General features: G+C 42.8%; 1 protein-coding gene and 1 long non-coding RNA gene across 3 annotated transcripts; one reads left to right on the forward strand and one right to left on the reverse strand.

Moving 5' to 3' along the window:
• Positions 1–11,883: 11,883 nt before the first annotated feature.
• NUAK1 (NUAK family kinase 1) lies at positions 11,884–60,891 on the forward strand. Its single transcript, XM_081928257.1, has 7 exons — positions 11,884–12,921; positions 36,139–36,259; positions 47,507–47,658; positions 48,226–48,291; positions 53,102–53,221; positions 53,581–53,713; positions 56,534–60,891. Exons 1-7 carry the CDS (start codon positions 12,526–12,528, stop codon positions 57,676–57,678), a joined length of 2,133 nt encoding a protein of 710 aa, XP_081784383.1. The 5' UTR covers positions 11,884–12,525; the 3' UTR covers positions 57,679–60,891.
• Positions 60,892–66,719: 5,828 nt separating this feature from the next.
• Positions 66,720–131,210, reverse strand: LOC309379360. Of its 2 annotated transcripts, none has more exons than XR_014172445.1 (4): positions 130,878–131,210; positions 77,195–77,286; positions 75,655–75,743; positions 66,720–68,614 (listed from the first exon to the last, which is right to left on the reverse strand). It is a non-coding gene; the product is annotated as an uncharacterized lncRNA (long non-coding RNA). The 2 variants fall into 2 exon arrangements; XR_014172446.1 differs by lacking the exon at positions 130,878–131,210 and adding an exon at positions 100,367–100,405.
• Positions 131,211–144,179: the final 12,969 nt, after the last annotated feature.

Genomic DNA, 144,179 nt, shown 5'->3' on the forward strand with positions numbered 1-144,179 from the left:
CAATGGTACCTCGGTTTACAAACACTTCAGGTTACAGACTCATCTAACCCAGAAATAGAACCTTGGGTTAAGAACTTTACTTCAGGATGAGGACAGAAAGCGTGCGGTGGTGGCACGGTGGCAGCGGGAGGCCCCATTAGCTAAAGTGGCGCTTCCGGTTAAGAACAGTTTCAGGTTAAGAACAGACCTCCAGAATGAATTAAATTCTTAACCCAAGGTACCACTGTACTGAACAGTTCTAGGCCTAAACTTGGGGAAGGGCTGTAGCAAAGTGGTAGAGCATTTGCTTTGCATGCAGACAGTCCCAGGTTTAATTCATGGCATCTCCAGTTAGGGCTGACGGACATCTCTGAAACTGAAGAGCTGCTGCCAGTCAGTGTGGGGAATACTGAACTAGATGGACAAATGGCCTATTCTGTAACAAATCCCTGGATGGAGCATGTGCTCCCTGTTCCTTAATGCTATGTTTGTTCCTTGAGCTACTGTTTGGCACCAGTTGGTGAGCTTCAAAAGATGAAGACGACGACAACAAGAAGAATCCAGCAATTCTGAAGTCTGCCAAACTTTGTGCTGGCTGCCCTTAGAAATAACTTGAGAATTGAACAGTTGAAATCTGCCATCCAGTGGCAATATTTGTAACAGCATTTGAAAATATAATTCTTGGGTTTTGCTAAGCGTATTCATTATGTTTCTAAAATACCTTTCATCCAAAGATTACATGAAAACATGGAAAATAGAAAACCATATAAAAATATGTGAAAACACATACGGACTTAGAGAACGTAGAGTTCTCCATACACATCCAAAGTTTTCATAAGCACTTGTTGACTCTATAGTAAGCTAACTGAAAAACATCATAATTTTCTGAAGGTGACTTCCATTGGGAAGCTGTGCTAGTCTGTTGAAGAAAATCAAAAGTGTTTTGTGGCACCCTAAAGACTAATAAATTTGCTTACGGCATGCGATTTACTGGTCTAGACTAGAATCCACAATATAATTCAGAGGTGGGGAATTTGTGACCCTCAAGATGTTGCTGGACCACAACTCCCATCACTCCTAGCCATTGATCATACTGGCTGCAGCTGGTGGAGGTTTGAGACCAACAACATCTGGAGGACCACAGCATCTGCATCCCTGAAGAAAAAAATGCATCTGATGACGTGAACTGTATTCCATGAAAGTTTGTGCCGTAAGTCTTTTAAGTGCCACAAGACACTTGCTTTTTCTTCTCCTAATGGTTATATTTTAAAGTTATACTAACTTTATGTGACCCTTTGCATCAATGGCTTCTAGAGTGGCTGGAGCTACCCCTTGCTGAACTCCTGCCTTTTACACAAGATGTAGTGGTGGCCATCAAGTCTGGATGGCTTTAAAAAGAAGAAGGAGAAGGAGAAGGAGAAGGAGAAGGAGAAGGAGAAGGAGAAGGAGAAGGAGAAGAAGAAGAAGAAGAAGGAGAAGAAGAAGAAGAAGAAGAAGAAGAAGAAGAAGAAGAAGAAGAAGAAGAAGAAGAAGAAGAAGAAGAAGAAGAAGAATTATTATTTATTATTTACACCCTGCACATCTGGCTGGGTTTCCCCAGCTCCTCTGGGCAGCTTCCAACTGAATATTAAAAACAATACAGCATCAGACGTTAAAAACTTCCCTAAACAGCCTTCAATTGTCTTTTAAAAGTAAAATAGTTGTTTATTGCCTTGACATCTGCTGGGAGGGCGTTCCACAGGGCAGGCGCTCCTACCAAGAAGGCCCTCTGTCTGGTTCCCTGCAACCTCACTTCTCGCAGCGAGGGAACCTCCAGAAGGCCCTCGGCGCTGGACCTCAAAGTCCGGGCTGGATAATGGGGGTGGAGACGCTCCATCAGGTATACAGGACCGAGGCCGTTTAGAGCTTCAAAGATACAGTATATTCATAGAGACGAGGTTATCTGTGGCTACTAGCATATGTTCTACCTGCAGCATCAGAGACAGTATGCCTCTGCGTACCAGTTGTTGGGAACCACAGGTGCTATTGCGCTCAGGTCTTTCTTCCTGCATCTGCTTGGCATCTGTTAGAATAAGATGCTGGACTAGATAGGCTTTTGGTCTGGTGAAGCGAGGCTTCTCTTACAGCTGTACAACTTCCTGCTTACAGTGCCCTTGTTAAAGGCAAAGAGTAAAGAGGCAGTAACCCAAACAGGAAGTTAGCCTCCTTTCACCACTTTCATCTTCACAGCAGATGTGGTTACATGGTGGTTATAAAGACCTTCAAGTGGTTCACTGGCTTGCTGGAGCCCTGACCCCACTTCCTGCTGATCTACTTGTCCAAAATAATGTATATTTATTTATTGAATTGCATTCATATCCCGCCTTTCTCCCAAAGGGGAGTCCAGGGAGATACTGAAAAAAATTGAAAATGGATCAAAACAATCTGACAACAATTACAACTAAAACATCTAAAAGCAGTTCCAGTTACAAACATTGTAAAAGTGATGGCAATTAAAAACATACTTCCATCCAATCATCTTGAGGTTGCCAGGGACACTAAATGCCTGGGTAAACAGGAATGTGTTAAAATTCCTCCTAAAAGTTAATAATGATGAAGACAGGCACACCTCACTAGGGAGGGCAATCTGCAACTAGGGAACCATCATTTTAAAGGTCAGCACCGGGTGGACACCCCTAGATTTAGCAATGCTCTGGTTTGATAAGGTAAAGGTAAAGGTACCCCTGCCCGTACGGGCCAGTCTTGCCAGACTCTGGGGTTGTGCGCCCATCTCACTTAAGAGGCCAGGGGCCAGCGCTGTCTGGAGACACTTCCGGGTCACATGGCCAGCGTGACATCGCTGCTCTGGCGAGCCAGAGCCGCACACGGAAACGCCGTTTACCTTCCCGCTGGTAAGCGGTCCCTATTTATCTACTTGCACCCGGAGGTGCTTTCGAACTGCTAGGTTGGCAGGCGCTGGGACCGAGCAGCGGGAACGCACCCCGCCGCAGGGATTCGAACCGCCGACCTTTCGATCGGCAAGTCCTAGGCGCTGAGGCTTTAACCCACAGCCCCACCTGCGTCCCGTGGTTTGATACAAGGGGTTTTTTTTGTGCAAGTAAGTCCTACATGGAAGACACCAACTGAAGTTAATAGGCCAAACTTAGTCATGTGATGTCCATGATTTCAGTGGGTCTACTCTGAGTATTACTAACTTGGAATGCAAGATTTTGTGTCCGGCTTTTCAGGTGGGCAAAGTTGAAGGGGAAGATTTGGTTTCGGAAGACGGTTCCTCTGTGACTTTGCTGCGGAGGAGATGAAAGGGAGAGCTTTCAATTTTAGCAGACTGAACTGTAGGGCAGGGGAGGGGAGTCGCCTGGTTGAAGTGTTAGTCATCCCCACCCACTCCTCCATTCCTCCATAATGGCAATGGGTGGGTTATTGTAACTAGGTCAGCATTAGAAAAAAATTCTCCTGCAAGCTAGACATAAATATACAAAATTCCAGTGGAGAACTCTTTCTTACCCTGGCCACGATGGTCTGCGGTGGAATGAAACCCTAAAAGTTATGAGACAGGGCAGAAAGCATAAGCATGCTGTGATTAACAATTTCCTTGGAATCCGTTTGTGAATTCAAAGTGAACTTTTGATGCCATTTTGCTGTAAACATTCTGTCCCGGCTCTACATCCCTTCATTATTTTTCTTAAAGAATCATGTATACACACTGTGGCTTAAAGAATTTATATATATTATTAGTAAGGTTGACAGTTTTTTTTTTTTAAAAAAAACATATTTCCCTGGAAGGAGGCTGTGTACTTTTAACAGTGGTAGGACCAAGGGAGACATTCAACTGTCATTGTCTTTCTTGAAGTAGTGGCAGGAGAAAGCTGTACCTATTGAATTTTTCCTTATCACAAACCTGCTAACAGAGCTGTTGAATGGATATTAATAGCTGCATTGACATGGTCATGGCCATAATTTTATAAAAATAATACCATTTGTGCATTGGTTTACCCCACATAAAGGAGAATATATTCTTTGGGTTTGTTGTGGAGCTACAACAACGAACAAATTTTTGTTGACATCTGTCTGTCTTGAGAGACAATGGAGTGTGCCTCTGGGGGTGAAGTCAAACCACTGTGCTAGCAGCACCAAATGACCTCCCCGGGGCACAAATTGATTTTCCATTTGAGAAAGTTGTTGGCGTCCATCTGTCTTGGGAGATAATGGAGGAGTGCACCTTTGGGGGTGGAGTCTAACCATCGGAGAGTTGCAGCGCCTGCTGTGGCTGTAAAAACGGATTTGGGAGAGGCATGTTTTGTTGCTGCTGGGGCAGATGAAGGCATCTGGTTGTGCTGCTGCAGATGCACCATGACATTTATTTTCTCAACAAAAAAAATTCATTCCAGTAGCACATATCTGTATACACATATCTGTATCTGAAGAAGTGTGCATGCACACGAAAGCTCATACCAAGAACTAACTTAGTTGGTCTTTAAGGTGCTACTGGAAGGAATTTTTTTTTGTTTTGACTATAGCAGACCAACACGGCTACCTATTTATTTTCTCTGTACTCCTCTCAGCAGTCATTCCTTCATGACCTGTCTGTCCTCCAGGCACTGCGGTTGTCTGCAAGGGATTCCCACATAGTGGGGTTGATACTGCCAGCCTTCATGTCTTGCTTGCAGACATTTTTGTAATGCTGAGATGGTCTGCCAGCGGGCCTGGTGTCTGAAGTCACCTCCTTGTACAACGTGTCCTTAGCCTCTACAGACATTTGAGAAAACTTGTGGGCAAAATTACTACTGTGTCTAATTCAAATTTGGTAGGGCTATCCGATTCAAATGCCTCACTGGCCATAGCTACCTTGCCTCTTCCCCAACTTTATACAGCTATCATTCCTTCAAAAAACAAAAGCAGATGGTTGGGTGCTTAATGTTTCGAAAGGAAAATGGAGCCAACGGCCATAGCAACATAAAACAAGCAATATATAGAATTAAAAAGACAACAATAGGTAAAAAGGGCATTCAAATGACCAAGATTATCGTTCAGATAGTGGCCCTTAATCTCATTGCACCCTCAATAAACCTAGCAACCTTTGCTGTTGTCTGATCATTTTGGTCTGATAAAAGAAAGAACAATGTGGCCGCAGCAAAACATAAGCTGCTGGGTTTCTACATTCTCATCTTGGAATACAATGAAAAATAGTAGCACACCCACCACAATTTTTATTTATTTGTTACCTCTTTATCTGGCCTTTCTTCCTAGCTGAAGGTGGCACACGCATGATTCCCCCCTCCCAAATTTTATTATCACAACAATCCTGTGAGGTAGGTTAGGCTAGGAGGTTGTGACTAGTCATTCAGTGAGCTTCATGGGGACCTGCAGATAGGTCTCAGTAGAATGCAGGAAAAGTTTTCCGGAAGTTCTTGTGGTCCTGAGCTGTAAAAAGCTTTATAGGTCAAAACCAGCACTTTGAATGTGCTATTGAAGTTATTGCCTCTTGCCTGCTGGATGGAGCGATGTGTGTAGAATCTGATTTTTGCATAGCTGCAGTGCAAGTATGTGTTGCTCTCACCCTCCCCACCAGTGGGGATTGTGGCCCCTGGAAGGTACCTGTGAAGCAGTGAGTCCCTCATACAAGAAAAGTTCCCTCATGCCTGCCTTAGGCAGAGTTTCGTAATGCCCACAGGTGAGCAACTGTTCCTCTTCTAGTTAAATATTGCCCTATTTTGAGGCATTATTGAACTTCATTTGTTTTGTTTAACATGACCTAATGGGCCATACTTTTTCCTTACTGAGCACAGATTCCATACATGTGCTAAGAGCTATAACGAGGTCATAGCTGTGTGCGCAAGGGAATTACGTACCTGTTCCTTAAAAAAATTGAATTCCCCACTTCTCTTATTGCTTGGGGGATCAACTATCTTCCAAACACTTTCTCTGTTCCAAGTTTGTATCTCAATCAGGTTTTTAAAAAAATCAGTTTTGGGGGTTTTTAATTACAAGATCTAGCTATGAGAAATGATACAAATACAGTGGTACCTCGGGTTACATACGCTTCAGGTTACATACACTTCAGGTTACAGACTCCGCTAACCCAGAAATATTACCTCGGGTTAAGAACTTTGCTTCAGGATGAGAACAGAAATTGTGCTCCGGTGGCGCGGCAGCAGCAGGAGGCCCCATTAGCTAAAGTGGTGCTTCAGGTTAAGAACAGTTTCAGGTTAAGAACAGACCTCCGGAACGAATTAAGTACTTAACCCGAGGTACCACTGTATGTAGAGGTTTTTGCTTATTATAATAAATGACAATCCAAAGATGGATCTATGAACTCTTTGTCCATTATCAGCTATACTGTTTTTATTAAGTTGTGGGTTGACATAGCAGCCGGCACAGCGATTTCTTCAAGTAGCTCTTTATTTTGTAAGCTGGAATAGAACTGACTGCAAACAGCTCAGCCGGCCTGCTTTTATAGGCAGCCGGCTGTCAACATTGTAACAACCACAGCCCAGAGTTCCCGCCTAAAATAACTGCTGCGGACCTGAGTGAAAACTATCTACAGACCTGAGTGAAAACTATATACAGTATCCCCCTGTTGGCCCAGGGTGAAACTACACTACATAACAGTTTTTATACAGCATTTTTTCTTAGTCTGCTGCCCATGTTCTAACTGGGGATGGGCAACTTCAAGGCCCCTGCTGCTCTCCTGTCCTACGATTCTTAAACTGGACTTCAAATCTCTCCTGCAAGGCTATTTATTACAAATTTCCTTTGTTCACTTTTCTTAGCATTGCATCTGGCATTACCTATTCATTCCATGATAATGGACACAAGTCTCCCTTAAAACATTCTAATTTTTCTGAGTTGAATGAAACAATTTCCAGTTTATAAAGAGAAAAGACATGGCCCACAAAAATGTCAGAATATTTGTAATGGTGTGATTTTTGCTTGGCACAAAATGTTTCCCACCACCTGGTGGAGCTAGAGGAAGAAACATGTTGAGTTCATTTCCTTCCACACTACAGTTTGATGAGCAACAAATAATTCTTCCTTCACCTGCCTGCCTTTCCATAGCAGCAGGATGCAAAACACTTGCACCTGTACATCTACCTGAGACAATATAAACCATAACAATATGATTTTGCACTAGTGCAACAACAGCCAGTTTCGGGAATTGCTTTCAGAAGTATTAATTGAGGATTCAACCTGATTTGTTTGCACAAAGTTTGCAGGGAGCTGAGACAACACCAGCTCTTTGCAAAGAATTCATTCCGATTTGTTTACAGGGAGGTTATATGGAATTGCATCTAGCAGTCATTATGCCACGCCTCCCACTGCATTTCCCCATTGCCTTCCTTATCGCAGTAAGTTCTGTTTTGGAGTAGGGAAAGCAGATTTGTTGTGCACTAATCAACTTTAACTGTGCAGCCTGAATTTCCCCGTATGTGATTGAATCCCACCTCCAAAAAACGAAAGTCTGGAAGCTTTTCTGGGATGCAAACAGCTTGGCCTAAAGTACACGATGCGGCAAGATTTCAGGCTTAAAAAAAAGGAGAGTATATCCCACATGCTGTATCACAAGCTACTTTTAGAAGTCCCCTTTCTCCTCCCCAATTTGAAGAGCATTTTTCCATGTGGCAGAAGGTGTCTGCTTGATCACAAAATTGAAGCTCAAAGCTTCCTTGGGGATGCAAAACTAGCCGGCCAAGTTCTTTGGATTCTGGGCAGTATGTTTCCACTTAAGTACTTATTTGCTGGCACAGTGGGGTGGAGGAGGGGCTGAGAAGACAATATTGTTGTCTGAGAGCGGAACTACACATTAGCGTTTCTTTATAAAAGCATGCTTGTGGTTATATCTTGAAACAAGATTTGAATAAGCCCATCAGGAGGGGTGGGGAAAAAGGTATCAGAGAAACATTTGCAGGGTGGAATCAGGAGATATGGTGATGCTAGGCCCTAGCAGCTAGGAGCCCAGCACCCTCTCTGCTCCCGTGCATCGATTCTGCTCCATGCACTATTTAGGCAACCAATCCCTTGGGACACTGCAAAAAAGAGAGAGTACAGTACTGTATAGTTCTGTTCCGAATCCACTTTGCGCTTTTTTCTGGACCAGCAGCAGTGCTACATAAGCAACATGGAAAATTACTGTTTAGAAAGACTTGAACAAAAGTTTACATCTCAAGTTCGCATGTAAAAATGCACAAGATTAATTTACCACTCAGCTATTTTCAACCTTGTTGCCAGAGTGCCACCATTTCCAAGATTTGTGTGCACGTTAGCTGTTCCTATTTCTATATCTTATCTGCATGAATCTCCCAGCACAGAATGCTTCCGTTGTTTTTATCATGTTGTATCATTTCTCTGTTTCCAGTGCTCAGGTTGTGAGTAACATTGCTTATGTAGCCAAAATGGTACCCACACAATGGGACTCAGCCGCTAGCCGAGGCTTTCAAAACATCTAGAAAGTACCTGGTTGAAGAAGGCTGATCATTTGTGATTACACTGGACAAGTTTACAAACCCCAACCCTGTGTGCCATTGTGTACTTTACTGGCTAGAACTGGGGGAAAGATACTGTGTCTGCAATCCAAACCCCACTTAAGTTGGGTATAAGCCATTAGGGAATATGCCATTAGGCTGCAACCACTTCTGGAATTACAGAATTGTAGAGTTGAAAGGAACCCGAAGCATCATCTAGTTCAACTCTCCTACAATGCAGGAATATGCAACTGGACCATAGACATAGACCATACTTAGGCCGTATCAACACTGCAGACTTAACTGGCTTAACAGAGCAAGAAATACTTTGGAGTCACTTGATCCAACTTCCTGTGCTGAGGTTGAATTGCCCATGCCCAGCTCTCCTACAGCTTTAACTCTCATTGATGTTTGCACCAGATGTAGATATCTGGGGCAAACGTAGCCCATCCTTCCTGGCAAAGATGCTTGCAGGCAAGGAATATGTTTAGTGAAATAAAAAGGTGTCTCAAGAAGCAAAAGTGTTCTGCTGCATGCCACAGAATGTGTTTGTTCAGGACCTGGGCAGATTTGTTCGCTGTTCCAGGAAAGCAATTAAAGCAGGAGTGATGAAAAGAATGCAAATGGGGTGCTGAATGACTGTACTGGATATTTCCACACTTTTTAGTTTGTATTAGGACTGGAAGCCTTGTAACTTCAGCTTATAGCTAACGATGTGTTGGTGTGAAAAATATATAATATTCAAGGAAACCAGGAAGGATTTTTTTTAAAAAAAACCAGTCTGCCTGAATACAGTATGTGTACACATGCACACATACACACACGTGCGAGCGTGCGCACACACAAACAATTGTAAGCCTTGATTATCCCCATGGACTCTGTTTCTTGTATTCAGTATTTAATATCATGATCATCTATAAATGGAAATAAAAAGAAGCACCAAAGGGAAGGAGATAAGTGAGCTATTTCATAAGCATACCAATATAGATTTTTTTTAACTTGAAAATGGTCCCCAAAGGCCATTGCTGTCTGACTCATAAGACTCAGCGAGATGGAGCAACTCCCCTGAGAAGTAAGGTTACATTTCAGGCTTTTTAGCTAAAATGAAGAAACAAGTGGGAACGTATATATAAATGTATAAAATTAATCATGATATAGAGAAAATGGATAGAGATAAGGGTTTGTTCCTCTAGAACCTGTGGTCATTCAGCGGAGCTGGTTGGTGGGAGATTTGGGGCAGACCCAGAGGGTGACTGCCTGATGCACAGAGGTGAAGCAAGGTCATTTTAGACTCTGGACTTAATGGCTTTTTGCAGGACGGGAGTTAGATGGCCAGGTATATGACTTCAGCTGTGAAACACGTTTTGGTTTTTTTGTGTGAGGCACACAATTAATGTTTCTCTCCTCCTGCCATGCTTGTACATTCCTGATATGTTGAAACAATACATTGCCAACTTTAATTAAAAAAAGAAAAGAAATGCTGACCATGTGCAGTTTCACATTTTAAAATCTCACTTAAATCATAGCTTTAGAAGAGGATTAGACAAGTTCATGGTGAATAAGGCTATCAATGACTATTAACTGTGATTCTCAGAGGATGCTGGACTAGATGGGCCTATGGCCTGACTGATCAGGGCTCTTTTTATATTTTAAAATCATAACACTATCATGTCTATGGGAATAAAGTGGAGTTTGCTTCTGCTGACCTGATGCTAAGCACATTTACTGGAAAACATGCACAATTTTATTGTGGAAAATTGATATTAAAAACTAAAACTAAACATTTATAACCATGTAAATTCTTGGCTGGTTGCCCTTAAACTCTAAAACAGTTTTATTTAAAATAAGGATGCTTCGGTCTGCAAATGTGACATGGAGGCTGGCAACATCAACCCTGCTGTGCGGGAATCCCTTGCAGATGACTGCAGTGCCTGGAGACAGATGTTGTGTATCCACAGCAGTGACCAGAGGAGGAATGACCGCTGGGAGGAGCGCAGAGAGAAGAAATGCCATTGTGTATCTGCAACAACAGAACCACTTTCATCTGCCACATCAACACACTGCAATAATCCAAGTTTTGAGGTAGCCAGTGCATGAATCACCACAGCTAGACTATCTTGTCTAAGAGCGGCCATAGCTGGTACGAATTGTAGCTGGTGAAAGGCACTCCTACCCACTGAGGCTACCTGCGCCTCCAGCAATAAAGATGGATCCAGGAGCACCCAGACTATGCACCTATTTTTTCAGAGGCAGTTCCTCATCCAGAACTGGCAAGTGGCCAATCTTCCGAACATGGGAACCACAAACCCACAATGCCTCCATCTTCCAGGGTTCAAGCTCAGCTTACTGGACCTCATCCACTTCACCACCACACCCGGATAATAGTCCATGCACAATCTCTCGACTTATGATGCTGTGGAGAAGTAGAGCTGTTTATCATTAGCGTACTGATGACACCACAACTCTGCCACCATCAACCTCTGAACAAATGCACCCAGTGGCTTCATGTTAAAAAGCAGTGGGGAGAAAATCATACCTGCAGGATACCAAAATAGTCTCCGGATACTCTTTGGACATGAAATGTGTGTAGGGGTGGAACCAGTGTGCAACAGGGTTCCAATACCCACCCCAAAGAGCTGGTTCATAGTATCAAAAGCCACAGAGAGATCAAGCAGCAGAAGCAGATCCACATTTAGCTTTACACACTTGGCAATATATATCTATAGAGGGGGGGGGTTTCTGGGGGAAATGATTTTGGCACTCCCACCTGCCACTGCACCCAATGTTTTGACCATATGCAATTTTGGCTTTAGATGCCAACCCCGGGATGTAGCCCCTGCCTACGTTGAGGGCTTGCTGTATCCATCTGGTGCTTTAGAACAGAACACAGGTGGCTGGGGATGCGCCATTGTGTACACTAGCGTGGCATGATCCTTTTCGACTTGTAGCACATTCTCTCTTTATGGCCTCACCATTCTTGAGACGGTGACCTGATGTTTTCTTCTGGCAAGGGAAACAAGAAAAGGTAGAAGTTGAGATCCTCGTGATTTTATTTATTTTTACACATAGCTGCCCCTAAATCTACCATCAAATTGCTGCTTGCATTTGTATCCATCCTAAAAAATAACGGATCGTGAGCATTGCAATACACCGTAGGACGGACACACACACACACACACACACACACACACACACACACACACACCGAGCTCTAAGCACGCACAACTTTTTCTGTTGCCCCACATCGCGAAGGGAGCCCAGCCTGCTCCCTACTCTGGAGGAAAGGAGGCCCATTAGCCGCCGCGCTGTGGAATAAAGCGGAATGCGCCGCAATCAAGGCCATCTGGCACCTCTAACCCCCGAACCGACGCGCGCGCCCCTATTCTGTCGGCGGCGGCTGCCCTGAGAGATCCCGCCCAATTCTGAGGCGAAAAGCGGGCGGGCGGGAGGAAGATCCGCTAGTCTCGGGGAGCGGCTCCTCCTCCGGGCCAAGCCCGGCCCCTTGCCAGCCCAGACCCAGCGAGAAGACACCCCCAGCTCCGAGGGGCTGGCTGAGGAGGGCATGGGGCGAGCCAGGTGGAGGCGAGCCAACCGCGGCGGCCTCGCTGGCAGGGGGAGCACGGAGAGGGGGCTCCGCTCGGCCGCTCCCAACACACCAGCGCCGGCCGCCAAATGTAGCCCCGAGGAGGAGGAGGAGGAGGACACTTAAAGGCGGGGGGAAAGGCCTCGGGAGCCTCATGCTTGGCGGGCAGAGCGGCGGCGGGAGACTCGGGCTCCTCTCCCCGCCCTCGGCGGAAGGGAAGAAGACCTAGGAGCGGGTCCCTTCCTCAGCCCGCTCTCGCCTCCTCCCTCTCCAAATTCCCGCCTCCATGCGCTCTAGTCGCCGCCGCGGCGGGTGAGGAGGGAAGCCGAGGGGCGCCGCCTTCTCCCCTTCCCCGCCCCTCGTGGGGGTGGGGTGGGGGAAAAGAAGAAAAGGGCCATGGTTGTGGGGCTGGCCCTGGCGGACCCCGCCTGAAGGGAGGGTCGCCGAGGCTCCTCCCGCGCGGCTAGAAGTGCCTCCCCGGCGCACACGCCGCGCCAGCAGGAGATGGATGGGGCTGAGCTGGATGGCGGCAGCAGCGCAGAAGTGCCTCCTCCTCCTCCGCAAGGCTGCTGCCAGGCGGATGCTGGGGCTCCCGGGGAGCCGGCCGGCGACCAAGCAGCCGCAGCAGCAAGTGCACAGCCGCCGCCACCGCCAGCAGCAGCAGCCATGGTGGAAGAGCCCGCCGGGGAGGGCTCCGCCGCTGCCCCCGCTGCCTCGGCCGGCAGCGCCCTCGCCCCCCGCTCAGCAGCCCCCCAGGAGCTGAAGAAGCAGCAGCAGCAAGGGGTCAAGCGGCACCACCACAAGCACAACCTGAAGCATCGCTACGAGCTGCAGGAGACGCTGGGCAAAGGCACCTACGGCAAAGTCAAGAGGGCCACCGAGAGGTTTTCCGGCAGAGTGGTAAGGGCTGGGGAAGGCGGAGGCTGTTGGAGATGCTCCGGATGGAGAGATGTCATGGGGGCGGCGGCGGCGGGGAGCTGCTGTGCATTGCACTCATTCCTGAGCTTTTCCCTTCATGGCGTGTCCGGCCTCACAACTTGGGACCTGAATCCCCCCCCCCGCCCTCCAACTTTTTCTAACTTTTGCTTTCTAGAGCTCCCACTGTGTGTTTGTGTGCGTGTGTGTCTTGATGTAGATCTCTCCGCCACGCCGTTATGCTATTCATGAGATGGGGGGGGGGTGTTTGTGAAGTCTGATTTCTCCCAAAGTATTTGCACCTAGAACTTTATCCTAACTCTCTTAAATCATAACTGTCAGGAGCAGATCATTTAGGAAATTTTTAGTATTGTTTGTAAATGGGCATTCCCCTCCCCTCCAAATTGTTCTTTCAAAGTGTGGGCATACAAAGTTCCCTGGAATGTATTGTGTTTTCTAGTAAGCTAAACAGAAAATGCTATTCAGCTTAGAGTTCCTTTAAACCAAAACACTTCATTGCTGGTTTTTATGACCTGAACTTTACTGACCTCTTTAAACAAACACATTGATGCTGCTCCTCTACCTCAGTGAGCTTAGAGTCCACTTGGCTCATCTGTGTCTGCCGGCTAACAGTTTAAACACAGCTGTCCCGATGTGGCATTGTACTGTAACTCCAGCCCAACTTTTTTGTTCTTCTGTCACAGGAGATCTCATGGGCAGATGGGAAATGCTTGTGCAATAAGCTAGAAGCATTGCTATTTTCTGCATTGCCATTTAATATCTATTAGTGGACCTATGTTCCAGCTCATGTGGGTTGGTTCTGTATTTGAGTCAGCTATGCCTATACTGTACAGATATTTTTCTGAAGCATTCCAGGCAGGCTGCAGCTTTTCAGCAGTGTGATTTGTGAGTGAAAAAAAAAGTTCTAATACAGTATGAAAATTATATTTAAATGATTTTATATGCAGATAAGCTTGTGTTATGTATTCTTCTTCCATTTTGTTAAATTGTTAAGAGGACAGCTAAACAAAGCAGAGATGAATGCAAATGCTGACTTTAAATGCATGATATAAGCACTGAGTCATATTGCATGCATCTAGGTTAAGTTATAGATTTTTTTACATCATTTTTACATTATCCATCTAAATTTATTATTTTTAAAAGAATGCTTTTGCTTCTTTTTAAATTTGCTTTGAAACAGATGCAACTTTGTAGCTTCATTGGAAACCAGCATTGCTATTTATAATCTCTATTTATTTTAAGATTAAAATGCTAGGCTTAATTTGTTTGTTCCAACAAACTGACTAGCTCAGGATAGTGTTTACTTGTATTAAATATGGCAAAGTGCTTTTGTTTTCTCACCTCTAAAAGCACATACATATTTCTGTAGGGTCTACTACTACAAGGAATTATAACTGGTTGCTATGACTCCATGCCAGATGTACATTGACTTCTTGAACAGTTTTTCCTTTTCTCCAAGCTCTTAAAATGCAGAACTTCAGTTTTTCACTTTATACGTTAGGGGAGAATGTTGTGGAAAAGGTCTGGGCCAGCAGAGGCACAGGAGTTCATTTAGCTTTTCCTTTGCTTTCTTTGCTCTGTTTCTGTTCTCCTTAGTCATCAGCATTTATGGCATCATTAAAAAGCTCTGAATAGACTCTGTACTGTGACCAGCAGAGGGGGTTCTTGAAGCAAAGTGACTGGCATATTTCCTATCATGACTTCACAGCAAATTGTCATATAAAGAGGAGCTAAGTATTAGAAATCCCAGGTCACACTCCCACCTATGTCATTTGCTTGCTGTCAGATTACTGGGTTAGGTAACCTTTTCCTACACAGCAGCATGTAAATATTTGGAACCATATGGCAACAGCTTGCAGCCTAGAAACAACTCTAGTACTCTGCCCTCTCAAAGTTATATATATATATACCTTCCTTGAGTATATATTTTAACCAAGTGTATAGCGCATACTATTAGGCATTAGGCATAGCGCATACTATTAGGCATTCTTGACTGATTAATCAGATATTGACATATAAAATGTGAGGTATTGAATTTTCTTTGGCTTCTTGGGCAGATATTGTGAAATCTGCAGGGTTGGCAGATGGATTGTGATCTGAATCTGGTATGAATCTGAAGGATTTCCACCAGTGTCCATGAAGCTATGCTAATATGAAGCCTATATAATGACACATTCTCCATTATATTTTCACAGTGCAGGGCTTTAAATTGCATTGTCTTACAAATAAGTGCTTTTGAATCTAGCATTATAACTTGCATGCACTAGAAGCTTCTATTTTCCCCCTCCTCAATATATACACTTATCAGGCTTGGGAAAATCCCAGATGCCACAATGTACAACTTTAAAAAATAAGTATTAGTAGTATCTAGGAGTTTGAAATTTTTTTTCAACTCTGTAAAGGGCTATTGCCAAAAAATGATTTTTTAAAGAAACCTGAAGTACTTTTCCGGCCTTAGCTTATTAGATGGAATATAGATTAGTTATATTTAGTTTGTTGTTGGCAACAACTTGTTATTTAAACATGTTTACTCAATAATACAACAGCTAGAGACTGGGCTGTGTAATGCATGAAATATAAGAGCACAACCACCCTGTACAAGGGCAGCCAACTTTCCAAACATTTGTTGGGAGATGTTACATGCAAATGGCTGTAAGTACAAGGATAAAGAGATGACAGAAGAAGTTTGCAAAGTAGAGTGTATTTTGAAAGTTTTGTGGGAGTTCCATCTAGTTGCTCAGATGTAGTCAAACAAAACTTTTTTTAATACTGCAGTCTGACTTGAATACGATATAAGCAAAATTAAGCAAACATATTCAATGTGAAGCATATGAGAGATACACAAAGAAAGGAAGAGTTGGAATGGTGCTTGTGGAGAACCTCTATGACACTGTTGCACCTTATTGCCTGTGGAAACAGACAAATGTACATGCTTGGTCATCACAATCAAAAAGGGGTGTGGGCTGATGAAGGTGCTGTAATAACAACAAAGTTACATAGTAGGAACAAAGCATAGTCTATACAGTCATACCTCTTTTTACTTTCGGTTCAGGTTACGTCTTTTCAGGTTGCGTCCTGCGGCGACCCGGAAGTAACGGAACGGGTTACTTCCGGGTTTTGCCGCTCGTGCATGCGCAGACGCTCAGAATGATGTCACGCGCATGCGCAGAAGCAGCAAATCATGACCCGCGCAGACGCGGGTTGCGTTCTGCTCATGGAACAGATCCCATTTGCAACCAGAGGTACCACTGTACTGTATATTGGTTTTGGAAGTAGATGCAGCATTCCAGTTACAAAGGAACAGCATATTGATCATATATAATGTTTCATGTGTGTCCTGAGTTACTCCATGATCTAACTCTCCTTTTCTCACACAGTCATGTTCACGGTCTCTCATGTATCTCAGGTCTTCATCAACTTACAGTGCAATCCTATGCAAGTTTACTCAGAAGTAAGCATAATTTAGTCCAATGAGACTTATTCCTAGGTAAGCGTATAAAGGGTTACAGCCTAATTAATGTGTTGTGGGTTTTTTTACCAGGTTAGTGGGAGCTTTTCTTACTTGTCTGGTCTGTTCTGATAGCCAGCACTGAAATATATTTATATTTCATACGTGGTGAGACAGAGTTGGATGATTCCAAGGTCACCATAAAAAGTGTGTCCCCAGTTATAAATTCTATTAAAACCAATGATGGCTGCCCACTGGGGCTGTAGGGTGAGGGCCAGGGCAGCTGGCAGCAGGTGGTGTCAAGCAGCAGAGGAAGCAACATCAGGTTGCCAGGAATGGATAAGACAAGGAAAGTTCTTAGCATCTGCTTTTTATTCAATATTTACAGAGAGAGGCTTGGAATGCAGCTTCTTGGAATAATGGCCTTGTTCCGTGCGACTCTCCACCCCCTTTTTATCCCACTTCCTCATTCGTCATCATCTCCTCTACGGGTGGCACTAAGGGCCCTTTGCTTCTGAGCCCTTTGCTCTCCTGCTTTCAAGGCTCACCGGGTTCTGGGAGGGAGGGTCTGAAATGCTTTCTAAAGACACTGTGTCTGTCAGCTGTTGCCCTCCTGCTGCTTCCTCTTCCTTCTCCTCCTCTCCCATTATTTCCCAGCTTTCCCCCTCATCTGCCTCTGAGCTGTGACCTCCCTCAAACCCCTGTTGTAATTCTGAACTGTCTTCTTCTTCTCTGGAAGGATCAGGCTGGGGAGGCAGTCTCCACCATTACTCCTCTGCCCAGTCCCTGACAGGCGGAGGTTGTGATAGGTGAAAAGATTGCATTAGGGAGAAAAAGTAAGGCAAGGGACTGGACAGAAAAAGCGAGGGTAACAGGCGGAGAGAGCTTTTCTCCACTGTGTTGCAAGAAAGGAAGTAGTGGACAACATGGTGGGTTGCTGCTGTTTACTGGGAAGGAGAGGGGTACGAGCAAGGTAGCAGGATGGTTGGCACAGCGCAGATATAAAGATGAAACCAATCTGGCACTCCTGCTGGTATGTTTGCGCTGAGTCAACCTTCCCACGACCTTCCCCTTTACTTCCTGGTATGTGGAATGACTCAGCTGTTGGGAGGTCAGGTGAATGCTGCCACCCCACTCCACTATCCCCTACTGACAGAAGCCAGCAGTCTTGTCATGGTTCTCTGCACCTGCTTTTGCCCAGTCGCCAAAGTGGTGTGGTGGCTGATCGATCCCCTCTCTGTCGGACCAGAACTGCAGCAACAATAATATGAAAGCACCCTGAACAAATTTTGATTGGTCAATGGACACCAATCAAGAGTAACATTAGAAGGAATGTTTTGAAGTGTTTACAACAGATTGATTGTGGGTTTACGTTTGGAAGGAACCACTTTATGCAAATTGCAGGAAATAACTCTGTTCTGATTGGTTAGATGTTTCTGTTCTCAAGGAAAGAAGGTTACTTAGAGGATTGGTGGGCCTTGTCGTCCTTCCCGAATGCTAATTTTTATGGGAAATTGCTTGAAATAAGGTCACAGCAGTGCAGACACCATGATGGGCAGAGAGTGAGTGATTATAAGAGAAGGAGAGAGAGTGCAAGCTCTGGAGTTAAGGGGGAGACTGGTGGCTTTTGGTGGGTTGTTGCCCTTTTTGGCCACCTAATTAAAACAATACTTTGCACAGGTTGGAATATGGGATGGGCAGTAGCAGGTTTCAAGGGAACTGAAACCCAAAGCTTTGGAAGGCTTGGCTGAGGATGAGGGATGTATGTGTCTGAGTATCTGTGGGTGGGTAGTGGTGGATCTAAGAATATAGATATCTGAAATATTTGTGGCTGAGTGTAGTATGTGTACAGGAAAGGTGAGACTGGTGGGTTTGTGGATAGTGGGTGCCAGATGCGGTCAGATATGTAAGTTTTGGTCTTTGAATTGTGGCTTTTAGGGTGAGGAACTCTGGCTAATATTTGGCTGCCTGAAGTACAATTCGCAGTGGAATTTTGTTCATTGTTTGCCAAGTTGCTTTCAACCAAAAGCATAATTGCATTGTAATGTGTTATTACTAACAGCTTCAAAACATCATTTGTGAAAAATCATAATAGAGGGAGTTTGTAACATTAAAGCATTGTGTGTTCAGCCATGTGTGTGGGTTTTTTGTATCATTAAATTCAAGATTAGGATGAAAGCATATATAAAATTATGTTTTGGTATCATACATGTTGGATAAAGCTGTTTGGAACAAACAGTTCCTGCTAAAGATTGTTTAGTGTTCATAGAATTCTTCTCACAGATTCCTTGTAATTATCCATTATATATACCAAATGCTGCCTTTAACCATCTTTTTTTTAACAGATGTCGACATTTTGTGTGTCCATTTGGCAGGACATTTTTTAAAAAAACAGCAACAACAGCCCTGTCCTATTGCTAGATACTTGAGTTACGGTGGAAAGAACTACGAAGTGAAATAAATGCATCTGTGCAGTACTGGGTGACCAATTTATTTAAGCCTCAAATGTACCCAGGTTTTCATTTGTGTTCTCTTGCTGTTGTTTTCTGAACTCTGCTTTTTCAGTCAGGCATAGGATTATCATTTGTCTTGCCCACATGAAAGCCCAGAGCATCTGTAAGTTATAGTTTGTGAAATATCTGCTTTTAAGCAGCACATATTTATCACCATGTCTGCACAGACAACACTGTACATTGTATAAATTAGGAGAGCCTAGACACTGAACACTAGGGGGCTGGGTGAGATATGCCATGGGAGTATAGTGGCTGCCCATGCTGATCAGATATCTTGGATCCATACCAAAACTTCCAGATGTTTAATACATATAAAGACCCTGCAGTAACCTTTCGTTACAGTCTAAAGTGGGAGAAAATACCTCCATGTGGCTAGTTAAGTATGAAGCTATTTGATGTTCAAATTGTAGTAAAGTACATAAAGAAACCAGCATGTGTACCAATGAACCTCTTCTACATTTGTTAATGTTATTTAATATTGGTGATATCTCAGCTGTCTGAGGATGAGCACATACATGGGCTTTGATGTCTGGCTTTTAAATTTTTCACTGGTCCAGGATTGAGTACAAGCCCTAAATATGATACAATTCAGGTCTTGTTCTAATACTTTTGGAGGATAAGAATAAAATATGGTTTTTATTGGTTACTTTTTATTTGAAAAAAGGAGCTATGGGATAAGTTCTTGGTGGGATTGGAATGTCACAAGATTGGGCTAGAAAGCCATCTGAAGATGGAATCAGTTTGCAGAAAATAGGCAATTTCTTCCATAATTTCACAGCTGTAGATATGATCAAAATATTTTTGTGCAGAGCTAATTTACTGCCACTAGCTGGATTAATTTTTCAACACGATTTTATATTTTCCAAAGGTATATATCCCTCCTCTAGCTTTAGGTAACTCATGGAGTACTTCTATACATGTCTACTCAAAAAGCTCCATTGAGTTCAATGAGACTTAGTCCCACTCGAGTTCATAGGATATTGCAATTTCATAGGCATTCCTTAAATGCGAGTGCTGCTTAGGAAATAGGGGACGCATATTTGGAGGGCAAATCTGAATAGCTCACAATCCAGCCCTAGAGATCTAGAATCAGAGAGTGCTGTGCAGTTTCTGCATTTCAAAGCTTAATGTCTATAGTTTGGCAATTGTATGCAAATGACATTTGAATTTCTCTTAGAACGGGCACTTCTTGCATTTCCATAATTCTTGGAAAGCAGAAATATCTCATAATCACTTTAACAATTCTGTGTTTAACTGTTCAGAGCAGAAAATATTTGTCAAAAGAAAAAGTGACCAGGGGAAGAACATTGTAGAAATCTGTGTACAGTTGAATGCTACTTCATAGTTCAGTCAGAAAATACGTCTAAAAACACAATATTGCTGCCTGACCACAAAAATATTTTAAGATACTTGTAAGGGAAGACATTTGGACCTATACCAGTATGCTGAAAATATTTGATAGCTCTTTTATGATAACAAAAGCTAGCTAGGAAACTTTGGTGTGGCTTTTCTCTGAAACTTGGCAAAAGTTGCTATTTTATATTTTATTGATTTTGTATTTTGATGATGACTGTTTTAAGTTACTTGTTTTTCATAGTCATCCCTTGGTCTTGTGAAGAAGGATGATATATAAGTCTCATAAAATAATTTAGTATTAATTTAAAAAAATGGAAGTGAACATTTCCAAACTCTTCCTTTGGGGCAGCACTGGAAAGGAAGTGCTGGAATACACATGCCCAATATTTGACTATGGTTCCTTTTGCAGTAAACCATGGTTCAGCCATGATAGCTGAACTAGCTTAGTAATCTCTTTCAGGTTTTTGAGGGGAAGATGTTATAATTAAGGACTTGAATTTCTTCACATAGGTCTTCCATCTACAGTGAAATATATATAGAATTAAAATAAACATGGGACTGGTGTCAGACATGGTTCAGGGAGCAGAGTTAAAATTAAACTCATCCATAAGTTCACTGGAATGAATAAACCTTAAATTTCAGTAACCCAGCTGTAAAATAAGAGTAGTAATTTACCTCACAGTTATTGTGAGGATTAATGAGATTAACACTAATAATTCCTTATGTATTTCATAAATTTCCTTCCTCTAGCTTTCCTCTGTTGAAAATAAAAATGTGCCACCATAGATATTATGAATTTATCTGTTTTGGATATCCTCAGGCGAGAAAACAGGAAATTACTTTTTTGGTGGTGCAGTAAGTAAAATTCTGATTCTAGTTGCACAGATCCCACTGCTTTAGAATTGGGCCTGTTGTTTGAATGGAAAGTATTTCTTAAAACAGAAAAAAACACACTTAATGACACACTTGAAAGCAGTCTGTGTTATTGTCTGTTGAACAAAGCTTGTGCTTTATGAACTGGCTGATCATAAAGGCAGCATAAATCATGTAAAACATTCTCATTTGCTCTTTGTGCTTTTTGCAGATGGGGCTCATAGAGCAGAAATGCAGTCAGATGTCTGCTCCAGGATATTTTAGCTGAACTGTATGAGTCCATTAAACAAATGTAATGGCTTTTTGGAAAGACTTGCTATGCATTTGAAACCAAATGTTTTACACAGAAAACATCTGGGAAGTATGGGTGTTTGTGTGTGTGTGTGTGTGTGTGTGTGTGTATACAGCACATTGGAAAATAGCTTTATTGAGCCCAGCTGGGTGGTTGCTCGGGATGTGGTTGTAGGATATGACAGTCTAGTTGTTATAAGGAATAATTTATTTGAAGTATTGCCATCAAATGAATATTTGGCACAGAAGTGAGCATCTTTGTTTCATTGAGCACACAAATTCTTCTCATTACCATTCCAACAAAACCTGCCATGACATTTTATATCCTGTTATATAAGCTAATTCAGATAATGGTATGCTTTTAAACGGGTGTGTACATTAGAGAAGACACTGTAGAAATAAATCAGTTATTAATCCCTCCTACCCAAACCCCCAAGGTGATAAGATTATATTGGAAATGGTCTATATATATATTTTTTGTCTTAATCCCATGTGCTTGTTAGTGGAATGTAAAAGTTAATGCATGAAAATATATGTTTTTACCAGGTTCTATTAGTTCCTTAGTATAGTGTGTTATAATTCCATTACACATAGCGGATTTGGTTTCATTTTAGCTGAGCCAGGGGCTTGCTATTTCTAGGAAACAGCTGATAATATATGTGGAAAAAAATGTCCAAACTATTCTCTTGTTAGGATGCTGATTTTAGCATTAAATTGCTTTTGCAGTTTAGGCTGAATCTCCAATTAGAGGAAAATTTGTTTAAAGTTCCGAACAACAGTGCAGCCACATCTTCAGGATAATTTAAATAAAAAAACAAAGGAGTGAAAGAGGCTAGCTTAGGCAGACTCCGGTTCATTCCCATGCAGTGAACAGTTCACATTGCACAACCCTGCTTTTAAATAGTTCTACACAGTATGACATGATTTGTGGTATTTGCTGAAATGAAATTCTGGCTGGAGTAGCCGGAGCAGGGAATTGTTCTGCGCTCAGGGGAAGGTGGTACATCCAAGTCTGTGTTAAGGTCATTGGCAGGGTGAAGTGGGAAGCCTGAGTTGTTGCTGTTGTTCTGCCTTTTTTTGTGGGGGGCGGGGGGGGGGGATTGGCAAAGAGATTTTAAGACTCAGAATATTGAGTCTCCTTCTCCAGTTGTGCTTGGCCTTGGTATATACAGTATTGCAAAAGGTAGGTGTGGGTTGTCCCTGTATCCTTCCTGTCATACATTCCTTCTGGTACAGTGGTACCTCAGGTTAAGTACTTAATTCGTTCCAGAGGTCCGTACTTAAGCTGAAAGCACCACTTTAGCTAATGGGGCCTCCTGCTGCCACCGTGCCACCGGAGCACGATTTCTGTTCTTATCCTGAAGCAAAGTTCTTAACCTGAAGCACTATTTCTGGGTTAGTGGAGTCTGTAACCTGAAGTGTATGTAACCCAAGGTACCACTGTATTTTCAAGGTGGCCCTCGTAATGTTCTTTTGATTTCTTCTTTAACAAAACTATAGATGATCCAGACATATGAATGTTTCTTAGAAAGTAATCTTTTAAAACTAAAAACAGTAGAAATCCACAGTGTGCAGATACAGCTTCCCTGATGTGGCCTGGCCTACACAGTAGAACAAGATGGTACAATACTGACATGGTAGGTCTGGGGTGGGGAACCTGTGGCCCCCTAGATGTTGCTGGCTATAGCTCCCTTGACTACACCTCATCGTCCTTGACCGTTGGTCATTGGCTGGGGCTAATGAGAGTTGGGATCCATAACAACTTCTGGAGAACCACAGGGTTCCCTACCCCTGTGGTACAGCTTACCACTTCAGACTGCAGGTCAGAGGAAGGGGGAAGATACCATTTCATTCATTCATTTTTCTATGTGAAACATTTTAATCCATCATTTCCAGACAGTTAATGAGAATTAAAACATGCAAAACAAGAGTAAATAATAGACACAAAAGATCAGCAGATAAAAGCCAAATGATAGTCAGAAATTTAAAAAGTGTTACTGCTTTTAAAAGTTTGGGTAAGTTAGAAAGGTTCTTTCCTGGCATGTAAAAGACAGAAAGGTTGGTGTTAAGCATTCTTCCCTTGAAAGGACATTCCATAATGCTATTACTAAAAAAGCCACATTTCCACCTCATTTTTTCTGAATATATAGGCCAGTCTGAGTTATCAATATATCCTACAAAGTTACTTCTTTACTTATTCTTTCTTTACGTTCATTGTTATATGGTGGGTGAAAAGTCAGAGTATATAATTGCCCAGGAAATTATGTTTTGACTTTTGCAGGAAGGTGTGCTGCAACTTTGCAAAACAAAACTGTTCCAGAGACTTTTGAATTATTTCACTTTTCCCCCCTCTGATTTGCCAAATTTTTAATTTTTGTGTTAATTTTTGTGAAGCTTAGAAAGCATTTCTTTTTTTAAAAAAAAGAATAAAAATGTCTGATGTATTAGGAAGCTGATCATTAACAATCATTGTGTAACCAGAAATGTATTTAAATAATGAAAAGAGGCATAAAGAACAGGGTGGGCATGATCAATCTCCCAGCCCTACCCAGGTTATAAAACATGTCAGCCATTGCTTTTACTTTCTTAAGAACTTATTTGGACGGAAAGAACCTACACTTTGTGGAATCCTAGTTTGATGTTGCATTTGGCCCTAGCGAGTGTGGAAGCCAAACATAAACATCTGTTTGGCAATTTTGCAGGAAGTTAAATATAACTAAAGCTTTTGTCCTTTCAGCAGATCTTACACTCAGTATTGGTCAACATTCAGAATTACATCTTCATAATTAAAGTTGTGAAACAGTTTTCAATTCCATTCCAGTTTTGAACTCCACATCCTTTTTGAAGGGAATTGTATTCATTCAAATGTGAATTTGCTTTGAGAGATGTAATTTGTCAGAAAGGTTTGAGGAGAAATTGTTCTCTTTTTTTAATCTATTCATAGTTCCTCCGAACCTCTACTTTGTCTGCTTCAGGTAACTTCTTCCCTTCTTCCCAGGATCACAGATGGTAGTTCAATTTTTGGATGTTCTGACAGAGATGTCTTGTAACAGCAGAAGAGAAGACTCTGCATAAACTATTAGTTTTTTTCAAATTATTACAATGTCTTCTAACCCTTTCCTGTTGGCTACAGGCTTAGGAAATATACCAGCAGTTTCCAGCATACTTATATTGAATTTGTGCTCCTACCAGCTTGGCACTAAGCAAAGTACCGTATTTTTCGCTCTATAAGACACACCAGACCACAAGACGCACCTAGTTTTTGGAGGAGGAAAACAAGAAAAAATTATTCTGAATCTCAGAAGCCAAAACAGCAAGAGGGATCGCTGCGCAGCGAAAGCAGCAATCCCTCTTGCTGTTCTGGCTTCTGGGATAGCTGCGCAGCTTGCATTCGCTCCATAAGACGCACACACATTTCCCCTTACTTTTTAGGAGGGAAAAAGTGAGTCTTATAGAGCAAAAAATACGGTACATAGAATTTCAGCAGCCCTGCACGCCCCCCCCCCAATCACCAATAGCTACTAGAAGAGAGAAGGAGCTCTGGATTCTATCAATGTGACCTTCTACCATTCATATAAATAATAAGGTTGGCAGGGACCAATAAAATCATGTCCAACCCCTTAAAACAGGATTACCCTTCCTGCATATCAGTCCACACTGCAGCAGACAGTTGCATTATAGTGTCAAGCTTGTACAACAGTTTACTCAAGCAAGGAAATAAAACCGTCACATGGTGCAGATTAAAAGCAAACTATGGCCAATAGTTAATGAAACCTGGGGAAGGTGACAGCCTGATGCAAAGCATGAACAAAACCCATCAGCTAAGTATGGTGTGTGTATACATTCTAGGAAGCCTGCATTTGTTCAATGTGGATGGAGATGAAGATGCAACTGGAAGGTCCAAATGCCTCACGTTGATAAAATTGGCCTGGATAATAATGCTAAGCCACCATTAAGTGGCCTATAGCTTACTAGGATCAAGCAAATGTGCTAGTGCATGCTGCTCAAATCACACCTCCACCACCTCCTCCCTCTTGCCACATCAGGAGGGGCAGCGTACGGCAGATGTAAAACTTAATATAGAAAAATAAGCCAATAAATAAAACAAAATGAAACAAGGCTGTGCACAATACACTTGAAAATACTATAAAAATTCCAGCACCGTATACAATAAAATATTCAATTAAAAGCTAGGGAAAAGTGGCGAGTATTCAAACATTTCTTCAAAACCTGAACCAATGCAGCCAACCACATAATGGGGTATTGGGGTTTTTTTGGGGGGGGGGATATGGTGGTGGGGAATTTCATAAAGCAGGAGCCCATCTCTGAGAGGACCCAAACTATTGCCTATCAGCTTTAACTGTTAAAAGATTTTGAGTATGCATGCTTACTTTGCAAATTTAAAATACGTTGGTAAACCATGGGGCCTTACATAAAAAAATCAGCAACACAGGTCATGCAAGACTAAAGTGCACCTGTTTATGTTCCAAACATTATTTTTGCAGAGCTGGATATTACAAGGGAAATGTGGGGTTCCTAAACCTGTGTTAACCCTCCCAGTGCTAAGGTGGAGGCTGGGAGAATTGACTGGTGTGAGAGGCTGCTTATGCTTTACCCTTAACTGTCCCCTGAAATTTTTCCTTTCTTTGTTGATGAGTTAAGCACCTCTCCCACCCATCTACTGACCTCCTGCCAGAACGGAAGTGTTAGTAGAATTCATTCCCACAAGATGTAATGATGGCCACTGTCCAGATTCCCACCCCGAAATGCACAAGCAGATTCTCTTATTTGTAAGTAAAAAAAAAAGAGAACCTTATTCAGGCAGCCAACAGTACAGACTCAGTAGCAGACAAAGTTTTCAGGAATCAGTGTTCAGGAGCAGGGCATGTTTGGAACAGGGCAGAAGCGACAAAGACGTTCCAACATGTTACCCTGTCCCTCCCACCAAGACTTTAAAGATGACGTGTGTACTCGTTTGCCTTCTGGGAATGTTGAGATTGCAAACATGCACACTCCATCAGGGCAGATGGGTCTGCTTCCATCTGCAAAGGGGTCACCTGGTTCTAGGTGACAAGCCTGCACCCCCTGTTCAGACAACTGTTCAATTGCTACCACTTCCTTTCCCTCAAATAAACCTGAGATTATTTCTTTGAAATAATGCTAGTTTGAGAGCTGTACTGACTTGTGCTTCTGATTTATCTAAAGCACAGATGTAATATGGGAAGAAGTGGCAGTGTTTCTCATACAGCGCAATAAAGATGACTCCAGATTGAGCTCACCTGGAGGAGCACCACTAATAATGTCAACTCAGAACTAATGAATCATACCTTCTCTTTCAAGCCATAAGGCTGGCAATACACAGAAAACACTTTGGCCATTCTTATCTTTAAAGGACTGGATACTTTACCTAAATAAGCAATAAAGACAGTTGTTTCTTAGGAGTCGTTTAGGCAGAGCTTGGCTTTCTGGGATTACTTGCAATTCATATTTTTTGTGAGTTAAACCTTTCCCTAGAGGGTGTGTTCTGAAAAAAAAAGGCCTGTCTGCAAAATATGGCAAGTACCAAACAATGAGGGGATGTAATTCTGGCAGCAGGGCAATGCTTAGGAAGTACGTACTCAAATCCTGTTACCACCTAAGGGTGAGGGCAGAGGGTAGGAAGGGAGTTACAAATGTACCTCCCATCCTTTGGGAGCGCAGCATAAATCCTCTGTTCCGAGTGCCTGGTTCAGTTACACAGAATAGCTTTTGAATCTGTGTATAACAGGGAGGAAAATCTCCCTCTTATTCACTCTTTAATTCCTCTTCTGTTGCTGAGTCACCACTGTTGATAGGATAATGTTACTTACAGCCAGAGAAATTGGCAGTGCAAAAGTGAAATGCATACACTTAGAAGCATCTTAGTTCTCGGCACAAGCTCAGAGTGTATCAGTTAATGCAAATAAAACTTTGATTTGACATTTATCATCTTCATTCAGCCCTTTTGGTTTCTGAGAAGGCAGCTTTCCTTTGCAAGCAGTGTCATGGTAGCAGTAAATTAGCTTTTGTTTTAGGAAATGATCTTTTTAAAACAGTGTATTGGGAAACTAAACTGTGGAGCAGATTCTTGTAGTTGTGTCTATTGTATTGTCTGCAGTGATTTGAAAAGAAAAGAAAGATAATATACGGTATCTAGTCATCTGGTATACAAGTAAAATCTAAGGTGGCTGAATCACTTTCCTCAGGCCCATGTACGTATATTATTTTTTCATTGCTTGTTGATGCCATGAGCTACAAACAATCTTTGGAAACATCAGTTTCATTTATATTTATTAGGTGAGATACAGACTAAGTTAGTTGTATTTAATTCCCCTTGAAATTGTGGAGTTTAAGATAACCTAGACTAGCTTTTTGCACTGATTTCAGTTGTATGTGTATAAGTAGCTTAAAGGTAAAGGTAAAGGACCCCTGACAGTTAAGTTCAGTCACAAACGACTCTGTGGTTGCGGCACTCATCTCGCTTTACTGGCCGAGGGAGCCAACGTTTGTCCGCAGGTCATGTAGCCAGCATGACTAAGCCGCTTCTGGAGAAGCCAGAGCAGCGCACGGAAACGCCGTTTACCTTCCTGCTGGAGCGGTACCTATTTATTTACTTGCACTGACATGCTTTCTAACTACTAGGTTGGCAGGAGCTGGGACCAAATAACGGGAGCTCACCCCGTCACAGGGATTCAAATTGCCGACCTTCCGACCAGCAAGCCCTAGGCTCAGTGGTTTACAGAACAGCACCACCCGTGTCCCATGTAACTAGCTTACGAAGCTGCAAACATACCCCTGCTTACCTGAGAGTAAGAACCACTGTATTCAATAGAGCTTCCTTCTGAGTAGACATGGTTAGCTGTAAGTCTAGCTCCAACACTCAAAAATGTATCTGCAGTTCTTCAACAAGAAAAAAGACACTTTAAAACTTTTGAAAACATAATAATTGTACAATTTCCTCTGCAGTTTCATCTGTGCTCTCCCTTCAGTGTTGTAGGCCTCATCAGACAAAAGATATCAAATGTAACAAAAAGAGCAAATATGCAGTATGTAACTTGAAAAAGAAAGGAACAGCAAGTCTTTAAAAAACAGGATCCCACGGTTTAAATCAGCAGGATCTTTTTGGTTACAAATTGCCCCACTGATAGCTTGGTGTGAAACACTGTATAGTAACTTTCTTGATTATTACTCTAAACAATGGGATTGGGCCACTTACAAATAACTAATTTGACTTTAGCTGCATGATTCTTGCTGAGGTTGCATTGCCATGGAGATGATCTGGCATAGATGGTCTGAACAGTAAATATTTTTAAATGATCGAACTATCCTGGCCTTAACTCTTGAAATCTTTATTCTCCCTAGGAAAAGAGAGCTCCTCAAACCTTCTTGGCCTTAAAGTAGGGTTGCCATATTTTAAAAAGTGAACTTTGGACAAACTCCAAAAAGAAAAAAGAAGTTTTTGAGCTGCTTCTTCTTTTTTTTAAAGGACACTGAGATACATGGTTTCCCCAGACAGTTTTACCAATTTTCAGAAATTCTGCCTGGACACTATTTTTGATGAACAAATCGCGGATATGTCCGGGAAATTCCAGATGTATGGCAGCCCTGTATGACTTTTGGTTCAACGCGGCTTGGCATTCAGTGCTAGGATGGCCGTACTTCTGCAGTGTGAATTAATGAGAGAATCGAGGATTATAAATAAACATACATACATATATAAGTAGTAATATCTATATATGGTGAAGGAGCTGCTATGAGACTAATCAGGGTTTTTTAAAGCTCTTTGTATGATGCATTTTTAACATGTTTCACACTGACAGTTGCATACTTTCCTCCGTCAAGGGATTATGTTCTTCCTCTTACATTTCCTCATCCCACTCCCTTCTAGGCTAATTTACTGCAGCACAAACAGGTTGAAATTCCCTTTAGATCCCACCGCTATTTTTTCAACAACAAGACAAATCGGCTTAAAACCCACAACTTCCATAGGGGAAGTTAGGGTGCTAGGGAAATACAGGGAAGTTTAAACCATTTTCTTTTTCACTGTAGTGTCTTCAAGGTTAAATTCTGTTTACTCCTGGCCCGTAAGATGGAAAGTCTAAAAGGAGAGGAATGTTTCTTACTGCAATAGCACTAAATGCGCATAAACTTTTGGAATTGCCTTGAGCAAGCCATGAAATATTTATAACTCTGCAAACCATTTGTAGCCATAAACAAAAATGTGGCCGTGTGAAATGTATTCATATTTTCCAACATTTCTTTTATAAACTAAACTAAAACAAACAAGCAAAACAAAAACAGAATAACTATCTTGGTTAATTTATTGAAATCATTCAGTCCAAAAATTGAAAATGATATGGAGGCATTGCATCAGTATGCCTTCACTTATCAGAATTGTGGAGTGATGGGGGATTTAGATGTCATCTGGTCAAATCACTGCTGAGACAGAAAACCCTCTACTACAGCGTCCCAGATAGGTAACCACTGTCATTATTGTTGCTTCAGTTTATATTCCATTTTTCTTCATGGCAATATCCATGGGGTTATCATATGACCTATGGTTGTCATACACACAAATGCTGTATCTGTGTTCAGGAGGCAGGGGGCATGCTTGCAAGCCCTATTCAGTGGCAGACCTTGGTGTCTCAAATTTCAATGGCACCCTGTGTGGTGCCAAAATTTTGCATCCCTGCTTCTTGCCTTCCATTCTACACCATTGTTGTGGGGGCCCCAAAGACCCGTGGGCAAGACCCAAAACCCACCTTCTTCCCAACATCTCTGTGTGCGTGCTGTCTCCAGTCTTCCCCATGTTGAGTGGGGGCTTGCACTTGCACGAACATGAGTGGAGTGCAGTCGAGGACCCTGCTTTATCAGGCCAGTGTGCCTGATTGTGCACAGTTCTATTCACATTCAAGGAATTGTGAATACAAGTCCCCTGCAAACCTACCCCACCCAAACTGGGGAAAGTTGGGGACTGAGCAAGAGGTATATTGCATAGGTATATTGGGGATGGGGCTTGCATTCACACCCCTGCCTCTTGTTCACCCAGCATGTTCAAGTAAATGCTTGAAAGCATCTAATATTGTGATGCAGGTTAGGTTGGGACATAAACCCCCTTTCAGATTTTGATCCACAGTAAAATGAACATGCACAGAGGGGAAAATGGCACTGCGGTAGCAGGCTCCTCCCTGTCCTGTGTTCATAAGATAGTCATAATGAAGCCACCATGTGGTTTAGCATGAGCTGTTTGCTCTCAAAATAAATAGATCCTCCCACCATTAGTGAAATGACAAAAATAGTAAATTCCATGCCCAGATGAGGCTAAATGGAAATTTTGTTATTTGACTAGACAAATGAATTTGAGACTGTAATTAAATGGTTTCTGAGGTTTCTTGGTCATTACTGTAACAGCACAAACTTCTTAAAAAGCTTCACTGCATGATTTCATTAGAGATCAGTTGTATGTGTGAGTGAGTGGGTTATCCTACAGTATGCAAGAACGGCTCTAAGAATGTGCAGATATATAGCCAGTTATCTCTAAATCACAAATGAAAACGAAAACAAAAACAAAAACTGTATTAGTTCCCACTTTAAGATTGGTCTTTTTTTGCTATTCAGTGCATAGGAGGATATAGAACCTTGTAAGCTCTTGCCCTTCACTGAGTCAAAAAGTATTCACATTGGTGATTCTATTCTGATTAATGTTTGAGTTTCTAGAGGACAGAATTTCTTATGGCAGTAGTAAATAAGAACGTAAGCAATATTCTGTGCTTCCTGCAGGTGCAGAACAGCACTTTTTCTTGTACAGGCTTGAGTAGATAGTACGGGCGGCCCAACAAAAGCAATTTTTTGCCACTTCAATCTTTTTTTAAAAGTTGTGATGAATAGTCTAAATTAATTGTTCTCCAAGAAAGAATCTGCTTGATGAACAAACACTTTCACAAGATGTCTTCCTTAAAGACAATAATAGCTACTTAGGTTTACATGATACACGTCCATTATGCATAGCTCCTGGCATCAATCCCATCACTGAGATGTCAACAAATGAAGGTTGCAAAATCTCTGGTATTAAAGTATAAACATACTTTTGAAAGGATTCTTTATTCTGAAAGTATTTGTGTTAAAATTCATTCATAAACAGAATTCTGTTAGTGGTATTTATGGTGCTTACAAGAAAGTTCCTTAATGTTTTGATATTGTAATAAAACACATTTGGATCTTGTAGTGCTCTATGACTATTAAAAGCACCATAATAATCTGAAGGGCACCCTTACACTTACAAATATTATTTTTATTTGCGTAGCTGAAGCCATTACAGTTATAGGTGAATATGCTTACATGTCTCAATAAAAGTGATTTTAAATAGTTGGATCAAAGCCTCAGCAGTCACAGACACGTTTTATATATTTATTGAAAATGGAAACTAAAGTACTGTATTGCATTGGTTCTATTGAAGGATGAGTCTTAATGAAAATGAGGACCATCGACAACACAACTGCATTAAAAAAGGAAGGGTTTGTAAAAATAACAGTTATGTGAATATCATTTTGATTATGTCTTTTCAGAATGAGGGTTGGTTTGTGTGTGTGTGTGTGTGTGTGTGTGTGTGTGTGTTTGGTAGAGTATCCAGTTTATGCAGCTTTCTCCTATAAGCTGGTCCTATTTGGCCTGGATCCAAATGCACTGTTTTGCATTCACTGGATGGTATGATTCCCCCACTGACCCTAAATGGTGAAGAATTTGCTCCCTTATGTGTTTGACAACAAGGTCCATTTGAAATTCTTTTCGAGAGCCAAATGCAGGGCTGTTTAATACTAAGCATATTTTTATCAATGTCTATATTTATTTTTCCCAGGAATGCATGTGCTGGTCCAAAAGCCACCCACATCCTTCTTTCATGCAGAGCATATATGCACTTGCAGCCTCTCCCGAGGAACAAAATGAGAGAAAGAAAAGCCAAGCTTTGTTTGCCAGCTGAAACTGCCTTCCAAGCCTTTGGAATTTCTTAAGCATTTGTTCCTCCTCCTTACCATGATTAAAATTGCATCCAGCCTTGCTAAAAAGAAGGCTGCTCAGCAGATCCTTTAAGCCAAAGCTTTGCTTTAAGAAAGAAAGAAATAGCTTAACTTTTAGACCTTTCCATATGAAAACCCCCCCCCAACTTTCCTCTTAGCACTTCTAGTACTAATGCAATACTAGGCGTTTTCTATTAGTTCCTCATGAAGCAAAGGTGGGGGGAATCTTGCTAAAGATGGATAACTGTATTTATGCTGGGAATAAATAAAAGTACTCAATCTTTGCCACTTTCTTTTCAAAAATGTATTGATCAACTTTAGTGTTAAAGAGGGGGGAGATACAGCCTTAAAAACTCTTTTAAAAAGTAAGGCTTGCCATATGGTGGGGATTGCAGCAAGCTTTGTTAATATCTGCCACTTTTAAAACAACATGGAAGGAGTACATTAGTGAATTTCTGAGCTTCATTGATGTAGTGGGCCAGTACAGTGGTACCTCGGGTTACATACGCTTCAGGTTGCAGACTCCACTAACCCAGAAATAGTACCTCGGGTTAAGAACTTTGCTTCAGGATAAGAACAGAAATCGGGCTCCAGCGGCACGGCGGCAGTGGGAGGCCCCATTGGCTAAAGTGGTGCTTCAGGTTAAGAACAGTTTCAGGTTAAGAACAGACCTCCGGAACAAATTAAGTACTTAACCCGAGGTACCACTGTACTCAACATCTAAAGGTTTTTTCTTTTTTTTAAAAAAATTAAATAAAACTGAAAAATCACAAAACATATTATTTCACATACGTCTTATGCAATAGGTGTCCATGACTCTTTTGCAACCAAGTTCTATATCTGGCATTGCTTTTTAAATAGATGCAATAAATCAATATATTCCAACAACAAATCCTGCTGTTTGAGTTATGCAACAGAGGGTTTTAGGAGTGCCAATGATTAAACCGTATAGAAATGTAGTAAACAAAACAAATATTTGTAATAGGATGATTTCCATGACCAAATAGAAGGCTGGACTTATAAGATATAGTGAGGCTTCTCCAAAGTCTTTTCAGTCTTAAAAAGATAACATCTTTGTATTTTAACGTTTTACAATTTAAAGCAAATCAGACACGCAAGGACTTCATATAGGGATGGATGCCTGCTAGCATTCATACTCTATGTGGATGGGTCATGTTCCATCATATTGCCTGATTTGATCTCTGTAGCTTGTCTTTCACTGGGAACACACAGTCCCATGTGGCTTTTAGACTGTGAATTTGTGATTCAAATTTGGCTATTGTTTCCTCTGTTCCCACAGTTCCTTTTGGAAAGACATCTACTCCCATGATTTAGGAAGGATGCAGGAAGGATATGGCTACTGAATGATTGCATAAGTGATGCAGAGAACATGAAATGTAGGGTTCAAAGAGCGATGATGGCATCTAGAATTTTTTCCAGTTCATTCTGGAATCATAAGTGCAAAGAATTATTTTAGCTTGGGGGAGAGTTGCTTGTTAAGGGCAGAAGATTATGATGGAAATTGATCTTGAGTTGGTAGGTCATATTGCTATTGTATTTTTACTTACGCTGCATAATCACTGTACAAGATGTTATGCAAATAAGGGTCCTGCCACAAGGAGCTTTCAGTCTGAATTTTCACAGTGAGGGAGGGAGTGATGATAGAGACAGGGTAAGAACCAGGGACACACATTTCCAAGGCACCCAGGCTTCACTGTACAGTAATTAGGAATATAGGATTTTTCCTATCCTTTGTTGTTCCTGTAGTTCATTCCTCCTGCTGGGCCACGCCTCCTTGATTCTGGTTTAATTTGAAAAATGTCCAAGCTTAATTTTGGAATTGGAGCATGCAAAGTCTACCCCAGCTTCTAGTTCTCTTGCATTTTTCTCCATTCTGCGTTACAGATGTGCTTGTACACTTGGATAAAGCATTGTGGAGGGACGGGACGGGACATTTTTTATGTGATTGTATGCAAGACTACATTAATATTCTTTTCATGCAGTATTTTACTGATGCAGTATTTTACTGATGCAGCCATATGGCTGGAGGGGAACATGTCAGCTGTCTGGTCCAACACCCTGCTCAGTGCAGGAACACGTGTTAATAAATATCACAAAATAATATTAATACAGTTGTATGTACAATCACATTAATGTTTGTGGTATTTAATCAATGTACACAACAGCACTTGTTCTCTTGTACTTGTTACATACTTTTAAAAAGCAATTTGAATGTTATGTGCACCAAGATTTTTCTTGTGATAAACCAAACTATGAATAATTCCTGATATACCAGTTCTACTTCAGTAATACAACTGGATGAATCAAATTCAGAAATCCAAAGAGAAATTAAGGTGAAGAGCATTTTGGAGAGTGTGGGAACTGGAGATTTTAAATATGTTAACCAGCACTTTGAATTGGGTCCAAGATAAACCAAGAGGCAAGGGTTATAAAGTAGTGGTTTGCTCTAAATATGTGTTGTTGTCGGCACCCTGATCACAATATCTTGCACCAGTTGTAGTTTCTAAAGATAGCCGACAATAGATATACATGCTCATCTTCCTTAATAGATCTTGTTGGTTTTCCAGACCAACACTTACCACTCAGCTGTATTGTGCAAACTAATTGCCAGTTTTGAAAAGGGCAATAGCTTTGAATAACCTAGGAGCAAAACAGGTAATAAAACAATTTCATCAAATGCTGTAACTGTTCTATAAACCATTATTTCTGACAACAACAACAACTTATTATTTATTATTTGTACCCCACCCATCTGGCTGGGTTTCCCCAGCCACTCTGGGCGGCTTCCAACAAAGACCAAAAATACACTAAAATGTCACATATTAAAAACTTCCCTGAACAGGGCTGCCTTCAGATGTCTTTGACATCTGATGGGAGGGTGTTCCACAGGGCAGGCGCCACTACCGAGAAGGCCCTTTGCCTGGTTCCCTGTAGCTTTGCTTCTTGCAGTGAGGGAACCGTCAGAAAGCCCTTGGCGCTGGACCTCAGCATCCGGGCAGAACAATGGGGGTGGAGACGCTCCTTCAGGTAAATTGGGCCAAGGCCGTTCAGGGCTTTAAAGGTCAACACCAACACCTTGAATTGTGCTTGGAAACATACTGGGAGCCAACTTAGGGCATTTTCACAAATGGCATTGCAATCGCCCACTCTTGTAGACAGAATAAAGTTCCCCATTGGTTAAAATGCACAATTAATTTTAAAGTGTCTCATGTTCACTTTTTATTCTGCATTTATCATCATTTAGAGTTAATACACTGCAAATCATAATGTGCTCTTAGCACTTCTAACACACTTAGGTTGATAAGTTTACACCAAGAGTTAGCTTGGCCTAAATTTGTCCCCGTTATCTTCTAACACTAACTTAATTTGGACCATGAGTACACTTACTCTGCATGTGTTTTGAAAATGCAGTCTGTAGAAATGAATGGCTATGCAAATAAAGATCCAGTACTACTAGCTCTTAAAACATGGGTTGTATTTGTCATGATACAAAAGGAAAGGGTTGTGGGCATGTATTGTAAACTTTATTTTGCTCATTCCATATTTTGCCAGCATCTAACATCTGTATTCATTTTCTGGGGTCTCCTAATGGATTACTTTCATCTGCTTTGTTCCAAGAGTAATACTCAATTTCCTGAATTTATAGGTTGCAATAAAATCCATCCGTAAGGACAAAATTAAGGATGAACAAGATATGGTTCACATCAGACGGGAGATTGAGATCATGTCATCTCTCAGCCATCCTCATATCATCACTATATATGAAGGTTAGTGACTGGTATTCTTTTCATCATCTGTACCATTTACTCATTCAGTTCTAAATTTCTTAAATCCTTTTACATCAGGGGTTCTCTATAACCTTTTTCCCTACCTACTTGTAAGAAAATGTGCTTATTTGTTTAATATCATAAAAGTTCATTGTACACAAATAATAATGTAGTAAAAAATCTTTTCCATTCCACTGTGTTGATATGGTCGATATATACCAGTCGTTATGGTGTTTGGGAACCTGTAGGAAGAAAATCAAGTGCTCATTTTGCTTCTCTACCTGAGGAGGTGGGGGGCTAGGTTAATAGGATCTTTTTCCCAGCTCCACCACCAGGACGTTCCATTCAAAAGCATTCCATTCCATTACTGTTGCATTTCCATTTTGTCAGGTTACTCTGGCAAAAGTGTAATAGGTAGTTGTCATGGAAGCATCTTGTCACTATATAGCTGGCAGATGAACTGTGATGCAAAACCTGGCACTGGTTACGTATTCACTATCCCATAAATAAATGAGGTGATCTCACTCTGGATTATTGTTATGCATTTTGAGTTTTTAGTTTGTGTTTATGTTGTAAACTGCCTCGTGAACATCAGATGAAGGGTGGTGTACAAATTTCATAAATGATGATGAATATATGATGGTGATTATGATATTGTAACCAAAATTTTCCTAATGTTTCTTGAGATCACAGAACAAGTTTTCATCTAAGCTGAGCATCCTTTTGAATCAAAATAGCAGACTGAACTTCTCAGAACTGCATTGATTTTTTGATGTCTTAGACTTGAGCAAGTCTGCGGTTGCTAGTATTTAATAAAGAAAAACTGTTATTCATTGCTGACCAGAAATACCATTAAGTGTGAAATAATCTGCTAGTTTTAGATGCAGATTGAGAAGAAAGGCCACCATGAAGTTTCTCTTTAATCAAATGTGGTGCACTAAGGAGGGAATTGGCATGTCTTTGGGCCTCTGTGGAGGTATACTTTTGTGACTCAGCCACACTGATGAATAATGGGAAAGGGGCATATTTTAACCTGCAATTAAAACTTTACCTATTAAGTAAATCAGTTAAAACTCATACAGCCTTAATGGAAACCCTATTCTGACAGCTGATGCCAATAATTTAAACAAGGAATTGCTTGGAATCATGTTGCAGCATCACATATTGAGTTGTTCAAATACTTGTTCTGTTAGTTGAAAGGAGATGAATATCTGACTTTTTTATTAAATAAAATCTTAATAGGATTTCTAAACAGGGAAAGGGAGGACTTCTGCGCCAGCACAAGGGTTGCAAATGGAGCACATTTTTCTGAATGTAGACTGGAACTACCCAAACACACACACACACACACATACACACGCACAGCACTGCAACTGTGTGTCTCTCCCGTGCAATTAAACTACTGAACAATCTGAACCTATGCAGAGTTGGGCATGGCCAATCTTACTGATTTCAGTGATGTGCATAACAACATAGGAAATGGCTGTAAATATAAGGAAAAATAAAACAACACATGTCGAAGAAACCCTTTCCTCACCACCTTAATTATTAGTCCAGGAGCAGAAAATATGGTTGTACAGCTGTACGGAAGTACAGCTTTCTTCTTACACAGTGAGTGAGTTTTGTCATATATTTCATTATTTTCAAAATATAGCAGCCTCAGCTCCTCTTGAATTCTTAAGCAGCATTATTTCCTTTAAACATTTGAAGCAATACTATAATCTTTTTGCATTGATTCATCAGCCAGTACAGTGGTGCCCCACAAGACGAACACCTCGCAAGACGAAAAACCCGCTAGACGAAAGGGTTTTTCCGTTTTGGAGGCGCTTCGCAAAACGAATTTCCCTATGGGGTTGCTTCACAAGACGAAAAATCTTGCGTCCCCCGGCGGGTTTTTTTTTGCTTTTTTTGCCCTTTTCCTAAGCCGCTAAGCCGCTTATCAGCTGTTCCGCTGATAAGCCGCTTAACAGCTGATCGCTGGAAGCCGCTTGACAGCTCTAGCACTAATCTGCTAAGCTGTCAATGGGCTTGCTTCGCAAGACGAAAAAACCGCTAGACGAAGAGAATCGCGGAACGGATTAATTTCGTCTAGCGAGGCACCACTGTAGTTTATTCTAAAGAGAGCTTTTATGTAACCCTTGCATCAGGAATGGAGAAACTGACCCTCCAGCTGTTTGACTCCCATTCCCATCAGTCCTAAACTGTATGAACAATGGCCAGGGATGATGGGAGACAGGACCCATTAACATCTGGAAGGCCAAAGGTTCCCCACCCTTGTTTTAGAAGGCATTGGGCGGAGATGAAGAATCTATGGCCCTTCAGGTACTACTGGACTTCAACTCCCAGCATGGGATAGGTTGGAGGTTGGTTCTGCGTCTGGAAACATTGAAGACTACTGGTTAATGGATGTATCGAGACTTCCTGGTGTGAGCACTATTTTTTGCTGTAAGGTTTTTATATAAAGATTCCAGACACTTGCTTTCCTTAAACAGGATCCATGTTTGGGTACCCTTTTGACCTTGTTTGGCTAAAGGTGATTAACCTCTGCATTTGTCAACTCAATGTCAATACAAACCACCCGTTTTCAATGGTGGCCAAAATCCACATGTATGTAAACAGGCTTTCTTGTTTCAGAATTCCTTTTGTAACTTGATCAGAATGAATTTATCTCCTGGATTATCTGCAAGAGGCAGATCCGCAGTTCGGAATCAGGAGAAATTTCATCCTCTCCACAGGACTCTAATTGGCAGCCTTTTGACTGCAGCTGGGAGGGAAGTTCTTTCAAGTAATTTTTTAAGGACTGAATAGATTAAGCTGACTTTTCCAGAAGTGTTCTGATTTTCAGAACATAAATTTTAACTTAAAAAGCAAAGCTCTTTTACCCCCTGAAATCCCTATGTTCAAGAGTTAACTTTTTTTGAGCAGAAACATTATTCTGTGGATATGCTAACCTCAGGAACATGTCCCATCTGGCAGCACTTTATATAAGTTTAAAACCTGAAAACAAATGTAGCCTGAAGTTCCTTATCCCTACACAGCCATACTAGCAGTTAGAATCCTTTCAGCCCTGGAAATGTCCTTCTTAGGTCCATTGTATGATGGCTGTGTGAAAAATAAATGTTTAAAGAAGCTAATATGTGCTAAATAGTACAGCAGAAATGAATTCAAATGTAAAGTCCTGGCCTTGTAGTGGATTGATAAATATTCCCGTTATTGTGAGCCTGCTCCTACGTTCACATGATGAATAAACCACACTTTGCTGGATTTGGTACCAGTGTAATCAGCCATACAAGATCCAGTATTCTATTGGCACAGGAAGATGTAAAACCAAATTGCCAGAAATGCATACCCCCATAATTTTGTATCTGAATTTTTATGCTTTTAGCAAAAGAGTAAATGCAAGAGTGTAAGCCAGATTTGGCAAAGACCAAATCTGGAAGTAATTTGTAAGTCTCAAAGCATGGTCTGAAACCATTTGGTGCAGCAACCTTGCTAGAGTTTAAGCTAGTCTGGCTCAGATCAATGCCTGGAGAAGAATAAGCAATGTCTGCCTAGGAGCTCTATGTACATTGTCTTGGGATCCACACTGGAAGAAAGCTGGGATACTAATTAACACATTGAAATTGTTGGGATTTAATTTATTTCATTTCTAAAGCTTATTGACAACTTTTTGCTAAGATGTTCCCAAAGCAGTTCATAATATGATAATACCAACAACACCAACCATTGAAACAAAATACAACTAAAAGCCATAAAATAACAATACTGCAATGCAAGCAATTACAACCGCCAGAGCAAGCCAGCCAGAATCTCCAAAGTGCTGAATGAAAAGAAACGTGTTGATTAGGCAATGGAAGTCCCTCAATGGTGTTGCCATTCATTCTCAGGGAGCACATTCCAGAGTCTGGGCATGATAATAAAAAATGCCCTGTCTTTGGTCCCAATACAGCATGCAAAATGCAACAAATGGGACTGCAAGAAGCACCCCCCCCTTTCCCCCCAGAGCAGGTTGATATGGGGAGAGGCACTCCGTTAAATACCTAGGTCCTAAGTTCTTCAGGGCTTGGTATGTTAATAGGTAAAGGTAAAGGTACCCCTGCCCGTACGGGCCAGTCTTGCCAGACTCTGGGGTTGTGCGCCCATCTCACTCAAGAGGCCAAGGGCCAGCGCTGTCCGAAGACACTTCCGGGTCACGTGGCCAGCATGACATCGCTGCTCTGGCGAGCCAGAGCCGCACACGGAAACACCGTTTACCTTCCCGCTAGAAAGCGGTCCCTATTTATCTACTTGCACCCGAGGGTGCTTTCGAACTGCTAGGTTGGCAGGCACTGGGACCGAGCAACGGGAGCGCACCCCGCCGCGGGGATTCGAACCGCCGACCTTTCGATCGGCAAGCCCTAGGCGCTGAGGCTTTTACCCACAGCGCCACCCGCGTCCCAAAAGGATGTGTCAGAAGTGGGATGTTAATACTAACAACTTAAATTGGGCATGGTAACATAGGCAGCCAGTGCAGATAATGTAAAGCCAGTGTAAGATGGCTCTGCACTGTAGGACTCCTTCATACCCTGGGGTGGCATTCTAGACTAGCTGCAGTTTCTTTACCATCTTCAAGGGTAGTCCTCCCTAGAATGCAGTGACTGATATCACTGATCTCCAAACTCTATGATTACCATACCCAGTGGCTTAGATGTCAAATAACAATGGGGGCAACATGGCGGGACCCTGCAGCATACTGCCAGGGAATTGAGCAGAAGTCACACGGTGCTGCTCTGTGGGAACAGTTGTCCAGGTACTCAGTGGGGCTGAGATGTAGATCATTTAACAGACTGAAGACTACTTCGCATAAATGGAACGTACGTATAAAGTACCGCGCTCGTTAATTTATATGGGGATGGCATGTTGAACGTAATTCTTTCTATTGCCAATCTATATTTTTAAAATGAAAAAACAAAAAAAATTCCTTCCAGTAGCACCTTAAAGACCAACTAAGTTAGTTCTTGGTATGAGCTTTCGTGCATGCACACGAAAGCTCATACCAAGAACTAACTTAGTTGGTCTTTAAGGTGCTACTGGAAGGAATTTTTTTTGTTTTGACTATGGCAGACCAACACGGCTACCTATCTGTAACTTAAAAATGAAAAACCATATACTATTCCACTCTGAATGCCCATGGTTTGATGCAGAAGTGTCTTTTCTCTAACTGACTAAAATGTGTATATAAAAACAGCAAAGATGTGGAAACTTTTGACAGTGCCCTCAGTGTATTCAATGCAAAATGCCAATTGTTTGGTTTTGTTACTTTGTTAGCAACACCATCTAACTACAGTTATCTAACCCACTTCCTTTTTATTTCAGCCTTTGGCTTTAACTATATTATTTCCATTGTTTACATTTGATAACACCCAAGATTATAATATAGATTTTCCTACAGGCTAGTGATTAGGAATTGAAGTAATATAAACTAAACTAACCTCCAGAGTCTCACGCTCCATAGTCCTTGACTTCCTTGCATTCAATATACTTTAACACCTAAATAATACTCACTTGTTGTAAGGAGGCCAGGCTATGAAAGGGGGGGGGGAACTAGCACAACACACAGCTAACACAAAATAATTTGTGTTCTTTTCTAAATATACTTTTTATGTTATACACTGTGACCCAGCATGGGCCTCCTAGAGCTAGGCCCCATCCACATATTTCTCTTGCTTCAGGAATCTCTGAAATAAGCAGTATAACAGAATGCAGAAGGTATCTTTTCTATTACCCAGACAGGTTCTTGGTAATGATGGGATCCATCATTAATTATTAATTCAAAATATTTGCAGCACTAGCCAAACTAATCACTGGAACATTCCCAACTGCCTTTTTGGGGGGGCGGTGGGAGGCAGGAAAATCCATACAACCCAGTACAGTATTCTGCATTTAGTTGAGGCAGTCTCTGACTCTCAAAGCAAGGAGTATATCCTTTCTGGCCACAATTAAGGATTTAAAATAGCCACACTGTAGCTCAAGTATCCTCAGATTTAGTGGGGTGGACTTCACATGCAATGCAATTTTAATAGCTTCCAGCTTAAATCCAGTAAACTGGATTATATAATTGGGTAAACTGGCAAAGATCATGCTAGTACAAAAAAGTGTGTTTCTGTGTTGTGCATGATTTGGTTGGCTAAATATGACCATTCTCATTTCCCCCCTAAAATTATGCTTTGGATAGTATGTGTTAACAGATAGTATGGATTTGGATAGTATGTGTTAACAGGGAAAATATTTGTCTGTGTGTCTTTAACTTAATACTCCTGCAATTTAATCACTTTTTATGTCAGTGTAATTTAAAGCAAAGGGACGTGGGTGGCGCTGTGGTCTAAACTACAGAGCCTAGGGCTTGCTGATCAGAAGGTCGGCGGTTTGAATCCCCACGACGGGGTGAGCTCCTGTTGTTCGGTCCCAGCTCCTGCCAACCTAGCAGTTCGAAAGCACAAAGTGCAAGTAGATAAATAGGTACCACTCCGGCGGGAAGGTAAACAGTGTTTACGTGCGCTGCTCTGGTTTGCCAGAAGCAGCTTAGTCATGCTGGCCACATGACCCGGAAGCTGTACGCCGGCTCCCTCGGCCAATAAAGCGAGATGAGCGCTGCCACGACTGGACCTAACAGTCAGGGGGTCCCTTTACCTTTACCTTTAATTTAAAGCAAAGGCCTAGAAACGCTTTCCACTTAGATCTGAGTAGATGGCATACAACTGATTTTAGATCTTATGAATGGTTTTCCATTATTCAGATGTATTTTTTTTAATGTTCTTTAAACTGAATAGTTTTCAGATGATTTTATTGAATGAGAAGGTTATTCTATCATCTGTCCCTAAAATTAAAGACCAACTCACTTGCTGCTCTGATTTGGCTGACCTTTAATAAAAGACCACTTTGTATCATTGCAAAGGTACTTCTGTCTGCTGCTGTAAGGAGGGTAATAAAAATACCACTTTATGGAAAGACACCAGATGGAAGGAATGTCAACATACTGGAACTAATTTAGGAGATTGCTCTGATATAGAGCAAAGGCATGAGGAGAATTCAGATGGTTCCAATGTGAAGAGATTGGCTGCCTCTCTTAAAACAACAAACTAAAATTCTTATCCTGGGGTTACATGTAAACGGAAAGCATTCAGTCCTCAAGGTGGATGTCGGTTTAGAAAAATACCGTACAACTACAGCTTTTATTCTCAATTTAGGATTCCAGAAACAGAAATAAAGTGGGACATGGGAATAGTTTTACTCCCATTTTAAACATATACAAACAAACAGTTGTAAAAAAATCCTAGCCAGTGTGTAAAAGATGTAGCCAAAATAATGTATAGCTTTTTTATTTGTTTTTCTTAGCCCGTGCTTGTCCCGTCAGTATACACATACTGTTTCTACCTTTTCACTTATAAACTCTATTTTCAGCTTGCCTCACAAGAGTTTCTACTTTTTCATGAGCAAGTATGTTTTTAAGAGGAAAATTATGCCTCTTTGGATGCAGTGAAATTCCAAAGTTCTGAACAAGAAGAGAAGTCTGTGTACTAGCAAGGTTTCCTTCGAAGTTTGGAGCTCCGAATAGAAGCTGAACTCATCATTTCAAGCCTTCTAAATATAGCTGACAAAATGCATTCAGGAGTTATGATAGTACAAGGAGATGTGATGGAGAATAATGGATTGAGAGGTTACAAAATGTACTTCAGTTCAGACACATCTTTGGTAATGAGCATGGAAATTCTTCCCCAGTTTTACATTCTTTATCCTATAATAAAATCCCAAGTCAAAACCACCTGGTCACAAACATGATTTTTTTTAAAAAAATAAAAAAACATACCAATATCCTAATAAACAAACACATTTGTTCTTAGAATTAAGGGGAGGAAGTTAATATATTGATTGTTTGAACATAAAACACTTTCTTCTAGTTGTATAAAGACTTAACTTTCTACTGGAAAGCATCATGGCATTGAAAGGTACATATACACACTCCGCAGGGAAACTGCATACAGAGCTGAAGGTTCCTGCTTTAAGCCCCAGTGGAAAAAAACATATTTCTAGGGAGAAGACGTTCCAGACATGACCTAATAGCACACCTTCCTATGCAATCTTGTCCAATAGTGAACCCCCTGGAGGAGTAGTAGTCTCTAGGGGTCTCATAGAGATTTTAGTCAGAACTTGCAGGATCCTATGGGGAAAAGTGTGATTAGACTCTTTCAGGTGAGCAGGTTCATAGTACCTTTTCTGAATAACATGCTGTGCATCATAGTTGCTGACTCCCAGTTGTGGAATGGTTTAGGGTAGTTTTTCTTTGTCTAGCATTTCCATTTTAGCAAACAAAAAAGCGGGAGAAAGCCAAGCAGCCGTTCCTCATTAAATTTGTTTCTGTGAGCAAGGTGGTGGCAGCAACTGTACAGAACTACTTTAGAAACTGTCCCAGCTTTCAAATTACCTGCATTAGAATGGCAGGTCATAAATCAAATGTAGTAAAAATATAGAGGGAAATAAGCATTCCAAATAGTTATACTGAAGCAATTAGTCTATCATCAGCTTAAATATTAGGTCTTGAAAGGGCATAGCATTTATTTATCTCATAATTATTTGGAATAAATAATACTGTGTCTAAACAAATGCATGTAAGTGTTAGGAGAATACCAGAACATCTCTCAGTGTAGTGTTATAAATTACAGTATAGCATTATAGGAGCATTGCAGTGATATCTCATATTTTATGGAACAAATGTTTAGCATGATGAAAGCCCTTCTCTAGGTACTTCTAGATCTGTTGAGGAGAGACTATAGCTGTGTGACACAACACTTGCTTTGCATCTTGAAAAAAATAAGTTAAATCAGGGGTAGCACTAATTAAAGTATTTCAGGTAGCAGGGCCAGCTCTGCCAGAAATCTTGGAATGCTGTTGTCAGTCAACGTAGATAGTATCTGCATATATGTGCAGTGCCTAGTATATTCTTATATAGTATTGGAGCATTTGCATCTTGGAATAATTAATTCACTCCAGTAAAATAAAAAGAATGTAAACTTCAGTGGCAACAAAGATTTCAGCGTGTGGCCCCAATCCATTTAGTGTGTTCTGTTAATGTCAGCTCAACTACTGTACTGTATAGTGACTAAAGTAAAGGTAAAGGGACCCCTGACCATTAGGTCCAGTCGTGGCCAACTCTGGGGTTGCGGCGCTCATCTCGCTTTATTGGCCGAGGGAGCCGGTGTACAGCTTCCAGGTCACGTGGCCAGCATGACTAAGCCACTTCTGGTGAACCAGAGCAGCGCACGGAAATGCCGTTTACCTTCCCGCCAGAGTGGTACCTATTTATCTACTTGCACTTTGACGTGCTTTCGAACTGCTAGGTTGGCAGGAGCAAGGACCGAGCAACGGGAGCTCACCCCGTCACGGGGATTCGAACCACCGACCTTCTGATCGGCAAGTCCTCGGCTCTGTGGTTTAACCCACAGTGCCACCTGCGTCCCTTTTATAGTGACTAGATTGTGGCTAACGTGGTGTTCTAGAGCTAGAAGGTGATATACTTTTTCTGTGCTTTTGCAATTTTGTTAAAAACTGTGCCTTAGTCATTTTTATCAGTAAGGACTGGAGTAGGGTGGTAAAATTACTTTAGCCTATCAATTTTGATGTTGCAGTCTAATCCGTCTTTAGCCACCTCATATAGCTTCCAAAGTTCATTGTTAATGAGGATGTAATCACTGTAATGAATCAGTGCTTCACAAGCTGTTAGACAATCCTCTAGTCAGCAGCCAGTGTTTATCTGTCTGCTTCGTGATGCGTGCGCGTGCGCGCGCGCACACACACACACACACACACAATTTTACTGAACATTGTAATGGGGCAGAAAAAAACTGCAATCCTTTGTCTTCTACAAGTGTGAAGAGACATATGCCCAAGCCCATGAAGCTACAGGCTCATTGTTGAGAACTTTTTGTTTCACATCCTTTAAATGTTCCTTGGCTGAGCCTTCCTGCAGTTGCCATGAAGCTGTGCACTGGTTGTATCACTAATTCTATCACTTTAGGATTATTACATTTAGCATGGAAGAACTGCCCAGTGCAACCTTGGTTCAAGGAGATGTCTCTGTATATTGTATGAATCAATAAGAAATCTTTGAAGAAGTAAACAGTCTTTTTGCCATGGAACAATGTTTCCCATGTACCCGATGAATTGAGAACAGAGAAGAAAAAGTATTCTATGGCAGCTAAAGCAATTCAAAATGGATCAGAGTAAGACTGTCTGAGATTGCTTATTTATATGGGGAATTTATACCCCCCCCCTTCAGACAAAAGTCTGTTGGAGTGGCTAACATAAATTTAAGCTAGTACACCAACAAAGAAACGTCATAATCAGTCACATATAAATAAAACGGGAGCTGCAGAAAACAGTAAAAGCCAGATTATAAAAACTCAGAAATGAAAGGTTCTTTTCAAGAAATGTCTTTAATTATTCCCAGTTATTATGTGATCTTCCACAAAGTACCTTTCAAGTGTTATGCATTACCCACAAAAACCCATTATTTTGAAATTTGCCTTTTTCCGCTCTAGGAATGCATCAGCAATCAATCAATGTCTTGCCTGTATGGACTACATGCCTGTGCTTGTACTACTTAGGTTTTTCCCCTGTTGCAACAGCATGACCAAGTAAAGATGGGGTAGTTTGAATTTGTAGTTGACCTATGTTAAATAACTCATTTGCTGCTCTCAGTTGGAAATCCCGGCACTTGACTGTACCAGACCACGTTCAAACACTGGAAGTACATTAAATATTATACGGATAGTTCACTATATTCCTCTAACCCTTCTGGAACCAATGCATCGTTGCCTTGGATAAATAACAATCAGTTTCTTCAGTCTTCCTGGTAACTGGGTCTACATTGTTTTCTTGCTTCCTCTCTCCCAGGTAAAAGGATAATTGATTGAAGAAAGTGTGTGTGATTTGTGTGAGGGAGAGTGCATGCGCAGAAGTTCCAGCTGCCACAATACAGCACTATTTTTCTAGCAAAATCAGTGCAAAGCAACCCTTATTGCCAAACCCAGGTTCAAAGGGCAGTGAAAGGCACCCCAGGGTAGCAACATGGAAGGAACTGGTCTGAAGCAGATGGGAATTCAGCAGAGAAGAGCAATGCTCCCTCCCTTTTCAAGGCTGATTATGTGTATTTTGTGTGTTCAATGCTTAAATCTAAAAAATTAAAAATGCAGTTGTTTTTTTTATCTGTAGTGTTTGAGAACAAAGATAAAATTGTGATCATCATGGAATATGCAAGCAAAGGGGAATTGTATGATTATATCAGTGAGAGACGAAGGCTGAATGAACGGGAGACAAGACACTTCTTCCGGCAAATTGTTTCTGCTGTGCATTACTGCCACAAGGTGAGCAAAGGATTAACTTATTTTGTAAATTTCCATTTGTTTCCTTTTAACTACCTTAATTGAGTTTGTTTTTAAAGTGGGGAGGTTCTTGCAATCCCACACGACAACTTAAAATCCACAGCAGATTTCTGAGTGTTTTAACACTCTTTAAAAACTGTGATGTGGGAATAAATTGAGACATTAATATTTGAAAGCCAGAGCACACTTTTAGGGATATAACTCGCCCTGCCTAAAAGCCAGAAGCTGGAAGAACTAGACTTTCTGTATGGACTAACTTACATGATTGAGATATATTGTTTTCTGGTGCCTGAGAAGAATGAAGAGGGAAGAACTGGGGTTGGAATTGAGTTCCGAAAAGAGTTCCCCTGCTGCTTTACAGGCTTTGTGGGAGGATAGATTCCAGTCATTCTTCCCTTAACCACACAGCAAGTGACTAATACATCTCCTGTCACTAGTTACTAGACTGCAAGTGTTATGACTGAAGTGTAAATGCAAAGACCACCCCGGTGGCTTGCTATTCTCCTTTCTGTCCCTCCTCACCTTCTTTCCCTTACTTTCTTGTTTCAGAATGGTGTTGTCCATAGGGATCTAAAACTGGAAAATATTCTTCTTGACGACAACTGTAATATTAAGGTAAAGGTCATTTCTGTTCTCTGTGTATTGTCTGAAAACTTTTTTTAAAAAAATCCCAGGAGCTATTTCTAAACTCATTCAGTGTCTGCAAAAGTAAGAAGCAGAGAATATTTTTTCCCTGACTACTTCATCATTACATTTTTATATTACTGGGAGTTAAGGGTATGGTCTCTTTCACTTCAAGATGAGTAACAGCAATTAACAGGAGAAACAGGAGAATCGCCCTAGAATACAATTGACTTTACAGGTGGTATTTTTGCTGGCTGCTGGGAATATAAAAATGTTTTTGGTCTTCAAGGTTCAAGTGCATCCTCTAGAGCACTCTGAACATCCTTTTGATCACATCTAACAAATAAGCAAACCCTGTAACAAAATAAACTCAAGCAAAGCACATGTCCTTCATTAGGACTTCATTGGAACTCCAGGCACAATGATAGCTTTCAGATTTGCTTTCGGTGATGTCATAACTATGTCAAAAATCCTTAGCGAAAGCATGGGAATGACCTTTTCATGCTTTCTGCCAGGAAAAAAATATGGCTATAATACAAGATGTGTGATGCTGTTCTGGGAAATTAGTGCTGTTCCCAAGTTTCACCTTCAGCTATTTAAAACTCAAATGGTGTTTAATCATATGATACAAGCCTTTCTTATATCGGTACCAAATTTCCCATGGCATGGTCTGAAAAGCAGTGACCTTGGTGACACAAAGCAGATCTGGGTTTGGTTGGTGCCTAGATAGGGGGACCACCAGGAAACCCCACATAAACCACTTTGACTTTTGCGGAAGAGAAGATGAGATATAAATAAAGAATTGAAAGTTCTTTACATGTCATACACGCTTTAGCCTTGATGCGTGTTTATGAACACCTGGTGTATTCTTTGCTCCTGACATATAACGTAATTGGGGGATTTATAGTTAACAGCACAGTCCTAAGCACGTGCTCGTTTGTCATCTGTGAGATCAGTGGCTCACAGCAATGCCAGTGAAATATATATAAAAGAACTGATGGTGAAGAACAACTGAACTTGAACTAACTGCTTCTGAAAAGTCATACTGAGCCCATTACAGTGACAGAATTTGGATTTTCTCAAATGGCGCTTCATTTTCTTCTTCTTTCCATCTTCTCATACCGCTGAGGCATGTCTGCTGCGTTTGATATCAAACAAGCTTCCACTATCAGCCTTGATACTGTAGGCTTAGATCTTGCTTTTGTGGTTTCTGTATTAATCGCAGGGACTTTCCCCTCCCTGCTGTTTCACTAAACAATATTTGTTGGCAAGGAAACACATCTGGGATTGTAAATTATTGATGTGCAGTTGAGTAAATCTGGAAGACCTCATTTCCGAAAACATTTGCAAGTGTACATTTCTAGGAGACTAGAAATGCACCGTTTTGCAAGTTAATAGCGCTGCTTTTGTCTTTGTAAAAGATTTAACCCTGATCACTTGTTTTAAATGATACAGTTTATCCAGTTATTTTCAAAGCATATTAGAAATGTTTAGGATAGAATTAACCTATTAGTTGAAGCAGATATGTAAATGAAAACATTTAGTATCAAATGAAAATGTTTAATATCAAATGAAAATATTTAAAATCAAACTTGCAAGTGGTGCGTGCAAAGGATTTAGTTTTCAGTTTATCTTTTGTGAGGTGGTGGAAAGAGCGTGACTCTTATCACCTTCTCTGGAAATGAAGTTTTCTAGCCCTTTGCCGCTGCTGCTGTTGAGCTTTCACTTGCAGACACACTCCTACACTGCACAATGACATCAGGGTATGTCATTGTTCTTCTATAATTGTAGGAAGTGCCAGCTTACATGCAAGGGAAGTCTCCACATTACCAGGAACCGGAATACAAATACTAAACTTTGCAAAATCCTGTGGTATGAGTATCTTCCTAATCTCAATTTTAATAGTGGAAAATGACTGCTGCCTATGTTATGATGCACTCCTACACTTCTTATTAACTTGAAGTCAGCAAGAATTTACCACAGCAAACTGCCCCCCCCTTTTTTTGTTCTAAACAGTTTCCCACAAGTTCTCACAGCACCTTGAAAGTGTTATTTACAATAACATACAATGGGCACTTAGGAAGCTAGCAAGCCCAAGGATGCAAAGGCAAAGGATGATAATCTTTTCCTAAATTAAACAACTGACCAAGTTACCACCTCTCTCTCCTAAATAACCACAGAAGACAAAAATGCAGATTTAATTAAAACAATGGGATGTTGGAAAATGAAAGGGGAAGCAAGATAAATGTATCAACCTGGTAAGGAAATCAACCGGGCTCTGACTGTGTGTTTATAAGTATTGTTTTATTTGTTTAGAACCGTGCCCTCCATAGACAAATCTTTGGTTTCATCAACATTGTACACGCTTGTCAATAATTCAGCTATGCTTGCTAGTCTGTGAGTCAATATAAAAAGATCCAGTTTCTTAGCTGGTGCAAACTGAATTAAAGGAGCAATGTCAGTTTACACTGAGCCCAAATACTTGACGGGAGTGCAGGATTCATACTGAATGAGTAAATTTCATCATGTTTTTTGTAAGTAGTGGAAACAGTCATTTCCTCGAAGGTAAGGGAATTCAAAGTCTGGCTTTGCAGCAACCCCTCCCTGTTTGGAAACCTTTTTTGAATTAATACTTTGGCTCCATTTAAGTGCCAGGAACATGAAGGAATCTTGGCTACTATGATTTTTTTCCCATATTGGGGGGGAGGGAAAATGACAGTTCTAATGGGAAAAGCTGATAAACATCAGTCTGTGATTATGGCAGTTGGCCGTGATAGAAACACTGTTTCCTGAATGACTGAATTGAAAACATGGATACCTGTTAGGAGCTGGCTCTCTCTCTCCCCCCCCCCCCATGGTATATATTTATATATGCATGTAGATATTCATGAATTTTGTAGACTATGCTAGGGGACAGATTGTCCTAAGCAGAGTGTACCATGCAGTATCAGAATTAGCACGAGCTGTGGCATGCTCTCCAAGTAAAGTCAGTTCCACTGACTACTCCACAATCTCTAATGCTGAAATGATTAAATTTAGATTGACCAAACCACTGTTCTTTAGCTCAAGACTGAATTCCTGCCAGCCAATCAGAGTGATTTGATAAGAAAGTGGAATTTATTTAAGACAATTAACCGCAACCTGAGCCCCAAGAATGCATTTGCAGACTGCAATTGTACACCAGCTGCTTCTAATGAGATTCTAGGCCAGTGAAGATTTTACAGAACACAGTTTTCCCATAGTTTTCCTCTAAAGTATTACTACAATATGGGTCGAGATACCAGGTTTGTTTTTAAAGTCCTGTTGCAAATGAACTTGAGATGATACATCACAGATACACCACAAATATAGATGTGACAGCCAACAAACTGGTACATAGATGTATAACTGGATTACATACAGTAGATAGTATTTAAAGGTGATGTAAGTCAAAATGGCAGTAATGTACACTACATATAATGGAGCACAGGGCAATGAATAAACCACAGCAGTGAAAAGGGTCTCACTGGCCACCAAGTGCAATTCTCTGCTCTAAAGTAGTACCTTAACCCATGTAGTCACCCTCTCCAGATTAGGTAATATCCTGATAATAGCATGCCAACAGCAGGTAATGATTATCCAGAAATTCCTTCTAGGTTCAGGGAATCATTTCATAAAAAATGCAAGCCACTCAAGCAAATGAGTCAGTCCATCCACATGCTGCAGAAGAAAGGCAACATTCCTTGGGGTCATGGCTAATTGACAAGATAGAGAATAACTTCCTCATCGAAATGTAGGGATCACTTGGATCCTGACTCCTGGGTATGGAACAAAATCCATGTGCTAATCCTATCCAAGATAAAACAAAATAAAACTGTTCTTTAGTACAAGTCCACCTCATTCAGGAACGATTCTTGGGCTGCACCAACCTCTGATGACCTAGAGAAGGAAAAAAGACCCAAGACCACAAGGAAAAATAAATCCTTTCTAAACGATTAAGGCCTAGAACTTTACATATTGCAAATAAACTCATGTGAATTCTCATATTCTTTTACTAAGGATGCTTCTGAAATTCTGTTTTTGCTTTCCTGATTTTTCTCCCCAGATACGGAGTTCCATATACTTGGTTGTGTTTTTGAAGTAGAACTGATGCATTAGATAGCCATCAACATTCTGGTTTTTTATTTCTGAATTTTGTACAGCACATCATGAATCCATAGTTTGCTGCATGTCTCTCTTCCACTATTACCAAAGTTCACATATGTATTGTTGAAATACTGTATTTAAAGCGGTATTGAAGTTTGCATCAGGCTTTTTGGGGGTGGGGGTTTTACCAACACTTGTGTTCATTTTAGCAGAGAAAAGCAAACTTGATGTGACTGATCATATAGGCGTGCCAAGAATCTTTTGTGTTTTACCAATGCACAGGACCACATGTGCACATCAGTAAAAAAAATAAAAAATAGAATAATATTGGATGAACAGTCACATCAACATTGTTTTTTCCAATGTATGTGCAGATTGGTAATGTAGAGTTGGGAAAAGATGCAAGTGAACAGAAGGAACTGAAAACTGTGGGAAACTTGGAATTTATTTTAGAAAATCTCTTAGTTAAAACTGAATTTAGAATAGGTGGAATACAGGGCAGAAGCAAACACATTGAACAACAAGGAGAAACCTTTTATCAGAGTGAAAAGTGATTAATTAGCCAGGGCCCCAGATTGGTACTCAATGCCCAGGTTGGTGTGATCAATAAATCACACTCCCTGTCTTACATTTTGGTAAGTTACACTACAGGACTTGGTTGCATTTGTCTTCACAGATTGCAGACTTTGGACTTTCAAATCTTTATCAGAAAGACAAATTTCTTCAGACTTTCTGTGGAAGCCCACTGTACGCATCTCCAGAAATTGTCAATGGAAGACCCTACCGAGGCCCAGAGGTAAGCAGAATGAGGAAGAAAGGAAGTGAAATGAAAATATTAATCACACATGTGAGACCCTGCAACAAAACGTTGCAATGTGGTACCTGTCTGGGGCATTTGACTGCTTGGAATTTGATTAAATGATCACAGCCTTGGCCTTGATAAATGAAATAGATTCTTCATCTTTAGCGTGAGGAACTGTTAAAATATTGCTTTCATTCGTTTTGTGTACAAAGTACAATGCCAGATTATCTTGCAGCTATCCTGTCATATCTGTAGGATATTAAGCATTGCTGGATGTTCAATGCTTCTTTGAATATCATAGACTTCAGGTGACCACTTTTCTGTCTCTTATGTTTCTTGTCTCTTTGCTTTAGGTTGACAGCTGGGCTCTCGGTGTACTGCTTTACACCCTTGTTTATGGAACCATGCCCTTTGATGGCTTTGATCACAAAAATCTAATCAGGCAGATCAGCAGTGGAGAATATCGTGAGCCAACACAGCCCTCAGGTATCAAAAAGATCTGGCACAGAGAATTAAAATGATATAATAATGATTTGTTTTACCTATTTTCTAGTCTTTGGTTTATGGAAGTCTTAGGATAATGGTAAGATAAATGACAAAGGGCAGGTGATTCTCAATTTACTTCCTAATTTCAGCATATATTTTTTTTTAAAAAAAGACTGGGAAACGTAGAGAATTCTATGTTAGTAGATTTTATTGCTTTCAGGAAACGTTGCCCCCTTTCTTCAGCTACATCTAAGACAGCAGACAGTCTTTTCGTTTTTGCAAATGGAATTGGTGGGACAAGCTGTAAAATGATACACAGTAGTGATTCATATCAGTCCTGGTAACTTTGCACAGCAGTATACATAAAAAAATACCAAGGAAACGATGAATAGCCCTGGAGGAGCAAATCATTATCCCAAGAATTTGGTCCCATGTCTACCATCAATAGCAATAATTGCATGGCTTCTAGAATCCCAGAGAAGGGGAACCTGTGCTCCTCCAGATGTTGAACTTCCCACTCCCAACAGCCCCTGCTAGTGCAGCCAGGGATTTATGGGAGTTTTAGTCAAACATCTGGAGGACCACAGGTTCTCCAGCTTTGTAGTATACAAAGCTGATGACATGGCGGCAAATTTACTAATTTTAGACTGAGAATTTGATCATAGTGGTAGCCTTTGACTTGATAATCTGCAGTGTTTATCATGGGTTGAATTGAGAGTTGGGCTGAAGAGAGGAGTAAAAGAGGCCAACAAGAGAAAAGGGCTTAATAAATATCCCCCTTCTCTCCAATAACTCAATGCATTTCAACAAAAGCTTCCAAAATTCTCCCAACCCACCCATTTCATTAGTATTATCAATACCCATGTATTCCTGCATAAGTGGGTGGTATTCAGTGCTAGTCCTACTCAAAACAGACCCATTGGACTTAATAGACATGGCTATTAGTTCAGAACCAATTAATTTCAGTGGATCTTCTTTTCAGTAGGATTGAACACAACCCAGAATGTATTGGATTGCTAGTCATTCCAGCTGCAAAGGATTTCCCAAGCATTTCAACAGAAGCCTCCAGAATTCTCTCTTCCTCTCCTTGCAAGTCTCCATCCCAAATGGGGAAAAATAGGTTCTCAAGATGCCTTGCTCAAGGGAAGCCTGTGGGTCCTGTCCTTTGCTTTGTAATGAAAAAATGAAATAAAATTGACTCACTCTCTCTCTCTCCTCTTCTCCCCCCTCCATACATACTGATGAAGTATTCAGACTTGAAAGAGCAAACAGCCACTTGAAGAACGCATGGTTCTGATTGGTGTAGCCCCTCACCCACCAGCTTGTTTTTTGTGCCTTGGGGCTTGCTTTGCCTCTCAGAGAGAAAAAAAAAACATGACAAAAGGACCTTTAAGAAAGGAAGGGAGGGGGGACAAAGGCTTTCCTGTTGGTTTCATTTTTTTTGTAGGAAATTTAGGGGGGGCATAGAAAATTTAGTGGTGTGGAGCAGGGCAAGGCTGGTTATAGGCCTGACAGGAATAGCAAAATACTGGGCAAAAGGTTATCAATAGCAGTTTGGAGAGGCAATCAGAAAGGGGTACCCAATCTAGAAGAGGGGGAAAGTATAAAAGACAAAGGGGAGGGATAGAGAAGGGACAAGGAATCTTTGTATGTGGTGTTCATTTTCTGTTATTTATTACTTATTATTTATTATGTTACAATTAAATTCTGTTACAATAAACTTTTAAAATAATTTGAAGTTTAGAATAATTGGAGGAGAACTCTGGGCTTGAATCTTCAAGCAAGGTTGTAGGAAGAATGTTGAGGCCGAATTATAAAATATCTCAGGAAATAAAATTCCTATAATATTAATGTCTTCTAGCAAAATGCAGTTTGAGCACTGTTATATTTTGTGTGTTTTGGGAGCTTGGAAGCACACAAATATTGCAGCATGAGACAAGTCCACCCCATGTGGAGGGAAATCTTGTTTTGTGTAAACCCTATAAAAATGAAGGTTAGATGGTTTGCATGACATACTTTACCATTTACACCTTTATTATGGGCATAGTGGTGCACAACACATCTACTTGCATGGTTTCTGCATTGGTAGTAGCTCGAAGGAATGGGCAGACCACGGCTCACGCAGGATAAAGTCTTCAATATGCCTGAAGATGGCAATAGGAAGATAAGGAAGGCTCTGCCTGTCCAGAACATTTGGATAATAGTAAAGATTTCTATTACACGAAAAACCTTCTATCCCATGTGTAGGAAGGTGAACATGGGTGTGCTGAGAATCTGCCATGCACATTAACCTAGTTGTCGCCGAGTTGATAAATCTGCCTTTGGGTTATACCACCAGATTTCAGGTGGGGGTTTCTCCATACAAAACAATCCCCCCTATAGAAAACTAAACGTCAAGGTGAAGGATTATAGCTTACCGTTCTCTGTGGCATCTAGTTTTCTCTCTCTGTGTTGCTTGTCAGTTTGTTTGGCTGTCTGGGTTTCATTCATGTGAGCTCCCGCCAGCAGGCTGAAGTGGTGCAGCCCAGACACAGGTTTATCATCTCACTGAGAACTAGGCCATAGTGATTCAATAGCCCATGTATTTCACAAGACTAACCCTAATATGGAAAGCTACTCAGATTACTAAAACACAGTGGCAACTTGTATCATGAGTCTTCAGCTAGGGAATATCTGAAGGCAGATAGCTGTCAAAAGAGCTATAACGCTAACCTGTTGCAGTGCTTTGTTGCACTTGTTTCTATGTCATGCTTCCAATTTAGAATTAAAGTTTAAAAAAGTCTTGGTAGAATGGTTGAAATTGGTTTTCTTTTCCTGTAGATGCTCGAGGCCTGATCAGGTGGATGCTGATGGTGAATCCTGAGCGCAGAGCAACTATTGAAGACATAGCCAACCACTGGTGGGTTAACTGGGGCTACAAGAGCAGTGTTTGTGACTGTGATGCCCTGCAAGACTCTGAGTCCCCCCTGCTGTCTCGGTTCATAGATTGGCATCATCGTTCTAGCGGCTTGCAGCCAGAGACTGACACCAAAATGAAGTGCCTTTCCAAACCAAAAGGATCTGAAGTCACACTAGAGAGACAGAGATCCCTGAAAAAATCAAAGAAGGAAAATGACATTGCACAGTCTATCCAGGAAGGAGGAGTTGAAAATGCATGCAAGCCGAACTCCAAGAGGCCAAAAGGCATCTTAAAGAAAAGGAGCAACAGTGAACATCGCTCTCATAGTGCAGGATATATAGAAGGAGTAGTCAATCCAGTATTACCCTCCACTTTTAAAATGGAGCAGGAGTTATGCAGGACAGGGATGTCCAGTAAGAACGTTGTGGAGGGGGAGGTCACGGGTAAATACAGCACTAAGCAGTCTTCCTTAATGCCAAAAAAAGGAATCCTTAAGAAGACGCAGCAAAGAGAATCTGGCTACTACTCATCTCCAGAACGGAGCGAATCTTCAGAACTCTTGGACCGTAATGAGGAGGCAGGAAATAGCGATACGTCCCCAGGCATTATTGAAACACTAAGGATAGAGTCTCACAGTCATTCCTACAGGCGCAAAGGTATTTTAAAACATAATAGCAAGTATTCCACCAGTAGCACGGATTCTGCTTTGATCAGCCCCGACACACCGATGCTGGAAGCCATGGAGGAAGCTATCCTGCCTGGAGATGGATTATCTCGAAGTTATAGCCGCCCTTCCAGCGTGATTAGTGATGACAGCATCCTGTCCAGTGACTCTTTTGACTTGGTGGATTTGCAAGAGAACAGGCTTAGGATAAGGAGCTGTGTGTCTGCTGAAAACTTCCTCCAGATCCAAGATTTCCAAGGACTTCAAAATCGCTCACGGCCACAGTATCTGAAGCGCTATCGGAATCGGACAGGCGATAGCAGTTTTTCTCTGCTTACAGACATGGATGATGTCACTCAGGTCTACAAGAAAGCTCTGGAGATCTGTAACAAACTTAACTAGCAGAGGGAAGATAGCAGGGCTGGAAGGAAAGGGTTTTGGGTACCTTTATGATGGAGTTGGCCCAGTATCAATTTGTTGACAGTGGTAGCGTTATTGAAGTGATGTTGAGCAGACAGACTGAGCAGAAATACTTAAGTTATGTTGAGGAAAAATTCATCTCATGCTCATTATGCAACCTTATAGCTCATTCAGTCAAAATACTACCTAGTATCCAAAGAAGTTACAATAAAGTATGAAGCAGAAACTCTGGAATCTGGCAGACAGAAAAGGATCATATTGCAGTGGCTGTAAGTTGAAGCTAGACAAAATGTAAACTGGAAAAAGGGTACATATATTTATATTAGAGAAGGTAACTAACCACTGGAAAAGCTATAATGCTAAAAGTAAAACAAAACATTTTTTTTTTAAAAAAGAAATTCAACTGTTAAGGATAAGAAATCATTTGCTGGTAGATTTGTCAATATCTATACGCCCTAAGGAATATGCACATTCAGAAGAGGGCTGCCAGTTGAACGCAGATTTGCCCAACCAATGATTGGCACTGCCAGTTATCATTTGATAGTGTCGCCTGCTGAAATGTGATTAGTAATTTGAGTGGAAGTTATTTGAATTCATAGAAAAGTTAGTCCAGGAAGAGATAGCAATGTAGTAAAAGGATGAAGTGTTGGGAGTAAGGAAGATTTCTTCTTCCAAGCAAAAGAATAATATGAAATAAATTCCATCAGGGGCTCTGGAAATTGCATAATCGCTGTAAGGCTACATAAAATGCCAAGGAAAGACCAGACAAGCACACTGAGAAGTAGCTACTTGCCAGTAGCCTCTCTACATACCTGTGTGTATGTATGTATGGCTACTTAGAAACTAGAATGAATAAAGCAGTATGCAGGCAAGCTTTAATTCATTGAAGATTTTTCAGCAGCAGTCTGGAAATGAGACAATACAGTCTCCCATTACTAAAGGAATAAGGAATTCTAAGGGCGGGGGACATGTGTGCATCTATGCAAACTTAGGTGAACTACAAACTTATGATACCATAAACTGGTAGAATTTTAATTGGATGAATTGAGTCTTGTAGCTATAAACTTCAAAGAGTTTTACAGAATTCCAGAGCCCTTGTCAGTATGTAATACAATGGGGGAATGGTTTATGAGTAGGAAGAAAGTAATAGGAAAGTAGACTTGAGGGATTCAGTTTAAGAATGTGTATGTATTTGGGTTGATGTTTCATAGACAGTGGGGTCAGAGAAGACAAAAGATTTATTTCCAATGGGTTGAATTTAAATATTGCAGCTAAAGCAGGGGTAGCTAACCTGTGGCTCTCCAGGTTTTGTCGGACTCTAGTTCCCCTCCGCCCCAGCCAGCATGGTCAGTAATCAAAGGTGATGGGGGTTATCATGGAGGGACACAGATTAGCCACCCTTGAGTTAAAGGCTTCAACTCCCATAAAGGTACCACTTGGGTCTACTGGATTACGTGAATGTAAGCCTCTTTTTAAATAGGCACTATGTGTTTGACAGGCCTGGGCAATTCAGAATAACTTCTGGTCACGGTTATTCCAGTAAGCAGCTCTTAGTTCAAATAGAGTTGCATTACTGTATTAGCTTACAACACCAAATTGTTTGCAGCTTTAAAACAAAGTCAACATGCACATATAACTACAGGAAATAGTCCAAGATTCTTTTCCTGCGTTTAACCAGTGCCAACTTCAAGACTTTAGCTGAAAGCAGAAACTATCATACTCTACCTTGGGGCTCCAAATGTTTCAGGGAACTAGTGCCAAACTGAAGAGATTCCAGAGTAAAAGACAAGAAAATACCTGAGCTGGTGGGAAATGTTTTATATTTCTCATAAGTATGCCTGAACTGCCTATATGTTGTGTAAGAACACTTTCACTTCCCATTCAGATGGGTGAATTATTTAGTTCCAGTTTCCTGAAAAGGTTTCCTAATTCTTCAGAACAGCTGTATCTCTCTACAAGGCAATGAACCAAATTAATTAACCAGTCTTGGTCAAAATGACATCGATTCCTTATAAAATCCATATACCCAGACTTCTAGGCATGAGAATGGAATCTCTTCCCCTGTCCCACCCATCCCCTGTGGCTGAGTTAGGATTCTCTGTTTACTGTTTGATATATGTCACAGTATGAAGCAAAGGAATATGCCTTCTTTGGAATTGCAACTCTAATATTCATGCCATGTGTGATGTGCAGCCCACTCCTAAATCATGTTTACTAAGAAGTAAACAAGTCAAGTAATAAAGCATAGAATTGCAGCCTTGGAAGGATGCAGAAGTCTAAAAGATTTGCTGTGCCTTTTTTTGAAACAGAGTACTGCAGTAATTTGGACAAAACTTTGTATTAGCATGAAGATCATGTTTTAATCCGGGCGCGTAAGCCTTGCTCCCTTGGCAGCTGTGACTGGTCTCAGTTGACCTAATGGAGTTTGATTTCAGTGGAACAATACTGACTTACAATGCCTGCCCATCTGGCTGAATTAAATGTTTAATTGATGTACGTAGTGAAGAAAAGGGAACTCGACTGCCCCAGAGAGGAACTAAGAATCACCCGTACACCTGAGCTCTACTTAGCCCACAGGGAGAACTGTGGCCCTCCATATGTTGCTGTATTACAACTCACACCATCCCTTTCCATTGGCCATGCTGTCTGGGGCTGATGGGAGTTGGGAGTCCACCAACATTCAGAGGGCCCCGGGTTCCTCATGTCTGCCCAAGGCTGTTGCCCAGGCCTGCCGTCTTGTGTACAAATGTGAATGATTGACTGATTGCTGCCAAACTGGAAAATGTTCTGTAGGGACTTACTGGCATGTTACCATTCCTAGAAGAAGCAGAACACTTGACTGCACATTGTTGTTATTATTAGCGTTGTGTATTTTTTTCCTCTTATTTAATTTGGGACTTTTTTTGTATTTCAAAGTTGACTTTTTATTTGAATTTGTCTCTTTTAATTTATTGGTCTGAAAGCCATTTCAAAGGTATAATAATATATTTTGGTGTAATTTAATTGGTGCAGCATTATTTTACAGCTCTGGCCAAAATGTTACCTTTAAAAATAATAATTTGTTGTTTTTCTTTTGCTCATTGTTTGGTTTTATCTCTACGAGGCAGGGGAAAAAGCTGGATAATCACCCAAAGTGTTTGTATTTTTAATCTGATGCTGTCTTTTTTATTAAATAAAAAGTCAATAAAACGTGAATGGTGTTGATTTCCCCGTCCTTTAAAAGAATCTGCTTTTGGGCATCCATTTAATGACTATTTTAAAGAGGATTGCAACACTTCCTTACAAAAGGTGCTATGGTGTTGAGTCAGAGCTTTTGTCTTCTAGCTATACTGAGAGATGATGTGGGCAATTGTTGGAACTTGAATGCTATGAGCAATTTGGCATACTAAAAGATCCAATATTTTCATCTTTATTTAAGGGATATATATCCCATCTTTTGCAGTGAACAGTTCAAAGCAGCTTAGCAAAATGAAATTCTAAACCACCACCAGCAGAGTAAAATAAGAATTAGAATTCAAAAAAAACAAAAACTTAAAGAGACTTCCAGTTCCTCATTTGGAGGCAAGCAGTGCTACTAACAAGAGCCAAACTGATTATTTTAGGAGCAACCTTTTGTAGTCAGGGAACATCCTAATATCCTCTGAACAGGCAAAGAAGGAATGATAGTTTGTATTTTCCTTTTTAAAAAGCTGAATGTGAATCCGAATGCTAATTAGGCAAAAGACTGTTCACCATCTGCTGTGATCAGATGTGTTGTGATTTAAGGAATATTGCTTTAGCTTGTAGATAGGTTGCCTGGGAGAAGACAAAAATATACATGGACCTCCAATTTATTAAATTCATCACAGTCTACTTTGATAGGCCAAGCATTATCAAGTCTTTGATGCCTAGAAGCCATTTTTTGTGCTTGTTCATATATCCAAATAGAAGAATTTCATCAAAAATGTACTTTGTTGAGGTTCTTCCCTATATTATAAAGAATGATTTGCCAGTAACATTTTTTTTAAAGGACTGGAACTACAGAAGTAAAATGCAGTAATTTAAAATAAACCCCCACTTGCCCTACAATTTCAATTCAAACAGGATGGGCTGATCTTCTGGAAAAGCTTCTAGCTTGGGCTTCACGTAAGATAGACCACACATTTTTAATACCATTCTCCGGGTTTGCACAAAAGTATTTCCAGAGAGTTTACAGCCCAATCCTATGGATGTTTACTCAGAAATAAATCACACATAATTCCATAAGCAATTACAAGTTCCATAAGTGATAAGTTCCATAAGCGATTATAAAATGGCTTTAAAAGACTCGTTCCCAAATCCGCTTGTCCCTTGCCTAGAAAGCATGGGTCCCAGTGGTCTTCTGTTTGCTCCACTGTTTCCCTTGGAGAAACCTACTCTTTAGTGCTGAATTGGAGCAAATGACAAGCCGTGGAAAACCTGATTGCCGTTTGTTTCGATTTAGCAGTAAAGAACGGGTTTCCCAGGGGAAAGCAGTGGGAGAAGCAGAAGTCTGGATGAGCCCTTAGTTTTGAAGTTTGTGATAGAGCATAATGAAGGAGGCAGTCCCACAGTTATGACTGCATTAAGTGACAGCTTACACTGATAAGGGTGAATGAGCAGCCTAGAGCCAATAACCCAGGCATCTCCAAACTCAGCCCTCCAGATGTTTTGGGACTACAACTCCCATCATCCCTAGCTAACAGGACCAGTGTCAGGGATGATGGGAGTTGTAGTCCCAAAACATCTGGAGGGCCGAATTTGCCTATGCCAATAACTCTTTTCAGTTGCTTCCCATAAATTTCTCCACTGAACTCAAAGCTTATCTTACTTGATCCTTGGAACAACCAGGTCATGTAATTTGGACAGAACCATAGTAACTATAATGTAGCCAAGGACTATAATTTATGCTACGTGGCTTCCTCAACACCCAGGCTGCTGTGCTACACTGAGTCATTTGCATCCTGGTCTTAAGTGTGTTCTCTTAATTTTGATGAAATTACTTGCCACTAAGAATGTTTAGGATTGCAGATTTCATGTCATAAAAGTGACTTGCAAAAAGTATCCAAAATGGGCGCCTCTTCACTTAAGGTGGGTTTCACTGCCTTCAGAAAGCTCTGGCATCTGAAAGCTGCATCTGACATCTATTACATTCATTTGAAGTTGCATGGGGCCTTGTAAAACCAATGAGCCTTTCCCTTACAGGCCCTGTGTCTCTTTTTGGCCACATTCCTCATTTTTAATTTAGGCTTAGCAACTTTTAATCACATTTGGCCTGACACACTTCATTTTTTTTTTAAAAAGGCAGCCCATTGTGTTTTCTAGCAGCACATACTGCCCTCATCTTAAGGCAGGCATGCAACATCCGTGTGAGTCTCTGGTGACGACAGAAAATTACAGAACGTACATTCAAAAATGCACTCAGTGTATTTTGTGCAGAATGGGATACTGCTTATTAACGCAGCAGGGACTCTGAGCCTCTACAAACCCATAGCTATGTCTGGGAGGGGACAGTGCTTATTAACACAGCAGGAAGACAAGACTTCGCTCTGCTGCCTGCCTAAATGCTGACAAGAGAGGCGGACGAGCATCCGGAAACCTCGTTCTCCTGCATGCAAAAATAGAATCTCCCTGCCACACACATACATTCCTTTTGCAAATGGCAGGAGGTAAAAATAATGAAAAACTCTGCTCACAGCAATTGCAGAAAACTCAGTACAAAGAAAGAGTGAGTTAATCTTAAATTATTGAAAAGACCATGAATTTGAGCTCTGGGAGGGATCAACTCTTGGGACAAAATGGAGGAAGGGAGCTACTGTCTCACCGCCTGCTAAACTGGGGAAAGACTTCGTATTTTACGAAAGCGTGATTTAGAATGTCCCTTTGTTTGGCATGCATTATTTGTTAATGCTGTATAGGCATGAGAAGTGAGCCATTTTTAAATTGAATTTACATTCAATCCAGTCTAGCTTTTACATACTTCTTTTCCCGAGAAACTGAAGAAAACAGCAACAAATCTAAGAATTATGTGTCAACACAAGAAGCTGCGTTATACCAAGTCAGACTGCTGGTCCATGCAGCTCAGTACTGGCTACACTGACTTAGCAATGGCAGTCCAGAGTTTCAGACAGAATTATTTCCCAGTCCTACTGAGAGTTGTGAAGGTCAGGGGAAAATGGGGAAAAAACCCTCCTGTTTTTTAGGGACGCGGGTGGCGCTGTGGTCTAAACCACTGACCCTAGGGCTTGCCGATCGGAAGGTTGGCGGTTTGAATCCCCGCGACGGGGTGAGCTCCAGTTGCTCTGTCTCAGCTCCTGCCAACTTAGCAGTTCGAAAGCACATCAAAGTGCAAGTAGATAAATAGGTAGGTACCACTCCAGTGGGAAGGTAAATGGCGTTTCCATGTGCTGCTCTGGTTTCACCAGAAGTGGCTTAGTCATGCTGGCCACATGACCCGGAAAACTGTCTGCAGACAAACGTTGGCTCCCTTGGCCAGTAAAGCAAGATGAGTGCCACAACCCCAGAGTCATTCACAACTGGACTTAACTGTCAGGGATCCTTTACCTTTCCCCCCAATTTTTCCAGTCTCTCCTCCCCACCAGGCCTTGACATCTCTAGCCCTATCTAGAGATACCAGGGATACCTTTTTCCTGGAAAGCAGTTGCTCTACCACTGAACTACTGTCCTTCCCCATGCAATAGTTTTTACCTATAACTACACTACTTCTGTCCTTTCTGCCAACAAATACTGGATATATGGAAGACTTCACTCTTCACAATTCACATTTTATACAGTAAAAGAGCAGAACTTTGATCCGAAAATGGGGACCACAGTTGGTTGATTTAACTCTTGGAATGGTTTTGTATAATGCAATAAATATACCCAAGGTAGGATAGCTGTGTGATGGGAGGGCGTTAGGAAGCTGCTGTATTGGGTCAGAGGGTTTAGCAACCTTTCTCAGCCATGGGCCGGTCCACAGACCATGTGGTGGGCCGGAATATATATTTTTTTGGGAAATGAACAAATTCCTATGCCCCACAAATAACCCAGAGATGCATTTTAAATAAAAGGACCTATTCTACTCATGTAAAAACACGCTGATTCCTGGACCGTCCGTGGGCCTGATTGAGAAGGCGATTGGGCCGCATCTGGCCCCCGGGCCTTAGGTTGCCTACCCCTGGGTCAGACTATGGGTCCATCTCACCTGATATTGTCCATTCTGACTAGCATTGGGTTTCAGGTAGAGGTACCCATCAGCTAATCTTGCCACAATGCCTCAGGGTTTCAATGTAGCATTGCTCCAATATGGTGCTCTGTCAGGGCTTAAATTGCGTTGTGGGGAAATCAAAATGGCAGCTGCCATTGCCTGGAGAAAACAAACAGTGGCACTGAGAGCAACTCCAGGTCTAAACAGATGTGACCACCATTTGGGGTCTGCTGTTGGCTCTTCTGGAGACCATTGGGAGCTACCCAACAATGCCAGTCCCTGACACTGGGCCTAGCTGAAGATCTACCAGATTATTATCAGGAACACAGAACTGAATTGTGAACTTGGTGACAAATCCATGCAACTGAACAGCTTATGCTTCCAATGGGTATGTGTGCATGTGTACGTTACACTTTTACCACAGACCTACAGTCCTTTTGAAATATGGTGCCCTTTCTCATCCCACACCCCAAAGAAGCTGGGTAGTTTCTGTGTGGGAGGCCACTGAGATTCCTAAGCCATCGCCCACAGAGATGCAATTCCCAGAAGGCAGAATGGTAGGGTGGGTGCCTGTAAATTACCTTGTTGGTTTCTTCCAAGGCAAATATCCTCTAAAAAGAAAGATGGATTGACCAAGATTGTGCTTACCTTAAGTTGATCAGCTTTGCAATTAACACACCCAAAGCTTACATTGTGCAATTACCTTAATTAATGACTAGATTTTGTTAGTTAAATAGTTCAGAGCTGCTCAGTGCATCCCAGTAATTTCCACAAAGCTAGCATTTTGAGAGTTGGGCTGCCTTTTGGTTCCTTCTCTGGAATAACAAAAAAAAAAAAAAAAAAAAGAGAGAGAGAGAGAGAGAGAGAGAGAGAGAAAGAAAGGAAGAGGCTGTGGTCGTTCTTCAATTAGGTCATCCATTGCAAAGGTCACTAAATGTCTTAACCTTTCCCCATAGAAGTATCTACAGCTGCATAGACTTGCATATGAAATAGAAAGCTTTTGTTTGGATCCAGTGGAGCAAAAGCAAACAATTGTTTAAAGGTCATCTCAGTTTGCTTTGGTAGTTGCAGCGGGGTGAATTGGAAGAAGAAAAACCCACCCAACACCCCCTGCCCCACTTAATTTTTTTTTTTTAGATGTTATTGCAGACAGTGCTTTCAAAGACAGGCGGAGTTTAGTTTTTTTTGTGGGGATTTTTAACCAGTTATCAAACAACGTTTTCAAATGTGGCTTCCTAGAGTAGAGGCACTCATTAGTGTTTTGGTATCTCGAACAAAAAACGTATTTAGATGCATGTGTGCCCTTCCACCTGCCCCGAACCTGGGGTTCCCAAATCTCACTGCTTAGCCCCCTTACCCTTTAGATTCTGGCAAACTTTTCTAAATTTCCTATTCCCTCATTCACACCATCTGCCCCCTGCTGAGCTTTGTGACCTCTTCCTTTCCTTCAATGCCTGTCAGTGAATGCAGCTGAGCCGCTGCTCTCATTCAGTTATCCATGGCTGGCCTCTTGTAGTTTGCTTTGCTGCTGGTGCTCCTCTGCTGGTGCTGATGAGCTTTCTCTTCCTCATCAGGTACCGTATTTCCTGTGCCTGTGGGGCATCTGAAATACATAAACGAATGCAGCACCTATTTCCAGCTATTCTTGGAGAAAAATGGTCACACGCCATTTTCTTCTTTTAAGTTTTTGAAGTTTAGTATTAAATATATAATCACATTCAGAATTTTACTCCAGCTATTCTTGGAGTAAAATGGTCACACACCATTTTCTTCTTTTATGTTTTTGAAGCTTATTATTAAATATATATCGCATTCAGAATTGCTGGTTACATCCACTAACTTGATTGAGAAAAATTGATTCATCAATTAAAAATCAAGAAAGTATCGTTAACTTGTTGCCTAAAATGGCACCTTACATCTCTGGGATGTAGCCGGATCAATTCAGCCTCCTCTCCTCTCTGTTGGAGGGGGTACTATGTATCATATGTAGTAGACGTGGGATATAATAGAGGAATTTTGGAATACAATATTTAGAATATAATATAAGTCTTATAATACAACTAACAGTTCAAAGCTCACCACAGTGGAACATTTCCCATGAGGACAAGAAGGAGATTCTGACTAAACGTATGGAAAAACTTTCAGACAGTAAGAGCTGTTTGACAGTGGAACTGTCTCCCTCAGGAGGTTGTGGGCTCTCCTTTCTTGGAGGTTTTTAAGCAGAGGTTAGATGGTCGTCTGTCATGGATGCTTTAGCTGAGATATCTGCGTTGCAGGGGGCTGGACTAGATGACCCTTTGGTCCCTTCCAACTCTAAGATTCTATGATTTTCAGCAGGGGTCAGCAACCGTTTTCAGCCTTGGGCCGGTCCACTGTCCCTCAGACCATGTGGTGGGCCGGACTATATTTCGATTTTTTTAAAAAAATGAACGAATTCCTATGCCCCACAAATAACCCAGAGATGCATTTTAAATAAAAGCACACATTCTACTCATGTAAAAACACCAGGCAGGCCCTACAAAGAACCCAGAGATACATTTTAAATAAAAGGACACATTTTACTCATGTAAAAACACGCTGATTCCTGGACCGTCCGCGGGCCAGATTTAGAAGGCGCTTGGGCCACATCCAGCCCCCGGGCCTTAGGTTGCCTACCCCTGACTTACAGCATAAAGGACTCATAACATTCCTACTGGTAGTGGCCAGACAGCTCCACAGAACGGGAAAAGTTTGGACCATCTTCATCTCACACAGAGGAGGCAAAAGGTCTGGACGACAGCCCTGATGGAGAAATTGACTAAACACATAAAGGTGTTAAATAACACCCAGGACTCGGACAATGTTATTGAAATTTAGGATCCATTCACATCCTTTTCTATTGATGACACAGAGAACTGGCATCCGCTCGCTATGCATGCCCACCTTGGGAGAAAGGTTTCTTTTTCTTAACAAGGATGTTGCAGAAAGGGATAACTACTTCTGTTTATTCTTGCTTATATTAAAAGCATTAAATTTTTTTTAAAAAAAATTTAAAAAGAGAAAACTCAAATAATGCTGTATACAGTGGTACCTCGGGTTAAGTACTTAATTCATTCCGGAGGTCTGTTCTTAACCTGAAACTGTTCTTAACCTGAAGAACCACTTTAGCTAATGGGGCCTCCCGCTGCCGCCGGAGCACAATTTCTGTTCCCATCCTGAAGCAAAGTTCTTAACCTGTAGCACTATTTCTGGGTTAGCAGAGTCTGTAACCTGAAGCGTATGTAACCCAAGGTACCACTGTACATTCATCATAAGACATAATGGGTAAGATGCAATGCCATGTCAGCAGATGCAACATGACTTCACCTTCTCTGCCTCTGCAATGTTGTTCCTCCCTTAAGTCTGCTGGCTTAAGGAGAAGCACACTAGTTACTGAGAATGTTTGGATGTGCATATGACTGCAGTCCTAACCATGTCTGCGTAGAAGCAAATCCCACTGAATTCAACAAGGTCTACTCACAGATATGTGGGCTGGCATTTCAGCCTAAGTTACGGAGCTAAATCATATTCAGAAAACATACTCATCTGTAATTGCAATGACAGCAGAAGATTGAAGGCCTTCCACATGGGAGATAAACAGAAGACATGGCACCATAACGGAGATTCTTTGCTTCTTGCACTTGCTGAGTAAGTATGTACTTAATCAACGAATTCCAGAAATGTAGCCGAGTTAGTCTATTACAACAAACACAGGAAAAAAATATTGTGTTAGTGTAAAGATTTATCAGATTTATAGCGGCATCAACTTTCCTAGACGAAAGCCGCAGAAACATTTGCCACAGTAAATCTGTTAAGTCTGATGCAGCAGGCCTCCCTCCTCTCTCTCTTTGCTATCTACTTAAAGAACGTGCCTAAAATATACTTTTTCTGAACTATCTCTTGTATTGTCAGAAGACCGTGTTGCAGTGGTTAACTTGTTTTAGATGCCAAACCCACATCGTTATACATGGAAGTTGTCAATACACAGAACCAGTCAGCTTCTATTCTCTTGTAGGTTTGGGTTACTGGCATTTGTTCTGTGGCCAAGGCATAATTTCTAGTTGCTTAGGTGCAGCCCTGAAGTCATTTGTTTGAAATCAACCATGCAATTTTAACAATTTGAGGGAAATGGCAATAATAAGATGGATCCTCAGCAATTATGTCTAGATTTCCCTGTCTTGGATGCTTGATGATGCTTGTCTTCAGGCCAACAGTTTAAGAGACTGCCGTAGTTCTCCAAAAGGGGCAGAATGTAGGAGAGGTGACAAAAGCTCAAAGGTAATCTGTTCACTTCCAACCTTTGTCAGAGCAAGCGGCTCAATAGGAGCTATCCTTGGTGCTGGAACAAGACCAGCTTTGCCTAGTGGGCTCCAAGACCAGACCAGACAGCTTAGTCTAATATTTCAAAACTGGCTTTGGAGATCAAAACCACTTACGTTTTATTGGATGGTTTTAGATTTTATTGCCATGGTCTAATTTGTATCATTTGCTACTATTGCAGTCATTAAAAATGTGGGATATAAATAAAATGAAACCTGGATTGGGCCTGGAAACAAACCAGGAACCACTGAAAAAGCTGCCACCTGCAGTTCAGTGGTTCACCACATGTGCGCCCTACACACAGATTCCTTCTGACAGTAGGATAGTAAAGGTAAAGGGACCCCTGATCATTAGGTCCAGTCGTGACCGACTCTGGGGTTGTGGCGCTTATCTCGCTTTATTGGCCAAGGGAGCCGGCGTACAGCTTCTGGGTCATGTGGCCAGCATGACTAAGCCGCTTCTGGCGAACCAAAGCAGCGCACGGAAACGCCGTTTACCTTCCCGCCGGAGCGGTACCTATTTATCTACTTGCACTTTGTGCTTTCGAACTGCTAGGTTGGCAGGAGCAGGGACCGAGCAAAGGGAGCTCACTCCGTCACAGGGATTCGAACCGCCGACCTTCTAATCGGCAAGTCCTAGGCTCTGTGGTTTAACCCACAGCGCCACCCGTGTCTCTGACAGTAGGATAGGCTGAGAGAAAAAGAGTGGCCCGAAGACTTTCCAGCTCCAATAGCTCATTGATGCTCTTTGATTTGGCACCACAGAACAGAACCGGGGAAGCCAGAGATTCTTCCTCACTTTTGTGCCTGATAAGAGATTCCAATTAATTTTGATCTAATGACTGTACACAGGGCAGCAAGAAAAATGGACTTCATCTTGTAACATAAAGCACAACATCTCCACGATACAAGGTTGTGCTGCTTTTATCTTTTGGCTGGCAACCAGAGGAAGCTGGCTTGAATCACATACCAGACCAATTTTGTTCTCCAAGTAAGAGACTTAGGAATGCATCAAAGGAAACAGAGGTTTCTCTGCTAGTTTCCTCTGAGCAACACTGATTTACCGTAAATCTAAGGCTGAAAGAATGGTGTTCTTAAAAAAAACAAAAAACAAGTCTGGAGAACATGTGTCAGTTTCAATCCAGCAGAGAGGAAATACTGGAAGTGTACAAGCCAGTGTAATAATTTAGAATCGATGCTTTCCCGTGTAAAGTTTGCTTCCGTCTAATGTTATATTGGAGAGGTTTTTTTGTTTTTAAATAACTCGGGGAGTTTACCATCTTGTATGGAACATAATGTCCCTCTTAAAGGAAGCAGGAATAAGGACTTGTCCAGACAGCAGCTTCCGCACTTGGGGCAGGAGTGCCCAGTGCTTCATGGGGGTGGGGTGGGGGTGGAATAGATGCCAGGCATCAAGGCTGCCCAGTGAATGAACTAGAAGTGCTTCCCTAAACCCCTGATGGCCTTGGATTCTGGCAGAATGGATTTACCAAGTGGTAATTTACCACAATATTCTGATTGTTGTTGTTGTTTAGTCGTTTAGTCGTGTCCGACTCTTCGTGACCCCATGGACCAGAGCACGCCAGGCACTTCTGTCTTCCACTGCCTCCCGCAGTTTGGTCAAACTCATGTTGGTAGCTTCGAGAACACTGTCCAACCATCTCATCCTCTGCTGTCCCCTTCTCCTTGTGCCCTCCATCTTGCCCAACATCAGGGTCTTTTCCAGGGAGTCTTCTCTTCTCATGAGGTGGCCAAAGTATTGGAGTCTCAGCTTCACAATCTGTCCTTCCAGTGAGCACTCAGGGCTGATTTCCTTCAGAATAGATAGGTTTGATCTTCTTGCAGTCTATGGGACTCTCAAGAGTCTCCTCCAGCATCATAATTCAAAAGCATCAATTATTTGCAAATCAGCCTTCTTTATGGTCCAGCTCTCACTTCCATACATCACTACTGGGAAAACCATAGCTTTAACTATACGGACCTTTGTTGGCAAGGCAAGGTGATGTCTCTGCTAATATTCTGATTACCACTTGGTAATTCAGGTATCAGTATGGTACTATCAAGTGATAAGATTTTTTATTTTTTTTACCTTCTCCATCTGATCTGAAATCCAAGGAAGATTCCTTTGCTCACATTTTTGCAAACAAATTTTCTCTATGTAATTTACTTTTTACATGCTATTTTCACGAATATATTCATTTTAATGCACACTTTCTTCTAACGTATGCATTTCTGTAAACATTGATCTAATGTATATATCCCATGTTCCACCAATTTCTTCCACAAGAAACTCTGCCCCTGCCCATATTCAAATCTGGACAACCCCATAAGGTTAACTAAGTGTGAGCATATGGATCAAATTGTAACTGATGAGCCAGTAGACACCATACCCCTCTACTTGCTAAAATTGAATGTGGTGTAATTCCTTTCTTTTTATTTATACCTCAGTGTCTGTGTCGATGAAGGCTGGATAAATAAATAGACTGGTTCTTTCTTTCTTTCTTTCTTTCTTTCTTTCTTTCTTTCTTTCTTTCTTTCTTTCTTTCTTTCTTTCTTTCTTTCTTTCTTTCTTTCTTTCTTCCTTCCTTCCTTCCTTCCTTCCTTCCTTCCTTCCTTCCTTCCTTCCTTCCTTCCTTCCTTCCTTCCTTCCTTCCTTCCTTCCTTCCTTCCTTCCTTCCTTCCTTCCTTCCTTCCTTCCTTTATCAGCTCCTCTTTCCAGAAACAGGATGTGACACAATTAACATCAGTTCTTCAGGATTTTAGCAAAAACGTTGGCTTTTTAGCAAAATGATTATTTTGTTTAGAACATGTTTCAAGGATTATAATTTGCAGCTCAATCTGAGAGTTGGTATTTTTGTGTATGTGTTTTTTTACATTGGCTTCTCTAAATCAAAAACACAAGTTTCTCTCTGTCTCTTAAACAAAAATGAAGAAATTGCTGGTATGGTCCTCAGGCTTTTACTAGTTAAAGCTTTAAGGGAAAGTGTTTACATGATGTTTGCTTGCTGAATGACTGGGGGTGGGGGGGTTGCTTCCTTTTAAACCACAAATTGACTGACAGGAAGCCTCCAAATATTGCTGGAAGCTGGGGAGAGGTGGGGAAGGGAGTGAAGCTATAAAACGTTTAAAGAGATTCCTTTATGGCAGTTCTAAGCATGTATGTGTTTGATCCCTGTGTTTCACAACTCCCCTATCACCTTACATGACAGTTTGGAGAGGCATGCTCAACAGAGCCAAGGCAATCCATCCATTTCATTTACCTTTGATTGGCAGAGAAATAAACAGAAACGTACTTTTCCCTGAAGGAGGAAATATCCATACTAATGTCATCAATGCCATACCCTCCAACATTTCTCTGATGAAAATAGGGACGTCCCGTTCCATAATGATAATTTTACTATTTATACCTCACACATCTCACTGGGTTGCCCCTGTCACTCTCAGCAGCTTCTAACATATATAAAAACACAATAAAACATTAAACAAACTTCCCTATACACAGTGGCGTAGCGTGGGGGGGGGTGCAGGGGGGGCCGGCCGCACCAGGGCAACATCTGGGGGTTAGGGTTGGGGGGCGCAAATCCACGGGTTAGGGGGCGCAAATTACTTGCCTTGCCCCGGGTGCTGACAACCCACGCTACGCCACTGCCTATACAGGATTTTCTTCACACAACTTGGGGGTCAGATAACTCCATGCCCTCCAGCATTTCTCCAATGAAAATAGGGACATCCTAAGGAAAAGCCTCAGCGCCTAGGGCTTGCCGATCGAAAGGTCGGCGGTTCGAATCCCCGCGGCGGGGTGCGCTCCCGCTGCTCGGTCCCAGCGCCTGCCAACCTAGCAGTTCGAAAGCACCCTCGGGTGCAAGTAGATAAATAGGGACCGCTTTCTAGCGGGAAGGTAAACGGCGTTTCCGTGTGCAGCTCTGGCTTGACAGAGCAGCGATGTCACGCTGGCCACGTGACCCGGAAGTGTCTTCGGACAGCGCTGGCCCCTGGCCTCTTGAGTGAGATGGGCGCACAACCCCAGAGTCTGGCAAGACCGGCCCGTACGGGCAGGGGTACCTTTACCTTTACCTTTAAGGAAAAGTGGGACATTCTGGGATCAAATCAGAAACCTGGATGGCTTCTCTAAATCAGGGACGTGCCTGGAAAATAGGGATACTTGGAGGGTCTGCAATGTGCAGCAGCAAAAGCTTCTGGTATTTCCAAACACACTCCAAAATGGTTCCTGATTCTAAAGAAGCAGCAAACTTTTCTCTTTGAGATTCCAAACTGGTATTCTTGATGAACATCTGTGCTGAGCCCCAAGAAGGTCCCTGTGCAATTCAACGTCCTGCCTGGTTTTCCCAACCCATGGAGCTGCCACACGGCGGCAAGGTTGCTTTTGTTGTTAAAGTGAGACCTGCTGTTTCCCCATACAGGATCTATCCGAACAGCTCCAGCTTACATTTCTGGGATTCTAGACCTCAACCATTGTTTCAGGGCTGTAAGCTTCTCAGTCTCCAAAGGAAGGAGTTTAGTCTCAGGTGCAATGCAAGAGGTCCAAGTACTTTTAACGTGTGTCAATGTGGTGTAGCGGCTGGAGTGTTAGACTATGACTGGAGCAGTTTTAGAAACTCAGATCTATAAGCTAGGCCCCAAATGGCTCTTTAAACCAAGGTTACATTTGCCAAAATGGAATACAGTGGTACCTCAGGTTAAGAACTTAATTTGTTCTGGAGATCCGTTCTTAACCTGAAACTGTTCTTAACCTGAGGTACCACTTTAGCCAATGGGGCCTCCCACTGCCACTGCACCATTTCTGTTCTCATCCTGAAGCAAAGTTCTTAACCCGAGGTACTATTTCTGGATTAGCGGAGTCTGTAACCTGAAGCGTCTGTAACCCGAGGTACCACTGTATCTAGTTACCCTTTTGGGGAAAGATGGTTCTAAAGACTTCTTTCTCAAATGATGGCTGTGATTGATTCTCCATTAGACATCTGGCTAGTTCAGATGACAACCTTGAGCTAGGTTAAGAGCTTTGAGAACCTAAAGAGGGAAAATCACTTGATCCAGGGACAGTCCCCATATATATTGTCCTGTTCCGACCTCTTTTTCTTAATGGTGCCTGCTTTCGCTCCTGCTCCAGCTGCACAGAAAAAGCCATTTGGTTCCAGAAATTCATTCCGATTGCGCAGATAAAATATAACCAATAGAATTCTACAGGGTGTGTTGCTAGTGTGGGAAAACAGTCAAGATCCAAGGATCCCCAGATGAGGAAGATGTCAGGTACCATCCTGGCACCCAGGCATCTTCATGTGGTCACATGCGGTTGAAAGCCAAGTACAAAATGACAGCACCTGGCTAATTTTTAACACTGGACCAGAGAGCAATAGCAGCATAGCAGGGTTGGGTGGTACCACCTTCTTGATGCTAGCATTGCTGCAGAGTACCTGGAAATTTCAGCAGTTAAATTGGTGCTGTACAGACGCACTGGTAGGACCACCAGGTTTGCTCTTTCTGGTGTGTCTGAACAGCTTTGCCCTTGCCATGGTTCTGCTGCTGTTCCTTTTAGGTTCATCACAACAGAAGGGTTTTCTCCCAAACCTGATTGCTAGTGGGAGGCAGGGGGAGAGGAGAGTGAGTGTGTATGGTTGTTGCTCCTCCAGTTTGCAAAGGTGCCCAGAAGCCCCCAAAGGTTGGTGACCCCTGGTCTACTCCAACAGCCTTATGTGACCTTCGGACAGCTCCACAAATTACCAGCTTCTAAGAAAGAACACTGACTAGTGTTCCAAATCAGAGAAGGGCTCTAAATTATGTTAAACTGTTATTACAAAGGTAGAGAACTCTTAAAGAAAAATGTCTTTAAAGCAATCCTAGGTCCAGTTCAGCTACCACCCATTTTGTGAGGGTCAATTCCTGTGTTGCCCTGGCAACCATGGGGTAAATCATGGAAATCCAAATACAAGCAGTATCTTTTTAAACTTTTAGAGGTTTAAAAAACTACTGTGCATTCTAATATTGTTTTTCCAGGTTGGCATTCACCTGTCACAGGGCCTTTTCAGTGATAGCTCTCCAGATGTGATGCCTTCCCTAGTGGAATGTGCCTGTCTCCATCACTATTAACTTTCCAGAGAAGTGTGGGAAAAAACCCTGCCTACCCAGACATTTGGTGACTGTTTCTGGCAACCCCAGAATCACTGTTGACTGCTTTTAGAATGTTTTTAACTGAGACTGCTTTAATATGTTTTTCGCTGTAATTGTTCTTAGAATGTTTTAAGTGTTTTATAATGTTTTTGCTTTGCTCTGTTTTAAAATTATGCATCCGTTTGCCACCCTGGGCTCCTTCGGGAGGGCGGGTGGGATATACATCCAAAAACAAACAAACAAACAAACAAACAAAAAAACAATGTGGCAAAGCTGGAATTCTGCCTATACCTTTTGTAAAACTGCCAAACCACCTGGATGTTCCTCACACCAGGTATTCATCTTTCCAGAGGGTGGAGGGAAGAAACCCTTTCAGTTGCCTGGAAATGAAATGTTAATTATTATTAGTATGGCAGCTCTTTAGCGGTGCTTGTAACAGGATCGGCCGAGCCCGTGAACCTGGGTTGGCACACGCACTTGCAAGGAATAACACTATTATTGGTTAACATGTCTGGTTATTTTATAGACCTAGTTAACAAGAAGTGGGGAGGTGGGAGAATTCCTGTATCGTGCAAAGCATTTTTCCGCCTGTCGTTTGGAGCCTTGCCACTGTTTAAATGTAAGTCGATTTGCTGCCTTACCATCTGCAGTTTGATTATTTGACTATTCCCTGGCTTGGAGTCAAACCACAGCAGAACACCCTAGCCTGTGATTTACAACCCAGGCTGTGATTATAATGGTTTTATTTTTGTTGGATCTCTGTTTACAGGCTCACTTGTCCTGCTGCACCGTGTTAGAATAACAATGAGAGAATTATTAGGTCTCATTAGCAACCATCGCGCATGGCACACAGTGCTTAAGTCATAGAGCACTGCCTAAGTACTCTAGCAGCCTGGTTGTGTCTGCTTCCCGTTGCAACAGTGAGGTGTGGGAGGATGCCATCAAAAAAAACTGAGGGCCATTAATTCTTTTCTGAGTAAATAGAGAAGACGTGTATTTCCTGGATTATCAACTTGAAAACAATTGCTATGGCAAGGGAACCGGGCTAGTTGTTTCCCTCATCAAGGTTATGTAAGGTCCCCTGTTCCCATCTCCCATAAAGGAAGAAAGCTGTTCACGGTGTTATGGAAGCAGGAAGTGGATTATGAAAACCGGAGAAGAACTCTGGGTGCGCTGAGTTGAGCCACAGCTGGGAATATCTCTCACTTTGCCATGACAAGAAAACTGCAGTTCCCAGATGGGTTGATCTCCTATTGGAAGGAATGTGGGTCTAGGGCAGATGGTGTACAAGTTAAAATAATGGCTTACAATGGAAGAGACGTGGCATAAAAGGAAGTGTTCAGGAAGAGGAAGATCAGACACTTGGGATGCCATTCATCCTGACACCATATTTGTTACCAAGTGGAATCACCCCTGAGGAGACAGTTCTGAGAGAGGAGAAGCCAAAGCATGTTTGGGCTCAGCTAGCGATGGGCAAATCTGTCCATTTCAGTTTCTCTCAGGGTCTCATTTTTCCAACCCCATCAGTTCATGATTTGTTTTTAAGTCCTCATGAAAATTCACCAGCGTTTTAGTTTGGATTTCTCAAAACATATGCATTTTTATGCAAGCATTTTTCTCTGATAGAATGCATTTTTGGTGTTATTTTCACCGATCGATAGATTTGCATGCATGTTTTACCCTCATAAATGCATTTTTTTTGTACACATTACTCGACCGGAGTTCAGAATTTGGAGAATCCAAACAATGGCTGTGTTTTGGTCTTCATATTGTTTCATAAAGTGTGAATTAAGTAAGTATACCTTTAAACTGAGCTGAATTTCTGCCCCACCCCTTCTGCCAGCTCAGTCCATGAAGGGGGCCTCGCTGTTTTATTTCTCCTTCTGGTGCAGCTGGATGAATGGCCATCTTCATGTTTGCATCCTGCATTAAAAACAAAACAAAACTCAACTCAGTGGTAACTCTACTTGTGTGGTCTCATATTGATATTCCCTCAAGAGTCTTCCCATAGAGTTCCACACAGCTGGACATGTGTGCAAGTAATATGTGCACAGGTGATATGGAAACTGCATGTTCTGCTTCCAGTCCATGTAAGATGCTCGTGAATTCTGTAGAAACAAATCCTGTTTCCTGAGCAAAGCCGAAGAAGTCTCCCATTGCGGTTTTCAGGTGGCTATTGGGCTTGCTGCATTAATTCTTTCAAAGCTTGGCAGAAACACCCCACGCCTCTCTTTCAGTCCTTTCATGTTCTGGGATGCTTAGGGCCCCCCGCCTTTTTTAAAAGAATAAACGCTGTCCTGGAACAAAGTACAAAGCTCTGAGTCAGTCTCTGATGCCACTTGCCAGGACTTGGAGAGGTTCAAAAGACATGAGGGACCATAATGAGCCACAATGCTCTCCCGTCTCCTTGTAACTTTTCCCCAGGAGACGCATACTGTACTGTCACAAGAATGTGGAATGGACTTGCGGCTGAGGTGTTGTTTATTGCTTACTTACAAAATTTATATCACACACCTTCAACATAAATTTATGTTCCCAGAGTGGTTAACAGAGTTGTAAGAATAAAAAAGTATTATCATCAACAACAGCAATATTACTGCAGCATTATTATTATTATTATTATTATTATTATTATTATTATTATTATTATTATAGCTAGCCTATTTCCTCAGGTGCAGCAGAGGATACTGTTCCATCACCAGCACTGAGGTAAGAGTCAATGGCCAGTCCAAGCAGCTTCTGTATCTGGGATTGGTGGGTGCTACACCATCTTTTCTTTTGCCTCAGGCAACAAAATGTCTTGGGAGGCCTTGTGCTGCCCTTTGGACAAATGAATCTGGACACAATCTATGGAGAGGTTCCTTGGTGCATGCACTATTGAAATGAATGGGACTTGTGCAAGAGACGTGCACACAAGGTGTATTTCATGTTTGGGGCTGAGTCAAATGTGCAAATTTGTTGCTCGGCTTCAAGCGGTGACTTGCCCATAAGAACGAGCCATCACAGGCTAAAACCCACAGCGGTAACCCACATGCAGATGTAGATCAAAACTCAACTGCGAGCCATACATTGTACAGCAATGACACGATCTATAGATGCATGAAAGAACTACAGCCTGTGCTGTGCTCTGCGGGCCTGACTGCTCCATCTGTAGAATGCCTCTGGCAAGAAGAGCCGATGGAGCAGATTGCAGATGTTGTTGAACACATCAGCTCCAGCCAGCATGGTCAATGGTCAGGGAGCTGTAACCCAACACCTGAAGACCACTGCATTGGCTGCCCCTGGTTGGTGGTAACATCCCACAATCACGTGTATTTTTTTCTGGATTAAGTAACCTAATACGATCGCTTGCTGAGTGACCCAAGAAGCAAGCAGTTTATAGGCTACAGGAGAGCAATAGCAGGACTCAATGGTTTCTGGGTTAGAAATCCCAACTCACTCTGCTTGCTTACAGGAGAGGTGCTGCTTTCATTAGCTCCATGAGTCAAGACCAGTTAACAAGAAACTTGGCTGGATACTTATAGGAAGACTTGGCTGTGAACTAGCCCTGGGGCATTGTAATCCAGGAAGGTCAAGCAAAAGAGCAGGACAATACACATCTGGGTGTTTTCTTCCACCTGGGACAGCAAACAGTGGCTGTGCACAGCCAGAGCCATTAGAAATAGAAGCAGCTCCATCCAAAGGAGGCTGACATCAAACAAAGGAATATATTTAACTCAACATCTTCCTATGCATGTGTGTCTAAGTGAATTTAATGGGATCTGACCCAGGAAAGAGTGTATAGGACTGTAGCTTCAGAAACATCAATGCAGTATATTCCTAGCATTACATGGTGGGTATGAGCTGTTCAGACAGACTGCTCCAGAAGGTGGTAGACTCTCCTTCATTAGAGATTTTTGATCACTTAATCATGGATACTGTAGGAGAGGATTCCCCTCATCAGCAGGCGTTTTGAGCAGACTGTTGAGGTCTCTTCCAACTCCATGATTTATTTTGCATTCATCCTGATTTGCTTGCACTAAGATGACAAGGAGGTTAGACTATGGTCACTTCAAGATGGCCTGTTTATTGAGCATTCATCCTTATTTGTTTGTAGGGCAAGTAGGGTGATGTTGGCTATATAATGAACATATTTATTCTGATTTGTTTGCTGGGAGGTTAGACTACACTGTGTCATCACTAAGTGCTTTCACCATGCTTTCCACTGCCTTTCACTTTTGTTGTCATTATTACAAAAAGTCTGATCATCTGGGGAAGCAGGCTTGTTGTGCAAGACCCTCGCCATCAACTACAACAGAGTAACCTGACTTTCCTGGTATGTGATCGAATCATGAATATTATATTAGAGTTTCCAGAAATGGTGTGTGTGTGTATGTGTGTGTGTGTGTGTGTGTGTAAGATATGCCCCTTTCTCTGAGTTTTTCCTAGTCAAACAGCAAGTTCATTAACTGCAACTTTTCAATAGCAGTATACTTAACAATGTGGCCATTGATTGATTGATTGATTGATTGATTGATTGATACAGACAGTGTTGCCTCCCTCATTGGATAGGATATTAATAACAGCTCTATGGGATAGCATGTGTTGGTTTTATTAATCCCAAATCTCATCTCCTGATATATCTCCATTTAATGGCAATGCAAGCTAATGATACAATCTCTGTGGTAGTTTCACAATCTATAGGAGCTCTCAGGCAGGTTTAAGCAGAGCCTTATGGATTTGCCTAAGGCCACCCACTGAGCTTCATTACGATCAAGCAGTATGGATCTCTTCCTGCCAAGCCCATTACTCCGGCCCCTATGCTATCTCCTGAATGTAATCTAGCTATATTAACTCTGTGTGGCCAGGGGGTGGTAAAAAGACCACCCCGTGTTCTTGCACCTGCCCTCAGACCCAGAGAAAGGATTCTGCTGACCCCAAAGGTGTCGTCAGAGAGCGAGCGGGTGGGTGGGTCATTAAGTCGTCCCCTCCCCAATGAGCTATCTATTGCAGCCGATCTGGTATGTGGGTGGTTTAGTTCACTAGCAATAGTACATGCACAGACCAGAACAAAGAGCACTAGCCAAAGACTAGGTGAGTCTTTGAGAAAGAGTGGCTGTAATTCTAAGACTACTTCCGTGTGGGAAACTCCTGAACACCCCTGGGACCTACTTAGCAGCACACATGATTAGAAATGCAAATGAGACCTCCCAGCTAGATTACTATGCTGTCAGCTTTCACACACACTGGAATCTGCATGCAGCTTTGCTGGGGGAGTGTGTGGGTGGGTTTGGAGAATCCTTAGCTGTTCTCTAACATGCTCACTCCAGTTTTTGCAAATTGGGTCCTCACTTAAAGAGGGCATGTATTGTGGTGAGACCTGGAAAACCGAGACCCTGTGTTGTGGGTGGGTACGATTGGTCAGCCACAACACCCAATTGGTGGGTCCCTCAAAGTTGGGTACAATCTGGGCAATGGGACGCAGTCTAAACGGTTCGAGGGGCCTATTTATGCCCATGCACATGACCCAGAGCTTCCTCTTTCAGTGTGTGCATTCGGAACACCTGCCCACCTCTCCCTACTTTTAGGGCTTGTTGCGCTTGACCTTGCTATGCCGTCGTGTGTCATCTGTTGTTGGGACAGGGGCACGGCAGGCATTTCCCCCACTTGGCTGATTGGCTGTTGCCATCTGGGTTTTGCCTGCCACATAGCAAATTGTCACAACTTGTAAGGTTGCAGATAGGCTCTGGTTCAGGTGATAGGGATGGGAGAACACTCTCGCCATCCCTATGTGAAGGGTATTCTGTTAAAGGAATCCAGGGGCTCAATGGTTTGGTCAACCCCTGAGAGGTGGTTGTGCCCGTGCCTGAGTCCAGGGGGATATTTGGGTGGCGGAGTTAGCCTGTTCCTGGCTTTCCGCTTATCCAGGTGTTCACCCTTGGCTGACCTATGCTGGAATCCTGGGTCAGCGCTACCTACATGGCAGGGAGCTTGTCGAACCAGAGCCTATGCAACCAGTCACCTTCTGTAATGAATAAAGTTGTGGCCTAAATTCTGCCAAAAAAGCCAAACCAAAACTTGAGTCAAGTGTGAATTTATTTAGGGGGGAGGTTTCTGGGTCTGAACATGCAATGCCCCTGCTCCTCAAAAGGCGTGCTAAAATAATTTTGGGTTCAGCAAAGGCACCTCCAGTGGAGCAAGGGTTATAGCCTCTTCTTAAGTATCTAACGTATGTGATTCACATGAAGAGAAGACCCCAACCTTTGCAGTTCTTTGGTTCAGAAGACAATTGGTTGCATTTATATCCTACAGCCTGAGCGGGGAGCCTACTGCCTTCCACGTGTTAGACTACAACTCCCATCATCCCTGACCATTCACCATGCCGGTTGGGCTGATGGGAGTTGGTGTCCAATTACATACAGAGGACCACAGGTTCTGCATCGTAGTTTTATGCAGCAGGCAGTTGACAGGGTAAGGGTAGGGGGATGGATTGGGACCTGGGAGACCAGGATTCAAATCCCAACTCAGACATGAAGCTCACTGGGTGACCTTGGGGCCAGTCACTGCCTCTCAGCCAAACCCACCTCACAGGATCACCTGTCACGGATCCTTGAGTTGAGATTCCTGAATTGCAGGGGGTTGGACTAGATGACCCACAAGGTCCCTTGCAATTCTACAGTTCTGTGACTGGGGATTACATGAGCAGGGGGATAACCTCAAGCAATTCGAAATAGGAATAGAGGGATCATCAGCCACTGTTGTCTGCTGTGCACCTGTGGAAATCTACAATTGCCACATTTATTAAAGGCTTGGCTGACTACTTACAATGGTGTTGTTGTTGTTTTTTTAAAAAAAATCCATCTGTGGGCATGTGTCTGCGTGTATGCATGTTATTTAAAAAATGCTGAGATAACAGTATTCCAGAAACTTTACTTTTTGGTGATGAAAGCCGTCCGCCGTCTGCCCCCGCCAGAAAAATGAATAGCAGAGTATCAACAGGTATCCTGAGGATCACTTAGCTATAGACCGATCTTTGTGTTTAGTATCTCTTACACTATTTCAAGCTGTTAACTGTGATTTACAATATTGCAAATGCTGACATGCGATATTGTTTCTGGGTCAGCTAGATGGGCTGAATTGCACACTTGAGCCATTCTGGTTCCTCCACTGAGGAGCAGATGTTGAACCGTCTTCATTTCTCCTCCTCAGAGGACCATAAGGGATGTCTGGTCACACCTCCAGTTTCCAGTGAGGTTATGGAATTGACTAAGTGGGAGTTCTCTCTGCAGCACAGTACAGAACGGAGCCAGAAAAATGTTGTTGTAGCTGTGATCTGCTATGCAGATGTGGTTCAAAGTTGCTGGGTGTTGGAATAATCACCTCAGGTTGCAACTTCTGTGGTGATTTCTCCTGGGTCACTCACACACAAATGTTACAGAAAATATATTGCTCTGAATAGCAGCAGCCTGCCAGGCAGAAATTCAACTGGTATGCTATACCCCAACTGGAAGATACAGGAATGAGAGAGGTTCAAGTGTACATTGACTGGTCAGTGTCAAAGGCTCAGGCACTTTTACCATTAGGGAATTTTGAGATACAGTCCTGAGCACATTTACTAGACCATGGGTAGGCAAACTAAGGCCCAGGGTCCTGATTTGGCCCAATTGCCTTCTAAATCCAGCCCGCGGATGGTCCTGGAATCAGTGTGTTTTTACATGAGTAGAATGTATCCTTTTATTTAAAATGCATCACTGGGTTATTTGTGGGGCATAGGGATTCATTCATTCCCCCCCCAAAATATAGTCCAGCCCCCCACAAGGTCTGAAGGACAGTGAACCGTCCCCCTACTGAAAAAGTTTGCTGACCCCTGTACTGGACAGTCAAGGCTACAATTCTACCTGCATGGGGAATAGCAATGGGGGAGAAATTAGTTTCGGCGCTAATTTAAAGCAGAGCCTCCGAAATCTGCACTTTCCAAAACAATTATGACAACTGAAACATAGCCATTCATTCTCATTCATTTTTTGCAAGGTAGTTCTCCAACCAAACTATATTTGCAGGACCCTGCTTAGCTTTGCAAATGTGCGAACTGTTTCAGTGCTGCACCACTTGTCCTACAGGAATGTAGAGAGCAGGATTTAAGACTGGAAAAGTGAGAGATTGATAAAACTGAAATTGACTAGTCCTTCCATTCCTAACTGGGAGTAAGAACCCATTGGAATAAGACACACATAGTGTTCTACCCTAAGTCTCACTGGTGCTCAGGCAAACCTAGGCTTCTATCCAACAGTAGTCCTCCTCAAAGTAGGCGGATTAATTTCAGTGGATCTACTCTGAGTAACACCCAGTGGGCTGCAACCTTTACTTCTCAATAAGACTGCTTAGAATCATGGTGAGAAGGAGGAAAACTGCTCTCCCGTTTGGAAAAATGTCTGGAGAACGAAATTCCACAAAAGGCATTTTAATTTGGCTGGAGTCCTGAGCTGCCGCTTACTCAGCATAATGGCTAACGCAGCTCCTGTGCCTGGCTTAATGGGATAAATAAGGAAGATTAATCGGCTTCCTTAATGTCCCTAAAAAGGCAAGAGCCCAAAGCGATCTATCCAACTGAGAAATAACTGGAAAAAGGTGGTTTCCCTCAAAGTCGGGACTAATGAAAATATGCGGCATTCAAAGAAGGCAATCATGATCATTACTGGAGAAAGAATGCAAGCCACAACATGTGGTCTGTCTGTTGTGGCTTGGCATATCTTCTGTGGTTGAGCCCCTGCCCCCCTCCCAGCTAGCCATTCAAAAAATGCACCTGCTGAGTAGGAAATAAGCTGATGGGCAAAGGAAGGACCAACATCTGTGGCATCAGATTCACTCCACATTGCCATCCGTTTCTCTGGAAAAAAGCAAAGCAAAACCCTCCCCTTATTTTGAAAGCTCATTGCCTAGGAGTAACACAGGCTCTCCAGCATTCTCTACTCAGAGGAATGTGCTATTATAGGGAAGCTGCTTTATGGTCATTCGAACCATTGTTCCATCTAACTCAGTATTGTCCACTACACAGGCCTACTTGGCAACGCCAGGAACTGGGCACCTTTTCCACAGGTGTTACAGCCTTCCATACACGTATACTATTATCTATCTATCTATCTATCATCTATCTATCTATCTATCTATCATCTATCTATCTCTATCTATCTATATCTATCTATCTATCTATCATCTATCTATCTATCTATCTATCTATCTATCTATCTATCTATATCTATCATCTATATCTATCTATCTATCTATCTATCTATCTATCATCTATCTATCTATCTATCTATCATCATCTATCTATATCATCTATCTATCTATCTATCTATCTATCTATCTATCTATCTATCTATCTATCTATCATCTATCTATCTATCATCTATCTATCTATCATCTATCTATCTATCTATCTATCTATCTATCTATCTATTTATCTATCTATCTATCATCATCTATCTATCTATCTATCATCATCTATCATCTATCTATCTAATCTATCATCTATCTATCTATCATCTATCTATCTATCTAATCTATCTATATCTATCTATCATCTATCTATCATCTATCTATCTATCTATCTATCTATCTATCTATCTATCTATCTATCATCTATCTATCTATCTATCATCTATCTATCTATATCTATCTATCATCTATCTATCTATATCTGCCTATCATCTATCTATCTATCTATCTATCTATCTATCTATCTATCTATCTATCTATCTATATCTATCTATCATCTATCTATCATCTATCTATCTATCTATCTATCTATCTATCTATCTATCTATCTATCTATCTCTATCTATCTATCTATCTATCTATCTATCTATCTATCTATCTATCATCTATCTATCTATCTATCTATCTATCTATCTATCTATCTATCATCATCATCTATCTATCATCTATCTATCTATCTATCATCTATCTATCTATCTATCTATCTATCTATCTATCTATCTATCTATCTATCTAATCTATCTATCATCTATATCTATCTATCTATCATCTATCTATCTATCTATCTATCTATCATCTATCTATCTATCTATCTATCTATCTATCTATCTATCTATCTAGCTATCTATCTATCTATCTATCTATCTATCTATCTATCTATCTATCTATCTATCTATCTCTATCTATCTATCTATCATCTCTATCATCTATCTATCTATCTATCTATCTATCTATCTATCTATCTATCTATCTATCTATCATCTATCTATCTAATCTATCTATCATCTATATCTATCTATCTATCTATCTATCTATCTATCTATCTATCTATCATCTATCATCTATCATATCTATCTATCTATCTATCTATCTATCTAATCATCTATCTATCTATATCTATCTATCTATCTATCTATCTATCTATCTATCTATCTATCATCATCATCTATCATCTATCTATCTATCATCTATCAATCATCTATCTATCTATCTATCTATCTATCTATCTATCTATCTATCTATCATCTATCTATCATCTATCTATCTATCTATCTATCTATCATCTATCTATCTATCTATCTATCTATCTATCTATCTATCTATCTATCTATCTATCTATCTATCTATATCTATCTATCATCTATCTATCTATCTATCTATCTATCTATCTATCTATCTATCTATCATCTATCTATCTATCTATCTATCTATCTATCTATCTATCTATCTATCATCTATCTATCTATCTATCTATCATCTATCTATCTATCTATCTATCTATCTATCTATCTATCTATCTATCTATCTCTATCTATCTATCTATCTATCTATCTATCTATCTATCTATCTATCATCTATCTATCATCTATCTATCTATCTATCTATCTATCTATCTATCTATCTATCTATCATCTATCATCATCTATCATCTCAGATTGCTGAGGAAATGTAGAGAACCTAACGGGAAAAATGAGAAATGAAATGGTCAAATTCCCTCTAAGTTCCATAGAATTTACTGCCTAGTAAGTGTACTCTTCTTTCTTGGAAATAAACCCTACAGAATTTGATTACTTGAGAGTAAACAGGCTGGCAATTGGGACAGCCCTTTGAAACCTTTCTCCCTTTACAAATCAAAGCCCAAGATGTCTCCAGGAGAGCAAGCCTGCTTGGAGATCACCTAAAGGACTTGGAATCTCCGAAGCTTCCCTTTAGAAAAACCACCCTGAGAAGGAGTGCACTGGTTTTCCAATGAAGCCTCAATAGATATGAGAGGGAGGGATATGTTTAGAAATCCTTTCTATGACCTGCGAAATTGGTGATCATTTAATAACAGGGTATATAACGATCATGCATTGGCAGAACATATATGTGGTAAGTACCATGTAATCACCAAGCAAACTCCTAATTATTTTAGGCTTACAAACCAGGACACGTGTTAAATGATATTTTGGGAACCATCGAATATAATTACCAAGCTGTATAACTCTGGAGGAACACAAAATTACTATGCAGTTGCACCAGGGCTATATAGTTACTGACCATGCCCCATCTTCTCCTTTTTGGATGCTAAATGGCACATTTGTCCGTAGAAGAAGAATACTTTGTGCATTAGCTAACTTGTGCATACTTCAGTTTGAGTAGCTATTTCATTTATTTTTCTTGGTTAACACTGGCAGATATTTGCTGGTGTACTCAGAGAAGTTTAAAAGGCCCATTATGTAACGCCAAGAAAACCCAAAGCCAAGTTGCCAAAGACCCAGCTCATACTGGCAAAGGAAGACGGCATTGAGAATTGCTAGTTTATGAACCAACTTACAGAAGAGCCTAAAAAACCCCAGGGAGGTCCAAAATTTCCCCATCTAATTTCTTGTCTAATCATAACTATTGACTTCTCACATTATAGCCCGGGAAAGAAATCCTTATATTTGCCTTGCCTTTCACTTTCTATTTTCACTCCACTGTTATGACTCAAAGAGCCCCAACAAGGATCAGAGAATAAAAATGGTCCATAATGCCCTACATTTTGTCCAAGGAGCTCCGCATAGGGGATGTGGTTTTCCCCTCGTCTTTTTATCCTCAAGACAATGCTGTGAGTGTGTTAGCTTAGGGTACTCTGATTGTCCCTAGATTACCCAGTGAGCTTCATGGCATGGTGGAGATTACAACCCTGGTCCAGCACCTTAACCACTGCACCACAACACACTCATATCACAATCACTGACATCAAAATAATCATCAACAAAAGCGAGCGGAGCCCATTTGTCCTGGAGCCTCTGGCACAACTTGCTCAAAAGAAGTCAGAAAAGCCTGGCATGGGGTCTTGATATATTTGAGGGTTTGTTGATCTCAAGTGAGTGGTCTCCAGCTGCCCCTGAACTTCCCAGTGTTCCTTCATCTACTCTTCTTGTTTCGCATTTAAACTGCTGTGGAGAATCTACAGTCTACAGTTTGTCTAATACAAGAGTCAGCAAACTTTTTCAGCAGGGGGCCGGTCCACTGTCCCTCAGACCTTGTGGGGAGCCGGACTATATTTTGAAAAAAAAAATTGAATGAATTCCTATGCCCCACAAATAACTCAGAGAAGCATTTTAAATAAAAGGACACATTCTACTCATGTAAAAACATGCTGATTGCCGGACGGTCCATGGGCTGGATTTAGAAGGCAATTGGTCCGGATCCGGTCCCTGGGCCTTAGTTTGCTTACCCATGGTCTAATACATCCTATCCCTGTGTGCAACCAGTGGAACTTTTGATCCCTTTATCGTTGCCCACAATTTGACAGCAGGAATGTTCTAATTCAGCTTTCAGCTCTGGGGTCTTGGATGCCCCTTCCTGCACAGATATGTTCACATTGAAGGGACTCCTCCAGACTCTCGATGTTTTCCAGGAGGGATTCAGGCACGTACCAGGGAATTTAAGTTTCCACAATTAAAGTGCTGTGCCACCCTAGTACAAAAAACGCTTTAAATTACAACAACAACAACAAAACAACAACAACCAACAACAGAATTTTGCGGTTAAGAAAGTGATGAATAAACACAACAAAAGGTGTGGAATGAATGGGAAGACAAACAAATAGCCCACAAGCAAATCAGGAAGAATGCTTCTGCACACACAAATCAGAATTAAATCTCAATAAAGACCATAACCATAATAAGCTTGTAGTATAAGCATTTGTGGCTGGGAGAAAGAATAAAGATTTCTACATAGGATTTCATTAATATCATATTAGTTCATGATGCTACTTCAAATGCATATGATATTTGTTTGTTTAGAATATTTATTTGACACACAAACAGAAACACACACACACATCTCTCTGTATATTAGCCCACTTCTCAGGGCAGTTACAGATGACCTGTTCATTGCACATTCATCCTGATCTGCTTGTAAAATGTTTATGCAGGAGTTAAACTATGCCCTGTTTATATTGAACATTTGTTCTTATTGGTTTATGGGGCAGTTATATAACAATGAGCATTCATCCCAATTTGCTCACAGAGTGTTTACACGCCTTCCCCATTAATCAGTCATTCATCCCACACTTTTCCATGCATTTCCCCATGAGTTTCCAAACTGAAAAACAGTTCCAAAATAGTTAGATAGCGGCAAGGACATTAAAATAGTGGTTAAGCAACAAAATAATTTACCTTGAACAAAATTCTCCCCCGAATGCCCAGAACAATGCAACAGCCCCCCCCTCTGTGTGTTGGCCACAAGGCACCAGGAGAACCATTGATCAGTTTTGCCCCTATGCTTGAAATTCATCCCCATCTGCCCACCCACTAACTCCAAAAAATGCTGAATGGAGGTGGGTGGGAGCATTCCAGCCCAGCGCTTCCTTTCCCCCTGAATAAGAAATTTCTTTGCATATTGGGAGAGCAAAAGTCCCAAAACTGGGGCATGTTTGCAAAGAAATCACACAGTTTTCTTCATAGGGAATTTGCCTTTGGGTTGGTGTGTGTGTCTGAAATTGGTTCTGCCCTTCATAGTTTTGCCTGCTGGATGGTCTTGCCTCATGGCAGGACTATTTATGGATGTATCTGTTCTATCTTTTCTCCAAGGAACCCAGAGCACAGCTTCTGCCTCACTAGAATCTGAGGTCAGTCAGACTGAGGCAGACGACTTCCCTGAGGGCACCCAGTGAGTTTCATGGCTGACTGAGGGTTTAAAGCTGTTTCCTGGTCATTTCAAAACGGGGATCCTTATCTTATTTGTTTTACCTTTGCTGCCAAAGGCCTAATGCCTCTGGATACCAGTTGCTGGGAATCGTAAGTGAGGAAAGTACTGTTGCATTCTGGTCCTGCTTGTGGGCTCCTCATGGGCCTCTGGTTGGCCACTTTGAGTACAGGTTCCTGGACGAGATGGACCATTAGCCTGATCCAGCAGGACTCTTCTTATGCTCTTAGCCTTTGGATCTTTTATTAGAAGAACCAACTGGGAGAGCTGGCACCAAGTCTGCTTGCAATGTGTTGTTATGCAAGAATGCCCGCTTTGGGGAACGGTCTGTGCGCATGTACAGAATTAGCAAAACATCCCACCCTGCCAAGACGGCCTTGCTCCCCCAGAGCGTGTTTGGCAAGCCTGCCGTCAGCAGGTCAGAGCTTAGTCAAAGCAACAAAAAAGCCACACAATGCTATGCAAAGTCTGACGTGTGGCAAACAGAGGGCCTACGTGCTAACTTTGTCTCCTCAGAAAAGCCAAGATGCCACTCAGGCATATGGCTTCACTGCATGCACAGGCCTGTTTGCTCCTTTCATACAAGAGCAGATACGGTTCGCCTCAAGAAACATAATCAGCCGTAGCCCTATATTGTCTTTGAAGAAAAGAGGGTGGTTTACAAAGGAAAAGAAAAATGACTCTTGCTCTCTTAACCCATTAGGAACTTTGTAGCAGGTGCCCGTCATGAGAATGAGGGACTCATTTACCCAGCAGAGGGCCTCACATTTGGACCTGCCCTACGGTTGCCGGATAATTTGATGTTCAGTTCCAGGACAGTAGGAAAGATGCTGAGATTGCTGCAGACAGCCTGTGTGGTACAGCGGTTGGAGTGTTGGACTTGGGCCTAGGAGTAGGGTTCAAATCAGCCGTGAAGCTCACTTGGTGACCTTCCAGGCCAGTCACTCGCAGCCTAACCTACCTCATAGGGTTGTTTTGGTAGTTAAATGATGAGGAGTATAACCATGTACCTCAAGCTCCTTGAGGAGAGAGGTGGGATATAAATGCAAACAAGAAAGCAAGAAATAAATAAATAGATAAATGTATGTGAGGGTCCAGCAAGGCCCTTCACCTCGAAAACGGTAAAATGTTCATGGCATTATTTATTCAAATTGGTCAGTTATAATTAAAGTTTATGTTTCATAACTACTTAGGAAGGTAGATGGAAAACAAGGACATTTGACAAACTGGAACTGAGCGACACTCAGCAGTTTTCTTTTTCAGGGATTATGGTGGAGCCAGTTTCCTGAGCTTGCTTTCTGTGGGTTCAAATTCCCTGAGTTGACATTGGGTTTCAAGCTCAAATGGGATTCTCTCCACTGAAAACATTCTCCTTGCCATGTTTTCCACCAGAAATGAGCAGACTCTGCAGGGCACCGCCCTTTCTGAGAGCAATTTTGCTGGAGACCTTGCCGACAATTGGCTCCAGTTTGCAGACCATAATAATAAACTTCTTGGAAAAAACTGGGCTGAGTTTTGGAGTCAAGCTCTTGCCAGTTTCGGGTTTCCTAAGGTATGTTTCACACCACTGTGTTATTATTAACTGCTAGCCATTACTTATTTGCAAAGGATGAAAATTATGAAGCCCCGTTTACTCCGTGCCTGAGAGATCCATTAAATGAAAGAAGGAATACCTGTTTTTCAGTTGCAATTGTTGGAAGGTGTTAAGACAGTGGACATCTGAAGCCACCGATTCTGGCAAAGGGTCCCATGTACATTATTCTGAGCCACTCTCTTGCGTGCTCTCTGCTGTACTTGTCACAATTCAGATGATTTTTGACTAATGATATAGCAGGTGGCAAGTAACAGAACAGGGATTCAAGCTCACTCCAGAACTTTAGATTTGTGCAGTGAGTGTATCAAAGCACTCGGTTACCTTGGTGCATCAAATCTACAGTTCTTAAAAAACAGAACGGACCTTTTGTGGTTAGAAATGTGATGGGAGGAAGCCCTGAAAAGTGCAGGGTGGATGAAGGATTAACAGGAAGATGTGTAAACACCACACCAGCAAATCAAGATGAACACTCACTGTTGAATAACCTCCCCACAAATGAATTAGAATAATGCTCAGTATAGACCAGATATAATCTAACCATCACATCAGCTTTGTACAAGCAAAGCAGGATGAATGATCTTCAAAGACGAGATATAGGACGCTCCCAGACTGTGGCTATTCTCTGGTGGGATTTGGCCGCATGCCAGAAAATGCAGGTTGCACACTTATAGTTGACTGGGGAGGTCTTGCACAACAAAACAGCTTCCTCAAAAGATTGGACTTTTTGAGATAAGGAAGGTGACGGGGATATTGTTGCATAGGCAACCCATGAACAAATCAGCGTGAATGCTCATTGAATAGCCATCATGGTTTAATCTCCCTGCAAACAGAAACAAGTAATCTGGAAGTGTCCATAGTCTAACTTCTGCATAAGCTTTGTGCCAACAAAACAGGGTGAATTGTGATTAAACAGGTTGTCTGGAGTAACCCCAAGATGACAGGGTTTGACTTTGTCCTTTAAAACACAGCAACCTTGGACAGAGTTGGCAGACTGCTCCTGCACCCTGAAGCCCATGAGGGTTTTTGTTTGTTTGTTTTTTACATTCCTACATGCTATGGTTTCCATTCTTAAGGAAATCAGCCCTGAGTGCTCACTGGAAGGACAGATCGTGAAGCTGAGGCTCCAATACTTTGGCCACCTCATGAGAAGAGAAGACTCCCTGGAAAAGACCCTGATGTTGGGAAAGATGGAGGGCACAAGGAGAAGGGGACGACAGAGGACGAGATGGCTGGATAGTGTCTTCGAAGCTACAAACATGAGTATGACTAAACTGTGGGAGACAGTGGAAGACAGAAGTGCCTGGCGTGCTCTGGTCCATGGGGTCACGATGAGTCGGACACGACTAAACGACTAAACAACAACAACAACAGCACATGCTAGGGTTGGTGGTAGAAACTGCAAAAATGTTATCCATTTCCTATCAGGTTCTTGAGAGTAGGGCTCTCTGTGTGGGTTGCCTTGAGGCAATACCTGTACTTGATGAAAGAGTGTTGATAGCTTGGTGACGTGCTGCCATGGGAACTAAATTGATGCAGGAACATATTGGGGATATTCTGAACTAGAAAAATGCAGAGAAGGGGGCACAAACATCAGTTTGTTCATCAGTTGAAAAACTGCTGGTTGATTTTTAAAGTGGTCAACACAGCCTTAATATGAGTGCAATTGAAGCGCTCAAACTGACCATTTGTAAAAGTTGAAACTTCATGAGGCTTATCCATGCCCAAATCCCAGTGTGCCATTAGTCACTCCCAAGTCTCCTGTTCCTTTTCCAATGGGCTGAAATCACCAATTGTTGACTTCTACCAGTCATTTTTGTGGAGTGCCTTCCAGCCTCAACAGCAGAAGCTATACTGCACCTCAGAAGCAGCCTTGTGTGTTGGACATGGGGGGGACAGGACCGTGGGCCAGGCTGGGATTATTTGGTCTCTTGCAGATTTGGCAGCTACACTGATTTACAGCCACTGGGATTCTGGCCCAGAATTTTATTGTAACTGTAGATCAGGAAGAGCGAACTTACTGAAGGTCACAGACGCTTCAGGTTACAGACTCTGCTAACCCAGAAATAGGACCTCGGGTTAAGAACTTTGCTTCAGGGTGAGAACAGAAATCGCATGGCGGCGGCATGGCGGTGGCAGTGGGAGGCTGCATTAGCTAAAGTGGTACCTCAGGTTAAGAACAATTTCAGTTTAAGAACGGACCTCCAGAACAAATTAAGTTCTTAACCCGAGGTACCACTGTACTATTATTGCACCAATGGCATGTCTCAGAATAAACCCATGAAAATAACAACCCAGTTTGAAGGGGCCTTGTGTCTCTAATGGTAGGCCTGTCCTCTGGTCCACCTAGTGGAGAGTTGCTGTCACTGCCTGGTCCCTTGCTGAAGACCCCATACACCAGCGGTTTTCAGCACCGTGACACCCTGGGGTGCCTTGAATGATGGTCAGGGGTGCCTCAGGCAACACTGGCATCTTTCGTTCCCTCCCTCCTCTGATGCCCTCTCACCTCTCTGCCTCCCAAAGGCTTGTGTGGCTGCTGCCACTGCTGCCTCCCAAGGCGAGTAAGATGCTGGCCTCACGTTCACCTTTGGCCAGTCTCTGTTGGGCCCAACTAAGGCTGGAGGCATCCTCTTCCCAGGGTGGGGTGAGGTGAGAAGGCACCTCTCTTTGGGCAGGGGGTGTGGTGGCTCAGAGACCAGGGGCGGTGGCTGCCCAGAGGACTCCCAAGGAGAGGGAGGAAGCGAGGAGGCTGAGGGAACACTCCACAAGGGAGGGTGTTGGAAAAGGGGTGAGGGGCTTCTAGCTCTGCAGACAAGGGGTGACATAACTGGGCTTCTGAGACTTGGAGCATGTCCACAGGGGAGCTGCAGAAAGAATGTAGTTGGTCAAGGGAGCTGTGGACTCCAAAGGTTGCAAACCTCTGCCTTACACCTTTGAGGCAGCCCTGTCCATTGAATACCCACTAAACAAGCACTGGGTCCATTTGTTAAAAGAGCTTTTAGATTATTTGGAATCTAAAAGCAAGAATCATGTTTGTCTCCCTAGCAGAAGCATCCCTCCTCCTTTCATTTGCCTTTCCCTGTGACTCTATCCTTTTGTATCTCTTGGTCTTTGCTTCAATATCCCATTGACAGTTCATGACTAATTTGCTGCTGCCTCCAGCTATAAAAAGCATCTTGCAGCATCTCTTGCCTTTACTGCTCCCCCCTTCCCCCCCATCCTTTTCATGGGCCTGTGGTTTGGGTGGCTTCCCGCCACAGTGTTATTCATTTATAACACCATAACGATCTGATTCCTTGCTGCTATTTTTAAAGTAATTACATTTAGGCTAGAATGATGTTACATAGAGCAGCAGCACCATGCTAATCAAGCACTGGGCCACTATTTAATCACCGAAATGTGTTCTCTAATGAAGAAGCAGCTCTTTGATATCCGAGCCACTTAAAGCAAGCCATCTTGGCAATATTGCTCGGTGCAGAACCCTTTTAATGCCACCTGCCACCGTCCGAGCCAAGATTGCCTTGAAGCAGCCAATGCCAGAATGTAATGCAAACGGTTAGCGGGAGCAGGAAGAACAAAGAAAATTACATTTGGTCCCTTGGGTCTTTCGGGCTAATCTGCAGAAAAGCCTTGAGCTAGTAAGATCCATGAGTCACTTTGTTTAGCCTTCTGTATTCTGTTTGCATTAGAGTTTGGCACAATGATTTAAGGAGCTCTCTGTCTCAGAGGATGGTCTGAAGGCACATGGGGCCAGGACCAAGCTGAAGAGAAGCAGATTTGGGTCTAGAAATTGTGGCGACACATCTTTCTCTGGCTTCTTGGAGATGTGTATTTGGCACTCTGGAGCACCAAATGTGTTTCTTCCCACCTCCAAAGGGAGACTCTTTGTGGTAAGGAAAATACACTGGAAAGTGCAGGATAACACTTGCAAAAAATGTGACATTGCATAACCTTCCCACAAAACAAATAGAAATGAATGCTCAAGAAATGACTGGTGTCATATAACATCCCCAAAACTTTGTGCAAATAAATCAGGATGAATGTGTAAGAAACAGGTTACCTGGAAGTGATCTATATACTGTATGTTCTTCTGGTGATTGAGGTACCCTAGTTCTCTTAATAGCCGAGGCTTTCAGAAATCCTATTCCGTGAGATGAAGGTCACCAGAATCAATACATCAGGGGTAAACCTGGCCTTGTTTCTTCTTGATTCAGCAATGCAGATGTCAGTACAAAGTCGTCCACGTACATCAGTACAAATCCTAAGAGCCGCATTAGGATGATATGTGTAGGTGGCAAAACCATAGCACAAAGAACTTAATCCCCTAAGTGCAACTGAATGCTAATCGGGGAGGGAAACTAATCAGAGAAACCCTGTGTAATTCTTCCCCAACTGGCAGAATGATTGACAGGGGGAAAGGAGCTCCGAAGGGTGTAGCGCATGAGAGCTGTCACTTTTCAGATTAGGCACTGGCAAGCCCTAACGACATCCTGATAAGAAATGCTCTCAGCTAAGGGAGTTTATTATACAGGCAGGCCTCCAACAGCTAAAGACTTGGCTGGTTATTTCAAGCCAATACTTACCAGTAAATGTAATAATACTAATCCAGCCCTTCACATTTATCGGCACTCCCCTCCCCCCATTTACAGCCTCCAGCCTTTGAGAATGTCTCTGGCTCACATTTGCCTGTTTCCCACTGAGGAGGTGGTGCTATTCTACTTCAGATTGCTGCAGGACCCCCCCCCCTTCATATGACAATGTTATTCCATACCTTGAATTTCTATCTCCCTGCCTACCCCTCCACATCGAAACTAGGAGATAGAGGGATCAGCTAGTTCAACCTCCAGTTTTTTAAAAAGGATTTGTTAACTTGAAAATTATGAGAAGGACCCAGTCATGGCTAGGGCTATATTACGGACCTGGATTTCCAAGGCTGCATGCTTACTGAGAGGGACTCCTGACAGGATGCCCGCACCACTTCAAGCTCCCTGCTGCCTTGCTCGTCTCCATCTCTCCATCACCAGAAGTGACACACAATGGGTCCCTTCCAACTCTTCTGCTTCTATCATGAGAGAGGTGTTTCCAGCTCCCCCATCCCTTACCCATGGAGGTCTTATAAGAAGCTGCTGCAGGACTGTGAGCAACAACATGGCTCTTAGGACCCAGCTGAAACTGTCAAGCTCCCTCGTTATTTTTTGCTGTTGCCAGAAAGTGTAATGTTGTTAAGGTAATCTTGTTGCATTTATATTACTGAAAAGTTGGGTTTTTGTTTTTTTAAAAAAACACGTTGCTATATTTGCTATTACAATGTTGTTCTATTATGTAATTTGGACACTGTTCTTGTGTGGGTTGGTTTTGAGTTGCATTCCTGTTGTTATCTGTCGCAAGCTGCTTTTGGCATGATTCTTTTTGTGGAAAGTGGCGTACAAATAAAATTATGAAAGAACGAACTATGAATACATACATATTATACATATAAGATGGCTTAGGTCCCTGGAGAGAGGAATGGGAGCAGAGCCTATATATGCAATGTCAACCTGACAGGAGGAGGAGGAAGAGGAACATACGAGGGGGAACGCTTTGAAGACCATGCGGCATTTAGGCTTTGTACCCCCTGGTGCTTCCACAAGTCTTCGCTGGTATATAAACACATGTACTAACACTCAAAGGGACGTGGGTGGCACTGTGTTCTAAACCACAGAGCCTAGGGCTTGCCGATCAGAAGGTCGGCGGTTTGAATCCCCGCCATGGGGTGAGCTCCTGTTGCTCGGTCCCTGCTCCTGCCAGCCTAGCAGTTCGAAAGCACGAATGCAAGTAGATAAATAGATACCGCTGCAGTGGGAAGGTAAACGGTGTTTCCGTGCGCTGCTCTGGTTCGCCAGAAGCGGCTTAGTCATGCTGGCCACATGACCCGGAAGCTGTACGCCGACTCCCTCGGCCAATAAAGCAAGATGAGCGCCGCAACCCCAGAGTCGTCTGCGACTGGACCTAACGGTCAGGGGTCCCTTTACCTTTACTAACTCTCAAAAGGAGCCTTGGAGCTTGGGGAGGAAAGAATATTATCTAATATGCTCCAATTTTCTCATCTTCTTGGTGACTCTATACTTTCCCTACAGAAAAAAAAAACACATTTGTGCCACTTGCTTGCTGACAGCTTTGATGCCTGCAAGCAAAGCTTACAATTTATAAGCCTGTACAAAAAGGGGGGGGGCAGAGGTAAAGAGTGTGGCATGTTTGGATCATTTTAAGAGGTGCTTTGAACAGCCTCTGAAGCTAGAAGAGGCACTTGGCGCTGTAGCAAAAATAGCACATATTGCCAAGGTATTTCCAACATGAGAAATGCAAATAAATTAATTATGATGGACATGCAGGCCTTGACACTACTAGGACCATTAGTCAAGCTAAAAAAACCCTCACCGTAGAAATGCCCTAAAGAGCGAGAGATTGCAGAGGGAGTATTTAACCCTAAAGCAGTACTGGGATAGCTCAGTTGGTTGAGCATGAATCTCAAGGTCATGGGTTTGAGCCCCGCATGTGGCACAAAATTCCTGCACTGCAGGGGGGTTGGACTAGTTGTCCCCCGTGGTCCCTTCCAACTCAACAATTCTATGATTCTATCATGGATGTCTATGGCTGGCCAAACACTGCAGGGAAAAAGGAGTTTTGAAATGCACGGGTGGCTGATAACATCCAGCCTGCAATCCAATCTGGTTGTTCCATGCATAACTTTATAAACTTCTATCATGTCGTTCACCTCTTCTTTGCCTTTGCCTTCTCTCGAAACTAAAAAGTCCCCAAACCATCAACCTTTCCTCTTAGGGGAGCTGCTCCATCTCCTTGGTCATTCTGGTTGCCCTTTTCCAACTCTACAATACTCTCTTTGAGGTGAGGCAACAGTATTCCAAATGAGCTTGGCACTCTAGATCTGTATAACCACCTGATGGTATTTTCAATTCCTTTCCAATGATCCCTAGCATGGATTTTGCCTTTTCCGCACTCCACCCTAGTGTCCGATACAGGGGTAGGTGCCCTCCTGATGTTCTGGGATTACTACTCCCATCATGCTATGGCCATTGGCCACGTTGGCTGTGGCTGATGGGAGTTAGAGTCTGACAATGTCTGGAGGGTGCCACTGGTCTGATCTTTGGGAACAATTTTTTTTATTTTTTATTGAGAAGGCTCTTAAACTGCTTCAACAGAAAAGCTCTCTGAGTGGTAAAAATAAAATTAAAGATGAAATACAACCAAAATCCACAGTCTTTGCCGACAAAGGTCTGTATAGTTAAAGCTATGGTTTTTCCAGTAGTGATGTATGGAAATGAGAGCTGGACCATAAAGAAGGCTGATCACTAAAGAATTGATGCCTTTGAATTATGGTGCTGGAGGAGACTCTTGAGAGTCCCATGGACTGCAAGAAGATCAAACCTCTCCATTCTTAAGGAAATCAGCCCTGAGTGCTCACTGTAAGGACAGATCCTGAAGCTGAGGCTCCAATACTTTGGCCACCTCATGAGAAGAGAAGACTCCCTGGAAAAGACCCTGATGTTGGGAAAGGTGGAGGGCACAAGGAGAAGGGGACGACAGAGGACGAGACGGTTGGACAGTGTTCTTGAAGCTACCAGCATGAGTTTGACCAAACTGCAGGAGGCAGTGGAAGACAGGAGTGCCTGGCATGCTCTGGTCCATGGGGTTACAAAGAGTGGGACACGACTAAACGACTAAACCACAACAACCATTCTCATAAAGAACAGATTATATTCCATCCTAAAACTGTGCAGCACACCCAGAACCTCCTAACTGGAAGCTTTGCACTTTGAGCTTGGACAAGGGTAGTCAACCTTGTGTTCTCCAGGTGTTGTGGACTACAACTCCAAACAACTCTAGAGGGCACCACAGTGGCTACTTCTGTACTTGCACAACTCAAGACTACAAGGAAATGGTGAAGGGGACAATTGCTCTGGTGGTGTCAGGGACTGGGCAGAGGAGGAATGGTGGAGACTGCCTCTCCAGCCTGAGTCTTCCAGAGAAGAAGAAGACAGTTCAGAATTACAACAGGTGGTTGAGGGAGATGAAGGGAGAAGTTGGGAAATAATGGGAGAGGAGGAAGAGGCAGAGCCAGAACAGCTGGCTGACACGTCATCACTAGAAAGCATTCCGGACCCTCCTTCTCCCAACGAGCCTTAAAAGTAGGAGAGCAAAGTGCTCAGAAGCAAAGGGCCCTCAGTGCCACCCATAGAAGTTATGACGAATGAGGAAGTGGGAGAGGAGGGGAGGGGAGATTTACTCAGAGCAAGACAATTAATCCAAGAGACTGCATTTCTATGCCTCTCTCTGTGAATATCGAATAAACAACATAGGTAAGAACTTCCCTTGTCTTATCCATTCCAGGCAATCGACCATGCAGGGTTGGATCCTCTGATGCCTGACAGGTGGCAAGTTTAAATGCTGCAATATCATCCGGTGGTGCATGTGGTGCCCATCAGCTCCAAACAGCATAGACAATAGCAAGGGATAAAAGATAAGATACGACAGGGAGAGAGGATTTTGCAGTTTCATATCTCTTTTCTTTTATTCTAGTTTCTCTCTTGTTATTATTCTTTGTAGATTACTTCATTCTTTTTATTATATCGTGAAAATTTTCCAATAAAACTTTTCAAAAAAGAAAAAGAAAAAGAAAGACAAGGGTCATGGGAATTGTGGTCCAAGACATCAGGAGGGCACCAAGTTTACTGCCCCTTTAGAATCATAGAATTGCAGAATTGGAAGAGACCCCTGACGACCATCTACTCCAAATGCAAGAATATGCAGCTGTCCCATCTGGGGATTGAACCTGCCATCTTGGTATTATCAGCACCATGCTCTAACCAACGGAGCTATCCAGTCGCTAGCAGTATGCAGAAGTGTATTTGTTATCACATTCTCTTGTAACATTTTCATCAAGGTTTAACATTTAACGAGACCAAGTCAAAACAGGGATTTGCTCTCTTTACAGAATGCTTCCAAGAATCCAGCAATGTAAGCACTAAGATTTACTTAAAGGCTAAGAGGTATTATACCTCCTATTCCATTCGCAAGACATATGTTTATGTATCCATCCCCAGGCTGGGAAAGCTGGACAAGAGAGTGAGTTTTCTTCTGATAACTACCCAAACTAAATACAACCAAATTTAACTTGTCCCCAAGATGAGACACCACCTCTAAATTATGAACCATTGAGGTATAAGAAATTACAGTTGCAACGCTATACACACTTACCTGGGAGTAAGCCCCATTCAACTCAGAGCGGCTGACTGGTGATTCGACATACAAGACTGCATTAATATAGTATTATTTATTTATTTATTATGAGCATATGGCTAGTGAGTTATCCTACCTAGTTTGCCCTGGGTGGTGAAGGAGCTGTTTTGCACATCAAAAGAAATTGACAGCAAGTTGGCCTGCAAAATTCATCAGCTTCTGCAGATGGTGAATGTGTTCAGTTACTTGCTTTCCATCTGCAAAGCTTCACCCAAGAATAAAATAGTAAGAAAGCACAGTACAGATACCATTTGTTTCAATGGGTGTAGCATCAGAAAAATACTCGGGTTTCAAATAGCCGGGAATACTGTACGTTCTACATTAAAAGCACCAACAGCAACAACCTGAATGTGAAATACATTATCTTGCCAATCTCCAAATCAAAAGAGATAAAGGAATGATTCATTCAACTGCCAGATCTGTGCAATTTAAGATGCTTTAAAAAGGATGACAATTTTTTACCTGAACACTGAAGTGTCTAGGGCTGAAGTCATCTTCCCCAACTGTTGTGTTGCATGAGTCAATACAAAAAAGAAAGCCCTCCATGCAGTAAGATGATAATGTTTGCAAGCTGATTACTACAGTGGCTTTCTGGGGAACCCAGCAATTTAAAGTTGTTTTAGTATTTCTATTGTGATTTTTAAAAATTGCATGTTGCTTTTATTGTAAGCCACCTTGTGGGTTTGGCCCAGACCAAAATGTGAAGTACAAATTGAGTGAGTAAACAAACAAACAAAACAAACAAAACTTGAGGGTCCTTGGAAGGTTAAGGGTGCGGAGTTCATTGGTGCAAAGAGCCCACGTCAATCCCAGGTATGTCCAGGGAAAGATGCTACCAGTCAATGTAGATAATATAGAACTGGTTGGTTTATTTGTTTTTTTTTAACTTACTTTTCTATTCTGGCCTTGTTTCCATCATGAAGCCCAAGGTAGTATAGATGTGGTTCCCAAGAGGTCACCCATCCAGTAACTGACTCAACCCAGATCTGCTTAGCTTCAGCAAGGCGGTGGCTTTTTTCTACCTTCAGACCACACCCTGGGACTGTCTCTTCAGAGTGAGGGCAATGCTGATACGGAAAGCACTGCCCTCTCTCTCAATTGGCTGTACGCTCTCAGATAAGCTGATCTTCCTTGCAACCAGATTTTTTTCACACATTGTGAGCACATTCGCGTGTTCTCTGACTGGCTAGGATAAATCATATTACTATTTCAAGGAACGGGATCTTGGAGAAAATGGCACCAATGGTGCTCTAACAGCAGAAGATGGCAAAAACAGCCATGAAGAAAAACAAAACAAAGTTGAACCTTCACATAATGCCCCCCTCCCTCCCCAGAACCATTTCAGCCCAGATTGGAACTGAGCAAACAGTGGGTTGTATCCAATGCTGTGGATAGGACAAGTTCTACTGGTGCAACGGGTCTTCCCCTCCCCTCACACACCTGCAAAATCTACTCTGAAGGGTCCCTTAACCCTCTGGAGCAGCTTTTGAGGGCACGCAAAGCGCTGGAGGAGGCAAGAGAGGAAGAGGAAGCTCTGTTGCACCAGTGGAGCTATGGCATTGGCTATGGCCCACTCTGTGCGGCCTTATTGAAACATCTTCATCTATCCTACGGCATGCAAGGGCTAAATTAGGCAGAAAGAGACAGATGGCAAACCACTCACATTCTTGTTGCAAGCTCAGCGTTTCTACTTTATTCATAATTAACAAAGAACCACCCTAAAACCCAACCATAACTTCCTGTACTTTTCATTACTCAAGAGGATATGTGGTAGTGGGAAATAAAGCATATTTTTTGCACGGGGTTTGCTGCAGCACAAAAACAAAGAAGCAATCTGTGGATCTAGCTCTGTTCTCTGGTTATACTAGTCTGGCTCGGCTCTGCACTCCGAACAAACTATTAGAAATTGTTACCACGTTTGAGCCCCTGAGGAAAGCTCAATTTGCCCAGCGTTCTAATCTTATAGTCCTCAGTCAAAGCACTTGGTGGTGGAAAATTTGCCTCAGTGGCAGGACTGGACCTAGAAGGATTCATTGTTCTCTTACAAAACCAGTAACTAAGGAAGTTTTGTTGGTTTCCTAATGACCTGAACCAATACATTGCCTCAGAAACACACAAAGCCAGGACTGAAGGGTCACTCTGTGTTGGCACAATCTCTGCTGCAGCAGGCGATATGGCGCCACTGGTCAGACTTCATCCCAGCCTCTACTCTGGCATAGCATCAGCCATTGATTCTGCTTCTCCATTTCAGTTCCTCAGCATCGCCACCAATCAACAGTCAGCTTTCTGGACTGGCTTTTACAGTAATCTTATCCCGGCAGTTTCACCACTCTCCACTGCTTTAGCAAACTTCCCAAGGAGGAGGTGGCCACAAAATGTTCTTGCTGGCTTTCAGCACCGTTGCTGTTGCCCATCCTCCCTCTCTATTTCTGTCTCTCTTTCATCCCAACCTTGGACTCCAACCCTTTTCAATTTCTCCAGCTGGCTCTTCTCAGTTTGGCTCCATACAATTTTGAAGAGGTTTGCTCCTCACCTCAGGCTCAGCCTGGCCTCACATGTTATACAGAAGTGGTGACAGGGAAAGCCCAAGTGAATCACATCGCTTCTATTTGCCACCTCTTGTTCAAAGACGGAAAGGGGAAATATATAAGTTACTCCAACGGATATTACAACAACAACAACAAACCGTAATAATAATTTAGTAGTAGTAATAATAATAGGTAAAGGTAAAGGGACCCCTGACCATTAGGTCCAGTCGTGATCAACTCTGGGGTTGCGGCACTCATCTCGCTTTATTGGCCAAGGGAGCTAGCGTACAGCTTCTGGGTCATGTGGCCAGCATGACTAAGCCACTTCTGGCGAACCAGAGCAGCGCACGGAAAGGCCATTTACCTTCCCACTTGAGCGGTACCTATTTATCTACTTGCACTTTGATGTGCTTTCGAACTGCTAGGTTGGCAGGAGCAGGGACCGAGCAATGGGAGCTCACTCCATCACGGGGATTCGAACCGCCGACCTTCTGATCGGCAAGTCCTAGGCTCTGTGGTTTAACCCACTGTGTCACCCGTGTCCCATAGTAGTAATAATAGAACAGCACTAATTTCATCTTTATTTCACTTTTCCTCCACAGAGCTCAAGTACATTGTTTCCCCTCCATATTGTGGGATAATCAGCCACATATAACCAACATGCTCAAGTCTAATTAATGCATGAAGGGGTCAATGCCACAGAGTCAGCTGTCCTGCCAGGCTTAGCTAAGTCACTCTCCTACACTTTGGGAGGAAGGTAATCAAGGCCTTTGTTCACGTTCAGTCTACCAGAGAAGCTCAATGAGTGAAGAGGTTCTTGGTTGCTCCAAGCTCAGACCACATGGCTCTAACAAGCCTCCCTTGAGTTCCTATACCAGCTATTTAGGAACTGTCACCTAACTGTAACTAAGCCAAGTTTTACGGCCTGTGTTTTCTGACTGATGTATGGAAAAGCGCACGAGTAAACCATTTTTTAACTTACCAAACGTGTGGTGTTTTTCTATGCTACAGGGGAACTTTAGAACTCACAAGGGCATATTTTAAAGGCCTAACAGCCTATATTTTAACACTGTACTTTGCTGCATGTTTCATGATTTTAAATCTCTGCTGGGTTTCTCTCACCAAAGAGCACTTGCTCCAAACCTGGGTTTTGGCACCCAGCGTATTCTCCTTGATATACATATTTTTATTTGCTACCAACACATATTTTATTCTCATAGCAACCATGTGAGAGGAATTTGACTGTGAGAGAAGACATGTAAGAACATAAGAAGAGCTCTGATGGATCAAGCCAGTGGGTACTTAGTCCAGTATCCTGTTCTCACAATGGCCAACTGCGGGAAACCCTCAAGCAAGACGTGAACTTAAATTGTCCTTTCCTTTTTGTGACTCCCACCAACTGATATTCAGAAGGATTACTGCCTCTGGCCATGGGGGCAGAGCACAGCCTTTGTGGCTAGTAGCCATTGATAGCCTTCAGCATTTGCCTAAACACCCAAACGCTGAAAGTGTGGATGGTGGCAGGGGTACACATACAAGTCTCTCACACATCACTACAGCACTATGCACCTTGACTTGTCTGTGTCTGTCATTTCCTGTTATTGCTTCAGGCAGCAAGATGTCTTTGGCAGGCCCAATGCACAGCAAATCCGCAACTGGTCTTCCATCCCCCCCACCTTGTTATGACTTATTTATTATTAAATGCAGCTGCCAATTCGCTTAGAACCTTTGTAGGGAGGAACTGCTCTTTAGTGTCAACACTGAACAAATGCCGAGCAGATGAAGACAAAATGTTTAGTCCCACAATGAGTAGAGCATTCTTAATGCAAGTCTGAGCCTCTGTTGAAGGCACCTGGGCTGAATCCAACAGAGTGATAAACACCTGAAATTACATAATGTTCTCCAAAGGGGTTACATAACCTATGCTCAGACTCACTGACAGTTTGGGTTTTGACTTGCAGCTTTTTGGATTGGGGCCGTGAGCACAACCTTGTTTCCCCCAAAGCTGTTATTAGATGGCAGTCTTAGTTGCTTGTTTCTATTTGATTTCCTATGGTATCATCTGTTTTTCACCATTACGGTCTCCCCGAAGGCACAGAATTATTTTTCTTTAACAAGCGAATCCCAAGCAGGTACCATCATACAGCCAACTCAGCACCATTCAAAAGTACCCTGGAGCTATTTTGTGCCCTGCTATCTCACTAAATACTTTTGGCCAAGATACAGAAATATCATGTTTGGGTAACACCTGGGTGCAGGTGATTGCCCTGTACAAATATTGAGCAATTGCCTCCACCCAGTTTATCAGTTTGCTATACAGCAGCAACATGGATGAGCAAATATGCCTGAAAGTAAATTAGCAATGGCATTGGCTCTCCAGAAAGGTTAGGCTGTAAAACACAATTTAGCACAATTTCCAGAGATTGAGGTTCTGTTATTCTGCAGGAGGGGTCGGGAAGGTTTACCTTGCCTGGGCTGGTTCACTCCAGCGGAGATCCCTCCGTGGCTGGATTGCACGCGCACCTGCGATTTCCGGCATCTGCATCTGCACAGATGTGATTTTCGGCGCCGTGAAAGTGAGTCCCCGCGCTGCCCTGCACCAGTTTAGCACAGCATGCAGGGACTCACCAAGTGGGCAGCTCGGGGGCCAGTTGAATGACCCCTGTGGGCCGCTTGTGGCCCATGGGCCTTAGGTTGCTGACCCCTGTTCTGCAGCAACTTAAAGTCTTAACACAATCATTATGACATCAACTTTCATATATTAGATACCACTTAACCAGGTGCTACAAGAATCGCTGTTGTTGTTAGTTATTGCATTACACCTGATACATATAATATTTGCTCCATTTATCTTTTGCTGTTCTGCCCAGCCTGAAGCCTGCAAGGAGAATTGGCCCGGCATAGTAACTGTCCAGGATAGCCTGAGGAGTGAGAAGGACCACAGATGCTGTGAGGTTGGTTATATGTGGTCAATTTGGAAAGGTGTATGGTAGACCAACAAGCAGAGTGTTTCTCCAGCAATGTTCTGGAGCCAATACTGCCTCCAGCACAGAGGTTGCAAACATTACTAACCCTGCCCTTTCCATGGGAAATTTTGGTGGACCAGTTCCTCCGGGAGCTCTCTCGTGAGCTGAGTCTTCCCTATCCTTTGTGCCACTGAACTCTTCAAAGGTGCCAGATCCCTGGGGCCCTGGGTACCTGAGCACCCACAAAATTCCCCATGAAGGGGCCAGGCACCCACAAATTTCAGCACCAGGGCCATTCACACTGCATGGCTCCCACAGCCCCAGGCACCCATGGTTGGCACTTCTGGAACTCTTCTTCTGATAGTGGGAAGTCTGAGTCCTGGACCAGACACTAAACCATACAGTGGCCTGGTTTGCGCATCACAGTAAACTTACTATAGTATGGTTTACCATGACTGCATCAAAATGTGCTTGTTCCCATAGAGAAGTTTGCACTCACATAGTTCCTCTCTGGCTTTTTGGATTAGTGCAAGACTGCAGCTAGGTTTTGCCTGGGTGTTATGTCTGAGCCCAGGCTTGCCTCCTTAACAACTGCCTGTAACCAAAGCCTTGGGTATAGATTGTGCTTAAGGAGGAAGAACCTTAACTAAGATCCCAGGTTGGGACAGCAAGCTAAGCTAAACCTTGGCTTATCTGTCGCTGACCTAAAAAGTCTGGAGAATAGCTGCAGACTCCATCTTGGGAGCCAGTACATTCACCCATTCATATTGAGCCATGGTTTGGCTGAGCATGACTTGTGAACATGGCCAGTGTCAACAGCTTCTGGCCATAAAATGATTAAATATAGTGCAGGGAACTTTGTGGCCTGCCCATAGAGAGCCAGTGAAGCGCTGGCCAAGTGGAAAGCCATTAAAATGCTGCAAAGGACTCTGGGGTTGCCCTGGAAATTCTGAGGACAAAGCACAAGGTGGGATGAAATCCTTCCATCTCCAAGTCCCACATCCTTGCAATCCCCTGCTTCTCTTGTCCCTCCCTGGCTTTTGGAAGCAGAAGAAATTATTTTATATACGTGTGTGTGTGTATGTGCGCACGCACACACACACACCATTTAGCACTGATTCTTTTGGTCTAGTGCATACATCACTTAGGTAATGCTGAGCCAAGATGCCCCATCCAACTTTGCTGCGAAGTTTGTAGGAGTCATTTTAAAGGTCAGGGATCCAGAGGCACACGGAGCCTAGCAGTCCCTGTGTTTGTACTCTGCTCACCAAAAGGACTCCACTTACCTCAGGATCCTGTTGTTGATTCACCAAGAGATAACCTAAGCAACCTCAGCATCCTGGGGCCTGAAATAACCTTGTGATCAACAGCATTCCTTGGAAAATGAACCCTTGTTCACTCTCAACTTTAAAGAGGGAATAACTGTGCTTTAATCTCCTCTTTCCTTTTCATGTCTCTCGTTTCCAAGCGAATTAGCCATACTGTATGGCTTCTAGTTATTTCCTTCCTATCCCCCTTAGGATCTCCACAGGTCTGTCTACTTTTCACCACACTTGCCTTCTCCATTTTTGGCACCTGGGTCCTCCTTTCTCTCCTATCCCTTAGATTAAACCCGGTAATTTCTTGTACAATACAGATCGTTGTCTTTGCAATCCATTGCCCTTTCTGTTTGGTTATATACGGCATATTCCTTTATTCTAAGCTCTCGCCTCTTGCTTTATTGCTAATCCCACCTCATATACGTGCCACTTGCTATTTGGCATGCCATTACTTGCAGCTAAAAGGCCTGAGCATGTGGTTCTCCTGTACACATGTCATTGCAGACACATGTGAACGAGGACACATGGTAATAATCTGGCTGCTCGGCCCTTGCTGTTTCATGAAATAATGTTGTGAACTTTCTCTTCATTTGTGTTTCCTACCTCCAGTAATTATGCACATTGGGGTGGACCCTTGCAGATCGTACCTTTGTAATCAACATAGGGTAAGGCTGACTGGAAATATGGGATTCTCTTGGATGGTGGATATTCCGAGAAAGAGCCTGCCCTTGACTGTGTGATTACAATGCAATTTTGATCCAGTGCTTTGCCAGACTGATGGCAAATACATTACCTCATGTTTATTTACTTCAATAGACTGTATGATCAAAAGCTGAACAGCAGAAGTAACTTCCTGGGTCCTCAACTAGATCCAACAAGTCACTTCACCATCTTGTTTTGAGCTCTGTTTGTGAGTGACTCATGCCAAACCTTTATTTCTACTCATGATCGCAGGTGTGATGAATTAATTATCCAACAGTTCATCTTTCCTTGTGCCAATAATTAAAATGGGGCAAAGCTGAGCTGCAGCTTTTTAGGAGGAATGGCAGGGTGGCGGTTATGAGTCTCTAGGTTGTTGGTTTAAGGCAGAAGTCTTTCATTCCTGATTAATTAATCGAGAAAGAGATATGGATTCTGTCTATTTCTAACACACATATGTTTCATTTCAATACCCCTGCTGGTTTAAAAAGGGGTAGCTAAATATCTAATCTCTGGTAAATGTTGTCATAAACTCCACTCTTTGCAAAACAAGTAAATCCTGTGAGATGCTGTAGCAACAAAAAATCACGGGCCCAGTTACAGCTGCACCAAATATTCAGCGGCAGAAACTTTGGAGATGAATGCTGTGCCTTCCAAAGGGGACAAACCCTTGGTTTTTACCATTTGGGTCATAGTCATTATTTTGCAAGGTTGCTGCTGCTGTTGCAGTGTCTTGCCCCATCCCTGGTAATCCTATCCAATCAGGAACTTGGTAGTGAGAGTGATGATACTATGCAAGTCTATCTGAGTCTATGTGCCCTCAGCTGGTCATGTGGTTGATTCTAACCAATCAGGAGTGCCTTGCCTTTCCCTTACACCACCAACCGACTGTGTTTTAATGATATGATTATATTGGTGGAAATTTGTTGTTTTATTGCCTTGTTATTGTAGTAAGGCATTCTGGGCTTAGCCTTGCGGTTGGAAAAAGCAGCATACAAATATGGCACAAAACATAAAAATCAACTCTAACTTGATATCACTAACTTCCATCTAAGGATGGGCAGATCTGTCAATTTCAGTTTCTCCCAATTTCTCATTTTCCTCAAACTTCTCCACATTTCCACATCAGTTTGCCATTTTTTTTAAGTCCTGGTGAAAATTCACCAGCATTTTAGTTTAAATGTCTCCTTAATATACACATGCTTATATTCAGTTCCCCCTAATATAAACATTTTCATGTTGTTTTCACTAATGTGTGCTTTTTATGTACCCAGAACTGCACTGCAAAATTCAAAGAGAGGTGGATTTCAGAAGATGCCTTGTTTTGATTCCCACATTGTTTCAGAAGGTGCAAATTAGGTAAGTTTTCTGTCCAGTTGAATTGAATCAGTTTTCTCCCCCATTCCTCCTCCTAGCTAATGGGCATCATGCATCAGGGAGTTTCTCCACTGAAATTAAATGGAAGCTAGTTGAAAAACACCAAAGGAAAAATTGGTGTAGCTCATTTGAGGACACGGTTTCTGCTTTTCTCTTTCCTTTCTGTTTATCCTTAGCATCTGGCTTCAGTTTAAACTGCGGAGCCAGCTGGTCTATTTCTTCCTCTGCACATCAGAGCCATTTCTTGGTCCTCGAATAAAAATGATCTTGCACAATTCCTCTTCATTTCAAAGAGGCTTGTGCAAGAGAATGTTTTGGGGGTCAAGATTAGCATGGTTTTCTTTAATGGAGATATTCACAAATTTTAATGTGTCATCAACTCCTCCATTGGTCATGATATAGTTGTGGGAGAATCACTTTTAGAAATCTGAAATACTTGGAATACTAAATTGAGAACAACTAGATGCCTGTATTACAAAACAAGAACATAAGTATGTCCTTTGCTGGAGGCGAGCAAACAAAGTGTGCACCTTATGCTATGATGCTAAACTAATAATGAACTCAGGTGCAGTTAAAACAGGGCTACTGAGATGCAGGTGGGCTTTGAAAGAACCTCAAGATTTGCAAATGGTTTTTTAAAAATGCAAATTGAAGTACAATAAAAGAATAGCAGACAAACATTTACAGATCTCTCATGGGTGATTGTTATGTGATTGGAAAGAAGTGACAAGCATTGAAATCAGATAAACAATAAGGAAAGCAACAATCAGATATAGCCCCTCCAAAAGCCTGCGTGGGTTGCTGGAGGTCATGCACTCTCAAGAGAAGTATTTATGAAAGTTAGAAACAGAAGCCGCACTGTGCTTTTGCAGAAGTAGAACATTTCTGCAGGATTTGCCAAAATAGAAAAATACGGGGGAGAGGGAGAGGGAGGAACTTCAGGGAGCACAATAAGCTCCCAAATAGCCCAGTAAGAGCCAAGTATGTTCATTGGGTGTTGGGTGAAGGTGGGTGAGGGGAAGAGAGAAATATAGAAAAAGATAGAAGCAGGAGGGAGAATGGAATAGAATATCCCGAAAGAAGGCATAACAGGCTTGCTGGCCAGAGCACTGGACAGGAACACATTTGTTGTGAGTCCCAGTCATCTAATACTATGCCAGTATAGTATAGTGGTCAGAGTGGACTGTGGAAATGCAGGTTCAAATCCCCTCATTGGGTGGCCTTGGGCCTGTCATTATCTCCTAGTCTAACCAACTGCATAGAATTATTTCAAGAATAAATTGGAGGGGGGCGGGAAAGCAACTTTAATTTATTACCCTGAGCTCTTTTGACGAAACATACACTCTAAAGGCAATGAACAAATGTAAACAAGGCATGATGGTGAGGTGTTGGCCATCTCCTATTACTTCTTCCTGGTGTCGGATAAATATGGAAACATAAACCATGATTTCATCCACCTAGGTTGTCAATCAAGACTCAGTGGGTCTTGTAACTATGGAAACTGTTCAGAGCTCACCAGCCAATTAATGCTCCCACATGTAGACTAGTAAGTTTTATCCCAGGAAAGATGAAGGAGAAAAATGTACAGATAATTGAGAGTAAGTAGGCACTGCAGAAATGAAAAGAACAGGGACCATAATGTGTTTCTCAGGAAAACACATGGTGTGCTGCCCACATTGGATTAAAAAAAGAAATCAGCATCTTCTAAAAGATTAAGTGTACCAACCTCTAAGCAGATCAGCCCCAAAGACTCTTGTGTGTTGCTATACTACCAACATTACTTGAGCATGATTTTAACATCTTTATTTGAATCCTGGTGTGGGTGTGTGGGGAGGTGAGGTTGTGCACATAAATGTATAACCCAGTGCAAATGTTCCAGGCAGTTTTGACATTCATACTTTGTAAAAAATAAAGGCAGCCTGGTTGTGGTGAGGCAAATCCATCTGTTTCCTCTTCGAGTGTTTAATGTACCTTCATGTTCACTGCTGTGCTTCACATTCACGAAAGGGGGAACCCTTTGGAATGCTTGTCCTCCCCACCCTCTTTCTGTTTGATTTTCTTCCACATCCCTCCATTTTCATAGAGTGCAGTTTCAGGACCCACCTCTGCTTTCCTTTCACTGAGTCAATGAGTCATTGGTCTCGGATAGGTCATTAGTTAAGTCTCTTTACCCAATGAGGAAAAGATTTGAAACTGTATAGTAGCCCTGGGGACCAAGTTAGATGTGCTGAGCCTCATTTATTTCAACAGGTCCGGAAAAATAAAACAAGCATTCAAGTTAGGGTTGCCATACGTCCTGAATTTCCCAGACATAGCCGATATACCGCTGGTAAACTGCGTGTAGATTTTGTAGTGTAGCTCAACAACTTTTGTGTCTGGATTTTCACTTTTTGCAATAATATGGCACCCCTAATTCAAGTTCCATTGAAATCAGCACAACTGGCACCTAACTTAATCTGAGCTGCAGTCATTCTGAGTCCACAATGCTGCAGAATGACATGGATTCTACCCAGTTATCACGTACTGGGTTCTAAAGTAATGGCAAAGTTATCAGGACATAGTAGAACTTGAGCTGGTAATCTAGGGATATATCAATCAGGATTAGATTTATCCTAGTATGCACTACCACTCCAACACGGCAACCAGCACCGGCAAGCTAAATCAATCAAGCTAAAGCAGTCTATCATGCAGAGTGGGGAACCAGTGGCCTCTTAGATGTGAATTACTTTTTGGCATCCATCTGTCTCAGGAGACAATGGAATGCACCTCCAGGGATGAAGTCAAATTACTACATTAGCAGCACCAAAGTGAACTTTATGGGTACAAGACTGGGCATCTTATATGGAGGTCCTGGGCTGTTCAGAGGATAGGACTCTCCTCTTGGCCTCACTGATGTGGTCTAAAGGAAAAGAAAGCAATACATTTGGCATTAACTTGGCTGCAGGAGCTGATGGAAGGAAGTATACAAGGTGCAACCCAACCATGCTAGGGACTTCACTTTGGATTTGTGTATTAACTCCTTAGCCTTATCATTGCCTGATGGCATCTTGCAAGGCAGTGGAGGTTTCAGATCAGAGTTTTCCTTCTCCTAGATGGGCTACCTTCCCAGGTTGACGAACCCCATCTGTCCCTCACTTCCCTGTAGAGCATGTGCAGAAACTGCCTCCTTGACCATTGGACCCACTATTGGTCTCATCCACTCAATCTGCCAGAGCCTTTACATGCAGAGGGAGTCCTTACCATTGGTGTAGCCCTGGGGTGCGGGGGGTGTGTGTGTGCAGTTGCCTCCCCTAAATCAAGTAAATACATATAAATACCTAACTAACTGACCAATTGTGTCACAGATAACTTGGTTTTACTCCTCCTAACATAAAGTCTGCCCCCCCAATAAATCCTGGCTACAGAAGGGTTTGAGACCCATTGGCTACCCTCACCTGGTTTAGCTGGCCAGGTGTAGCTGTTTCCTGGGGTGTGGCTGCTGTTGCATGCTGACAGCTTTTAGGAGCCAAAGGTGAGAGCTAAGTGCAGGATGGGGACCAAAGGTGGACAAACTACCCCAGAAGGAGGACAGCATGTCCCCCAGCAGGGGTACTACCCTTCCCCTAGCACCCCATACCCTGCTGAATTAGGCAGGTTCACATTTAAATGCAAACTGAATCTAATTTCTCCTGTCTTTAGTTACCCGTGGTGGCTGAAGGAGCAACCATTCATTTCTCTTAATATTTCCAACAGACAGGGCTACAGCGGACACATATGATGCACTGGAAATAGAGAAAATTGTAACCATAGGAAGAAGCTGCTAGTGTAAGCGGCTTAACTTAAATCATCCGCAAGATTTGGATGCAGCAGAAGGTCAGCAAGTCAAACTCTGTGGCTGGATTTAGGCAAGCACTGCATAGTTTCATTTCCACTAATAGTATTTGCTGCTAAGATAATTGCTGGTGTTCTTATTCCTAAAGCCCCTGAAAGGAAAATGATAGCGTGCAGGATCAAGGATTATCCTCCTTCCTATGTAGGAAGTTGCACAATCTGGAAAGTTGTGTGACGAGGATGGTCAGCATTTATACTGTGGTAGTGCCTGTAAGACTACAAACTCTGGGTCTTGTTCAGCTAGATGCTGTCCAAATATAATTAGGGGGTGGCTGCTTGCATGAAATGTCAGATATAAATATGAGGAGCCATGTCAGGAGTCAGTGGAAAAGTCTGCTTTGCACTGGGGATTTATTTAATAACCCAATAATCTGAACCTTAGAGAGCCTTAAACTCTTTAGAAATGGGGATCCTTACAATAAAGAGTCCAGAAACACATTTTTAACCAGATGTTTCAATTAACCCAGAAGATTAAACGAGTTTCCTAAGGGACATATCCTTTCCATTTATCAGCAGCAATAAACAGAACCGTTAAAATTATCTTCTATAAGAACGCCATATCAAGGTCACTCATCATGAGCACATGAGGGAAATACAAGACAATGGTTTAGTAAGCCCAACCAGCTGTAGACTGGCTGTGTGTATTGTAATACGCGCCTCATTTATTTGGCCTGCCATGCTTCTCCCTGCCATTGGTCCCTAGCCACAAGTCTTGGCTGCAGAGCTGGTATCAGATGTCAGCATCCTCGGGTGCCTGCTGAGGTCATACCAAGGGGCCTTCTGCCAACCAGTAGGACTTCCTAGCCCTGCTGCTCCTTGCTGCTGCTGCTGCCTGTTCATCGGTCCTCTCTGAGCATGTAACAGAGACAGGAGTGAGGAGATGGAGCAGCATTGTTCCTGTTCCTCTCTGAGTGTTTGTGTAGATAAAGTCCAAGATGAGAGAGGGCAAGCTTTTATCATTATATTTATTTCTGCTCCGCCTTTTCCTTTCCTCAAGAGGGACTTGAGGTAGAGGAGGAGATGAGCCTGCTAGTGGAGGGGACTCCTTTGAGGAGAACTTGCACAAGGGACCCCCAAAACCTGGGGCCCACCCTGCTTGACTGTGTACGCGTGTTCTCATTTGTCCCCTTCTCTCTTTTGCTAATACAGTGGTACCTCGGGCTACAAACACTTCAGGTTACAGACTTCGCTAACCTGGAAGTAGTACCTCGGGTTAAGAACTTTACTTCAGGATGAGAACAGAAATTGCATGGTGGTGGTGTGGTGGCAGCAGGAGGCCCCATTAGCTAAAGTGGTACCTCAGGTTAAGAACAGTTCCAGGTTAAGAACGGAACTCCGGAATGAATTAAGTTCTTAACCAGAAGTACCACTGTACCTAGAGGTGATTAAGGAGCACACTGTGAGGTGACCTAACACCAGTATTGAAGCCTGTTCATTACGATGCTTGTTGTGGTGCAACATGGTGGTCCCTGATAGCCACTGAGTGACACCCTCTAATTGGGCTTATTTGGATGGAGGGCTTATTACAATAATAATGGGGAACAATTTTCCCCAAGGAGCTGGGCAGTTCTTAAGAGCGAAATCTGAGGGAAATGATTGAATTTCAGATATACGAGTCTGAAGAATGAAGAAAGTATTGGTTAGCAGAAGGTAGAACAGCTGGGTGTCATTGTATTCTGAATATTTTTTAAAATATGTAACTGACAGGCAGAAAATCAGAAGTCCTTTTATCTTTCCTCTTTCCCCCTTTCCTTTCTTATATTTCTCTCTTTGTTCTTCATTCTTCCTTTCTCGTTTGTTTTCCTTGGTGTCCACATGCAGCAGGAGAGTCCAGGAACCAATGTGAGTGACTCATTTTCCCACCTCGTGCTCACATGTGAGGGGTGGGTTGTGAGTAGGTGGTCCAATGCAAATGAATGCACATGGGCATTTGTTTCCATGAAATATCATTAAGAGTGAGCTGCAAGGGGGAAAGTAAGTTCAGTTATTCCTGCAACCTACCACATGTAGAATGTATACGCTGGATGCATTGATAAATTGGACCTGAAATGAACAGCTTATCCAGATATTAGCTGTGTGGTCCCAAGTAGCTTTATAGTACTTAAAACTAACCTTGGAAAGATTAGGGAAACACCTGGATATTCGAATCACCCAGTGACAGGAACTAATATGCTATCGTCTACATAATCCTTACATTCATTGTTGCTGCGTTAGGACAAGGCTCCTATTTTAACAGATGCGCCCTTTGAAAAGCATCAAAAGAATAAAAGGCAGCCAATAGAGAGGAACAATCTGAGGATCCGACAGTATTTCAAGCCTGATGCAACAGGCCAAGACATACAGAATTAAAAAGAAATTGAAGCTGCCTTCCCGCCGCCCCCTCCATCTCCCAAGTTTGGGGCCATTACATTTGCTTGGTATGACAAAAATAGCTTCTTCTTATAAAATGAAATATCCATGCTAAGCCACAAAGCTCCAAAGTAACATCTGGTTCTTCTGCTAAAATATCATCCACTCCAGCCAGCTATACAACCCCAGAGAGATCTTCCTATATCTTGCTACTGTCCTCTAAATAAGAAAGAAAGAAAGAAAGAGGGAGAGAGAGAGAGAGAGAGAGAGAGAGAGAGAGAGAGAGAGAGAGAGAGAGAGAGAGAGAGAGAAGGTTAAAGAAAGATGTAGCAGAATGTGTAAAGAAGTAAACATCCTGCAGCAGTCGACCACATTTACAGAGGTGGCTGATTTTGTTTTAGAAGCTGACCCAAAGTGGTTATGGATATCACAAGCACCACAATCTCTGATCTAGATCTCTGGTCCCATGGCAGTTACATGTGAGCTTGTATAAAAACATTTAAAGTCTCCTTTTACTTTTTTCTTTTCAACCCTATTTAATCTCTGGTTGCACAGTACAAATGTTGAATCTATTTACAATTTAGAGCCGGGTATGTGTGTGAGGAAGGGACGCGGGTGGCACTGTGGGTTAAAGCCTCAGCGCCTAGGACTTGCCGATCGAAAGGTCGGCGGTTCGAATCCCTGCTGCGGGGTGCGCTCCCGTTGTTCGGTCCCAGCGCCTGCCAACCTAGCAGTTCGAAAGCACCCCCGGGTGCAAGTAGATAAATAGGGACCGCTTAGCAGCGGGAAGGTAAACGGCGTTTCCGTGTGCGGCTCTGGCTTGCCAGAGCAGCGATGTCACGCTGGCCACGTGACCCGGAAGTGTCTTCGGACAGCGCTGGCCCCTGGCCCTCTTGAGTGAGATGGGCGCACAACCCCAGAGTCTGGCAAGACTGGCCCGTACGGGCAGGGGTACCTTTACCTTTACCTATGTGTGTGAGGAACATGTAACCCTCAAGATGCTGTTGGACTCCAAATCCCATCAGCCCCAGCGAGCATGGCCAAGGATCAGGGATGATGGGAGCTGTAGTCCAACAGCATCTGGAGGACCACAGGTTCCCCAGCCCTGAGTGAAATCTCCTAGCATCATAAAACAAATATAAAATAATAAGAAAGCATGTAATTGAGAGAATGATTGTCTGTGTGGAAGCATTTGGCCTGTAGCGCCTTTCCCACTTTCGCCTGCAGACCTGACTCCACGGCTTCTTCACAGTAAAGCTGAGAGCTCAGTTCTCCTTTCACCCATTTCACAGTGAAGAATTATGAATATAGGAAGCTACTTTGTGCTGAATCAGGCCATTGGCCTATCTCACCCAGCACGGTCTGTTCTGACTCACAGCAGCTTTAAACAGGCCTGTTTGCACCCTATTGTATGCCATCAATTGTGGATGCCAAGGTCCAAGCATGGGATCTTCTGCATGCAACCCTTACATTGCCTCTCCCCATATGTGAAGGGCTGTGTGAGTTTCACCTTCCATGAAACTGGATGTTCTCACGCTTGCAGAGAAAAACACATGAAAATTTGTTGCCAATATCTTGTAAAACTGCAGAAGCAATGGGAACCTGGTAGACCTTTGAGATACTGCTATTTCAATTGCTTTTAGTCATCTTGACACCACTGTAGTGCATTAGTTGTGGGTTTATTCTGCTTTAGTGGTTGTTCCATGATGCTTCCCCAATGCTGCTACGTTATTACTGTCCGGAAAGGCTATAGCACAACAAAACAGGGCAAAAGAAAAAAATAAAATCCCTGAACAATTGTGGTATGGAAAGTTGTGGGATTTCAGCAGGAAATTACAAGATATGCATTAACTGGAAGATGTATGAAAGCCTCAAAACTTCTGCAGAGACAAACAGAACTGAAAGTGAGGTTGCATGTGGCTGCCCTGATAGCATCTTAAGCACATAGCATAATGAACACATGATTCAAAAGGACACTTGGAGGGACCCTGGATGTTGTATCATAGAAAGCACAAACTGATAGATCTAGGTTGGCCTTCACTCATAACATTTCCAGCTCTTTTGATTCTCCCCTTCACCTTGACAACAGAGGGAGAATTATAGTTTCCTTCATTTCCACAAAATGGGAAGCACTTTTCAAGTTTTACTTATGATGAGGCAGCACTAGAGACAGAAGGTATCTTTGCAATAACCTGTCTGGTTTAAGTAGGTGAAGCAGACTAGGAATCAGTGCTGGTCTTCAGTCTCCTTCAGGACCCTCTAATGCAGAAAAGAAAAAGAAACATTTCTGCACATCAACTTTGCCATATAAAACTGACCTCACCTGCACTCTGGAAAGTTAGTATGTTCTAAAGCATGTCCCACAATGTCTTAGAACATGATCAGCCAAATGGGCCATTAGTGTCCATTGTCTCTTGTCAACAAGTAGGCCATGCCCTACCTACAGAGAGATTCATTTTTCTCCTTTGCACAATGGGAAAACCTAGCTCTCGGAAGTTATTTGCACCATTTTATTAACCTGCTTATTTAACTTATATGCAGAATTCATCATGCGAAAGGCTGGGCTGGATGAATCCCAAGCCGGAATTAAGATTTCCGGAAGAAATATCAACAACCTCAGATATGCAGATGACACAACCTTGATGGCAGAAAGTGAAGAGGAATTAAAGAACCTTTTAATGAGGGTGAAAGAGGAGAGCACAAAATATGGTCTGAAGCTCAACATCAAAAAAACGAAGATCATGGCCACTGGTCCCATCACCTCCTGGCAAATAGAAGGGGAAGAAATGGAGGCAGTGAGAGATTTTACTTTCTTGGGCTCCATGATCACTGCAGATGGTGACAGCAGCCACGAAATTAAAAGACGCCTGCTTCTTGGGAGAAAAGCAATGACAAACCTAGACAGCATCTTAAAAAGCAGAGACATCACCTTGCCAACAAAGGTCCGTATAGTAAAAGCTATGGTTTTCCCAGTTGTGATGTATGGAAGTGAGAGATGGACCATAAAGAAGGCTAATCACAGAAGAATTGATACTTTTGAATTATGGTGCTGGAGGAGACTCTTGAGAGTCCCATGAACTGCAAGAAGATCAAACCTCTCCATTCTTAAGGAAATCATCCCTGAGTGCTCACTGGAAGGACAGATCCCAAAGCTGAGGCTCCAATACTTTGGCCCCCTCATGAGAAGAGAAGACTCCCTGGAAAAGACCCTGATGTTGGGAAAGATTGAAGGCACAAGGAGAAGGGGACGACAGAGGACGAGATGGTTGGACAGTGTTCTCGAAGCTACAAACATGAGTCTGACCAAACTGCAGGAGACAGTGGAAGACAGAAGTGCCTGGCGTGCTCTGGTCCATGGGGTCACGAAGAGTCAGACACGACTAAATGACTAAACAACAACAACAATTACGGTAGCGTAATTTAGGTTGGAACGGCATAGACCATACTGCACACAGTCCCAGCTGCAATGCAACTCTGAAGGCTGCATAATCTTTCACCCGCTGCAGTTGGCCTTTTGAAGAGAGGGGGACCTGTGCCATCCATATCTCCATAGAATTCTGAAGCAGGAAAATGGGGCATATTAGCAAGCACATCCTCGGGGATCAAAGCAAAGGTATCAGAGAAAAGCCTCGCCTTTGATTCTAACCATGCTTTCACAGTTTCAGCAAGAAATCATAAATCAGTTCAGGTCCACTGCGAGGATTTATGAGATGCTACAATCCATTAGCTTAACGTGAACTTGATGTCAAATCATTTTTCTGTCAATTCTCATTTACATTGCTTCCTGCTCCATATTTTCCCTTAACAAGCACATGGAAGTGCCATTAAGGATATTGCAGTGGATGTTGGCTGTCTTTGTTCCTCAGATGGCTCATTTTATATGTTTCCTTACTTTTCCCTCCCTCCCTCCCTCCCTCCCTCCCTCCCTCCCTCCCTCCCTCCCTCCCTCTCCCTAGTAAAGCAAAAGCTTTCGAAATGAACGTTTTATCCTAAAATCACACAAAGGAAATGCCTAATTGTTGACGTAGGGATGCCACCGGAACCAGGGAAAGTTGGCACTTGCTGCTGATGCCCAAGCTATCGTTATTTCCTTCTTGTGCAGGGACTGGGCATGTTAATTCCCCATGTAATCTGTTCTTCTTCAACAGCAGAAAAATATAACTGAAGCATAACATCTGCTTTTTCCTTGCATGAGAGATATGTAGATTGTCTTTGCTGCGGGAGATTTTTCATCTCCTCGACAATGAGTGTGACACTGCGGAACTTGTGGCTTCCAAGGCCCTAAGAAATGGAGCATCCAGGAATCAGTCTGGGGACCCAAATTGGAAGTAAGACTGGGAGCCCGTCCAAAGAAGGGACAGTTGGATGCAGAAGCAATGGTAAGTCAGGTGATTAATAATAATAATAATAATAATAATAATAATAATAATAATAATAATTTATTTGTACCCCACCCATCTGGCCGGGTTTCCCCAGGCACTCTGGGCGGCTTCCAACAGAGATTAAAAATACATTAAAACATCAGTCATTAAAAACTTCCCTAAACAGGGCTGCCTTCAGATGCCTTCTAAACGTCAGGTAGTTGTTTATCTCTTTGACATCTGATGGGAGCCACTACTGAGAAGGCCCTCTGCCTGGTTCCCTGTAACTTGGCTTCTCGCAGTGAGGGCCCTCAGCGCTGGATCTCAGTGTCTGGGTAGAACGATGGGGTGGAGACGCTCCTTCAGGTATACTGGGCCGAGGCTATGAGCTCAGAACCTAAGAACATAGGAAGAGCCTGCTGCATCAGCCCATTGGCCCATCTAGTCTAGTCATCCTGTTCTCGCCGTGGCCAACCAGGACCCTGTGGTAAGCCCACAAGTTGGACTCAGGCACAAGAGCACTCTCCCCTCCCGTGGTTTCCAGCAGCTGGTGTTCAGAAGCATTGCTGCCTCAGCTGTGCAGGCAGCACATAACCATCATGGCTGGTAGTCTTCAATAGCCCTCTCCTCCATGAATTTGTCTCATCCTCTTTTAAAGCCATCTAGGTTAGTGGCCATCACCGGCTCCTGAGGGAAGTCCATCTGAAGGTGGGGTGTTAGCAGGAGCAATGATTCAGGTAAGCCAAAGGGAAGGCAAGCTGGTAGACTCAAAGTTAGGTGGAGAAACTAAGGAGGGGAGAGGGGGGAGGAAAGGAAGCAGTAAACAGGCAGTCTGGAGCAAGAATAGGCAAGCAGCAGCAGAGTCTGACTGGTAGCCTGGCAATGACCCAGGAGGAACAAAAGAGGTTGCTTTGGAGGAATGGTGGTTACTCTCTTGGTACCCGGGGAGACTAGAGGGAGGAGGTCAGGGGATGGTAGACTCCAGGAGGACTGGAACCCTTGTTCCACTACTGCACAGTAAAATATCAGAGCAGTGGAAGGCAGGAGGTGCGAAAGAAGTTCTCACGGATGCCACTGCCAAGTTGCCAAATTGCCTGCCACCACCCATCCTACCTGCCTTGACTCAACAGAACCTGTGGGAGTGGCTGCAAAGGAAACACAAGGTGCACACATGTGCCTTCTGCCAAGGTCAACCACCTGGCTCTTGGAGCCAGCACCAAATACTGGGAAAGGCTGCTGCTGTTTTGGTTTCTCACATCACACACCCCTCCATATTTTTCTCTCAACCTAAATTCTGATTTCTTTAAGAATAATAATGAAAATGGAATGAGCGTCAGGGTGGCGTGGTTGTTTAGAGTGTCAGACTAGGACCTGGGAGACCAGGGTCCATGGCCCTAATCGGCCATGAAGCTCACAGTCACTGCCTCTCAGCCCAACCTACCTCACAGGGTTATTGTGGGGATTGAATGGGGGAAGGGGGTAGCCACGCATGCCACCTTGAGCTCCTGGGAGAAAAAGGTGGGTTATAAATGCTATGAATTCATTCATTCATTATGCAAGCAAGTAAGCAAACAAACAAACAGGCATCCTAACCCCTAGAGAGTGAGAGGAAAACCCTCTGGCTGTGCCATTTGCCAAGGAAATTCCCCTCAAAATGGCAGGGAAGTCATGCAAAGAGTTGTGCTGACTTTCTAGAAGGACACAGGGCAGAGGTAGTCAACGTGGTGCTCTCCAGATGTTGCTGGACTGCAACTCCCATCATCCTTGACTATCAGCTGTGCTCGCTGTTGTTGATGGGAGCTGTAGTCCAGCAACATCTGGAGGACTACTTATGACGTAGATCCATCCAGTAGCATACCCCACAAGAGTCCCGGGGAAAACAGGACATTCCATTTTCTCTTGCAAGAGCATAGCAGCCATTTTGAGTGCTGTGATCTTGTGTGATTTCATGCCAAGATCTCTTCCCCCCAAACCTGCGAGCACAGCCCCCAGAAAAGTGCATCTTTTGGGCTCCGTGATGTTGTGTGGGTATCTTGGAGGGTGTGTGGACCTCCTCAGAACCCCAGACCCCACCTTGTACAGCAGAATTGCTTCTATCTAGAACAGTTCTGCTGTCTGAAAGGCAGGGTGTCCTTTTGGTATAGTAGTGTGCTGCTACTTTCTGCTAAGTGCTGCAAGTTGCGGCAATATCTTCCCTGGTAAAGGAAAAAGGTGCACTCCATGCCACAGCCTTATTACAATAGCGTTGTTCATCTCGACCTCCCTCTCAACAGTTGCACTTTGTATGCTAAATCGCTTGTATGCTAAATCGCTTGATATTTTTACAAGTGGTATTAGTTTATGTAAGTATGGTTTGCATCTCCTGTATTTATTTACTGCCTGTGGCATAAAGGAGGCTTCCACACAGTGGAGAGTTATTATACTCATGCTGCCAAGCAACAAACATATGAGTCAGATTTGGGTTTTTGAGCAGTGTTTTTCAGTGAACAAACGAGGTGCCGTGGAAGAGGCTGCCTAGTCGAGCAGAAAACCAGAATTCCTAGGTCTGTTCGAAAAATGGGCAAAAGTTTCCAGGCCATAGCTCAAGCCAGGATTCCACCCTAACTCCAAGAGAATAATCTCCTCTTATTTCCCCTTCAGAATTCAAACTAGAAGGACTTGTGCAGAAGCACTCAGGTGGCGTTAAAACAAAGGAGCACGTTTTTATTATAAAAAGCAAGTTAGAGCTGCTAAGGTCTTGTTCACTTTTCTTTACTTTATACCCTGCCCTTTCTCCCAAAGGAGCCCAGGGTGGCAAATGACAAGTGGTAAAGCAAACACAAAAAGCCTTTAAAGCATGTGGAAAACAATCCAAACAACATGCATGCTAGGAAAGATCTCTATCTGAAAGGCTTGGTGGAAGAGGAAGGTCTTTAGTTGGCACCAAAAAGACAACAGCAGGCTTAGCCACACCTCCACTTGCCCCGACACTTTCCTCCAAGAAAAGCTGTGGTTTAGCAAATGGCAATTCTGCAAATCACTGTCCACTCTGGTTTAGTGCTAAAGAGCAGGTTTTCTGGGCGGAAGCAGTGGTGAAAAGGCAAAAGCTTTGCCTAGAAAGTGCAGAATATGTGGGAAACTGTTGCAACCTGTACTTCCTTGGCATGCAAATGTGTGGATGAGCCAAGAGACGGTGCCTGTCTAATATTTACCAAGAGGGAATCCCAAAGGATAGGTGCCCCAACACTAAAGGTCTGGTTTCTGGAGGTGTCTCACCTGCAGAGCTCAGTGATCAACTGGCTATATAAGGGGTGATGAAAAAAATTTCCAGTCCAATTCCCATCTTTCCTAATCTTTGGGCACTTGGGCTGGGGATGATGGGAGTTGAGAGTTCAACATCTGAAGAGCAATATGTTGGCTTCTCCTGCTCTACCCCTTTGTCTCATGGTCCTCAGCAGGAGCTGTTGCCTGGCAACAAGACAAAATCTTTAAAACATTTTAAAAATAAGCCAAAACAATGGTTTAAGACTATTGTTGTCATGATTTCTTTAGCTGCACACTGCTAAAGGCATCTTGCAAACATTCATAAAGCATCATTAGATGTCCCCGCAAAATATTGTGGCCTATGGTAGTCATAGCAAAAAAGCTCCATGCTAGCCTTTCCCAACTTGGTGCCCTCCAACTGTTTAGGACTATAACTCAGAGCAGCACTAGCCATCATGGCCAATGGTCAGGGGTGATGATAGCTGTGGCCCATAACAACTGGCGGGCATTATTTGATGGCTGCAGCAACCTGGCATATGTGAAGGGACCCAAGTATCACTTCAACACAATGGTTTTCAGTGGACTAGTAGTACATCAAATACAGCATTCGTGTATTATGTGTGGACTAGGTCTCCATCAGTGGAACCTCATCCCAGTCATGTACTGTAGAGCAGGGAGGCTGACGTGCCTGCAAAATGGGCCAAGCAGCTTGGGCATAGGGTCTGATGGACTGAATGGCTGTGAGTTCATGGCTGATTGCTTTCACTGCTAATCTACCATCTTGGTTTGGTTTTCTTGGATTTTGACAAATGTTTATGCAAAGTCCACAGTTTCTTTGCATCTTCTCAAGACGCCCTGAAATCCATGGCCATGCTCCTTTTCATCTTTTGCTCCCTTGCATTTTAAGAATGCGTAACATCAAACTTCTGTCTTGATCTGGTCCAATTATCCCCTAAAGGCAATTAAGGTGAAACTTCCATGTTGCAAGAACTAACCAGTGTTTTGAATTGGAAACAGCCCTAAAAGCTTTGGAAGTATGTGGTTTTCCATTTCTCTTTCGAGGCTCTTTAACTGATTGGATACTCCTTGGAGCTTTATCAGAACTCCCTTTCACTTGGATTTTAAAATGAGCATTTTCCAGAAGATCGTTTTTAGGGCTCACTAAGGGGAGTACTACAACTTGCCTTGACAATTGTAGAATATTGACCAGGTGTTACTGATTGTACAGAGGACGGTCTTCACTTTTAAGGGCTTTCTGGTCCAAATCCAGTTTAAAGATAAAGAACTGGTTCGTTTCCAATTAGCTCAGTTGGTAGAGCATGAGACTATGTTGGTAGAGCATGACTAGGGTCATGGATTCGAGCCCCACGTCGGGTGAAAGGGAATTGGACTAGATGATCCTTGTGGTCCCTTCCAACTCTACAACTCTACGATTCTATTATTCTAACCTTAAGAAAGAGAGTAGCAAGTTATCCATCAGCATGCATGTGTGATGTCACACATGTGACAATCGCATCATCGGGAGGAGGCCTCCATGATCATGCCCAGACTGAGGAGGCAAGGAAGGTGGCGTGTCTCTGAGGAGGAGGCACCGGCGGAGACAGCTGAGCAGTAGCAAGGGAGATGCAGGCATGTGTGGGGCAGTAGCAGCGCCTTCTCTCCTGAGGCCCAGCCCCCTGCCAACAAATACTGTGGGTGTTCAAAGTTATCTCGGCCCCATAGAATTGGCACACCTGCCCTGAGCTATCATTCCCAGGGTTTCTTGGGGAAAGAGAATTACCTGTTTGTGGTGAAAATATGCCCCTGGAAAGACACTCCTCCACTGAAATCTGCTGTCAACACTAAAACCGGGAAAGGAACAACAAGAAGAGAAAGTTGGAGGCAGCTGAAGAGGATTATGCTGGACTGGAAAAGCTCATCAGAATACACATGGTCCCTGAAGCTACCATCAAGTTGTGAAGGCTCCAGCCAGCCTTTTGATGCATGGAGTAGTCTGCGTAGTAAAGAAATAGCTATTACGCTGGAATCAATTTGAGCTCTATGGGGAAACTATAAAAACCCAGAGCCAAATTTGGCTTTTGGATGCATAAACAGTGCTTCCATTGATTTCGACAGAAGCCACACACATGCTTCTGAAGGGAGGACATGGGACCCTGAGCCTTTAACCCACGGCTGCTACTGCACTCAGTTGATCCATGAGGTAAATAAGGCTCCAGAACAGCAGTAACTTAGAAGAGTTTTTGGACCATTGACCGTAAGTGCTCTGACTGAAGGGTGTTTTCCCCTACTAACAAAACAAGACCAACTTTGCTTGGGTTACAGAAAGGCATAAATAGCCCATCGTTAAAAACTTCCAGTCTACCATATATATATATATTTTAAAAAACATCCAACAGCCACTCTGGAAAACTACTTAAAATGAACAAAATCCTTTTTCCAGAGCAAGGGGCAAGATTTGCCAAGGAAAAACAATTAGGAAAGCTTTTTCTTTCTTTCTTAGCACCTATGATTCTGTAACCAGCGTGATTTCTCTACTGGCATTCCAGAACTTTTAGTGCTGTATCATGTAACCTTCGGCCAGGTAGGCTCCCCATCAAGGATGGCTGGAGCTGTTCTTTGAACATCGAAGTGTGTGACATCTGTTTGCATCTTTGCACAGCAGCAGGCAGGCAAATGATTCAACGAGGGAAGATTGTTTGCTGGCACAACATAGTAAAAGCAAAGATTTATTTGCTGCCATGAAAAAGAAATACACATCATACATTGCTGGGGAGTGAAAAGGTTGTTTGAAGATGCACGCTGATGCCTCTTTATGCACATTCCTCGTACGGCTTGAGATAACAACAGCACATGCAATATTAGATTTCCCAGGGCTTGTTGCACCTGGAACCCTACTGGAGCAGCATTGCAGGTACGAGGGAGAAAAGACCCTCCACCCTGAATATCATTATTCATATTGTTGCATGTCTCTGAGAAGTCAGAGACTCCAGGGGTTCCAGCACTTACCCAGGGTTCCATTTCCTTGGAATGATGGTCAATGGAGACTGGATATGTGCTTTTATTTACACTTGAGCATAGGAAGGAATGGCTCACATCATTAACACCCCACAGATCTTGCCTCCCCATTAGGTTCTGGGGGAGATCCCCAAATCATAGTTTTGTATCCAGCATAGAGCAAAATAAGCCTCTGTGCTTCCATCTTCTGGCCTAAACTCACACACAGATAGCCCCACTTGGCCTGTTGTTCTCACTCCTAGGATGATGTGGAATCCAGCCAGGTAAGGTAGCAAAAAGGCCCACCCAGGACTCACCCTTTGGACATGTAAATGGTGGTGCTGAACTGGCCAGATGAAGACATTACCTTAACAGAGAAACTCATCTAACAGGTTCAACAGGTTTCCTCTTATATAGTCTAACCTCACACCACAGGTTTAGAAGGGATCGATGGGTATCATCCACATTGACCCTCCAAACTGTAACCCTCCCAAAAGCCCACAAGCTGGGCCTGAAAACAGCAGCACTCTCCCAGTTTGTATCTGGTGGAAAGACTGCTTTTAGCTGTGTCAACAGCTAACGGAAAAAGAGGAAGTTCAAGGAGAAGCTGTGATGTGGATTCCTCCTCTCATGTGACCAGGGATGTCAGCCCCAGTGAGTTGGTGGCTGAAGATAGACTTGAACCAGGAACCTCGCCTTCCATAACTTTAACCCTTGCAGTGCCCCAACTATAATAGCTCTCCTTGCTCAGGATTGCTGTGTCATTTGATCTTTCAATTGACCTTTCATTCTTTTCATTTTTCAAGTCCAGACCGAAGCATGGGTGAAGCCTCACTTCCTTTGCTGACATCCCATGCAAGTGTGGCTGATAACATAATAGGGACAGGGGGGCAGGCACCCCCCAAAGAGAAGGAGATTGTTCTTCCATTCCACTCCCCTCAATTTTGAACTCCTGTCATTAACACACACTGTTATTTCTCTTTGCCCCTTCTGTGGCCCCTGCCCAGATTTCCCCCCTGGGGTTACCACTGCTGATAATTCATTTATTTATTATTATCGCAAACAGGTTTGGGGTAATGGATGGTTCAAGTGCTTAGGTGAGGATGGCTGAAAAGGTTGCCTGTCTTCAACTGATAGCGCATGGTTGTGTGCAGAAGCAATTGCAGGGAAGGAAGCAGAGAGCTAAAATAAACACCACAAACCATCTGATGAAAGGTGGCGTTTCTCTCTTATCAGAACCATAAAAATTCCAGTCCAGAGAAGAAGAAGAAGAAGAAGAAAGAACAGCAGGAGGGGTCTGGAAACCCTTGGAATCTGCAGTCATCATCTAGGACAGCAAACAGCTTGTGCTCTGTTCATTTTGCTTGCAGCAGCTTGTTATTCTCTCAGATAGGACAGGAGATTACGAAGACTTTTCCCCCTCATGTGGCAATGGTTGCTTGGAGCAACCTTAGGTATGAAGAGGAAGTCTGCTGTGTATTGTGTGTAGGTCTGGAGAAATGGTTTTGACTGAGGGATAGTGGCTGTTTATTGGCATCTGTCTGTCTTGAGAGACAATGGAGTGTGCCTCTGTCAAACCGCTGGGTTAGCAGCACTCAAGTGACCTTCCCAGGGCACAAGCTTGAGCAGTGTGTATGGAAGTCCTGGACTGCCCTGACAACAAAACTCCCCTCTTGGCCTCACTGATGTGGTCCAAAGGAAAGCATAGCAATAAGTTTGGCACCAGCTTGACTGCAGGCGTTGCTGGAAGGAGGCGTTCAAGGCACCATTCAACTGTATTAGAGACTCCACTCTAGATTTGTCTAGGGTGTACTCCTTAGCCTTTTCTTCTCCCAAAGATACCCTGCAAAGCAGTGGAGGTTTAGGATCAGAGTTTTCCTTCTCCTAGATGGGCTCCCTTCCCATGTTGATGAGCCCCATCCACCCCTCACTTCCTTCTATAGCACATGCAGAAACTGCCTTCTTGACTGTCGGCGTCACTATTGGCCTGGTCTGCTCAGTCCACTGGAGCCTGTCTTCGCATGCACAGTATGGGGTGATTATTTGAAGCAGAGGAGAGGTGCCCCTCCTCGAACAGAGTTTGCCTCTTTCCTCTGCTGTCCTCTGCCTTTCTTGCTACACTAGTCTCTCTACCTTGCCCACAGGTAAGTCGAGCAAACCAGCAAAAAGCCTTACATTGGGAAAGGGGAAAGTGGTTGCGTGGCAGTTCCAGCCCCCTCCCACAGATGGAATGAATAAAGACGACGGACACCAGAATTTAGGTTAATGGGCAAAAATGGCCACAACTTTATTGATTACAGGTAAGAGCGGTATTGGCTTTAGGCATTGGCCCTATCCGACTATCCGGTATAACCGGGAAGGGTTAAGCACCAACAGGGGGAGCCCCCGAGATGCACATCCCTAGGCATTCCCCGAGGGGTTACCGCTTGGGAGCGCGCTTTAGGCCCTAGCCTCCATAGGTTTCGGACGAGGCGACGCCCCCCGGAGTCCTTTAACGAACTACCCTTCAAGATTTGGGGGAGGTGATGCTGTTCCTCCCCCCCGACTCATTTGCATAACAATACCGCTGCCAATGCCTAACCGCCAAACCAAAGGTGTTGTGACGTTTTGCTACGAGGTAGGCGAAAAAACCAAGTGGCTTCCGAAACACAGCCAATTAGCCAAATGGAAAAACTCCTACCAGGCCCCTTGCAGCGACTAGCCGAAGCCCATAGCAAAGCCCAAATGCAAACCTAGAGGGTGGGTGGGTGGGAAACTGCAGCTGCTGAAAGGAAAGAAGAGTCCTTTTTTGCTCCCTCTATATTCTCACCAGAGATTACAGGCAGCATGTACATATTTCCCCTATTCTTAACAGTTTCAAATAATTGCAATATTATCTTTAAAGTTAATATATGACACTCTTTTCCTTGGCTGTCTCTTTTAGGAGGGCTAGGTTTACTTTTTTAAAAAATGAAAGCTCAGAGTCTGGGACAGCTGTCTGGGACCGCCAATCCATCCTGATTTGTTTATGCGGAAGTTACATGACTTTCCTTATTGCCAAAGGCTGGTTGTTGTTTTTTTCACCAGCGCACCAGAACACTTTATTAGCACAGACCTGCTTGCTGGTATGCAACTGAATTCATCCCACCAAATAGTAACAGTCTGGAAGTGACCGCGGGGTGGGGGGGATGGGAAATCCTGCTTCAGGTCCCTGTGCAATGAACTACACAGATTGCTGGGGTCTTAAGTAAGGCATTAAGTCTAAAGCACCCCCACCCTGGTCCATCTCAGACTTCAGAAACTTGTTGGAGGAACTGGACATGGAAGAAGGGGTTGATTTCCTTCATGAGCACAAATCACTGCATGTATGAGATAAGCCAACAGGTGCAAAGTCAGCCAAGCCAGTTGCTATGGCAACAGCCCAGTGCCATCTATATGTGTTTAATACACATCAGCTTATTGTGCTGGGGTCTGTGTCTGTGTATTGGCATCAGTCAGTGTGTTTGTTTGTCTGTGAGTCAGTCAGTCAGTCTGTGTTACATCTTGAATTGCTGGGGCAACAGGAATGCTTTGTGCTTTGTATATATCTGTAGCTGCAAAGCCTACAAACCGTGTGCATATATGAACATCTGGAACTGCATTACTGAAGCCTAATCTTCTACAGCAGTAAACTATTTTGGACCCTAAGCTGCCTTTGTGTGGTGACTGGAACTCGGGGCAACTTCTGCTGTGTGGATATCTCGCCTTAGATTCCCTTACAACTCCTTCCATCAATAAATGTGTCACTATGTCTTGCTGTTGCCCAACTCAGTCATTCTTCTGCAATCCATTTCTGTGGTTTTGTGTTTGTTTGCTTTTACTCTCAAATAGTTGTGGTTCCCAAAACCTGTACACCAAGGATAATATAAGGTAGGTCCAGAGAGAGAGAGAGAGTGGCGGGAGGCAGCAGGGTCACACACACACACACACACACGCACCATTCATATGGCTTTTGTTTATTCAAGAGCCAGGAGAAACACGTCTTAATGGGTCGCAGATGTTAAAGGGGAGATATCTCTAGACATAAAGAATGCCCTGTGCAAATTTTATTGGGTTAGATGGTAAATCCATTTCGGTACATTTGCAAATGGGGCAGCTACTTAGTTAGATGTAACACCCAAGTCCCCAAGAGGCGCATGATCTGAATGGGATGCATAATTTAAAAGCAACATGACTTTCGGGAAGGCAGGGGAGGTGCTCTGCTTTGCACATCTCATATACCCTGAAAGATAGCAGGAAGACGGATCCAGCACAGGTCCAGCCTTGCCTTGAGGACAGTAAGCCCCTTCAGGCTTCTTTCTTAGCAGGATGATGTCACCATGGCTAAGTCTAAACCTGACTGAAATTGCTGGAGATGAATGATAGCCATAATCATAAAGAGTTAGCAGTTAATTCGAACCAGTGGAATATGCACTTAGAGAGGCAAGGCACTTATGCAGCACAAAGATTCTTGCGTTGCAGAGGAGAGTTTATGAGCAGCTGGTTGATAATAGCTTTTTGCAAAAATAAACACTCTCTAAATGCACAACCAGACTGAAAGGGGGGGGGAGCTCTTTGAATCTGAGGACTGGGAAATACATTATAGGTACAAAGCATTTATCACAAGGTAAATTTGTTTTACTCTTGGGTAGCTGCCATATGTCCCCCAGGTTACTCTAAAGGAAAACTGTAGATACCTCCTGTCTGATTATTACTTATCCCTGACAATCCCTGTTTGTCACTTATTCCGGTACCTTTTTAATTACTGTCTTTAGCCTTGCTGCTGCTGTCCAGAGTGGTGTTTTTCCAATCTTCCTACTCTCTGGGAAGCCTTTCCACATTGGTTTATGAGGAGCCACCTCATAAGAATGTCAGCGCCTTGCAAAGGATTCTGACACATTTTCTACAGCAAATGTTCTGTCGGGCCTTGATGTTGACCCTCATCCCGCGAGGCTATACATTGCAGGGGAAGGTTCATAATGGCAACGAAGATGTCATTCAGGCAACATATATGCCATTGCAAAAGAAACCACTTATTCACTTCCAAGAAAGCCCAGAATCCTGAGAATATAAATTGAAGCCATCTGTCTATAGGCAAATGTTAGTTATCCCATGGTGCAGCTACCAAGGGACAAAGTTCAGTCTGTGAAGCAGAGCTGAGTTCCAACCGTTTTCATTTCTCTGCCATGTCAGAGAACTTCATCAGAAATGGGAGTGGAAATTGCCACAATCTGCATGCTTGTCCAGCGTCAGGAACAGAAATCACTCGAACTAATATGAGTGGCATTCACTACTGCTGGTTCCCCCTCCCCACTCCACAAACATTATATTTTACTAAAATGAATGGAAGCATACAGTGGTGGACAGAATAATAATAATAATAATAATAATAATAATAATAATAATAATTTATTTGTACCCCACCCATCTGGCTGGGTTTCCCCAGCTACTAGGGCGGCTTCCAGAGACCAAAAATACACTAAAATGTCACACATTAAAAACTTCCCTGAAGAGGGCTGCCTTAAGATGTCTTCTGAATGTCAGGTAGTTGTTTATTGCTTTGACATCTGAAGGGAGGGCGTTCCACAAGGCAGCGCCACTACCGAGAAGGCCCTTTGTCTGGTTCCCTCACTTCTCGCAGTGAGGGAACCACCAGAAGCCCCTTGGCACTGGATCTCAGTGTCCGGACTGAACGATGGGTATACAGGTATACAGGACCGAGGCTGTTTAGGGCTTTGAAGGTCAACAACCAACACTTTGAATTGTGCTTGGAAACGTAAAGTTGGCCAACTAGTAAAATGAATTTCTGATAAAACATTATTGCATATAATTTGTATTGTCTCTATGGTTTTACAGGTTGCCTAGATGAGAATGGGATGCAGCTCAGGCAAGACAAAATGGATAAAACGGGACATCACCCTTTTCATTTCACTGGCTCTTTCACATGATACATATATTATTTCCCACATCTGAAAATGACTGCCTCCTTAATCATCCCTCCCCATCTCTAGAGCAAATGATTAATGTAGCTCTGGAAAGGCACCAGGCTGTGTCAATACAGATAATCAATATCAAAGCAAATGGAGTTGAAGAACACGCTGCCCAATACCTTATCTTGCAAAACCTTGTTGCTGTTACATTTCTCTGGCACCTTAGCCTACACCGTCCCTGAACATCCTGGGGTGCCCTTTCAGAGGTTATCATGTCTGCACTTGCCCAGAGCCTCATAAATGAAGCTTGTGAGGCCATTTACATTCCAGGACTCTTGTTCCTTGCAATGCACTGGAGTGCTAATGCCACCAGTGGAGTCTCTTGAGGAATTGTGCGTACATAAGGAGGCCTGTTTGCTCTCTGTGTTTGCCATGATCTAAGTTATAGCCCCAGTTCATCGGTTACCACTGGTTCCTCATGCACAGGAGGAACAACAACTCCCTATGCAGGCACTATGCAGATGCTATAACACAGGGGTCAGCAAACTTTTTCAGCAGGGGGCCGGTCCATTGTCCCTCAGACCTTGTTGGGGGCCGGACTATATTTTTTTGGGGGGCGGAAATGAACGAATTTCTATGCCCCAGAAATAACCCAGAGATCCATTTTAAATAAAAACACACATTCTACTCGTGTAAAAAACACCAGGCAGGCCCCACAAATAACCCAGAGATGCATTTTTAATAAAAGGACACATTCTACTCATATAAAAACATGCAGATTCCCAGACCGTCCATGGGCTGGATTTAGAAGGCGATTGGGCCAGGTCTGGCCCCTGGGCCTTAGTTTGCCTATCCATGCTATAACATGATGAACCAGGTAATGTTCTGAGTGAGCTTTTAGTGAATTCCCCACTCCCATGTCCAACCCCCAGGAATTTTAGCCAAATCATGGCCCCTGTAAAACAGTAATGGAGGCCATTACAACATGTAAGGGGGTCAGTCCCTACTCTGGCCCCATTGTTAATTCCAACACTAGGATCAGGCATGTATGATTGTGCAGAAGGAGTCTTGTATAGATAAAGAAGGAATTTGATTGAGTTTGCATTTAAAGCTGAATTGACTAAATTCACAATAACAATATGCAAACAGTAGCATGACTAGCCTTTGAAATTTGCACTTCTCCGAATTTTGCAATGCAGCTCTTCAGTCAGGTAATGGGCTCCAAAATGCATACACTAGGGTCAGTTGTGCATTAAAAAATGCACGTGTTTGTGAAAATAACACAGAAAATATATTATAGTTGGGGAAACTCACTCACAAAAATGTGTATTACTAGGCAAAATTACACACACACAAACACACACACACACAGAAATTTGCATGGATTTTCATGAGGACTTGTTTTTCATAAACCACTGTGGAAATGTGGAGAAGTGAAATTAAGATTGGGGAAATGAGAAACTGAGATTGACAGATTCACCACTTCCTAGAGCAGGCACCCCCAAACTCGGCCCTCTAGATGTTTTGGGACTACACTTCCCATCATCCCTGACCACTGGTCCTGTTAGCTAGGGATGATGGGAGTTGTAGTCCCAAAACATCTGGAGGGCCGAGTTTGGAGATGCCTGTCCTAGAGGCTTGCCTGGGTGAGCAGAGGGGAAAACCTTCAGGGATCATGACTACTGACTTCCTTGGGAATTCAGTGCCAGACTTCCTTGGGTAGTTCAGTACCAGAGCATTGGTTTTACATGCAGAAGGTCTCCGATTCAATCACTGGCATCTCCAGGTGTGGCGGGGGGGGGTAATCCCACCTGAAATCCTGGAAAGCTGCTGCCAGTTTTAGCACACATTCTGGAGCTAGATGAACCAGTGGCCTAACTCAGTCTAAGGCGGCTTCCTATGTTTCTTGTCCCTTGTCCCCCTGCATCAGGTGAAAATATGCAAGGGGGAAACAGGAGTTTTAGATGGAAACATTGCCCACAAAGGAGGAAGTTAGAGATATGAGAGGTTCTGGTTTGGTTCACGGCCTTTCTTGAGGGTGGCTGGTTTGAATCAGCCCCAGAACAAAGCCCTTATGTACTATATGCATATCTCTCAGCAACAGAATCTAGCTTGATGAAGGCAACCCCAGAGGGCTGGGAGTGGCTCCCTTTTTTCCGAGGCAATATTTCAAACCTAGTATTTGTCTCTGTACGGATTGGAAACCGTTGCCAAAAGGAAAGAGGAAAAGGGTGGTGATTTTATTTTAAGTTTCCTGTACCTCAATCACTGTCAAAGATGGGGGCTTTGGAGAGGTGGCGTTCCTCCAATAGGGCAACTACAAAGAATAACTTTAATATTTTATTGCTTGCACCAGGAATAGAGAGCATTAAAAAAAGAAAAGAAACATACCATTCTCGGGGAATGAAAGGGGTGCGGGGGGGGGAGAGATGAATTTATTGAAATGCCATTATTAAATTGTAGTTCTTGGAACAGGAGTATAAATCTGCAGCTAGGGAGGAAGAGGGAGGAAGACAAAAAGCCACTTCCTTCTCACACATCATTAAACCGAGGGCTTAAGGAAAGAACAACTGAAAAGGAACAAGGGCTATTATGTAGCTTCAAAGAGGATCTCCTGTCATTGGCTAGAAATGGGGATACGGAATACCTTGCAGATTGATTCATTGCCCTGAACGGCACAAAATTGCTGGTGGGTTCAGGCCTAGAGCAGTCTATGGCTTTTCTTGCTAAGTGAATTAAACCACAGCCAGTGGGTGCCTGGGCGTGTCAGCACGACCACCGCCATCCAGCATCCATTAAGCTGGGCACCCGAGGGTCGTGTCCTGGTCTGATGCTGGATCCCATGGGCAAGGCGGGTCAGGAGTTGCAGGACCACAGACAGCTCCCAGTGAGCAACTTGCTCCAATCAAAGCTGAGAGCAGACTGAACCTTTTGAAGCCTCTGCCCCTGGACTACTTCTCCCAGGCTCAACCACTTTGTTGCTCGCTTTCAATTCTGAAGGGACAACACTCTGGCCTGACAATGGGTATGTCCTTTCTGTTCCCTAGCCTCCCACTTGGTGCCTTCCCTGTGCCACTGGACCGGTGAGGTTCTGTGGGATGTATTTGATACCTTGGGCTCAAGAGAAGGTGTTTGCAAGGGCCTGGGCTTTGTCCCTACAGGTGTGGGAGGTTCTTCTGGAGGTTCATGTTCATCACCTTCAGGCTCAGTGGTGTCCTGATATCCAGCAGCAGGCTGAGAGCCCTGAACCTTGCCTGTCTCCTGAGCTGGAGACTCTACAGCGTGCCCAGTGGCGTAGCGTGCGGGATGCAGGGAGGGGCCGACCGCACCGGGCGCAACATCTGGGGGTTAGGGTTAGGGGGTGCAAATCCACGGGTTAGGGGGCGCATATTACTTGCCTTGCCCCGGGTGCTGACAACCCACACTACGCCACTGAGCATGCCTGTTTGTAGAGCTGAAGCTCAGAGCTGAAGAAGAACATTAGCCCAGCAGCTAATGATTCCAACTTAGCTGTCAAAATGGTTCCATTGCAACAACTCTTGCTTGCTCCTATGTCACCACATGCTGCCCTCAGCCATGGACTTGTGTTGGTTTTTTTCCTGGGAGGAAGATGGGTGGCACTTTTCAGCTACACTTTTCTTTTAGCTCCCCATGAAGGGGTCAAGTCAACCTCTTTGTGACTTAGTCATCAATGGGATATTGGCTAGAAGTTCCTTCCCCACCACCCACACGGTGGCTGGGTTCCCTCTCAGCCTCCCTCTTGTCTTTTGAAATCTTTAAATGTAGGATTCTCCCAATCACTACCACATCCCAGTGCATGACAGTGGTGAACCTTGCATGCTATTTATCTGCCAAGTCTTGGCGTCTTTGCACCTTCCACCTTGCTCTTTAATATACTTATCATTTAATTTGGAAGGGCTGCTTGGGGATTGGTGACTAGGTAAGCCAAAGAGATTTGCACCTTCCTTTTCGCTTCATGCTGCTGCAAGAGAGAGAAACCAGGGATCTTACCAAGTTGCATCACCCAGCAGAGGCTGGAAAGGAAGGACAGATCACCCCTCTGAAAATGTATGTCTACCAATATTTTGCATTAAAGACTCTAGCAGTCGCTGCCATATAATTAGCAAATTCATCATGCTATATTTATATTAATCTGTATGGCAAAATACACATATATAAAAGAACAAACATAATCAAGCATCCTAGAATTTTTTCCACTGATTTTTTTTTAATCTTCCTCCAGTATCGTCCCTTTTATTTAATGAAAAACCTGGCCAGATACTATAGCAATCTCCTTGTTCATTTTTACATTTTCTACACTTTGGGCAACAAGCAATACTTATTTGATATGAATACATCTTGTCATCATTTTAAAGCTATTCTTTTAAATCTTCATAGTCAAGGAAAAGTTAAAGCCTAGCGACCATAGATATTCCCAAACCGACATTTTAATATTAGCCAAATTCTTGACCCCAATGAGTCATAAATTCCTTGACCTGTTCCATTTCACATTCAGACTGTAAATGCAGCTTGTACATTTTGGGCAATAAATGTTTATTAATCATTATTATTGCCCTTTCAAATTCCATTGTTTTCCATAACCCAAACTTAATTATGCTTTCAAAAGATCTGAACTGTAAGCATTTTAGCAAAAGATAATTAATTACACTCTATTTATCTTTTAATTCAGCATATGATAAAATTTTTTCATTTATTGCAATATATTCATATCTAGAGGCCTCATATTTCTTCCATAAATCAAATGGTAGCATTTCTCAACATTAAAGTCTGGATCATGAATAACCAACACTATTGGCAATTTGACAGGACTAATCTTTTTTCTTTTTCTTCTTTTTTAACTTATCCCAATTTCTCCAAAGATTGTAAATTAAACTGGTGGGCTTCTTTAAAGTTCTTGTCATCTTAGATTTGCATTTCTCCATAACAGCGTATGTAAAGGTATTTTCATAAGTGCCTCTTTGTACTGATATTGAAACATATGAGTTTTCTATCTAATCCGGAAGCCAATTTATACAATGTGCAAAATAATACACTTCTACATTAGGAGTGGCTTTCTCATCTGTTCTCATATTGCTGAATGCTTTGACTCAGGGATGGTCTCAGGGACTACAATTTCAATCATCCATGACCCTTGGTCATGCTGACTGGGACTAATGGGAGTCGGAGTCCAACAGCATCCAGAGGCCATAGTAAGGCATAGATCTAATATATAAGGAGAACAGGGCTGGCCCTACCATGAGCCATGCTGAGTTACCATGGACTGGGATGATGGAGGATTGTGGGCCACCCACAGGACCGCACACCGCCATAATTGCTGCTGTCTTCCTGACTGGCTTCTGGGCCCCTGCCCAGTGTCTTGCTCTTGTTTCTCTCACCGATCTGCCCTGCAAGGCTTCTGTGGGGTCCTCCAGAATGCCTACCACATCTCCTTCCTCAAAGTTAAGCCATTGTGGGTGGGATGCTCCAGCAGAAGAAGAAGGGTTTGGATTGGATATCCCGCTTTATCACTACCTGAAGGAGCCTCAAAGCAGCTAACATTCTCCTTTCCCTTCCTCCTCCACAACAAACACTCTGTGAGGTGAGTGAGGCTGAGAGACTTCAGAGAAGTGTGACTAGCCCAAGGTCACCCAGCAGCTGCATGTGGAGAAGCGGGGAAGCGAACCCAGGTCCCCAGATTACGAGTCTATTGCTCTTAACCACTACACTACGCTGGCAGCTGTGGTGCTGATGCTTTGCCACAGATCACCGTAGTTTAAAGTGACTGGGAAATCAGGGATCTAAAGAGTGCAAGGAGATTATAGAAGTGCAGAAGCTTGTCTGCTTTAGATTGTTGCTCTCCAGTTTGTGGAGGACAATGAGGATGAAAACAAGGGCTAGCTAGAGCTCGCATGCTCATCCCCACAGCCTATGCATGTACTGTATACATCGCTGTAGCACCTGGGGAGGGTTTCTGTCTTGTGCTCACAGACAAAGAAACAATCTCGCCTATTGGAAGCCTCCCAGACTGGCTGGGGAAGCTCAACCAGATGGGCAGGGTATAAATAAAATATTATTATCATCATCATCATCATCATCATCATCATTATTATTATTATTATTATTATCATGGGAGCCCACACTTCCCTCTTGGAGATCACCAACCTGCTCTCTGCCTCACGGGCTGCAACTTCCTCCTTCCCACCCAGCTTTGCTTTCGGTCTTCCAGATTGCAGACGTTCTATCATCTGGAAGAAAACTTCCAGCCAAAGGAATTTAAATTGCATAAAAGGAAGGGGAATAAGGAGGGGATCCATGTTCCTCTCCTCTCCCCGGCAAGTCTTTCATGTGCTGTATCACCATGCCAGCAAAGTATATTGGCATTTTCTAAAACAAAAATAAGAAATTCCAGCTTTCTGCTTTGAAACAGAATCTTACAGCTGCTCACAAATTCCATGTTTCTCATTCGTCTGAATGTTCCATAAACAGTTCTGGGTCCAAAATTACATTTGAGGTCGGATCTGCCACATTTTATTTGAAAAGGGGAGAGAAAGAGAGACAGAGTGAATGGGGAGAGAGAGAAGGAGCCCTGCAGTTCTTTAAAGTAATTCTAATGACAGGAATCTTATTCAGAGAATAATGCCGGCATCCAGAAAACTCAAAAGCTTTTCATTTTGAAAGCCACTCTTGAAAAACTCTTGCTGAATTTATATAGACGTAGAAATCATACGAGTTGAATGACATAATGAATTTGGCCTTCACTAATTCCTGATCGTTTTCAGAAACATCTGTTCGACAAAATGGGAGAGGCACCAGCTGCACCAAATTTCTTGTGAGGGGGCACAGGTGGAACACTGGGCCTATGTGAATGAACAAAAGACATGGGGAACATATGGTTTTAAAAGTTCAAAATGTATATAAAATGTAGGTCTATCAACCCATTTAAGAAATCTTAGTGCAATTCTGTGCATGTTTATGTAGAATTAAGTATTGTCTGTCACGGACTGGTTGGATCCAGAGGAACGGTGGGAGGAACCGGCTGAGGAACCAGCAAGGGAAGAAGGTGAGGAGCCCAGGGAGTGGTGGTGGAACAACGATGAATAGTCAGAGGGAGAAGACTGAGAGGAGGAAGTGTCGGAAGCTGAAGGGGTAGCAGACTGGAAGAGTCTGTGGCAGACTGGAGTCCAGAATCAGAAGTTGGCGAGTGGGAGGAGGGAGGTCAAGAGGCAGAGATGAGTCTGGCTGGTGAAGAGTCTCAGGTGTCTCCCTGTCCTGCTGTGACAAAGGCAGAGGAGAGGTTGGCTGCACACAGGCGCAGTCTCTGATTGCTTAGAAAACGCCCTGGAAGGGAGGGAATTTAGATGGCAGGGACTTTCAGTCTTGGCAACTGGTCCGTCAAGTCAGTTCAGTTTGTGTTTGAAAGGGATTCATGTTGAAAGGGATTCATTTCCCTCCATATGGAGGGCATAAGAGGTTGTCTCTTGCACTTTTTAAAAAACAAAAAGAAATTAAGAGGTGGCCAAGTGGTATATATCCTTGCATGTGTTTTTCTTTTTTCTTTTTTTTAAAAAAAGAAACTTTGCAGTTTCACAACAACTTTTTCAGGGATGGTTGTGTCCTCCAAGAGGCCATTATAGACATCTGATAGGCCACAGAACATGAGGCTGTCAATAATGCTGCCTCTGAAGAGCTCTGGCATTTATTTATTTATTGGTTAAAGCAAAGTAATTTGAGGTTGTTTTTTTTTAAGAAAACACTTAAATGAAGCTTTAAAAAGTTTTTAGTAATAAATAAATAAAATAATTTAAAAACCCCACACTCTTCAGTACCCCGTCGACATCATGTGGGATAGCCATATTTCTCAGCACCGCATTTCTTTAAAACCTCACCCTCCAAGGGAAAAACCCCCACTGTTCACAGATCATAACACTGTATACTGGACTGGACCATTGACAAACGGCATTTTACTGCAAATATTATCCTGCGAGCATTCTTTGCTGGAAACTTTTACGATAAAAATAAGAATTCACTTCTTATTCTGGTGAAGGCAGCTGTCACAAACTAGAATAATAGTTTAGCTCTTGAGATGAGGACTGCTGTTCAGTAGGGAATGAACAGAAAGAACTCAACACATTAAATTACTTTAAAACAAAGATTTATCTTCCCTTTCCCAGAAAAGATAGCCCCAAGGGATTTTAAAGCTATAAAACCACATATAGCGTATCACCCAAACAATTCTTTTTGAGGTTGGATAAAAACCCTTGCTACTAATTATTGGTTAGAGGTGGCCTGTAAGTGTTTTTTTTTTTCTTTAAACAAAATGCTGGGCTTCATTAAAATGCCTGAAACAACACTCATGGAATTTGCACTTCTAGACTTGCTCTCCTCTTCTTCTTGCGTATGTTATCTCTATTGCCTTTAATGAGACTACAGTAAAATCTCAGAAAAATTCCAAAGATGTGGCTCTTCCAGGATTTGATTGTGGTGGTGGTGGTGGGGTAAGTCTGAACAGGATTAAGGTCCACCAAAAGAAACTAGGGAACAGTTGGCAGTGTTTAATGTATTTCTTGCAATTATATGTTTGTGCGACAAGCACACAGAGTGCAATGAGACTGAGTGTTTGTGGGGGAGGCTCAGTTAATTTCATTGTACACAGGTTGTACATTGACAATAAAGGTATTATTATTATATACCACCTCCCCCCCCCACAAACGGTAGTCATTCTCTCCCAAAACATGGTATACATAGCATCGGCAGGTATACATGAACTCTCTTTTAGTACCATTTATGTAGACGAAAGTTTCCAGTCTCTGCATGTGCTGCAGCTATCTGCTGGAATCCTGTAACTTTTCATATTACAGATAATCTGGGGATTTGGCTGTTTTTTGTCCCACTTTAGTTGTGCTGCAGTGCAAAAGTGCCCCTTGAAATGGATATAATGCAGTAATATTAAGGAAGCATTACAGAACAGCCAATTAACTGGAATGTTGGGTGGATGGTCCAATAAAGGTAAAGGGACCACTGACCATTAGGTCCAGTTGTGACCGACTCTGGGGTTGCGGTGCTCATCTCACTTTATTGGCCGAGGGAGCCGGCGTACAGCTTCCGGGTCAGGTGGCCACCATGACTAAGCCGCTTCTGGTGAACCAGAGCAGCGCATGGAAATGCCATTTACCTTCCTGCCGGAGTGGTACCTATTTATCTACTTGCACTTTGACATGCTTTAGAATTGCTAGGTTGGCAGGAGCAGGGACCGAGCAACGGGAGCTCACCCTGTGGCGGGGATTCGAACCACCGACCTTCTGATCAGCAAGTCCTAGGCTCTGTGATTTAACCCACAGCGCCACCCGCATCCCTTGGATGGTCCAATAGAAATCCACTATTACTTCATCAATGATTTGTTGCAGAATAGACCCACAAAAAACCCACCAATCTGCAGGGGCCCTAATGGAATATTGTTTAATATGGTTTTATTACCTGTTGTAAGGCTCTTTGGTTGATGCAACCCTGTTCTTCATTGCATCATAACTGCTACACTGGCCTTTTGACTGGACACAACCTTTGTAAAATGGAGATTGGTTCAAATTGGACTGAAACCCTGCCCTCCCCCCCCCCCCCAGATCACACAGAGAGAGGGGTGGGGATGGAAGGAAGCCAAGAATTGACAGTTTGAATACTATCACTTCCTTTTCAAGAAAACGATAATAGCTCAAATGGGCTTCCTTCCCCATTTTTCATCCCTTAAATTAATAAAGGGGCTCTTTGGAGTGCAACAGGAAAAGAAATGTGATGAATGTGCTTGATAGGTTATGATGAATAGCGATCTGGGGAGGTTTTAGAGACATGAGACACCCCATAAACACAGAATTAATACCAAAGCGAACATTTTTATAATGTCCATTTTGGCACTCATTCCAGCACATGAGGTTAGTAGCTTTATTTGCCATTTAATTAATGCATTAAAAAAATAAAATAAAACAAATAGCTCTTTGCAAAACCATAACAATTCAGTGCATGAGTTATGTGGGTTTGAGCTGGCACAGTTAACAAAAACATTCCTAATGCCACTTTATTTCCACTAACCATTTGTATTGTAAACTCAAGCAAAAAGTTTCATGCCAGATTTGAAGTTCATCTTCAGGGCACATGAAACAACAAGGCCAGACATGGACTGTGCTTTAGAATTGTTTAAATGCAACATAATTTGCAGTAATTAAAGGAACGGAGTGATAGGCTTTTAAACGGAGTAATCCAGAATAATTCAGTAGTACATAGTTCCTTCCTACCTACGGTTTGCCAGGTTGTAATTTCAGAAATGGAGGCATTTTACAGATATGGTAAATTTCTGGAATAAGGAACAGAAGAAGTTGCTTGCCTTACAATGTGTCAGACCCACTAGTCCATCTAGCTCAGAATACCGAATGACAGAGTGGATTAACAATCTGTCCCTCTTCACAGGGACCTCTTAGAACTGTAGCTCTGTGGTGGGAATAGGGGTCTTTTCCGAACTACTCTCAGCACCTTTAACAAGCTACAAACAAAATTTGGAGAAAGCAACAAGAGTTTAAAGTGGTATCATAGCACTTTAAATGTACGGTGTATCTTTGCTCCCTTCTCTTTCTGCTATTTAAAGGCCTGCTTCTTGGATATATCTCGAAAGTTGAACGGAATCCATTCCAGAAGTCCGATGTGACTTCCAAAACATTTTGAAATCAAGGTGCGGCTTCCGATTGGCTGCTGGAAGCTCCAATCGGAAGCTGTGGAATCGGAAGCTGCGTCAGATATTCGGGTTCCAAAGAATGTTTGCAAACCAGAACACTCACTTCCGGGTTTGTGGCGTTCGGGAGCCAAAACATTTAACTTGCGAGGTATGACTGTATTCAATATTATTGTTTTGCAGTATAACCAGTGAATTTTAAGAGTATGAGCTGAAAGGTGAGTTTCTTAAAAATACCATTTGCCAATTCCCCAAGATACACCATCACTGTTCAAGGACACAATCCAGCCAGAGAACAGCGCTTGAGGAGGAATCGCAACATGGCTACTTGGGGACATGGCCTAGGGATGGGTATAACCAGGGGACAGTCCCAAAGACCATGTAGAGATGCCTGGAGGCTCACAAGTAACCCCTGATTGCCCAGCCCTGTCCTAGAGAAAGGTTTGGATAAAAAATGTAACAAAACAAACAGGGTATTTTTAGTCTGTGTTTTCAAAGCCATCTACTGTTCACCCTGGATATTAATGGCTGCGCTTGTGTTTAACCATTTTTGTACTTGAAAAAGGAGAGGGGGAGAGACATGAAACAAAAGTCTGAAGTGTGCTACGAGTTAAAAGGAGAGAAAAGCACAAAGGTCTTGCCGCTAGCTAAACAAAACATGGAAATTGTCACAAGTGGGCAAGCTGTGCGAAGTCTTTTGTGAGCCCCCTCTTTTCAAATTTCCTGTGTTTGACACATCATCACTGTGATGTCAAGGTGACTTAACCTTCTATGGCACTTCGTTCCAGTTGGTGTGGCCAGGCAAAGGAAATTTGGCTTACAGCCCTGGAAAACAGACTTGGAAAACAACATGGTTGCCATTTTGGCATTGATACCTGCCCACCTTTCATTTACCCTGCTTGGAATGTCTGTATTTTATGCTGTTATGACTCTCGGCCCTGCTTTGCCATTGTGATGCTGTGACTCTGCCTTGTTTTCTCTGGCATTCCACGCCGCTTTGCCAAATGCCCATGAATATATCTAAAGCATCAAATAATTGCTTAAAACAATATTATGTTAGCACTTGCTGGCTGCTAACTTTCCAGCTCACACATTTCATTTTGAAAGGATCATTACTAGGAACCTGATCAAAGGGCTGTTGAAATCACTATGGATGCAAACTGTGACTTCTATAAGTTTGGGGTCACATCCTTAGAGACCATTCAACTTGTGTTGGCTTCGTATTAATAAAGGTGCCTGTGTTAGGTACCTCTGCAGGAGTTATTCAGCAAGAAAGTGCCTCACTGTTTTTTTTCTCAACAGGAATACCAATTGGGTATGGTCTACATATGCAGATGAATGACATGGTAGAATCCTGAGGTGGTAGATGCTGGACAGAGATCATTCCATGTGTAACTTAAGGGCTATCAAAGGCTATTAGCCAT

Source organism: Podarcis melisellensis (genome assembly GCF_964234715.1).
Source record: "Podarcis melisellensis genome assembly, chromosome: 10".
NCBI lineage: Eukaryota > Metazoa > Chordata > Lepidosauria > Squamata > Lacertidae > Podarcis > Podarcis melisellensis.

Coding starts and splice junctions, on each gene's coding strand:
- NUAK1 (XM_081928257.1), top strand. CDS start 12,526: ATGGATGGGGCTGAGCTGGATGGCGGCAGCAGCGCAGAAGTGCCTCCT. Junction 47,659..48,225: donor CTGTGCATTACTGCCACAAG/GTGAGCAAAGGA, acceptor TTCTTGTTTCAG/AATGGTGTTGTCCATAGGGA. Junction 48,292..53,101: donor ACGACAACTGTAATATTAAG/GTAAAGGTCATT, acceptor TTGTCTTCACAG/ATTGCAGACTTTGGACTTTC.